At 37.7% G+C, this 142,328-nt stretch overlaps 1 protein-coding gene across 1 annotated transcript; it reads right to left on the bottom strand.

Annotated features, from left to right (window-relative positions):
* Nucleotides 1–31,340: 31,340 nt before the first annotated feature.
* Nucleotides 31,341–124,219, bottom strand: LOC149297866 (follistatin-related protein 4-like). Its single transcript, XM_089488074.1, has 15 exons — nucleotides 124,128–124,219; nucleotides 120,938–120,966; nucleotides 120,375–120,593; nucleotides 80,958–81,148; nucleotides 76,961–77,081; nucleotides 63,080–63,246; nucleotides 61,463–61,583; nucleotides 58,518–58,679; nucleotides 56,747–56,881; nucleotides 53,547–53,573; nucleotides 46,904–47,022; nucleotides 45,207–45,353; nucleotides 42,183–42,290; nucleotides 34,741–34,850; nucleotides 31,341–32,043 (listed from the first exon to the last, which is right to left on the bottom strand). The coding sequence occupies exons 1-15, from the start codon at nucleotides 124,217–124,219 to the stop codon at nucleotides 31,341–31,343; spliced, it is 2,451 nt and encodes an 816-aa protein (XP_089344200.1).
* Between the last annotated feature and the right edge of the window lie 18,109 nt (nucleotides 124,220–142,328).

The following is a 142,328-nucleotide window of genomic DNA, read 5'->3' as shown; positions in this document are numbered from 1 at the left end:
TTGAATTAAATGCAGGCAAAATGTATTGCTTATGTGTTTCTCTATGTGTGTATGTATGTATATATGTGTGTGTGTGTGTATATGTGTATGTGTGTATATATATATATATATATATATATATATATATATATATGGTACTGTAATTTATTAGATGCGTTTAGGCATCTTCTTTCTTTATGCTTAATTTGACAAGTTTCATTTTTGTCATTTGCAAAGCTTTGCCAGAAATGGTTTACATAAATGTAGAGAGATATTTTTCGTAGAATATATATAATCAGCGCCTGAAATGTTGGCTACATACAGAAACTGCTACTGGGACATGTGGGTCTAGTAAAAATAACGTCTAAATATTACAATGAAAAACTGCCACCCTCCGGTATAAGCTATTAATAACCTCAGTAGAAATTGATATTCCATTACATCTTAACCAATTTGACAGCATTATAATTATTTCATAAATGTGTGCCTGTAAATATATACACACACACTCAAATATGATAGGAAATGGCAGTGCCAAAATTATGTTTATTTGTTTTGGGGTTTTTTTCTTTCTATTTGTACTATATATGTTAGCGTATATGTCAACAGATGTATACATTAACCATAAGATGTTTTGTGCTAAGTCTTATGGCTGGCATCTACACATATGAATCTAAAGGACGTCACTTGATAATTGTTTTTCTTAATATAAACAAACTTGATGCCAAAATTGCACTTTTGTTTAGTAGTTTACACAACAATGGTATGTGTCCAGAATGTATGCCTTTGTAATAACAGTCTTACAATTTGTATCCGTCCCCCACAAACGCCAGTTTAAAAAATGATCTACCAGTTCTGGTGAAGATATAGTAATATAAAACAAGCATTAAAGTGATAATATTTGCATGTAAACATTTGCTGCAACAAGATCTTCATAATTTACAATTGTGCATTAACAGACTAGATCAATTTAAAGCAAAAATCACTTTATTTGGTAAAGTTTGCTAAGATGTGGTATCTAACGGTTTATATATACACATATTGGCAAATACTTTCTCTTTATAATACTGTACATCAAACACAATGGCAGTAGTGAAGTAAGGGACACGCCTTTCTTTAAACAAGATGATGTTTTAATCTGCAGAATTAAAAAAGGACATTTTTGTCTAATTTTTAATTGCATTCCTGCTAACTTTTTTATGTCTCAGAACAGAGGCAGAATAACAACCAAAATGCTCCCTTAGATAGTTTAGTCGATCATTCCAAATGTGCGTTAAAACTGTTTGTTTAAATAAAAATAAAACAAAAAGGATGTATTTGCAAAATAATTCAAACACGAGTGTTAATTTGGCCAGTGAAATTAAAACATCAGTTTGCATGTGGCAATAAAATAAATGTAGTGTTCTGCTGTAGTCTTATCTGAGGAGGAATTCATCCTCCATATTCTAGTAGCACTAAAAAAGTAACATGGAATATGTGTGTGTGTGTGTGTGTGTGTATATATATATATATATATATATATATATATATATATATATATATATATATATATATATATATACACACACACACACACACACACAGTGTTTGTATAATACAATAGATTAAATGTGCCTATTTCATTAAAACAATACATAAAATTTTGGGAGAAAAAGGTCTCCTTTTGAAGCCACATCAGCTTTTGTCATTTTACATCTTCCTCTATGTTGGCCCGATAAGATTTTTTATTTTGAACATAGACCCAATTTTCTCCTGGACTAATAAGGCAATATCCACTTTTTTCTTACAAACATGCAGTATTAATATATTATCTTGTCCTTTAGGTCTAATCCCAAAGCTATATATAAATAAAATATATTTACCGTCTGTTAAGAGGACCCATTGTATCCTGTGCTAGGTTGTGCCTTGGAACTTGGTAATGTTCATATGTTAAATCGGTACCTATCCACGGCTATGTTTTTTACTCATTAAGTGCAAGGTTACCAATTAAAAGCAGTGATCTGATCAACATCTTTTGCATGCTGCTAGCTTCTGATGTCCTTAAGGGGAATCATTACTGCATTATGTTAAAGGAAATTTTTTTAAATTGTGCTACTTGTTAATCTATTTCTGAAATATAAGGTGTCCCTATCTGCATGGCAATGTTTTTGAACTTAATTAGAACAGTATTTTTTTTCATAAAGACTTTACACAATTCTGCGTGACTATTACTAAACATCTGCTGCTTCTTTAAACCACGCACACGATTCCAGTTAAAGGGGCTGTTCCTCCTATGCTGCAGCGATTCATCCTCAGAAACCTCATTTCTAGTAACAATTTGCTTTAGTAAATTGTCGGTATGTGAATCGAACACGTGCAAACCCCCAAAAAAACTTTTTATTGGTTTTATCTTTTTTTATTGGTTTTATCAGATTTAACCTTCAGAGGAAGATATAAAATGCCAGTTGCACATACAACATTCGATATGAGAATACTTATACACGTGCTAGTGCTTTCCCAATGTATGTATAATGTGTCATACATTTTTGGATGGCAGGTCCCACTTTAAAATTGTTGGTATATAAATGAATTTACCTTAACACTTGTTAAGACAGTAGTAGAGAAGAAGAGAGACCTGCTAGTGTGAGCTTACAATCAAAACAGCTGTTGAAATAATTGTATTTTGTGAAAACTTATTGAAATATACTTCATGTTAAAATGGGCTAATTCCCCAAAAGAACCTCTAAAAGCAATTCTAAGTAGTAAGTCACTTTTGGATTCCTTATAGTTGCCTGTGCGCCCTCATACATCTGTGTGTTGTTTTACACATTGCTTTAGAGTATAGCATGGCATTGGAAACATGTTGAAAATTACTATCAGGAAAGAAACAAAACCGTTTGTCTTTATCATGCTGGTGAGCTCAATATTTTGTATTGGTGGAACAGCACTTTTAAAATTTATTTTTGCAAGACCATGATTGTATGGGAAATAATTGTATTAATTTTGTATCCGTTTTGTAGGCTGAAAAAGGAATGGCAGTAGGAAGCTTGGGAATGTATCATAGTATTCTAAATGCCATAACATTGTGTATACAATATTGCAATTGAATATCAGTATCAAATACCTAAATAATATAAATACAGTATCTAAATTGTATTTAGATTATTTAGCATATTTCTAATACGGTTTACGTTTGTATTTATTCTGATTTGTAATTTATGTATGATTTTAAAGAATACTCATTCAAGCATGCATACAATCATTCATTTTAAATGACATATACAAAAGGGATATTTTTAATTTTACTCTCGAAAATCCAAATGTACTTAAAAGGAAACTTGAAACTTTTTCTCTGCTCCTTGTCTGCTATTATTTTACGTGTCCTAAATGCAGTTTGCATTTTATTAGCATATACTTAATGTAGGCGTATAATGGCAAAACTGCACAGTTGTAACAATATCTAAAATGCAATTGTACTGCACCAGTCAGTGATTGTAAAGTATTATGTAATGAGCAATGTTTGTCTCCAGTTTTTAATACCTCTCAGACTTATGTCTTTTAGAAAGACAGTGCCTCTGTATGCTTTTTGTATTTTTGAGTGATTGTAAATATTTGTTATATTTTTTTTTGTTAAAAGGATGTTTAATAATCCGTCTCCTATGTTGTTAAAAACAATAAACAATCATGCCCATTATAAAATGTTTTATTTGTTCTTATCTCAGTAGTTGTTTACCTTTTCTCTTTTGTTGTATGGTCATTTTATCATAACAGCAGAGGCGTATCTACTGAAAATAGCACCTATGGCAAGCACTGAAATTGCGCCCCTGTCCAAATATCTAAAACCCATTTACTAGCCCCTGCTGCCAATATATATATAAATATTAGTCCCTGCTGCCGATAGCAGGTATAGATCAACACACAAACCCAGATCGATTGAAATTCACTTGTGATCTCAGCACTGAAGGTATATATCAAATAAACAGAATCAGACGTACAAATCCTGTATTTGCAGGTATACAATAATAATATATGAAACGTAGCATCACAGGTATAGATCAAATAAATACATGGAACCAGCATTGCAGGTATTAATCAACTGAATAAGACATATTAACCCTGTATTTGCAGGTACACATAAATAATGTATGGAAACATAGCATAGCAGATATGGATCTACAGAATAACACAAACCCAGCTTTGCAGGTAAAGATCAATTGGAATTCACATAAAAACACGGCATTAAAGGTATATTTAAAAACCCATAAATTACAGGCATAGATCACAGGTTGCACATCCCAAAGCCAGCCCTGGCATCCACACTGCCCACATAGAACCTGACCAGCACCCAGATAACACACATTAGATTTGCAATCTTTGTCCCCAAATAGCCCAGCACAAGTCAACTTTGTCCCCAAACAGTCCGGCCTGTGCCATCTTTGTCCCATATACACCCTGCCTGTGCCATCTTGGTCCCCAAGGCTCAAACCTCCTGCTAGTGCCATCTTTGCCCTTCCACAATTATACATCTATGATACACAAACACTTTTACAGTCACTCACTAATTCACACTTTCATTCAGACAACTCATCCACACATTAACTCATGCTTTACCTCATTCAGACAATACATTCACATATTAACTCATGCGCTCCCTCATTCACTCAATGCATCCACACATTAATGCACACTCTTTACTTATATCTACCCCCTCTCCCTCCCCTATCACTTTCTAACCCCCCCAGCCACTATATACCCTCTCCCCCCCTAGCCACTATATACCCTCTCCCCCCCCAGCCACTATATACCCTCTCCCCCCCCTAGCCACTATATACCCTACCCCCGTAGTTCTCTCACCTTGAAGTCCAGCGACGGGACCACGATGCTGCTGTCATCCTGCACCGCTCGCTGGTGCCCGCTGCTTCACTGCTGAGCGCCGTAATATGATATCATATTACGGCGCTCAGCATGAAATGCCGGCGCCGGGACGGAGGTAGAGGCCTCGTGGAGGAGAATGGGGGGCGCCGAGCGGTTGCTAGGCGCCCCTCTCTCTCCTCCGCATCAAAGCCGCTCACTGGCGCCCCCTTCAAATGCCGCCTATAGCACGAGCCATAGGTGCCATAGCCTAGATACGCCTCTGCATAACAACAAGCGCATCGGTTTTGGGTTACTACATATAATCTTCTTACCCCCTTATTAGCATGTCTTACTGCAATTACAGCAACGTTTTGCTATATCCATCATTTAGCCAATCACTGAATCCTTAAATGTGCTGTTCTTATTGGCTTTCTGTGCAGCCACTTTTGTTGAACGTGCCCTATAGAGGTTTGGATAGTATGCGCTCAGGGGTGTGACCTAGTGTACACTGGTAATGGGATAGGTTTTAAAGAAATTAAAAAGTGCTCACATTTGTGAGAGCAAATAAAGGTGGCTCTATTCTCATCAGCTATGTGTGGCTGATTTTTTTGCCTATTGTGTCATTGTTGTATTGTTCTCTGCTGGTTTTTTTTCTATTTTTTTTAACAGCTTGTATGGTCTTGTCTACCACATTTGCTTTTTTCTTATAATTCTCTGTTATCAGCTGGTAATAAGCAGTATTGGATCACATGACCGTATTTTACACTGTTTTAGGTAGGATTACATAATCATTCTAAATAAAGGGGGGGGGATTTATGCTTTAATCACGATCATGTGATCGCAGCATATGCACTCAATCTTTGCAAATAACGCTCGTTTTTGAGCAGGAATAATATAGAAAGTGCTGTTGTATTATCCACTTTGCAATCAAGTGCCTAGTGTCTAAGTTTATCAATATTTTCATTACTTCAACACCCCCTGAGATCACATGATAAAAGTTCTCTTATCAACTTAAGTTAAAAAAAAAATGCTCGTTTTTTTATATTCATTCTTAATTATATTTTCTTATGTACACAGACTTGATATATATGTGTATTTTTCATTTCTTAATGTTGTTCTTCTAATTATTTTGTGTAACCATGGGACCATGTGACCATGATGTCATTTAGGTGCCAAATTTGAAAGCTTCCCACACTATTTTTATGGAGGTTTTTAGAATGCCTATTACACTTTGAAAAGGCCATTTTTTTCCTTTTATTATTTAATAAAGCTTTGGATTATTCTTAATTTTGGACCTCCATTTTCATTTTTACCTTTTTTTATTCTGATTTTTATCTCACCGGAGCTATTTCCTTGGTGCAGAAAATACCACCCATGCTGATGAGGATTGAGCAACCTTTATTTGCTCTCACAAATGTGAGTACTTTTTTTATTTCTTTAAAGCATATCCCATTACCACAGTGTACACCAGGTCTTGTATCATTAAGTCTTCTCAAGTCCATTTTTTTCAGGGATATGGTTGTACAAATGTCAAATAAGAATAACCGCAATGAAGCTGAAGCAGATATCAACACAAGGTATGCTAGGCAATGTGGAAACCTTTTATAATGGCACAAGATCTATCATGCATTTTAAATTTCAGACTGGCTATACACTTACTTTTGCAGCAATTGGTTTACTTTGAGGTAGGACAGGCTGATGAAGCACTCAAGAAAGCGTCTTTTAAACACACCACTTTTAACAGCATAGCTTCAATTTATTACAATTGACACTGACGCAAGAAAAATACCTTTATACTCAGATTACCTACCATTATGCTTTCCCATGAGGTATCTGGAAAGCTCAAAAGCAAAGTGATTTTAAAATAGTACCATTTATATTTACAGGTTTGTTGATGGCATTGAAAGATTTCATCTAAAAAATCCTTTTATTAATTGTTCCCGTTGCTACACCATTTGAGGACTTAAAAACTATAATGGTGAAAAATGATTAACGTTCAAAGAAAACACTTTCTCAGACAGATGGTTATTGGATGTGATGTGTAGAGGAATTGGGCTTTATTCAAATGCCAAAAGGATAAGGGATAGCTTTGCACATACATGCATGTTCTGCCGGCCAGCAGATCCTATACAATTAGGGGAACAATTCACAGGAATAATTAGAAGTGACCACAAGGAAACCGCTGAACAGAAAGCTTTAAGAATATTGAAGAAATAGAAAATATTTTGCAGTCACATTATCCCCTACATTATATGACCAAAATCATGTGGACACCTGACCATCATATCTATATGAACTTGTTGGACATTCCCAACATCTTGTTGTAATTAATATGGAGTTGCCCCCCCCCCTTTGCTGTTATAACACTCTCCACTATTCTGTGTGTCTATAGGGGATTTATGCACATTTAGCCAAAAGAGCATTTGTGAGGCTAGGCACTGATGTTAGATGAGAAGTTGTTCAATAGGATTAAGGTCAAAGCTCTGTGCAGGCCACTCGAGTTGCTCCACACCAGACTTGTCAAACCATGTTTGCTTTGTGCACAGGGGCACACTCATGGCGTTACAGGAAGGAGCCTTCCCCAAGCTGGTGCCACAAAGTTGGAAGTAAACAATTGTCTAAAATGTATTTTGAATGCTACACCCTTCACTGGAACTAAGGAGCCTAGTGCAAACCCTGAAAAACAGCTCCAGACCATTAGGTAATGTTTTCCTGGTATCCACCAAACCTGGATTCACTCAACAGACTTCCTGTTAGGCTCCGATTTGGCAGGGACAGGAATAGGAGCCCAAGTACAAGGAAATGACGGTGAGGATAGGGAACGACCAACTAGGTTGTAATGGACAGTCCAAAGGAATTTAATAGGCACGCAGAAAGCAAATAAGCAAAGTCCGTATAAACAATACAGGGTTCAGGAAGCAGGCAGAAGGCAACAAGCAAAGTCTGTTCAATGATCCAAGAGTCAGTAGGCAGGCAGAAGACAGTAAGGCAAAAGTCTGTTTAACAATCCAAGGGTCAGTAGGCAGGTAGATCAAAATCCACAGAGAGGAAAAGCAAGGAGGGACACTGGGATACATTGGGTTATCAGGAGAGCTCCAGAATAACAGAGCACTGGCATAAAGGAGGAGTGTGCTTTTATAAAGCCCTTGGGCGTCTCCTCATGCAAGGCACTTGTGGGTCCTCCCCCCTGTACACACCCCTATCAGTGGCACCAAAGGAGGGTTAGCTGATGTTGCGGGAAGAGGCTCTGCACCTTCCGCTGATGTCACCGCCCTTACCCTATTATGCTCCTCACGGGGACCCATTTCATAAAGCTACCGACACGCAGTGCTTGTATGAATTCCAGAATGAATAATTCAGCAGGAAATTGTGGAATTACAAACCCTAAAGTCTTTCCTAGGACCTTTGTAGATGGTAAATAGACTTGTGCATGGCGAGAAAAATTAGAGGGAATCCCCTTCAGAATGGTGAAAGCGGTGCAGCAGTAATAGTAGTAGTAAAGCACTGGGCCTGGGCAGGCTGACACTGGCAGATCATAGGCACATGGAGCCCTGTGGAGGAGGTCTGATTTTTTTTTCTTTGCCCACAAATTACAGGTTTGGCTAGTGGCATAAAATGGGCAACTGTCTTAATCAGCTTAACTCCACTCAGGAACAGGTGACTGTAACATCCTACAGTAGTCATTACAGCTTATCAAATCCACCTACAACACTACATTTCCTGCACTAAAATAAACTATTAATTAACCTGCAGTATGGTAGGTGAGAAATGAGCATTAATCTCAGCCTCTGCTAACCTAACTGTCACTGTCTCACACTCCAACTCTCATCAGTCTGTAACTGCTGCTACTGACAAGTTAAAATGGGGTCCGCATAAATATATATATATATATATATATGCTTGTCCCATTTCCTTGTAAATGCTGATTGGCCTGAGTGAAAAAAGTAAAGGAAAACTCACAGGTTGTTGCAACCATCAATCACAGCCATGACATCAACATACCTATTAGTCATCGATATCTTCCTATACGCAATCCCCCCCAGAGTTTACCTCATCAGCCAACTCCAAAATGGCTTGTAATGGTGGCGGCTACACATGGCAAAAAACTGAGGACACTGAACTGCAGAAGTGCAGAAATTTCATTAGGATTCATCTCTTTTATCAGAGATTGCCCTCATTATCGTTGATTCATACAAACACACGAAGCAGGCAATTTTCATTAAAAATAAAGTTTGTACAAATCCGAATGCACAAGTCTAATGATAAACAAGTTTAAAGACCTTATGCAGTCTTGGGAATGCTTGAAGTAAACCTTTAGATACCTCTTAACATCCAAGAAATGCAGATCTTCATCTTTCTTATTCTTCTTTTTTTCTTATTCAAAGCTTTTTAGATAACAAACAATATATTTCAATGCAAGAAAATAGAATAAAATATGATGCACTCGTACACATCAAGTGTAGGTATCCAAAAATCGCCTTAACTGATGTCATGTAGACAGATTGACAATGTAGATGCATTATGAAAGATAAGATAAAATATAAATATAAATATACGGTTAAACTCAAATTCCCGTGGGGAAAGACTAAAAAAAAGCAGCATGATTGATATAACACTGTTCAAAAATTATTTTTGATGTAGACAAGACATTTCATTTTTTTATTTCCAGATATGAGCAGCTTAACAGCAATAAAATATGAATAATCAGCTCATATTAAAACAAGGTAGGCCATCTGAAAAAAATTGACACAGTTATATCAAGGTTAAAAGATCTGTCACTTCAAGAAGAGCCCATAACATCTTTTTCCTTACAGTCTGCAAATAAAACCAATCCTAACATACATGTAGTAGCGTGCCCCTCGCATTACATTCCCTCCAGTAGCTGAATATTATACATTTTAGACTTATCAAGATGAAGTTAAATACAAACGAGAAACTTATTCTGCGGCTTAATGTGGTTGGTACACTAGGTGACTTCTTTGTAGATTTTCTTTAAATTCTATAACATTAGTCAAACGTTTCTCAATCCCTTACCAACATATGATTTAGCTAGAGGTTCCAAAAAGCTTGATTATCATTATGAGATTGCACGTCAGACCCACAATACCCAATAGAATGAATAAAACATAGAACTAAGAAGGTTAGTATTAACTGTATGTATTTATAAAATTCCTTGTTAGATATTTTAGTTTTGTCCCTAAAATATGCAAACTCAGCAAGCTGACCCCCTAACAAATAAATATCTAATGCTAAATAATCCATTTTGTTCCCAATTACTCAAATGTATACCCTTGATGAGTTTAAAATGAATCCAAGGTGCTGCTGGGACAAAGGATTTTTTTTAAATACAAAAAATACCCTTACGAAAAATTACTGCAGTTTTTCTGAAGTAATACTGCTGTTTTTTGGACATGAAAAAACTGCAATACTGCACTTTTACTGCAGTATTACTGCACATTTACTGCAGTTTTACTGCATTTGTACGTCACTGTACTGCAGTATTACTGCAGTTATTTTTGTACAGAAGTACAAATGCAATAAAGCTGCAGTACATTGAAGTACAACTGTAGGTTTGCAATATAAAAAAAGTGCAGTAAAAGTGCAGTATTGCTGTTTTTTTAATGTCCAAAAAAACTGCAGTATTACTCAAGAAAAAACTGCAGTAATTTTTTATAAGGGTAAGCAAACTAAAAAATAGTAAACTAGTAAAATAATTGAAAACCAATTAAGACCTAAAATAAAAATAAAAAAATAAAGTTAGTGTAGCAACTAATAATAGCAGAGAATAAAAACCCCAGGAGAGGAACCAGTGAAATATAAATATACAAATGTGTCAATGAACACCAGTACGCACATATACTTATTGATATGACCATATCGGTGTGTGTGTGTATATATGTATATGTATATATATATATATATATATATATATATATATATATATATATATATATTGATTTACGATTTTTTAAACTGTCTTATTTCACAAATCTTAATGAAGGCCATGAAACCTTTTTTTTAGGATGAAGTGGGTTGATATTTGTAGAGGACCTTAATAAGTAGTTTCTGCAAAGCTGTCATTTTTATTTTGAATGTTTCCTAGCCATGGAAATTGTTAAAACTCATGCCATTTATAAATTTTGGATTTAACTCTTGCTCTTGTGTCAATGCATAAATTATCAAAACTACATATTCGCTGAGTATGTCCTCATAATTTAATAAGAAATTGGTAAACTCTGGTCCACACATGATTAATCTTACCAAAACTTGGTTACAAAGAAACCTAGCTTTAAGGCCATGACCATGGAGGTCCAATTAGCCAGCTACTTTGTTGTTCCCAAATTCCTCTTTTTTTACAGTTCAAATAAACTATTTATAGTACAGTTTATAGAATAAAATAAGCACATCTGTAAATATTACAATCTTTTGTTTACATCATGGGAGCAGCCATCTTAACTTCCTTTTCCTGAGACCTGCCTGATTTTGACTCAAGATTAGGAGAACTTTAGGACAGGAAATGAATTGAATAATACTGGCTCTGCCACAGGCTGTCATCAATCTCAGCTTTTATGAGGTTAGCTTTAACTAGATGTTTCCAAACCGATTACATTGACAAAAAAACACAAACTGGTGATAATTAAAGCTGTGATAGTGTCCAAATAGCTGAGATGGCATGAAAGATAGACAAATTGCCGGTTTCCTAATCCAAACCTGCGGGCTTTTATTCTAGCTGCTGCCTGCCATGTCAAGTCATCCCATGAGAGGGAGCTGATGCCCAGCAAATTGAGATTGAGTACAGATATTTGTTTAGCTTTGTAAGATTATTTTTGTTACTCGATAACCTCTTTTGAAGCTCACACAATGTTTTTCATTTCCGAAAAAAAGGTTCACTGAGACTTAATGGAGAATAAAAGTCCTTCCCTTTCAATTTTGTTTAATCTCCTTATTAAGAATTGACATATAAAAGCCTATCCCGTTTCTTGTCACAAACACTTGGTTTGAGAGCCCGGTCATTTAATCTTAGTTCTGTAATACTTTAGTGACGACTCAAATCTCATGGGATGGCTTGGCGTAGCAGGCGAGCTGATGTCCAGAAATATAATTATTTTATTTGAATTACCGTATTTGCTCGATTATAAGACAAGGTTTTTTTCAGAGCAAATGCTCTGAAAAATACCCCTCGTCTTCTAATCAGGGTCGTCTTCTAATCAGACCTCAAATAGAGGTCTGATTATGAGACTAAGATCCAGATCTCCCGCACCGCTGCAGGGGACCTGGATCCTCCTGTCTCCCCCCCCCCATTTAACACCCTCCCACACACACTTACCGGTGCTTTCTGCTGTATTGCCGGGGCAGCGGGTTGACGTCTACGCGATCCGCGTAGGCAACGTCCGCTGCAGCCGGAAGGAGGTGTGGCTAGCAGCGGGGGTTGTCTGTGTCCGTCGCGCATACCTTCCCCGACTGTCAGATTACAGAGATTACTGATCTCTGACAGCCGGGGAAGGTATGCGCGACGGACGCAGACAAACCCCCGCTGCCAACTCCACCTCCTTCCGGCTGCAGCGGAAGGAGACGTCAACCCGCTGCCCTGGCAATACAGCAGGAAATTGGAAGCACCGGTAAGTGTGTGTGTGTGTGTTAAATGGGGGCATAGGGCATTTCTGGAATGCCTTATACCCCTATATGCCACTCTGGCACTTAGGGGGTTAAAAAGCATATTATGGGGCAGAGTGGCATATAGGGAGGTATAAGGCATTTCAGGAGGCAGAGTGGCGTTAAGGGGGCATTTAATAGAGCACTCTGCCTCCTGAAATGCCTTATACCTCCGTATATGCCACTCTGCCCCATAATATGCCTTTTAACCCCCTTAATGCCAGAGTGGCATATAGGGGTATAAGGCATTTCTGGAGGCAGAGTGCTCTATACAATGCCTTTAACTCCCTTAATGCCACTCTGCCTCCTGGAATGCCTTATACCTCCCTATATGCCACTCTGCCCCATAATATGCATTTTAACCCCCTAAATGCCAGAATGGGATATAGGGGTATAAGGCATTTCTGGAGGCAGAGTGGCACATAGGGGGTCAAAAGGCATACCATGGGGCACAGTGGCATATAGAGGATTAAAAGGCATATCATGGGCCACAGTGCCATATTGGTGTGGCAAGCCTGGGGGCAGATGTGCGTAACTGGGGGACAGGTTGGAAAATACAAGGAAATAAAAACAAAAAAAAAATATTTTTCTCAATCATAGCTTTTATTTAAAAAAAATAGTTTACATGAATTAACGTTTACTGGTAAAACTTTTTTCCTTTAGGGTCGTCTTATATTCAGGCTTTTTCTTTTTTTCCTAAATTAATATTCAGATTTTGGGGGGTCGTCTTATAATCAAAATACGGTACATACTTGCCAGTTTGTATTTAACATGGTCTTCTTTGTTTTTAAAATACGTGTCATTGCTGCTGCCCAATGAATTGAGAATAGACATATTGTGTCCGTATCTATATACTGGCATCAATAAAGCAGATCTGCCACTTTTCCCAAATCCTTCATTTTATAATTGTATACAATTAATAAGCTCATGTACTCCTTATATGCGACTTGCTTTTCTTTGAATCTGTATGTTTATTCTTAACAACTAATGTATCCCTGCTTTATTGTTAAGTTGCTGTTTGTTGACGACAAATTCCAGCAGCCTTTGTAAGGGTTCGGTGAGAAGAAGGAAGACATAATCGGGATGGGAAATTAATAGATCTGGGCTTTATTGATCTAAAGTTTTAAACTAAATATTTCCAACCAATATCTCAAGGTTGGCAAACACATATCACAAGCTGTAAAGGTGGTTTTAATTTAATGAATTTACTTCTGCTAAAGGCATGGTGGTGACAGTCCTCCTTTCCACCTTTAAGAAGTTGAGAAAACAAAGGTGAAAAAAGGGGGGAAAACATATCTATACACAGTGTGGTTCTCACCTCTTAAAATAAAGCATTTGCCATCTGCGCTGTTATTGATCTGCTAGTATGTTTGTCTCCTTGCAGTGCTTCATAGGCACCGTGTGAGTCTTGTCCTTCAGAGGCCTTTGAATCCTGTGTCAGATGATGGCAAGAGATGCTTGCTTGCTTGCCGTTGGCTCAAGGTATGCAGATCTTTTGTTGCTATTCTCATGGTTCGCGTCGTGACTGAGCTCCCAAATTGTGAGTTTTTTCAGTCATTTTGGTAAACTGATGTGCGGAGCTCTCACTCTACCAAACATCTTCCTCAGATTTCAAGCCAACTCCCCAAGTGTATTACCTCATCTATGTGCTTTAAAATTAGTAAAAAAAAAATTATATATATATATATATATATATATATATAATAGGATTGACCTGCCGTAATTTTACTTTCAGAAGGGACATTGGTTTGTGAGATTCTGGATGCTCGTAACCCTGAAATGTTTTTTTTAAACTAATTAATTGCAGTAACACATTTAGCATTAAGGCCGAGACCAGTCTGTTCAGATTGTTTGGGATAGCACAACCTGATGCAAATAAGAAAGTTATTAGAAAAGAAGATGTCAAAAATTCTGGACACTTGAGTACCACTTCTGTTTATAACAAAATTAGTTAGCATATGCTCATTAATTATCTTCCATGAGGACGTCTCATGACCCACATTTTGAAATGGGATTGTTCTACTTTCAGGTATATTAATATGAACGACATGCTAGGTGACAATCAAATATTTTTATGCAATTCAGAGTCAACATTATTTTGAGTTCTCTGCATTTCAAGAATTTCACCTGAGAACACTTCTGAAACTCATTACCATCAAATGTTTCCTTGGTAAATTGAAAATCTGTTTTGACATATTTTGTGGTGTTCTTCTGCTTTATAGCTGTCATTTATATTCATCAAGTATTAACAATAAAAGATGGAAACAACAAAGTAAACCATATAATTTAATGGGAAACAGCATGCCTCCTTTTATTTGTAAACTTGTTTTTTACAGGGTGTTGCTGTCTTGTAAACATAATACAAACTTACTACAATATATTAACACAGAAAAAGCCTTTATTTAGAGGTCCAATATATTGTTTCTATGGAAATAATATTTAAGCATTAGCGTCTAACACAGCAGGCATGTAGCATTCAGATAATGAAAGTTCTTCTTGAACTAATTCCTATCCTAAGAACATTGTTTAAAATATGTTTAAAAATCTTGAACATCTGCCCACTGATGAATGTGATGAAGTAGTAAAATGCAGAGTTATGGCTTCATGTTGGCAAAAGGTTTTTGAAAGTCATGACTAGCTGAGAAAAACTTAGCATTTAGCAAAAACAGCAGAAACAAACCAAGCAACAACTAATAATGTACTTAATGGACCATACAGAATATCACCAGACAAAACAACAGTGTATTTGTTAAGTTTTAGAAATAAATACTCACAGTTGCCTAATCATGCAATCAGGCCTTCCTTATATAATGGGGTACCGGCGCTGAGTGATTTTGCCACTCGCAAGATGGCGGCGCGTCCTGTAAGAAAAAAAATTTAAAAAAAATTGGAAAAGTTTGCTAGAGAGTCTCTAGACCCTCTAGAGAACTCTGGCTCCACTTGCAGGTTGAATACAGGTACTGCATTCAACTATGCAAGTCAATGGAGCCCAGCTTTCTAATCACAGTGTGATTAGTAAAATATAAAAAAAAAATGGGAAAAAAATGGTAACGTTTAAAAATTATTATGCATCAGAGGAACCATCCAGTTCCAGCAAAATGTAAAAGCATGGGTGGTATCACTGTACTCGGGAGATGTTGCTGAACCCACATTGGGGTGTTGTTGGAAAAAAATACAAAAAACATGGTAGAATCTTATGCATGGAAAATGGTTAAAATACTAGCATTTGAAATACTCTGGGGTGTCTAGTTTCCAAAAATATATGGTTTGATGGGGTAAATTGAATTAGCTGGCTTCAGAGATGGTCCTATTAGGACATGGGGGCAGTAGGACCAGATCTAAAAGTTCCAAGTTAAAAAATGCGCACTTCCTACCATACAACCCAAAAAACCCATGAATGGGGGGTACCACTGTACTCGAGAGATGTTGCTGAACACATATTGGGGTCTTGTTTGAAAGTGACATATACCAGGAGCTGTAATTCCATACCTGAAGCGCAATTTTAGTGATAAAAAAAACCAACACAAAATAAATTACTATCACAAAGTGGGTGGTAGTAGAATTAGTGCATGGAAAGGGCTAAAATACCACCATATGAAATAACTTGAGGTGTCTAGTTTTCAAATATATATGGTTTGATGGGGTAAATTGCATTGGTCAGCAACTTGTACTTATTGCCCAATAACTTGCAGAAAAAAAACCAAAAACATAAAAACTTTGGGTATTTCTCAACTCAGGACAAATAGTGGAATCTATTTAGCAGGTTTTTTCGGGTAAAAGTCAGAAAATGTGTATTTTTTTCAATTTTTCATCATACTTTATTTTTTTTATGGGAAATTATATAATATGATCAAATTATGGTATCTGAAGAAAGCCCTTCTTGTCCTAAAAAAAACTGTGATCCTGCACCCACACAGGGCACCAAATAGCATGGTCCTCTAGGGTATTAAAGCCACAGTCTCGTGAGGTAATCAACCACCATTTATTTGTAATCCATGTATTCAGATTTTAACAGGATTATACAGATATACAGATACACAATTTCCCTTTAAACAAAAGCCTAGCTCGTCTGAGCACTTACTAACATAAAAGTCCGTCACTACTCTGGGTCTAAACTAAAGAAAACGTAATCTCACCAACCTTTTTGATGGTCTCTTTTGTGCATAGCAAGCCCTGCTGCCTCCAAACAAAATTCTCTCTTTCTTCCCTCTGTCCAACAGGTCAGGCTTTATTGCAATTAATTACTAGACTTGTGCATTCATCTTCGGGCAAACATGAAAACGAACACGAAGAGTGCGTTTTCGTGTTCGTTCCGAAGACATGAAGAAGAGAAGACAGTGCCGGTAAAACGTAGGCGAAGACGAAGACTCACACACGAAGAATCTTCGCCTTCGTCTACTATTCTCCCCGGTCCCTTCCCCATCTAACTTACCTTATCTTCACAGCATCGCGGGAGTTGACTGAAGTGGAAATCCGCAGGTTCGTCGTCAGGGGTTACAGGGCAGTGTGAGTGAGCCTATTGGTCACCTGCAGGGTCTTCCTCTGGCATCAACCAATTGGTTGATGCCAGAGGAAGACCCTGCAGGTGACCAATAGGGCTCACTCGCACGGCCTTTTTAACTCCTGATTTCCGCTCCCGTTAACCCCTGCGATGCTGCATTGGATAACGGGAGCAGAAATCCATAGGGTAAAGTGCTGTACAAGCGACCAATAGGCTCACTCGCACGGCCCCTTACCCCTAGGGTCTATGGGTAACATAAGTATTTTGTGCCAGGTACTGTATGCACGCCTACAAACATTTTAATCATTTGAAGATAACACTACAATATTGTTTGTTTGAGTGCTCAGCCACGATGTGCAAAAACATACATCAAAAATGTTCAGCCTAATACCTGTATTGCCAGAGAAAACACACTATATATATATATATATATATATATATATATATATATATATATATAAAGTCCAAAATTAACAATTGCACACCAATTACCACTTTTTTAGCCCGGTGCCAAGTAGCTGCAACAGCAAATCATAAAACATCCAAAAATAGTTACCAGCACTCCAGGGACTTCTTTAAATAATCATTCGAGAAACTGCAGTTTTCTAATCATATATATATATATATATATATATATATATATATATATATATATAAACAAAAGCTGTTTTGAACTCATCAGGATGCAATTGTACATTGGGTAGTTTTATTGCTGCTCCAGCAGGACTCTAAGATTGAAATGTTGTTGTAGGCTGCAGTGAATCACCAGAGCCAGGCAATTGTCTCTTAGGCTGACCTTCAAACAGGGTCAGTCCAAAATGGGCAGTTGCTCTTTTGGAGGAGGGAGCTCAGTGGGGTCATGTAACTCAACTTCCCCGACTCCACAGCAGTAGAATTGCAACTCATACTGGATGCAACCAGCTCTAAAGGCAGGCTCCATGCAAGGGAAATGCGTGTGTTATTGTGTGTAAAGCGTGTGAGTGTGTGTTACAGGGTGGGGCAAGGGCTGTGGGCTGCTGTTTTTTGCCTAATGAATCATCAAAGCAAGTCCACACAATGCTGGCAAATTGATGACATGTGCGGAAAGATATATGGTTGTTAGGAACAACTTCAGCAAACGTAACATTATTAGAAGCAAGAAAAAATGTTAATGTTGTAACCCATCTGCCTGCTGGTGGCTTGGGCACATTTTTTCCCCTAGGAACCAAGCATTTCATAGTTTTGCTATAGTTAGGTTCATGAGACAACCTTATAAAAGGGGTTACAAGTTAAGCTGTCCATGTAGAAAGATATAGATCGAAAATACATACAGCCACAAGCTTGGCCCCGTTTTGCAATCCTAGTCCACCTGGAATTAAAGGCAACTCCCATCATCCTCTTTCTTACTGAAAGTCATGAACGTTTTAGTCCACCAAAGCTCATGAACCCTTTTTTTTCCATTAAACTATTGAAAAAACATATTTCTAAACATCTATGTGGCTGTGTGTGTTCATTTTATATTTAGGTGTGAAATGAGATTTACTGTAAAGTGGGCACTTGTGAAGTCACAAATACTGATCCCTGCACGTTAGCAAGGATAATACATTTTTTCAGCATACTGCCAGCTGATCTCATAATAAATCAGATGGCAACACGCTGGTACCTTTTCTAAAACAGCTGTAAACATGATAGCAGGCAGCCAGATTGTGATTTTCTTTACATTTCTCCCACATAGAAGCTGCTAGGCTGCCCCATACACAGAAGTTGATTTTGCCATAGTACAGCATATCTGGTTAGCATTCTACGTTTACTTGATATTCTATGAAAATGGGTTGCCATGGACCTCATTGAGCAATTAATACAATCTGTACAGGGCCATATGTATATTTTTCTTTATTTTGGATGATGCTTCCCACAACTCAAACTAACTTAATTGCATTCTACGAAGAAGTTAGTAGAAGTGTAGATCATGGATTTTGCCAAGGCGTTTGACATGATTCCACACAATAGGTTAGTATTCAAACTGAAAGAAATTGGTCTAGATGCAAATTCTTGTTCTTGGGTAGAACATTGGCTTAGTGACAGAGAGTTGTCATAAATGGTAACTTTTCAAGCTGGACAAAAGTGGTAAGTGGTGTCCCTCAAGGTTCTGTTCTGGGACCAATTTTATTCGACATATTTATAAATGATCTTGCAATAGGCATTGAAAGTCATGTTTCCGTGTTTGCAGATGTCATTAAACTAGGTAAAGTAATACAATATGAGCAGTATATTGTTTATTCAAAAGTGGAAAACATTCAAGACAGTTGCCAGTCTTCCCAGGACAATCTCCCCAAGGTCAGAACGTGCAATGCACAGAGAAATTGCAAAAACTTACATCGTAGACTCTATAGGCCTCATTTAGCATGTTAAATGTTCAAGTAGAAACAGACTGAACAAGTATGGTTTGTTTGAAAGGGTTGCTAGGAGAAAGCCCCTTCTCTTTAAAATGTTTCATCTAAACAAATCACAAGACCTCTGGAACAATGTCCTTTGGACAGACAACACCAAAGTGGAGATGTTTGGCCATATCAGCACAAACATCTCCTGGGAACCTTGAAGTCAATAAACCCCTCTTTATACCAAAGTATTCTAGAGGCAACTGTAAGGCCATCTGTCAGATAGCTTAAGTTTGGCCGCAATGGGGTCATGCAATAAGACAATTGTATCAAGCACACCAGCAAATCTACAACAGAATGGCTGAAAAATAGAAGAATCAAGGTGTTGCAATGGTTCAGTTAAAGTCCAGACTTCAACCCGATTGAAATGCTGTGGGGAGACCTTAAGAGAGCTGTGCATAAACAAATTGCCGCAAACCTCAAAGAACTGAAGCAACATTGCCCCACAGCGATGTAAACCAGCTAAGAGACAGAAGATTGTTATGTCCTGGCATGTAAAACCACAAAATTCAAAGAGGGCGTACTTAATTTTTCACACGACTGTATATGTTTAAAGAGATCCTTAAAAATCAAGGGACCAGAAGGGCTTAAGTTAACTAGGTATTGAAGTAATTTTTAATTGCGCCTCAAAAAGGGGAAAATGCCTACTCCAGAATGGCAATCTTCTCTTACTGGATCAACAAGCTATGACTAATCATGTCCTTATAAGTCAGCTATTACATTTAATAGCATAACCACTGTGGATAGTGAATTTCACGCCTTTATTGGTCTTACAATAAATAACATTTTTGTTGCTTCAAGCCTGTTCTCCCCTTGTGTACTTGTATAATGATATCATTACCACACTAAGAAGCATTTTTCCTAGTGTAAACAAATTACATTTCTCTAACCTTTCTTCATAGCTAAGTTGTTTCATTCTTCTTATTTATATTGTAGCCCACCTCTGCACTTTTTCAAGCTCCATAATGTTCTTTTTAAGAACAGGTGCCCAGACATTCAGGAAAATTATATTTAACTCACATGAGTCAATATCCCTTTTTATAGATGACAATGTCCTACTAGCTCTTGGAGAAGCTGACTAGGGTGACCACATGACCTGGATTGCCTGGAGGTTCAGAAGCCTCTCCTGATAGGCCGAGTCCCTCCTTCACACCAAGCTCAGTGTAAGCTGCCGCCAGCACCAGGTATGTGTGTTTGACTCTGTGTGTGTGTGACTATTTTTATCTGTTTGTCACTGTGTTTGTTTGTGTGAATGTGTTTGACTGTGTGTTTCATGTCTGGTAATAGAGGAGTGTATTCTCTGATTCTGCTCATGCCTGGTAATAGAGGGGTTAACACTCTGAATCTACTCATGCCTGTAATGATTGTATGGATATTATTAAATCTAAAATCAACATGGCTTCCAAGGCTTCATAATAATTAATATAGATGTGGAACGGATGGGAACGCACAACATGTGGGGAACAAAAATAAATAGGATCACAATCATGCTCAGTTCTCAGTTTTTTTGCCTACCTGTTGCTACTATTACCTTGTTTTATATTTACTTACCTTGATTCGTGTGTACCAGCCCCGGCTATTCCTTGGACTCCTCTTTCTCAATGACTTTTGGCTAGTTCCAGACTCCGCTTTTGGGCCTTGTCTACTAAATACCTTGCTCTGGTTCCTGTGTCCTGCATACTGGACTCCACTGTGTCCATCTACTCCTGTCATCCTTTGACAGGTTAAAACCATTTACAGGAAAACGGAAATTTTTTACTCACCGTAAATTCCTTTTTCCTTAATACAGTGGCAGTACGAGTGGGTAATGTCCTTTCCTTAGGGACAAGCTGAATCTAAATACATAAAAACAATTAAACGCCCCGGAGCCCCCTCCTCCTTACCCATAAAGCCGGGGCCGACCGGAGGAAGCCAGTAAGTAACAAGACAGACACAAAATTGCTTGCCAAAAAATAATTTATTCTATCATAAGAAGGGAGGGAAACCAGTACTGCCACTGTATTAAGGAAAAAGGAATTTACAGTGAGTAAAAAATTTCAGTTTTTCCTGGCATACAGTGGCAGTACGAGTGGGATGTAGCAAGATCCGAGAACTGGGGGGGCACATATCAGGAGACCACCGCTTGGAGCACCTTACGCCCAAAATCCGCCACAGAGGAGGAGAAGATGTCTAGCCGATAATGGTGAATGAAGGTGGAGAATGAGGACCAGGTAGCAGCCTTACAAATGTCCTCAGGCGAAGCTGCAGCCTTTTCTGCCCAGGAGGCCGCCATGGCCCTTGTGGAATGGGCCCTAATGGGCCATTGTAGAGTGAGACCAGAGGAATGGTAGGCCATACGGATGGCGTCCACCAGCCATCTGGAAATAGAAGATTTGGAGGCCGCTCTACCGGCAGACCGCCCAAAAAAATTGACAAAAAGATGGTCTGAGGAACGGATGGAGGAGGTCCGAGCAATATAAATCTCCAAAGCCCTTTTGGCGTCTAACGTGTGCCAAACCAATTCCTCAGGAGAGGAAGGACACGGAAAAAAAGTAGGAAGAACCAAGGGCTGACTAATACTGGTCCTGGAAATGGCTTTAGGGAGAAACGAAGGTTTAACATGTAGAACAACTTTATCATCATGAAAAACTGTGAACTCCGGAGAGGAAGACAGAGCCTGGATTTCCCCAACTCTCCTAGCCGAGGTAATAGCCACGAGAAAAAACGTTTTCAGCGAGAGAAGCTTCATGGATACTTCCTCCAGAGGTTCGAAGGGCGCTGAACATAAAGCCCGAAGCACAACGGAAAGATCCCATGATGGAAACAAAGACCTCCTAGGAGGACGTCGAATAGTGGCGGCCTTAAAGAAGCGCCTAATAAGAATGTGAGAGGCCAGATCAGAAAGAAAAAAATGACTAAGGGCCGAGATTTGCCCTTTAAGGGTCGAGACACTAAGGCCCAAAGACAGACCCTCCTGTAAAAAACGAATGACGGAGTTGATGGATGGAGGAAAAATCGTAAGGTGCCTGGTGGAGCACCACAGGAGGAACTTGGTCCACACCCGGAAATAAATCCTGGACGTTGAACTTCTGACCGATGTCAACAAAAAGTCTGAGATGTCGTCGTCCAAACCTTGGTTACTCAATATCAGCCTTGCAACAGCCAGGCTGTCAGACGGAACACCCGAAGAAGTTCCGGGCGAAGGTTGACGTTCTCCAGTAGCTGTGGTGAAATTGGCAGCTCCCAATAGGTAACATAGTTCATAAGGTTGAAAAAAGACCAAAGTCCATCAAGTTCAACCTATATACATATTGTGTCCCTACTGTGTTGATCCAGAGGAAGGCAAAAAAACCCTTATGAAGCAGGTGCCAATTGCCCCATACCAGGGGGAAAAATTCCTTCCCGACTCCAAATATGGCAATCAGAATAAATCCCTGGATCAACGTTCTGTCCCTATTAATCTAATATCCATAACTTGTAATATTATTGCTTTCAAGAAACACGTCCAGGCTCCTTTTGAACTCTTTTATTAAGTTTGCCATAACCACTTCCTCTGGCAGAGAGTTCCATAATCTCACCGCTCTTACTGTAAAGAACCCCCGTCTGTGCTGGTGTAGAAACCTTCTTTCCTCCAACCGTAGAGGTGATGGTCAACTGCTTGAGGAGGACAAACCAACTCCTGTTGGGCCAGTACGGAAGGATGGCCAAGACCCTGGCCTTGTCGTAGCGAATTTTTAGCAGGACGAGAGGAATCAAAGCCACTGGCGGGAAGATGTAGGCCAACCGGAAATTCCAAACCATGGAAAGACCGTCCAGAAAATGAGGCAAATCTGTTGAGGGACGCGAACACCGGGACCTTGTGGTTTTTTCGAGTCGCCATCAAATCCACATCCGGGAGACCGAAGCGTGCCATCAAAGTGGAGAAGGTTTGTGGGGTCAAGGACCATTCTGTCTGTGACCATTTTGCCCTGCTCAAATCATCCGCGATTAAATTGTAGCGGCCTCTGATATGGGTTGCTGAAATATCTGTCAAATGAAGTTGGGACCACTCCATAATTACTGCACACAGGATCTGAAGACTCCGTGTCCGCGTTCCACCTTGTCTGTTGAGATATGCGACGGCCGCTGCGTTGTCTGATTGGATTTTTACCGCCTGACCCTCTATGAAGGGCCTGAAGGCCAGGAGAGCCTGAAGAACTGCCTTTAGCTCTTGGAAATTTGACGAGCGGACAGCATCTACTGGAGCCCAATCTCCCCTTCGAAAAAGGGAACCCAAATGGGCTCCCCATCCTCGGCCGGAGGCATCTGTGGTGATAATTATCCAATTTCTGGGTCGGAAAGAAAGCCCTCTGGCGAGATGGGACGACTGTTTCCACCAATTCAATTGGGAGAGGACCTGGGCACTTATTGCGAAGGAAGTGTCTAGATCTTCTTCTTGCTTGGACCAGTTTGAGACAATCTGCCACTGCAAGGGACGAAGCTGACACCTTGCCCAAGGCACCGCCGGGATGGCAGCGGTTAGCAGACCCAGGACGCTCATAGCCTTCCTGACCGAGCAAGTTGGACCTCTTTGCAGTGTTGAGATCTCTTGTTTTATCTTGAGCCGCTTGGAACGCGAGAGATAAACGCAAAGGGACATTGAGTTCACCAAAAACCCTAAGAAAAGAGTCCTGGAAGCAGGAATGAGGCAAGATTTTTGCTTGTTTATTAACCAGCCGTGTTGTTCCAGGAACTTCATAGTTGTGGAAAGGTCTAATAAAAGCTTCTCCAGGGAGGAGGCCATGATCAGCCAATCGTCCAGGTAAGGAATGATCGAAATATTCTGTTCTCTGAGGTGAGCTGTAAAAGGACAAAGGATCTTTGTGAAAACCCTTGGGGCTGATGCCAGACCGAATGGAAGGGCCTTGAATTGAAAATGATGCACCCTCTGATTGACCCGCAAGGCAAACCTCAGAAACTTCCTGGACGCCTCGGCTATCGGGACATGAAGATATGCGTCTTTCAGGTCTAAGGTGACCATAAAATCTCCCTCCTTTAGCACCTGTGTGACTGAGGTGATACTCTCCATCCGAAAATGTTGGTAGGGGATACAGCGGTTTACAGACTTTAGGTCCAGAACCGGACGCAGGGAGCCATCCGGCTTCGGCACCAGAAACAACCGGGAATAGACTCCTTGGAATTTTTGGTGAACAGGAACCTTTTCTATAACTCCCTTTCCCAAAAGCTTCATGCTTTCTGAAAAAAGCGTAAAATTCTTTTTTACCAAGGGGTAAGACGAAATCAGGAACTGGTGGACCGGGGGATGAAAAAACTCTATCCTGTAACCCTCCGAAACAATCCAACGAATCCACGGATTTTGGGTGGTCTGTTCCCAGGAGAGTCTGAAGTGCCGAAGGCGACCCCCTACTTTGTCAGAATTTTCTTTTGTCCTGCCTTTTCGGCCGGTCTTGGAATTTCTTATCTCCAAAGGGCCCACGAAAATTCTGAGATCTAGTGGATTGGAAAAAGGGCCTCGGGTTCCTATATGGATATCTGCGGTTCCACCTTGGTCTTCTATCCTGAGGTAAGGCTCTTTTCGTATCCGAAATCTGCTTAATAAGATCTTCCAAAGGAGCACCAAACAACTTCTTACTCTCTAAAGGTAAGTCACAGAGCGCAGATTTAGAAGCGGAATCAGCCGTCCAGGACCGTAACCACAGGGCTCTGCGAGATACCGAAGACAAAGCCATGTTCTTGGCTGATAGCTTAAGGGATTCCTGAGCCGAATCCACAAAAAAAACTGTTAGAAACCTTTAAGTTCTTAAACAGTCTATTAATCTCAGAATCAGAATCATCCGCAAGACGATCTTGCAACACTTGAAGCCAAATGTGCTGGGCCCTAGCCACTGCTGCACCGGACACCGCCACCTTACATTGGGCTCCTGCCGCCTGGAAAATACGCCTGCATGAAGTCTCTGCCCTCCTGTCCATAGGGTCTTTGAGCCCAGACACCTCACCAATAGGGAGAGTAGTCTTTTTGGAGAGCTGTGCCACTTGTACGTCCACTTTGGGGGGATCCTCCCAGGAATATTCCCCTTGAAGCCTGAACAGCTGCTTAAATTGCTTTGAAATAAAGGCTCGCTTTCCAGGGTGCTTCCATTCCCTGGCAATAAGGTCATCCACCTTAGGAAGTACAGGAAAACCTTTAACTCTTCCTACATCATCTTCTAGGAGCATACGAGTCACCTCTTTGGTGAACTTGCGGAGGTCATGGGAGGGAAAAACCATTTCATCCTCCGAACTATCACTTGATGATGAATTAGAGGACCTGGAAATCTCACCCGAGGAAAGGTCTGATTGAGAGAAAGATCTCGATCTTTTGCGCTTGTGTGTAGAACCAATCTTGACTTTCTCCTGAGTTTGAGCTGCCGAGAATTGAAATGCCTCAAATGTCAAATTTTCCTGAAACCACCCAAGGAAAGATTGTAGGTCTTTACGCTTCTCAGAAGCAAGCTGTTCAGCAGAGCAGGCGTTGCACAATTTTTTTCTGCAGCCATCAGGCAGTGGAGTAAAACACTCAGAACATGTTAAATGTTTAGCTTTGGAAGTGGCTTTTTTGGGAGCGGAAGCAGGTCTTTTATCCTTATCCGGATTCTCTGATGGGACCGGACTAGACATCTGATAAAAAGAAACAAAGCGTATTAAAAGAAACCCCCCTTTTTTTTTTTTTTTTTTTTTTTTTTAGGAGGGAAGAGGATAGGAAAGAGCCAAGATAAAGAAATATCTTACCCTAACCACCTCTGAACCGTGTGGGGGGGCTGGTGACACGGCTGCACTGCACTGACGAAAGCTCCAGCAGTCAGACAGGCAAAGCGCTTATATGCAATTTTTTAAATTGCCGCCCTCCGGAAGATCCGACTCGCGCATGCTCAGTAGCGCGATCGGATCTTCAGTGGAACGCAACGACACCCGGGCGTGCGTTCCACCAGACTGCGCATGCTCCCACTTCCTAGTACACAAAAGGAAGACAAAAATACATCCTCCGTAACGCGAACCGCTACGGAGGGAAGACCTCTCTCTGCTCACCACCCGGGGAGCAATCGGAGGCTCACGAAACCCCCAGGTAGCAACCCGTGTGCCTCACCAGCAACTGAAGATGCCGGACTCCTGTCCGGACCGACGATTCAACCTGTCCGTCCCTGAAAGGGACAAGAAAAGAACTGGCTTCCTCCGGTCGGCCCGGCTTTATGGGTAAGGAGGAGGGGCTCCGGGGCGTTTAATTGTTTTTATTTCTTTAGATTCAGCTTGTCCCAAAGGAAAGGACATTACCCACTCGTACTGCCACTGTATGCCAGGAAAATAAAGGTACTCCAATTAGTGGTGCTGCAGAACTAGCAGGGGAGTTATTTTCCCATATTGGTGTACACATTCACCTGGAGTGTGTATTTGTTTCTTATTTAAATAATATATAATAGTATATGTGAGATATATATATACATATACAGTATCTCACAAAAGTGAGTAAATATTTTATTATCTTTTCATGTGACAACACTGAAGAAACAATGTAAAGTATTGAGTGTAAAGTATTGAGTGTAAATTTGCTGTCCCCTCAAAATAACAACACATAGCCATTAATGTCTAAACCTTGGCAACAAAAGTGAGTACACCCCTAAGTGGAAATCTCCAAATTGGGCCCAAAGTGCCCGCCTTCCGTTCGAGGATGTCCCCAGATGCTCAACAGCGTTTAGGTCTGGAGACATGCTTGGCCAGTCCATCACCTTTACCCTCAGCTTCTTTAGCAAGGCAGTGGTCGTCTTGGCTGGCCATTTGACCAAATCTCCTTGCAGAGACGTAATGTTTAGTTCAGATTCTATTACCTTACCTAATATTGTGTCATTTGTAATACGTTGCTTTTCATACTCACCTCAAGATCGTTAATAAAGACATTAAATAGCAGCTGGCCTAGAACTAAATCCTTAAGTTCTCCGCTTACCACCATTGTCCAGTTGGAGAATTTTACATTAACTCTCTAAACTATGTTAAAACCAGTTTTCAACCCAGGTGCAAACATGATTGGCTATGTCTATCTCTTAATTTATACATTAATATTGTATCACTGTAGCAAATGCCTTAGCAAAATCCAAATAACTCACATCAACTGAAAGACTCACATCAACTGAAAGACCCTCATCTTTATTGTAATGTCCCTGAGATAGAGTTAAGAGGCAGAAGTCCGATATGCAGGAATATATATATTTATAGGAACACAAAGCGTGAGATACCCACACCAAAAGAGACAGGTGTAAGATAGGTATAATTACAAAGTCCCCCTACGTAGCAAACAAAATTAGAATATCCAGAGCTCAGTCCAGGGGTCAAAAAGGGCAGGCGGCAGGCGAATAAATGGTTAACCAGAAACAGTCCACATAAGAAGCAACTGGCAGACAAAGGGGAAATCCAGGGATCAAGCAGGGGTCTGGAATAAAGGTAATACATCAGAGCACAACAAAGAAGGGAGACACAAACAAACACAGAATACATGAATATCTAAACACCAGTCTCAGGGTCTCCAGGGCTTTCATAGGGCTGCCAGGTATGCTGTCACTAGCTTCACCCCCTGTGAACTCCGTGATAGGATCCAGTATAGGAGGCGGTACCAGGGTCACAAGAGGAAGAATTTAATTGTGCATTTATACCATTTCCAGAGCTCCAGTGGTTTATGTTCAATTTGACTACTCCTTTTAATTTTTTTTTTCCTTTCATTAATGATTCCCCAATCATAAATGAATAGCACTAATTTGCAGCATATGACTATCCAGTCTTTTTTTACCACACTGACCTAATTGCATGAAAAAATAATTAGTACCTAAATAAAGTACTATATCTAAACCTCCAACTTGTCTTCCTTCCTAATTTTTGAAACGCATGTTCTATATCTGTGTTCTTCAGCTCCAGGAAGAAGTTGGATCCAAATTCTTAATACAGATTCCCCTTCCTCTTACAGCAGCTCACACTTCTTACCTACCTTGAAAATATAGGTTGGGGTCTCAGCAATCTTGACACCTGTGTTAGGAGATGTCCCAACTTTAGGGCTTTATTCTAAATGTGCAGCAAAATTATTTTAGTACATGTAGTACATGCCTTCTTGTCTACAACCCTTACCTCTTCACAACCAAGTCTAGCTCATTAGTCATTTCTAACAAGTGTCTGGGGCAGTGGCACCTGTGGATTTTGTACTTCAATTTATTAATTGTTAAATGTGAAAAATGCTGACAAGCTAGACATTTAGATGTCGCCATGTTGCGAAAAAAAACATTGATGGCACTCTAACAACCCTGGTATTAATGGTCTTAGTGGACTTTACATACAACTCTATAAAAACACTCATATGAAAACATATTTACATGTGTTAACAAGTTGTCTTTTTTAACTTGAGACTTAGTTCTTCACATGCTGTAAGGAGGAAGGACCAACACAATCCAACAAGAAATGGATATAGGTAAGCAATTAGTAACCCGTCCAATTCATAAGAGTTAGCATCACAGGTGTTTCATGTTTCCTATTTTCCGATTTATGTTAATTCATATCATTACCCCATTGTAGTACAGTCAGTAGTGTGAGTACTTCTTTGTTTTGATGTCTCTTTTCCCGTGCTTTAAACGATTTTTTTTTTGCTGTCAAGGTAATAATAGGTATCAACCAACATAGTTTAATTTTCAAAGTTTCAAAGTACTATAATTACATTTATGTGTCAAATATTTGGGTCTGAAGTGAGGATACATCTGGGAACTGCATTTTGTGTACTTTCAATGGAAAATGAAATGGATATATAGATAGATGTATATTTTGGCTTTTTGAAGACTGTTTATTTAACTATTTCTGACAGAATGATACTAATAAATAACAATATACTTACCAAACATGTTTTAATAACAAAAAACTACTTAGTTAATAACTTACAGCTTTTATTGTAACTTGCTTACCTTATCATAGTGTAACGTGCAGTGAGACACGTGTTATGTTGTACCTAAATCTATTTTAACTTAGCTTTTTGGATCACTATATGTAGGTCATTTCTATACAATATTCATGAGGACTACTAAATACCTTATTAAAGTTCATAAAATGCCTTTACTCATAATGGATTACGAGGGTCAGTAAGTGCATTCCTAATTGCATATAGCATGTACCTGTTGTAGATATTTATGAATATATTTCCAAATGCATTATACCATATTTTAAAATATTTTTCTAATGTCTAAAAAACATAGTAGCCAAAAAATGAAACCATAGTGGAACATGAGCAGTTTATCCAGCTAGAAAACCAGTATTCAAATCAGTGTTGTCATATTATCCTCTAATATAATGCCACCTGCATTAGTTTATAATTGAAACTAATGTTATGGTGTTTCCTGCAAAACTGATGCACGTTTGTGTCTTGCATTACTAAATATGACAATCATTACCATGTTAACTCAGCTATCAGCCTCAGTGTACATTTTAACTATTAAAAATATCTACATTTTTCCCCATATTTTTGGGTGCCATAATCGGTAGTGGCATCAACCTGCAGCATTTACAAGCGTTATATAGTGATATTGCTGACGTCTGTTATCATACAGGGTGCTGGTTAACCTCAGGATGTCCCAACCTCCCAACATTTCAAATGTGGTTAGTGGGTGCCTGGATAAATATCAATAATATTTATGACTTTGTGCCCTACTAAGAGTTACTTACCAGGGCGAGCCCTTTGATCCTTATTATTTCATAGCACCCCATAGGTTAATTATTTTTCAGTTCCCTCCCCCCTTCATGCATTTTTTTAATCATAGGAACAGAACTCTGACAGCAGACCCTGCCAGCTCAGTGCCCTAGGCTGACATTGTTATTAATATAACTGAATAAGGCATTTAGCAGAAGAATGGTGTATTTTAATTTACACAATTTAATTTATAAATACATTTTCCTCTATTTCTACAAACATTATTGTGACAGTAAAGGTTGTAGAGCACTCATATCCACCAAACATTCTAAGGTCCTTGAAAAAAAATGGACACCAGGAAAAAAAAAAAAAAAAAGAACGATTTAGTTCCCAAACAGGGTCTGTCCCTTCTAAACAGGGATACTTGGGTCATATGCAATCACTACAGTAGTTTTCAAGTGCTCAATGTGCAACAGATAAAATGTAACGTCTAAGTCACCCAACAATACTACAGTTTAAACACAGAAAGGAAAACTCCCACTAGATCTAAGTGTAGAAAACATAACATCAAATCCAAAAATATATTTAAGATACAATTATGCATAGTGCAGGCTTTTGTGTTTTCATGGTAAATGTTAAAATTAATCACAATGTCTTGGTAAATGTTAGGGAAAATGCATACATGGTAAGTAGATGTAATTGCTACTTGTTTACTTGTGAGTCAAGAAATGTAGCCAACAGAAACTAAAGCAAAATATTGCGATAAGAAAAACAATCCAATTTTTGGTGTTCTAATCCATGTTTGTGTACTCTAAATAGCCAATTCGCAAGCTGCTTAAAGATAGTACCTCTGTGTGTTTCCAGGTATTTAGAGAGACATATAATCTTTAATTTTCCAGCTTTTCTCAGCAGAACAAAATTATTTCTATAATAATCTCATGCAATAATTGTCCAATTATATTAGAGCTGTCAGAAGTGTCGTGGACTACACTTTTTATATAGGATGGAGTATGTATGCATGAACATATGTAGATGTAAATATTCAGTCTCCAGACTGATCTTTAATTGCAATGATTGTAAACCCTTTGTATGTATGTGACATTATTATTTTTTAACAACATAAGGCAAAAACAATTTAAATTATACTAAAAAATCCTCCTATTAGAAGTTACTATAAAATTTGCAAGCTCTTGACCGGTGTTGCACCATGAAGTTCTCTTCAATGTAAAAATATACAAGTTTGCTGCTATAATGGACAGCATAAAGTTCCATGGAGGCTGAAAGTCTCGCTTTTTCATACTTCTCCTACCCAAACGACTGTGTTTCCCCGCTTGATTCCTGAGACCTCGCAGTGTAGTATACTTTGCCTCCCATTGATTATAAAGAGAGAATCCTCAGCTGATGTTAACATATATTTTCCAAATAAACCGCTTCCTTTTATAATTCTGTTTTTCTTATTCCAGGGCCAGTCTTTTTGTGCTACTGGATTTTTGAGATTTTTCAGCAGGTCTGTCCTTCCAGAAGACAGTTCAACAAAAAAGACATCTGTTTCCAAAAGTGATGTAGCATAGACATAATATTGATTACCCTCACTGAAGGATGACTGAAATGTCACATCAGAAACAAGAATGCTTGTTTGCAGTTGATAGATCAACTTAATTTCTCCTTGAAAAGTAATAGTTTGAACTTTGATCTGGCCATTCATATCATCAGTACTGACCAAATAATGTCCATCAGAGGAAATGTATGGTGTCCCAGATACCTCGCTGTTAGGCCCTATGACTGTATCTGTAACACTGTCAATTATTACCTGAGGTATTGCAGCTAAGGATTTGTTCTGTTTACACTGCACAAAATAATAGCCACCCAAGTGAGAATAAGCCATGTGTTGTGGGACACAACTGTAATTGTTGAAGCTGATGGTCTTTATAATTGTCACAGTTTCAAGGTCAATTTTGTGAATTGCTGCCTGGGATTTGTTGTAGATGAAGCCAAACCTAAAAAAAAAAACCCGAATAAAAAGAAACTATCATTGTTATACCCTGTAAAAATATGCTTTCAATGTTTGGCAGTTAACCTCAGTTAATATTTGGTGGTTATATAGATTCACAATAATGGGAACACAATAAACATATTTTGTCTGTAAGAAAATGAAAAATAAGCATATTGTAGGCAAGTGACCTTGTAGAACGTATTTGGATATGTAGTCTAATTCCTAGCTTATTAATCAGCGTTTGATTACGTTTTTTGTATTATTTGAAAAAAACAAATATTCACTTAAATAAAAATATCTTTTTTTTCTAAGTTGGTTCTCCATATAAATTTCACCAGGTATTATGTAAGTAGTTTTTCTTAGTGTCTCTTTCCTTCTCTTGTTTGACAATTTGGACAAGCACCTAAAATGCTCAAGTTGCTGTATACATAACATGCTTATTAAAGCTTATTAAAATTATATTTGTGGTTTACCAATAACAATATATTCCTTCTATCAGTCAGAAAAATAATTAATTCAGAATATAATTTATGTCCTGGCTGATCTGTAAGGAATGTGCACAATGAGACATTCACATGCTTCTCTGCACAAACCACCAAATACCTATTGTAGGGTTAATATATGGCCTGAGTTACTTTAGTAAAGGCACTTGTGTCAATATACACCCCTCTCTTGTTGTTAATTCAATATACTATAATATCGTGGGTCATATTAAGTTCTTGCTCACAAAAAAACAATTACAGTTAACTAATGGAAGCAGCAATAGATTAAGTGAACAATATTTTCTATTGCCATTTTTCAAGCTTTAAGCCAAATATCACTTCTTTACACCCTTTCCTACCAGCAGATCCTATGCCATCTAAGGCAAGAAACAATGCAATTTTATTTTTGAAACATTTTACATAATGATATTACATATGAAGAAGGAATCATCTGAAAGCCTGTGTAACTCAGCTCAACTCCCATGGTGATTTGCAGAAGCTATTCTCAGTTCTATGAATTACAACTAATGATCAAGGCTACAGAGGCATGTACAGTGCAGTGACAAAGTATTTGTTCCCTCCCAATTTCTTCTATTTTTGCTTGTTTGTCACTTTTAAGTGTTTCAAATCATCCAACTAATTTAAATTGCAGCTTTTATACGATCATTTCATTTATTGAAAGTAAGGAGTTAATCAAAACCTTTATCACCCATGTGAAAAAGGAATTGACCCCCTAAACCTAATAACTGGTTGTGTTACCCTTGGTGGCAACAACTGCAATCGAACATTGGCAATTATTAGCAAGGAGTCTTTTACATTGCTGTGGAGGAATTTCAGCCCACTCTTATTTGCAGAATTGTTTTATTTCAGCCACATTGGAGGGATTTGAAGCATGAACTGCTTTTTTAAGGAAATCACACAGCATCTCAATCAGATTCAATTCAGAACTAGGCCAATCTAAAACCTTAATATTGTTTTTTTGAGCCACTGCTTGTGTGCTCTGGATCACTGTGCTCTTGAACTTTAGGTCACAAACTGATAGCCAAACAGTCTCCTTCAGGATTTTCTAGTAGACAGCAGAATTCATGGTTCTTTCAATTATGGCAAGTCACGTAGATCCTGAAGCAGCAATGCAGCCCCAGAACATCACGCTACCACCACCGTGTTTGACTGTTGGTATGATTTTCTCATTGTGGAATGCTGTGTTAGCTTTACATTAGATGTAATGGGGCCCATGTCTTCCGAAACTTCCCCTTTTGACGCATCAGTCCACAGAACATTATACCAAAAGTCTTGGGGATCATCAAGATGTTTTCTGGCAAACGTGAGACAAGCTTATTCTTTGGTCAGCAGTGGTTTTCGCCTTAGAACACTTCCAAGGATGGTATTTTTGAAGTTTTGCTATTATGGAATCATGAACTTTGACCTTTACTGAGGTAAGCGAGTACTGCAACTCTTTACATATTAGTATGGGTTCTTTTGTGTCCTCCTGGATGAGTTGTCGATGCGCTCTTGGAGGAATTTGGAAAGCCGGCTACTCGTTGGAAGGTTCTCCACTGTTTTAAGTTTGCTCCGTTTGTTGAAAGCGGATGTCACTGTGGTACGCTGGAGTCCAAAGCCATGGCTTTGTAACCTTTTCCAGGGTAATAGATGTCAATGGATACATTTCTCGGTTTTCTTGAATTTCTTCAGATTGCAGCATCATGTGCTGCTTTTTGAGACATTTTAGCAAAACAGGTTCTATTTAATTGATGTTTACATTCATCAGGGCTAGCAGTAATCATGTTTTAGTTTGTCTAGTGACACTGAACCAAATAATCAATTAAAGTTGGTTAATTTGTTGATTTAGTAACTAAGGGGAAAGTAGTTTTTCACATAGAGCCAGGGATAGCTTTCTTTCCTACTATATATCATTTAAAAAGGCATTTTATGCTTACTCTGGTTATCTTTGTTTAATATTAAAATTAGTTTGATGATCTTTAAGTGTGACAAATATGCAAATTGGGAAGGGGCACATGCCTTTTCACAGCACTGTATAACAGATATTTCAGAAGACTGAACTGACATACTAGAAAACAAAAATGATTCATTTCTAGTCCTGCCTGTTTCTGTTCTCAAACACAGGAATTCTTTGAGTAAAACAGGATGGAGTAGTTGTGACGTCTTGGATTACCTCTGGTAATGCAACTCTAGATAGTTCCAAAATATATACCCCATACCTAATATGGTTAATAATTAGATTGGTCGGAGGAATAAAAATATCATCCACTTCTTCGAAATATGTGCGGATAATATGTTGGTTTTCTCCTGTACTTGCTTCTGATAGGACCTTTAATAATAAACAGAAATGTGATTGTTAAATAATGACCTAATAATAACATTTAAATGAGGCATAGGCTAATACATTCATATAAAGTACATTTTGCTTATCTTTAGTGCAGCTCGTTTACTGTGTGATGTTGCTGGAGAATAAAACCAAAAATAGATACAGATTCTAAACACTTGATATTACTTTGTATTTGAGACCTGGTTGCAGCAATGATATCGTCTGCTGACAGAAGGGGAAACCAGCATGGCTCCAGCAATTGCAATACTTACGGAGATGGGTGCGTTAAGGCAGATGCTGAAAGTTCATAGCACCCTTGTAACCGGGGAGCCTGAATTATGTGACCTTGCAGCATTTCATACAAGGCAATAGGGAGGGGGGAGCTGTTTGAGCTACAGTGATGATGGGAAAGATTGTGTGCGTTTGTGTGCATGTACATGTAAGTGTATGGTGTTAAAGTCAGGGAGTGTGTTAGTTTATGGTGTTTGGGAGTGTTTTTAATGTATGGTTTGAGAGTCATTGTGTGTTACTGTATGGCAATAGTGGGTTGGTGTAAAGTGTTAGCATGAGTGTGTTATGGTATGACTTCAGAGCGCGCATGTGTTGTGCGTGTATTGTTAATTGTTTCATAAAAGCAATGTGGACCTTGTGACAATTTATCAGAGGGAAGCTGATGGTTGCCCCCATACTTTTCTCTTAGGTTCAGTTTATTATAATGAGCAGTAGGTCTGAGACTCATCTTCTGGTGTAACAAATAACTATAATAAGGTGTACGGTCAGCATCTCATTTCCATTTCTAAAATGTAAACCCATTGATCCATTTTTGGAATAATGCATGGGAGAGCCAGTAGGCTCTCAGTTTAATTATTGCACCCATCATACTCAGAGATTGGAGCAAACCAGAACAGCAACGGGCATCCCATATACAGCTGAGTGAAAAAGAAAGTACCCTCTTATTGAATTCTATGGTTTTACCAATCAGGACATAATAACAATCATCTTAGCAGGTATAAAAATTAGGTAAATACAACCTCAGATGAACAACACATGACATATTACACGGTGTCATGATGTATTCAAGAAAAATAAATCCAAATGGAGAAGCCATGTATGAAAAACTAAGCACATCTTATGATTCAATAGCTTGCAGAACCAGTTAGCAGCAATAACTTGAATTAATCATTTTCTGTATGGCTATCAGTCTCTCACATCGTTGCGGAGGCATTTTGGCCCACTCTTCTTAACAACGTTTTTTCAGTTCATTGAGATTTGTGGGCATTTGTTTATGCACTACTCTCTTAAGGTGCCACCACAGCATTTCAATTGGTTGAGGTGTGGCCTTTGACTGGGCCATTGCAACACCTTGATTCTTTTGCGTTTCAGACATTCTGTAGTAGATTTTCTGTTGTGCTTGGGATCATTGTCCTGTTGCATGACCCAGTTTCGGCCAAGCTTTAGCTGTCGGACAGATGGCCTCACATTTGACTCTAGAATACTTAATATAATAATAATATGGGGAAAGAAATAAACAGCGATAATAGTGCAATATGTAAACACCAAAAGAAAAATAAATAGGGTATCAGATCCACTCACAAACAAACTGGATAAAGTGGGCTCATCAAGGATTCAGTAGAATATCAGTAGAATTTAATGGCTTCTATAATCTATAAAAACAAGGAAACCAGAAATGGTGCAGTATCATCACAAGCATGGACCAGGAAGTCTGGATACACTTACAGTTGAAAGTAGCACAACTATAGGAAATAGTGTGCAAAAACGCAATGTAAACAGACAATCCTGAATCAGCCCGAATCGGTCTGCAGTACTCTCAACGCGTTTCGCCAATCAGACTGATTATCTTCGATGAACACATACAGCATTTGACTTTTCTCCTGAAGAAGCCAACGAGCTAAAGTAGCTGATTCGGGATTGTCTGTTTACATTGCGTTTTTGCACACTATTTCCTATAGTTGTGCCACTTCCAACTGTAAGTGTATCCAGACTTCCTGGTCCATGCTTGTGATGATACTGCACCATTTCTGGTTTCCTTGTTTTTATAGATTTTAGAAGCCATTAAATTCTACTGATATTCTACTGAATCCTTGATGAGCCTACTTTATCCAGTTTGTGAGTGGATCTGATACCCTATTTATTTTTCTTTTGGTGTTTACATATTGCACTATTATCGCTGTTTATTTCTTTCCCCATATATATGCGCTCCATGGTTTATCGTTTGTGTTGTTCAACACTTTGAGGAAGAGTGTTATTGGAAGCTGCTTTTTATTGGGGAGTATTAACATTTATCTTTATTATATTGTATTTACACGTGGAATTTAGGTTGTTTTCTTTTGTTTTTAGAATAATAATATAATGGTTTTCATTGTGAAATAATAATGGTATACAGAGGAGTCCATGGTCGACTCAACGACTGCAAGATTCCCAGGTCTGCAAAACAAACCGCCACCACCGTGCTTGACAGTTGAAATGAACTGTTTGTGCTAATATATTTGATTGGTTTTCTGTTATGGCCAAACATCTCCATGCTGCCATGTTCTTTTTAGAGAGAAGGGGCTTTCTCCCGGCAACCTTTCCAAACAAACCATACTTGATCAGTCTTTTTCTAATTGTAGTGTCATGAACTTCAATGTTTAACATGCTGATGCCTTTATGTAACTCTTTTTTTTGCAATTTCTCTGAGCATTGCACCCTCTTATAACTGTTGATCATTTATTTGTGGATTATTTTAATGAAGTCCTACACAAGGAGTTGATTTTGAATAAAATTAGTTTGCTTTTAACTCACCATATCTGCCTCATTTATGCTCAGAATGCAGGCGGTATTGTTAGCTGTCTCCACAAGGAGTTGAGTTTTACCTCTTATTGCAGACTTAGTATCTATGGGAGGCAATACTGTACCTATTATCTGGACTGAGGCAGATATTCTGTATGAAGTTAGTAGCACATGGAGAAGAGAAACAAAAAGAAAGTGTGGGTGTGTATATATACAATGTTAGCGTGAGTTTGCATGTTAGTATATATGCTTGTTAGTTGTGGGGGGAGCTAACCCTAAGACCTCAATAGCTATAGCTTTGAAGAGAATGGATGTGATCTAAACAAAAAGGGGTTTACAAAGTAAATGAAGGAAGATTATTTCAAAAGAGGTGAAATGCCAAAACCATATGATAAAACTAGATGGTCAGAGGCTTGCGGCTAATATAATTATGTTTTACTTACTGAGAGGGTGAAGGTGGAACAGCCTCCTAGAAGAAGTGGGATAGGCATGTGACTATCCTGAAGATAAGCCCAAAGCCCGATTAAGGTTTAAATCTTTACATCAGGAAAAATGGGCAGACTAGATGGGCTGAATGGTTCTTAGATGATGCCCATCTGTGCCCACTTCTTCTTGGAAAAATAAAAATCTAAAATGTAATCAGTGGACCCACAAATCTGACTGGCTCAGGGCGGTGTAAAATCAATGAAGGTCTGCGCTGGAACAGCACCCATTTCTGTTGCAGCTCACATGTGGCTTCTTCACTATGCTCTAACTTTGGGTTTCGCAAGGTGCCACAACGCATATGGTGGACAGGTGGCCACTTATAGTACCAGCCCCTCACCTCTGGCTACACCTCAAAACAAATGTTGTAATTGTACGTATGTTTTAGTGTTCATAAATTTGCTGAAACAGGAAAGATTTTGTTAAATCTTTGCACACTCATCATCTCTCATCAAAAACTGCTAAGCTTACAAGATAAAACAGAATGCAAATTATTATAGGCAACAGACCTATGTTTAAGAAGTGTTAAGAACAAACCATATTTTTTGTTGCAGCGTACTCACCAATTTTGTAGCAACACGGTGCTATTGGGTACTTTAACTCTAGTGGAAAGCAAATCCACTGAAAATGAGTCTTGAGCATAGAACAGTGTTATACCTACAGTAGATTTGTTTTATACTACATCTCACATTATGTTTTGCTGGAAATGATAAATTCATAACTAAATATTCGTTGTCAATGCCCTGGGAGAATCCCCCTACACTCATTGGTTATTACATTGAGGAAACAGGGAGATGTTCCAGTTATTTATATTTCCTATACCAGGAGGACCCAATGTCAATTCAGCTTTATAATAATAGGGAAAGACAGAGAATATTCATCTTCAGGAACTCACTATTTCACGTGTTTCTGTATAAAGTTACATATAAGCTAAAAACCACTGTGCTTAACAATACGTTTATTAATACTACATAAAACTATTCTTGATTAACAACGGTTACTAAATTGTTCGAGATTAAGTGATCCTGTTTATGTAGCATTACAATGTGTTAGAACTACTGTTTACAATTTGCTGTACAAAATGTTGATTGTTTCATTAACATTATTTCTGCTACGTTTGTGAAGCATTTAATGTGGTTTAGTGCTTAAAAAGCCGACTGTTGTAACCTTAACTTCTGAATTTCATGTGGTTCATTTCACCTATTTTGCATAGCGTAATTAGTAGAAAACATATTGCAGTAGTGCTGTTGTGAAACATAAATGCAACTCCATTTTAAGAACATTTTCTCCACCATGCCTAATTATGTTCTAAATATTTAATTTTTATGTTGATTATTTATCAGTGGCCTTTAGTGACTGTTTCTAGTCATTATCAATAAAGAGAGCTCCAAAAAGGCTCAGCACATCTGCTTGTGAAAGCACAAACAACATATACTCACTATGGTGTGGGTCAAGCAAAAATAAATACTATATCACATTAACAGTCTGATTATCCATTTGTGGCACATTGCAAAGGGCAGATCACATTTTCTCACTTCACTAGTCAACTGTACATCTGACACAAGTAGCATCATAGGTCATCTAGGATTAGCAAAAACAGAAAACTGCATCTGACCTGGCAGCAATCAATATTTTACTGCTAAAAATGTTCTACACAATTAAAAAAAATATATTATGTATTTATATTGAATAATGGACTGGAAAAGTAAAATCAGGTAAATACACTAATGACTAGTATAGTTACATAAATAGACAAGATTTCATCTTGGGTGAATACACCCTCATGTATGCAATTTAATGTTTAAGTTAATGTCTCAGTTTTACTTCACTGTAAAAGTTTAATACATAAGGCACTGGTATAAAGACGTTTAGTTTTTAAGGTTTCTAATTAAAGCAGATCTGTCACTTTTGGGAAACAAACATGTGTTGTATACAAATTCTCAAGAAAATATTTATCCATGAGTAACCCACTTTCCGATGTACACTCAATGTCTTTATCTTTTCCCCCTCTGACCTTCTTCAAGCCAAAACTCTGCCCCTTTTTACTTAAAATAACTTATTTCACTTGTCTCTTTCTTCTCTTGTAGCCTTTCTGTTACATCCCAAGCTGTGTACTAGCCACCTTCTGAAACTAAGCACTTATTCTTGCAGTAGGGTTGGGATGATAGGATCAGAGGCTGTTAATTAATGCTGTATGCGTTGGTAGAGCCAGAAAGCCAGCAATGCTGTATGAAATGTGTGCGGGAGGATGAGTTAATACTGTGTGTAGTAGAGGAACCCAAAGGTTATCACAAAGAGGGATTGGGATGTATAGATTATGATCTGTGAATACTTGACGTTGCCTGTCATTTCTAGGACTCTCCTATAAGATCATTAACTACAACAGCATAAAAAAAAAGACACTGTTAATGTATACATTTAATTAGTAATTGGTGATTTTGTGGTACCCACATAAGAATTGGTGTATTAATGGAACTCTTTTACTATCATTTATTCAATATCATTTAAAGAACAATGTTAAAATGATGTTGCAAGCCTTTCGTGCATTCAGCATGTTCTAGTTCATCTTGGAATAACCAGACATTTTCGAGATACGCAACATAGTTGCAACATAGGGATCCTATGATATTCTTATACAGACGCCCTATAGTTTGAGCAAACTTGGTAGCTCAAAAGATTGTGAGTACAAATCGTATAGGGGGGTTAATACATCTCTTGTATAAACAATATTATACTATTATGTATCTGTTTCTTTTATTTTTCATGTAAACCTGCTGAGGCCCTCATAGAAGACATCACCCGTGATTTGTGATCTGAATCTAAGTATACCTGTTTTTTTTTCTCTTTATACACGATGGGTGTTATTTTGTAAGAATGGACATGTTCAATTGTATACAATACAAAACTGCATAACACTACTAATATAGAGGTATTACAAACTGAGCGCTGCACTGAGTTGCCACTAGTTGTTACTTTCTTTCGGAAGGATACTTCAATTCATTATGTCTTTTAGATTTGGGATTCTGTACTTCAAGTGAGATAATGGGAAAGGATGTCCCCATGTGGTCTTACAGCCCTGATTGGTCTCCCATCAATGAGCAGACTATGACTGAGGATTGACTCATGTTACCATTGGACAATTTCACTCACATTAGTGGATTTTGATTGTTGATTGACCCCCCCCGTTTTACATTAAATTATTAGGCCTATTTATAGCTACTTCATGGTTTTATTACCATGAAGTAATAAGCCCTGATGAAGTCTATTATATAGATGAAATGCATAGGCCAGCTTTTACTATTTGAACTTTACTCATCAATTGGTTTATGTTGGATTCTGCCCTGAGTTCACAAGAATCATCAGCTGAGCTGTTGACTTGTGTGGCTCCAACTACTTTCCGGCATACCTACATACTAAGTCGCCCTCATACCGGGTGGACATAAGATCCCCGATTCCTCCAGGGTGAGTTATCATATGTGATGTACTATACAGTGGATATAAAAAGTCTACACACTCATGTTAAAATGCCAGGTTCTTGTTATTTTAAAGAAAGAGACAAAGATAAATCATGTCAGAACTTTTTCCACCTTTAACGTGAACAATTCAATTGCAAAACAAACTGAAATCTTCGAGGGGAAAAAAAACAACTCACAATAACCTAAGAAAGTCTTGAAACTCCTAAATCAGATGTGTGCCATCTGCCCTGAGCATAGATATTCTAAACTTTGCATACTTTTTTAAAAATGTTCTCAGTTACTTAAAAAAGAAAAGCTTCTGTTAGACAGCTTTTTCTTTTTTTTTGATATATGTGTGCATAATTTTAAAGATATCACAGAATGTAAATGATCAAATATCAAACATTTTGTTTTAGTGATGTATCTTAAAGAAAACTATTTGTAAAAAATATGGAAAATATAGAAAAAAGTACAAATGAATGGAGAGTTCAGAGTACAGCAGATACAAAAAACAGTAACTGACATTTTATGATGGTTATTAGTTGCTAGAATATAGACTTATTTATGTAATGTATACTTTGATAGAAGTTTAACAAGTTCTACATACCTGTAATGTTGGATGTGATTTATTTATATCGCCCCAGCTAAGTATCCACACTTGGTCATGTGATTTGTCATAAAGTAATTTGGCTGGAAAAGGGTCAACATCTATAGACTTAAAAAAGGTACAATAAATTAGGCTTAGATTAAAATTTGTTTTGACAAATAATAATAATGATACAAATTGTGATAAAATGTTGAATGTGTTCTGGGTTGAGAAAAAATAGAAGCTTGGGAGACAAATGCTTGCAAAACAACAAATATTTAGAACATTCTGTTAGATGTAATGAATGTACAGTGCCTTGCAAAGTATTTACCCCCTTGGTATTTTTCCAGTTTTGTTGCATTACAAACTGGAATTAAAATTGATTTTTATTTGGATTTCATGTAATGGACATTAGGGCTTATTATTTTAATAATTGATTAGTTGGCCGATTATTTTTTCGATCGGATAAAAAAATGCAAGTTTTTTAAATTTAAAATAATGTAATAAAAAACGTACAATCTACACTTTCATCTCTTTATCATAATGGCCTCTCTCTATTCACCTTCTTATTTTACTGACATAATAATAAAAGCTACAAGAACCCAAACACGGTGTTTCTCAAACTAGGTTTTAATACAAAGTTATTAGTAAATATTAATTCATATGTAAACTATTTTTCATATTTAATAAAAACTATGAGAAAAAAGCCTTGTTTATATTTTCTTTTATTTACCAAACTGCCCCCCAGTTATGCACATCTGACCCCCAGCTTGCCACTCTGCCCCCATATATGCCTTATACCTCCTATATGCCAGAGATTCCACTGTGCCCCCGATATGCCTTATACTCCTTATATGCCAGTGATATGCCACTGAGCCCCCTGATATACCTTTTACCCCAGATATGTCTTATGCCCCCCCTGATATGCCTAATATTGATATGCCTTATACCCCCTAAATGCCACTGTGCCCCTGATATGCCTTATAACTTCCAATATGCCACTCGCCCCCATTTATGCCTTATACCTCCCTATATGCCACTGTGCACCCTGATTTGCCACTCCGCCAACCAAAAATGCCCTGCACCACCCTGAAATTCATTATACTCCCTGATTCACCACTCTGCCTCCCCCAGATATGCCACTCTGAAATTCATTATACTCCCCCTATACACCACTCTACCTCCCCCTATACACCACTCTAACTCCCCCAGATATGCCATTCTGCCTCCTTGAAATTCATTATACCCCCATACACCACTCTGCCTCCTCCCCCTCCCACACACCACTCTGCCTCCTCCCCATGGGCGTAGGAACCCCCCTCAATAGAAACGCCGCAAATGCGGCCAGCGAGGTTAGGGGTTCCTACGCCCATGCTCCTCCCCCTCCCACACACCACTCTGCCTCCTCCCCCCCCACACCACTCTGCCTCCTCCCCCCCCACACACCACTCTGCCTCCTCCCCTCCCACACACCACTCTGCCTCCTCCCCCCTCCCATACTCCACTCTGCCTCCTCCCCCCTCCCATACACCACTCTGCCTCCTCCCCCTCCCATACTCCACTCTGCCTCCGCCCACACACCACTTTGCCTCGTCCCCCCTCCCACACACCACTTTGCCTCCTCCCCCCTCCCACACACCACTTTGCCTCCTCCCCCCTCCCACACACCACTTTGCCTCCTCCCCCCTCCCACACACCACTTTGCCTCCTCCCCCCTCCCACACACCACTTTGCCCTCTCCCCCCTCCCACACACCACTCGGCCTCCTGTCAGCAACGGAGGTTCACAAGACACCAGGGAGCCGGGGTAGAGAGGCAGAGTGGTGTATGGGGGGGGGGGGAAGCCAGAGTGGTGTATCGGAGGGTGGCTCCCATACACCCCTCTGACTAAAATTTTTGGGCCATCAAGGAAAACACTATCTCCAGCACGAACCCAACACCTCTCATCGCCCCGAGAACACCATTTTATGGGCAGGTACTGGGAGGCTGGCCAGGATTGAAGGAATGATGGATGGTGCTAAATACAGAGACATTCTTGAGGGAAACCTGTTTGTGTTCCAGAGATTTCAGACTGGAAAGGAGGTTCACCTTCCATCAGCTCACTGACCCTAAGTACACTGCAATAGCAGTACTCAAGTGGTTTAAGGGAAAACATTTAAATATCTTGGAATAGCCTAGTCAAAGTCTAGACCTTAATTCAGTTAAGAATCTGTTGTATGACTTAAAGATTTCTGTACACCAGTGGAACCCATGCAACTTGAAAGATCTTGAACACTTTTGCCTTGAAAAATCACAATGACTAGATGTTAGATGTGCCAAGCTTATAGGGACGTACCCCAAGAGACTTGCAGCTGTAAAAGGTTTTACTGGAGGAGGTTTTGTCTTATTTCTTGTTTCACAATAAAACAGTTTTTGCATATTCAAAGTAGTAGACATGTTTTGTAGGTCAAATGATACAAACCCCCAACAAATCCATTTTAATTCCAGGTTGTAATGCAACAAAATTGGAAAAATGCCAAGGGGAAGAGGTGAATGCTTTTACACATTCAAAAAAAGTCTGGTGGCCATCACATCTTTTGATTTACACTATAAAATCTTATGGTATCATATACCATGCCAAGCATGTACCATGCACATATGAAACACTTTCCCAATGGTCTCAGAAGCACAAAATATTTATGTTACATGTGCTTGCCAATCTGGCTAGGTTGAAGACCAAAAGATTGCATACACATATCTGCATGCAATATTAAGCATTGAACCCAAATCGACTATAATGTATTATAATGTATGTAATATTAGGAAAACCAAAAAACAACTAAAGGGACTTTCCTTTTTAAAAAAACAGCTTTAAAAATATTGTACTGCTTTCAACTAATTCCATTTTTTAAAACAACATAGTATTGGTGGCTGAATATTTGCTATCCGCAGGTCTTATCGTACTGCTATGAGGTAAAAACCGAGATATGAAAATTGATGGTTTCATTCTTATTCATATTCCCCTTTTTTTTGCTATATTATATGTGTATGCGCGCATTGAAATTACCTTTTTTATTTTTTGCATTTGGATGTCAATCATCAAAACCCTATTTAGTTTTGGCTGCGTGGCGTAAATATACTTGTCCCTCACGTTGAGAGCTGAAGACCACAAGCACGACTGATGTTCACCTTCAGCTTTTTGACACATCTGTTCCTAAAAGAAAACACATCTCGTTCATTTATCTATTCTCCTTCATTACTTATTCACTTACACTTAGAAAATGTAGCATTAAAAAACAAAATACACAAGCGTGAATGCTGTTGCCATATGCAGAGGGTCTACAGCTCTACGCCATTTTAATGACCACAGTTTTGGAATGGATTGTCCTACAAGCTCAGGTGCGATGGTAAGGAGTCAACATACTTTTGATAATTTAGTGTTTATTTTTTTCTGTTATAAATCAATAACACAACAAGGATTTGTTAAAAACAAAACAGATAATCCAACAGTATATCAAAGCACAACCACAGCTATGTTTTATTACATTAAAAAAACAGATTGCTCACTTGGCATGAATTTAGACCAAGGTTGTATAAGAAGCTGGTAATGCTAGGGATTTACCATCTTTGAGTTCACAGTAAGGATACGTACGTTCAACTTCCGTACATAAATAAACTTGCCTAGTCTAAAGGGTTTTTTGCAAACATATTGGCTGCCAGTTGCCACATAGTTTATTTCAATTGTGAATTACTGAGGATTTCAAGGTTAACATACATTAGTCCACTCCTATGAGAGTGCAGATGTCCCTCTTCTCTATAAAGTGCCAGACTAGTTTATAGCTAGGGGTTTTAAACCTACATATTTCCACTTTTGCAATACGCACACTACATTGGATTCCTAACATTACCAAAATGTTACATAAAAATGACTTACTTTATTGGGAGAAATTAACTCCCCCCCCCCCCTTAAGTGTCCTCAATATTTTAACCTCTGGATACCAATTTAAATGATTCAAGTTAAATATAACCTATACATATATATTAACAACCCATACATATTATCATCATGTTTACGTTATAATACACACGAGTAATGGTCTATATACACACAGGCAATCATTATATAGTTGCATATTATGGTAATGCCATGTTTGATATAAGTCTCTGCAAGACAGAGTTTACTTAAAACATTTACCCAGTAAATATAGAAGAATAAATCAGAACCTGATAGGGTCCTTTTCTGTTGTAAATTGAAAAAGGTGTGGATTATCCATGGGCAAAAAAAGTCCCATATATACAGAATGCTTTTTATGACTGATCGTTCATTAATGCAAACAAATAAAGGGGGATGTTTACCCCACAACTACAAGGACTGGATTGCGGGGTGAAAGAGTATGAAGCAAAAAAGCACAGCAATTTTCAAAATAAGGTCATCTTAATAGCCATGCTGCAGGCCATCTAGGTTTGTGAGAAACTTCCAACACTTCATTATATTGTAGCAGTGACTGTAGACAAGAGTATGGGATCTTGATCTTAAAATAGATGGTAAATCTTCAGATGTCTTGGCAGGCCTGAATTACACCCGCTAGTAGTTTGAGAGACAAGGAAAGTAATGATGGGAAAAGCAGACACCCTTGTCTGGTTCCATTAGTGATTCTAAAGAGCTTTGAGAAGCAAGCAGCATGGGAAATACCTGTGGCAGCAGAGGTCTATGGCCCTCTGAAAACCACAATATTCTACTGGATGTGATTATTTGATACTTACATAATTTGAAAGGATTTTCTCACTGGGCTTGATTTGCCTGCGAATCTCACATTCTCTTGGCTGAATTATTGTGATTCCGTCATCAGAAAAAACATAAAACATGTTCCCCACACTCAGGCCTGTATGAACATAGAAACAGAAGTCAAATTATATCATATCTTTTGATATGAAGATGCTGGATAATATATGAGAATAGTAAGATAAGAATAGTGTGTTCACAATAACTTCACAAAAAAAAAGACTACAGACATTGTAGTAAAATAGTCACAAGCAGAGGAAGAACAGGATTGATTAGGTGGTTATTGAGCAAACACTAAATACTCATATGGCTGTATATAAAAAGTGCTTTGAAAATAAACCCACTCCATGCCCAACTAAAATAAAAATGAAAATGGTATTAAATTTATACTGAAGATCATTGAAAATCCCATTCTCTAGCATTACATTTAAATAATTTAGCAATTACTTTTTACGTGAATATAATTAATTTGTTTTATTTTGTAAATAATTTAAGATTCTGTAAGAGGATAACATTTTCAGCTTCAACAAAAAAACCCCCAAATATTAATTACGTGTATATATATATATATATATATATATATATATATATTTGTATATTCCAAATTACAAATTCCAAATTAACCAGGAAAAGGCAGACGTTGAAGATGCGGAAGCAAAAGTGATCAACAGAAGGGGAAGTGGTCAGGAGAAAAGGTACGGAAATTTTAAGACATCATGAGAGAGTGAAGAAGAAATAAAGTGTGAGAGAGTGAGTGAGCGTGTGAGTGTGAATGTGGGCACCATGCAACAAATTTCGTTCCTGAATTAAAAATGACCTTCAAGTTTTGGCTGCACCAAATGGGCAGGAAACAAAATTAATTGTCCAAAAGAGAGTGGGCTAAAAGCGAACCGAAAATTGTTTCCAAATCATTTTTTGGCCCATGTGCACATGTCTAATATAAATATATACACAGACACATATATATCCTATATGGAAACAAAGGATTGGGACAGATGACCATTACACCAACAGTGACTTTTATGACATTGCATTCTAAATACATGGACATTCATAGCTAGCCCCCCCCTTTGCAGATATAACAGGTTCCACTCTTCTGGGAAGGCCTTCCATAGAAATTTTGGAGTATGTCTATGGAAATTTTTGCCCATTCATTCAATACAGCAACCTCAATCGCCATTCCAGTTTATCCTATTTTGATTTCATTTATTTCATCCCATGAAAGGGATATACCAAGGCATTTTGTATGATGCTATGCTTCCAACTTTGTGGAAACAGTTTGGGGCAGGGCCGGACTGGGACTGAAAAGCAGCCCTGGAAAAATTTGGAGAGCAGCCCCATATAGTTTATCTCACGGTCAAGCTCTTATACCCACACGCACCCCTTATACATACCCGCGTCACACTATTCGCCATTCTTTTTATCTCATTATTTGTATTAAAATGGCATAAAGCAAAAGTGTTAAAAGGCCCTAATAAATTAAATACATTACACATAATGGGATCAAAACATTTGCTACTGCGAACATTTTTAGATGAAAAAGTTCCATTTTATTCAGTGGAACAAAACACTGATCACATTATTCTTCACGATATTCTGGTAAGAAACTTTTATTTCTTTATTAATTCATGTAGACTATTTTTTTCCATATTTAATAAAAGCTATGATTGAGACATGTTTGGTTTTTATTTCCTTTCATTTGACAACCTACCCCCGAGTTATGCACCTCTGCCCCCAGGCTTGCCGCTCTGCCCCCCTGATATGCCTTCTAACCCCCTATATGCCACTCTGCCTCCAGAAATGCCTTATACCCCCTATATGCCACTCTGTTCCATGATATGCCTTCTAACCCCCTATATGCCACTCTGCCATATAGGGGGTTAAAAGGCATATCATGGGACAGAGTGGCATATAGGGGGTATAAGGCATTCTGGAGGCAGAGTGGCATAAAGGGGGTTAAAAGGCATATCATGGGGCACTCTGCCTCCAGAAAAGCCTTATGCCCCCCTATATGCCACTCTGCCTCCCCGATATGCTTTATACCCTCCTATATGCCACTCTGCCCCATAAAATGCCTTTTAATACCCTATATGCCACTCTGCCTCCAGAAATGCCTTTTACTCCCTGTCACTCTGCCTCCAGAAATGCCTTATACCCCCCCATATGCCACTCTGCCTCCCTGATATGCCTCAACCCTCCTATATGCCCCTCTGCCCCGTGATATGCCTTTTAACCCCCTTTTTGCCACTCTACCTCCAGATATGCCTTTTGACCCCCTATATGCCACTCTGCATCCAGAAATGCCTTATACCCCTATATGCAACTCTGGCATATAGGGGGTTAAAAGGCATATCATGGGACAGAGTGGCATATAGGGGGGTATAAGACATTTCTGGAGGCAGAGTGGCATATAGGGGGACACACTTGCATACACACACATGCCGATTTTTTTAGTTTTTAACAAATACAAAAAAATATTATACAGTACAAAAAATACATTGGTTTACTGACCTTCTACTTCTCTTGACTTCCGTCCTCTGGTAGCTGCACACTGTTCTCCTCTATGCTGACAGGATGTCACTGACCTGACATCCGGTGCTGCAGCAGTCTGAGTGCGAGGGGGCGGAGCTTTCACCCCTCACGCTGCTCCCATCACTATGCAGCCATCAGACTGCTGGGAATGTAATCTAAACGGCCGATGCGTGCTGATGCCGCCGGCTGGAGCTACTTTAACACTTTTTTTTTATTTATATGGTAAGCTGGATCGGCTTGCCATATAAAGTAAAAAAAAAAAAAAAGTATTAAAGCAGAGCCGGCCGGCGGCATCAGCACGCACGGGCCGTTTAGATTACATTCCCAGCAGTCTGATGGCCGCATAGTGATGGGAGCAGCGTGAGGGGTGAAAGGTCAGTGCGAGGGGGCGGAGCTTTCACCCCTCACGCTGCTCCCATCACTAGACGGCCATCGCACACGGCCAGTGGCGACTCTAGAAACAATATATAGGGGGGGCACACAAGATATCACATTCAAACTGGGGGGGCATTCATAATTTCCAAAAATAATGTGCTATGGAATTATACTTTTGTTATTGGGCTAAAATAATACTTGATCATTCAACATGGGAAGCCTGAAGCCACAATTGAGTGCAACTAATCCTTGAAATAAATATTATAACACAATAAATAACTTTTCCACTAAATGATTTCAGGGCCTTGAACGTTTTGTCCCCTGAAGTCACTACAACTTCAGGAGGGCATTTTATCTCTGGATAAATATAAATTAAATAATTCCTACTGTAAGTTAAGTGCCAGGAACAGATGACCAAACACACACACCAACACAGGCTCTGTCACACCGACATCCAGACACACACACCAGGACAGGCTCTGTCACACCAACACCCAGACACACACACCAGGACAGGCTCTGACACACTGACACCCAGACACACACACCAACACAGGCTCTGTCACACCAACACTCAGACACACACACCAACACAGGCTCTGTCACACCAACACTCAGACACACACATACCAGGACAGGCTCTGCGACACCGACAACCAAACATACACACACACACCAGGACAGGCTCTGCCACACAGACACCCACACACATCAGGACAGGCTCTGCCACACCCACATCCAAAAACACACACACACCAGGACAGGCTCTGCCACACAGACACCCACACACATCAGGACAGGCTTTGCCACATCCAAACACACACACACACCAGGACAGGCTCTGCCACACAGACACCCACACACACCAGGACAGGCTCTGCCACACTGACAACTGAACACACACATCAGGGCAGGCTCTTCCACACCCACATCCAAACACACACACACACACACACACAGACAGGCTCTGACACACTGACACCCAAACACACACCCTAGGACAGGCTCTGCCACACTGACAACTAAACACACACCAGGACAGGCTCTGCCACACCAACACCTATACACACACACCCGAGGACAGGCTCTGCTACACTGATAACCAAAAACACACAAACAGCAGGACACAATCCACGTCACAGACGTCTGCATCAGGATGGATTTTTCACACTGCATTGTCGTTTATACCCCCCTTAGTGTTTTTGCCCCTGCTGCCCATATATATTAATATTAGCCCCAGTTGCCGATAGCAGGTATAGATCAACACATTAACACACAAACCAAGCTTTGCATGGATAGATCAACTGAAATTCACCTGTGATCTCAGCACTGAAGATATATATCAAATAAACAGAATCAGACATACAAATCCTGTATTTGCAGGTATACAGTAGTATATAAAACGTAGCATTGCAGGTATAGATCAAATAAATACATGGAAACAGCATTGCAGGTATTAATCAACTGAATAAGACATACAAACACTGTATTTGCAGGTATACATCTACAGAATAACGCAAAAACCCAGCTTTGCAGGTAAAGATCAATTGGAATTCACATAAAAACACGGCATTAAAAGGTATATTTAAAACCCCCTAAATTACATTCATAGATCACAGGTTGCGCACCCCAAAGCCGGCCCTGCCGTCCACACTGCCCACACAGCAATCACACTCCTATCATACCCAGGCAACCAGTAAATGCTGGTACCTAGGCATGATGGGACTGTGCTTGCTGTGATTGCTGTTAGCAATCACACTCCTATCATGCCAGGTCAGCCAGTACATGCTGGTACAGGGTGGCTGTAAGTGATGTGCAGACCCCATACTGCTGGCAGCATCAATACACAAGGGGGGCAGCTAGCTAGGTTTTAGCATGTACTGGCTGACTTGGCATGATAGGAGTGTGATTGCTAACAGCAATCAAAGTCCCATCATGCCTAGGTTCCAGCACTTACACATCCAACCAGTAAATGCTGAAACCTGGGCATGATGGGACTGTGATTGCTGTTAGCAATCACACTCCTATCATGCCAAGTCAGCCAGTACATGCTGGTACAGGATGGCTGTAAGTGATGTGCAGACCCCATACTGCTGGCAGCATCCATAGACAAGAGGGGCAGCTAGCTAGGTTTCAGCATGTACTGGCTGACTTGGCATGATAGGAGTTTGATTGCTAACAGCAATCAAAGTCCCATCATGCCTAGGTTCCAGCACTTACACATCCAACCAGTAAATGCTGAAACCTAGGGATGATGGGACTGTGATTGCTGTTAGCAATCACACTCCTATCATGCCAAGTCAGCCAGTACATGCTGGTACAGGATGGCTGTAAGTGATGTGCAGACCCCATACTGCTGGCAGCATCCATAGACAAGGGGGGCAGCTAGCTAGGTTTCAGCATGTACTGGCTGACTTGGCATGATAGGAGTGTGATTGCTAACAGCAATCACAGTCCCATCATGCCTAGGTTCCAGCACTTACACATCCATGCTATCACACACTTCATTCACAGATTCATTCCCTCAATCATACATTCTCATTCAAACTCCCTCCCCACCCTCTTACCTGCACTGCAGCTCCTTGATGCCGCTCACAGACTTCAGCAGAGGGCGCGGCCTCCCTCTGCGTTCTCTGGTAAAGCACAGAGGAAGCGGGACTGGAGCAGAGTCATGTGATGTCACGTGAACTCTGCTAGGTTCCGCTTCCTCTTTGCAGTACAGAAGACCCTCCCACAGGTAAGTAGCCGGGCTCGAGGTGCGGCCCGCGTAAGATCGGTTGCCTTGGCTGCCGATCTTACTCGGGCCGCACCCTCTCTCTCCTCGGCGTTTAAAAATAAATTAAAAAAAAGAAAGAAAGACGGGATCCAAATTTAGCAGGGGGGCAACAGGGGGGGCAAAGATTAACCTAGGGGGGGCAATTGCCCCCCTGTAGCGACGCCACTGCACACGGCTGCTGGGTGCTGATGCCGGCCGGCCGCATCAGCACCCAGCGGCCGCTTTGATTAGATTTCGGGCAGCCTGGGGGGCAATTGCCCCCCTGCCCAGCCCGCCCCTGGCGCCGAGGGAGGCCTTCAATGCCATTTGCAGCCGCTCATCGGCTGTCTTCAGGGTTAGTCTGCCGGCCGCCCAGCCCACGGACCTGCTGGCCCACCGGGAAATTTCCCGGTATCCCGGTGGACCAGTCCGGCCCTGGTTTGGGGCCCGCACAGAGCCCTGACCTTAACCCCATTGAACACCTTTGGGATGAACTGTAACGGAGATTAGGAGCCAGGTCTTCTCATCCAAGATTAGTGCCGGACCTCCCCAATGCTCTACTTGATGAATGGACAAAAACAAATTTTGCGGAAAGCCTTTCCAGAAGAGTGAAAGCTGTTATAGCTGCAAAAGGAGGGACAAACTACATATTAATGACTTTGTATTTAGAATGCAACGTCATCAAAGTCCCTGTTGGTGTAATGAGTAGGTGCCCCAATACTTTTGTCCATATGGGCCCTTGTTCTCATGTTCCTACTGGGGTTGCTCTGTTGTCTACTGTTATCTACCGATCACAAAATCTTCACCTATTTTCACTTATGCTTTCTATTTTCTACTAGGAAGTATTGCAAACCCCAGCCCAGGTAGATCCTAAACAATTCAGTATAGTGCAAAAAAGGAGATCTCAACACTTCCAGATTAGGGTAGTTATTAATTATAAAAGATACAAATGTTTACATTACCTTCTTCTCTCCAAAGAATGTTTGCAACTTCACAGGATCAGGATCAGTTATTGCACATCATAAAAGGACAAATAAACATACGGTCAATATTATTGCTTAACATGGTGAAAATATTTCATAATTATACGGTCATCATACCGAAAATGGGTTGTGAGAGCTATGTTCATTGTTCATATGCGAGTCAAATGGGATTTATTTTTCCAATGAGCAAAGCAACTACTGTTTTTAATTATTACAAAATGTGTTTAAACACGATGCAGTAGTCAAGGGATACCGAGTTAATGAAGTTAAATAATTTTAGAAAGACGGCAAAAGTTTAAATAAAGTGTGTTTAAATAAAATCTAATCTGCATACTTTATATAGGTGATATCAGTTTCCTCTCTAGTATTACCATATTTGCTCGATTATAAGACGAGGTTTTTTTCAGAGCAAATGACCTCAAATAGGTCTGACTATGAGACGACTAAGATCCAGATCCCCCGCAGCTGGATTCGCCTGTCCCCCGCCCCCCCGCCGCCCCACTTACCGGTGCTTCTAGACAACTTATGTTGCAGCCGGAAGGAGGTGTGACAGCCGGGGAAGGTCTGCGCGATGGACGCAGACAACCCCCGCTGCTAGCCACACCATCTTCCGGCTGCAGCGTAAGTTGTCTACGCGAATCGCGTAGAGCTCTACACGCTGCCCCGGCTACATGACAGGGGAGTCAGAAGCACCGGTAAGTTTGGGGGGGGTGGCAGGGGAGTGTTAAATGGGGGGCATAAGGCATTTCTGGAGGCAGAGTGCTCTATAAAATGCCTTTTAACCCCCTTAATGCCACTCTGCCTCCTGAAATGCCTTACACCTCCCTATATGCCACTCTACCCCATAATATACCTTTTAACCCCCTTAATGCCAGAGTGGCATATAGGGGTATAAGGCATTTCTGGAGGCAGAGTAGCACATAGGGGGGTCAAAAGGCATATCATGGGGCACAGTGGCATATAGGGTTAAAAGGCAAATTATGGGGCACAGTGGAATTTAGAGGGTTAAAAGGCATATCATGGGGCACAGTGGCATATAGGGGGTATAAGGCATTTCTGGGGCAGATGTGCATAACTGGGGGGGCAGGTTGGAAAATAGAAGGAAATAAAAAAAAAATATTTTTCCCAATCATAGCTTTTATTAAAAAAATAAATAGTTTACATGAATTAACATTTACTGGTAAAACTTGTTTCCTATAGGGTCGTCTTATATTCAGGCTTTTTTTTCCTAAATTAATATTCAGATTTGGGGGTCGTATTATAATCGAGCAAATATGGTACTTTTACACCAAACTCTGATATTTGTTTTTAAGGCTTGATTGGAAACATGTTCTTGCTGTAGCAGCAATGTAGATTACCATTAAATCATTGTATTGCAGAATAAAGAATATGGAAAATATTGCCATGTTTTGATTTTTTTCTGCACTGAAATAATCAATTTGAATATTTACCTATTTAAATCAGAGGTGATGATTGTTTTGTCATTTGGCCCAGTCATTACAACTGAACATCATTGCTCATTTCTGTCATGTAGATTGAACAGGTGCCATGTATTAAAAGATACTATCTTTTTTTAAATACGAGTGGAAATAACCCCTAACATTTATAAAGCTAATTTTTCTCATGATGCAATCCCATTCAATCTCTTAAACTTGTTCAAATGATAACTATAAATTCTATTTATTATAAAAACTATGTATAAAAATGTCATAAACTACAGAACTTAAAATAAAAATGAAAACACATGTACATTTGTATTCAGTATATAGAACCGTGAAAATGTTTTAGGCAGGTATGAAAAAATGCGGGTGGGGCGTTGTGCTGGTTTCTGGGAGCACCCCCTCCCCCCCTAACCCCCTTTTTTTTTTTTTTTTTTTTTTTGCGTCTTCTTTTTCTCTTTTTCTCTCTTCTCTCTCTCCTTCATGTCTACCTTCTCATCTCCCTTTTGTGTGCCATCCTTCCCCGTGTCCTTCCCTTGTTTTGTCAGGGATGTTATATCTCTGCGCCCCCTCGCTTTCCTACATATTGTCCTATTTTGATTGGCCCCTGAGGCCCTCTATTCGGCCTATTGGGCGGATGTATGCTGCCACGATTTCTGTTGCCCATGTACGCGTATATTGCCTTACTTTTGGTATGTCAATGTGGTATGCAATGTGTTATATTTCCTGCATTATTTCTGCCGCTGTGAGTGCCCTGTGTTCGGCGATGCTGGCCCACTGCGTTGGGCTTTATTTATGCCTGTGCTCTGTGGACTTGTGGACCCCTCTCCCCCTCCCTTTTTTCTTTTGTCTTCCCTTCCCACTCATCTCCTGTTCTGTTGTTCTGATAAAACAATAAACATATATTTACAAAAAAAAAAAAAAAAAAAAAGAAAAAATGCTATAAAGTAAGAATTATTTCAAAGTTTATTTTTAGCATTCAACAAAAAAGTGAGTGAACAGAAGAAAACTGTAATTCTAATCAACATGTGGTAAAACTAGCCTTTGCCTTCAAAACAGCATTAATCCTTATTGCCTACAACCCATGACTTTGTATAAGTGAACCTAGCAGAATTGATGCTGTTTTCAAGGCAAAGGGTGGTAACACCAAATATTGATTTGATTTAGATTTATCTTCTGTTCACACACTTTGGAAACTATAAGAATAAACTATTAGCATGTCTATTTTTAACAGCATTTTTAATTTACAGCATTTTTCACACCTGCCTAAAACTGTTGAACAGTACTCTATATGCAAAAAAAAAAAAAGAAGAAGATATTACAACTTCTAAATTACAAAAATATGTTTCTAAATCCTAAGGGATCCTAAATCCTCTTTAGAATAGCACATTATCTGTAAGGATAGAATAACATTATTTAATAGTGCTTAACATAAGATGATTTGTTTAACATTTTTATACTTTTGGCATGTCCTGGATCTCAGCTAGCCTATGGACCATCAGAATCAAAATCCAAATGTCAAAAATATCTCGTCTATCTACAAAAACATTCCACCACTTTTTTTCCCCAAGAGTGGAGGGTATTCTTTTGGATCCTTAGCTGCAGGAGAGTGCATTTTGGCTCATATGCGATTTGACAAGCCAAGGTTAGGGTCAGGCTCTGCATTTTCTCTTTAGCGATTTTTATATATCAATGGTTACACAAAATATTTAAAAAAAACAAAACACAAAAAATGCTTACGGGTTTTCCTGGCAGAATCTTCTACAAAGAGAGAAGATATGTCTTCATCCACCCCAACTTCATTTTTAGCAATACATGTGTAGGCACCAGTGTCTTCATAGCGGACACTGGGAATATGAAGCTCACTTCCATTTGCTGAAACAGATATATTTTAATAATTTGGTATACAAAATCTAAGTTATGCAATTGTTGACAAAAATTTACTTAACTTCACTTAAGGATTTTGGATGGCCCAGTGTTCAAATAAATGAAGGACTAATGTCACGTTGCAACAGCCAAATGTTTGTATAGTAAACGGTGCATTCCTTGAGAACTATAATACATGTGGTGAGGGCATTGGTACTTGTGTTCTATAGAAAAGGTTATTGTCAAAAACATTGGGCATAATCCCAGAAGAAGCAATGTTTGTATTAAACTTTGGAGCTTTAAACAGTGTATGTACATTTGAGGTTTCTATGAAACCCATATAGAAATTAGAAGTGGCGGTTCATCAGCTAGAAGTAAAGCTACATAGACACCAGAAACCTTTTCTGGAAATACTCTCCAAATTGAGATCACATACATGCTGGTGGTACATTTTCTCCAGGAGTTTTCATGTTTATGACAAAGATTAATATAAAAGTGCAATTGTACCTTATGAACTCAAAATTGTTCTATACGTTGAAATATATGTTTTGATCTTTCATGCTTTGTGGACAATTATACATAACTACTGATCTCTTTTTTTTTACCATATGTTTGTTAAACCATGATTTGCCTTTTTCCATATTTGATGCACCAACACCAATTATACATGATTTTATTCAGGACAAGTAGGGCCTCCTTTTAAAATCTTAGATATACATAACACATTTATTTTTATTTATCATTAGTGATTATTAGTGATAATGTGAAAAAAACCCCAAACAAACCATAGTTAGACAAATATATATATTTTGGAATTTTGTCTAGAATTTCTTATACATAGTAGGTTTGCTAGAGGATCAGAGATGTAATGTAAGGCGAGTATTATTTTACTGAGATGGTTGTAGACAAATTAAACAGTCTATTATCAGAAATGGTAGAGGCTAATACAGTTAGGACATTTAAACATGCATGTAATAGGCATAAAGCTATCCTAAATCAAAAGCAAGACGGATTAAGGTCTGAGTCTCTAGATCAGTAAAAATGGGTAGACTAGATGATCTGAATGGTTCTTATCTGCCATCAAATTCATGTTTCTATTAATGTAAATCAGAAAATTATAAGAAAACAATAAGACTCCTGTGTTAGCATCAATAAACTTGAATTTGACGAAAAACACAGATCAAAATAAAAAGGTATTAAAACTGAGCTACCTTATTGTTTATCAATACATTGAATGATAAGTAGTGTTTGGAAGATTGAGCTTAAATTGCAGAGCTAGAACACATGCATTATATTACGCAAAAACTAGGATTGTTTTAACAAATGAAAACAGTACAATACTTTTGAAAACGTTTAATCTGATAAAATAAAATAATAATGGTTGGACTTCAACATTAGTAACTTTTTATTATTGATGTTTAAACTATTCACATATATCACATTGTATCTAAATGTTAATACTTTTCTAAACAAGTTGTCTTACATGCTTTACTGATTATCATGTCATTAGTTGATTATAAAATTGCAATGTGTGCTATCAGTTTAGTTTTATTTTATATTATTTTTTTATTTTTTTTTTACAGATTGTATACTTTAAGTTCTACACAATTTGTTTTGAATAAAACTAAGTCTTACCTAGTCTTACCTATTAATGAAAGTTGTTTTGATAACTTTGGCATTATGTCCATACCATTTTTTAGCCATGTAATTTTAGGGGTAGGTATACCCTCTGCATGACATTTTAGACTTGCAGATACTCCAGGTTCCTGAGCTTGAGTTTCTGGATACACCCTTATAACAGGAGGCACTGTGAAACAAAAAGTAACAAATTACCACTCACTACAATTAGGTTTTAATTTTTTTAAGAAGACATATAGGGCGCAACTCAATGACTCATCTAAAAGCTAGATTTTTCAAGAAAAGGTATTACCTGCTAAAACTCACTGGTAACATATTCCGTTTCAGGGCATACATTAAAAGACATCTGATAAATACTCATACACTCAAAGGCAATTATACTGTTAAACCATAGCACAGGGTCCATTGATTTCACACCTAAACAATTTGTTTCTAAGATCAACCCAATCATCTGCTCCTACTTTGAGATAAACGGACATTTTCAAATTAATTATGTTTCAAAAAGCTGTAAATGAGTAAAGTTCTTCACAGTAACTACAATAAGCAAAAGGTAATCTTGTCAATACTATATTGTTGTATATTTGTACAGATCATCATTAAATTGCAGCTTTATACTTTCAAATAGTAAACATGCAAGGAGGTTTATTCACTAAAGCGGGAGTTGAAAGGAGAGTTTGCAGAAGAGTTATGCTTTAGCTCCTTGACTTCACTACAGTATATGTAATAAAACGGACCAACCCCAGTGAGCTTATACTACGGGAAGAACTTGACTGCAAGATTTATTTTAGGTCTTCTTTCACATTGAATTATGCATTATACAGGGCCAACTCAACTCTTCACACATCCCCGGCCTTTCATAATGAGGGTAGTGAGGGAGTTAAAACCGCAACTCCTGCAAACTCATCTGCCATTTCTCTCTTTAGTGAATAAATCCTAAGATTTCTAAATCATAAATTTAAGTATCATTATAATGATTGGTGATATTTAGGCACTGTTAGTGTAGCATGCTTCTTGTAATAAAATATACACATATATGTACACATAACTAAACTAAAGGGTTAATAACAATTTCAGGTGTATTTTCAACACTCGTTTTTCCTCCTTTATGTTTATAACAGGATAATCACATTTTTGGGCTCCAAAGAGGAAAAAGTACTGTTGGTAAGGCTGAAAATGTTACATTTGTAGTAGCAGTTAAACTGAAACTCTTTGATGTGATTTTAGTGATCAAAAACTGCTATATTTCCAACATGAAGCCTACAAAATGTAGCTATTTTCTATTTGTGAAAACACATCAAAGGAAATAAAAATGACTGCTATAAGGACACTTGTGATATTTTTTTCAATTAGCTCTTTCAATCCAATTAATCTAGAATGTACAGATGAAAATGTATCTATTGTAGATGTGCTATTACGCTAAGTACCCCTCTTAATCACAATGGAAGAGCTATTTTCTATTCCTTTCAGTATAGTTTTTTTTTACATTTGAACTTAGTGTAGGAGTGGAACAACAAACAAAGTAAGGTCACAAAATAAAGCCCATAATGCATGCATAAAAAGCAAAACTGTATACAGTGAATATTCACCGTAACAGAGACAATTCTTGTATAGTATGTTTATACCATAATTAACGTAAAAACTATACCCTCATTTTAGTGAAAGCTTGCAAAGAGACTGACAGAAGAAAAAAAAAAATGTTACAACAAAAGTTGAAAGCTAAACTCGTTTTAAGCCAAAGAGAAGACAAATTCTAATGAAGGTATAGTCCAAACTAAACACATGAACTAAAGGTTGGCCCTGACAGCTATAAAAGGCAACCATGACAAGTCAGAGGACAGACTTAGTGCCAAGTCTAGACGTGTACAATTATTATTATATACTACATTAAAGATTGTAACAGATTGCCGATATTACAGAGCACCAAAAAGTAAATTACACATTTTTATGAACACATTTCTCTAATTAAGTATATAAGAACAGGTGCCCCTGGCAAACCTTGTATATTGCTTAATTTGGTACATAAAAGGTATAGCAAAGTATTTGCTATTCGGGACACTTGTCAAAAGATGGGATGTGGAAGGCGAATAATTTTCTATGGGGTACATACATACCTGGGAGCTCTCCGAGTTTGACCCAAAGTCTCTGGGCAAGGAGCTCCCTCTCTGGGTCACACTCCTCTTTTTCTTGGGCAGATGAACACTATTTAGCAATGCTAACTCCCTACCCAATTCTCTTCCAACTCCTGACTCATTTAATACTATTTGAAGCTAGCCCTGCTCATGTCTAAGTAGACATGTCCCTTGGCATTACTACCCTTCCCTCTGATGAACCCACTTACTACTAAAACGGATTGATTTGCGAATCAAGATGATAAGTTGTCCTAACTGTAAATAATAATGTGTCCATGTGATTTATACCTACGCCATTATTATTATTTTTTTTAATGACGATTTAAAATGCAGAAAAATACCGTCTCATTAATATCATTTAAGGTTCAGTAAAATATGTAAGAAAATGAGTATAGGCATGTGCCAGGCGTAAATACACAAAAGAAGAATAAGCTACTAAAACACCAGAATGAAGCAGTTCCCTAACGCTTCAAAGAAAGAAGAACAATTTTAAATGTGGTAGGTGTTGGCGCTAAAAATAGAAAGGACTTTGTTCTGTCACCAAATGTGCCGTAATTGTGTCCTGAGTTCAAGTGGTCGGCAGAGATGGTAGGGGAAACATTAAGAGAGTGTGAGAGAGAGTGTGAATGAGAGTGTAAGAGAGTGAGAGTGAATGTGGGCACTAGGCAACAAATGTATATATACACATGTATCTGATTTATTAAATTCACTGATCTTAAAGGGAGATTTGTTAAATGCTTGTTAATGGATATCAGCACATCAATGTTTAATAAACAATGATGTCCATATTTGTAGTGAATTGTTTTGCATGCCATTTACTAACCATTCACCTGAAGGATGTGGGTCTGGTACAGGTCCTCATAGCCATAAGCATGGCATGTGTAATTTCCAATGTGAATGGTTGTTACTTTTGTAATATATAAAGCATTGTCTTCTCCAAAATCCTGTAGATAGAACACAACAAATGTACAGAAAAAAGGTATTATAATATCATGTTAAACATTAATTATTTGAGTTAGAAGAGAATTGGAGAGGGCAAGAGAGGACAATACGAGCCTTGTTATGGAGATGAATTGTCCAAGAGAGGGGGTTGGAGAGACCCCAGAAATGAGCCCTGCGTCACACCAACAGTGATCAGTAAGGATGAAGAACAAGTGGCAGAGAAAGAAACACTAAAGGTATGGTCCGAGGCAGGATTTGTGCCAAGAGATAGCCATGTCAAGGATGCCATTAGTATAAAGAGTCTGCAGGAGAGGGGCATGGTCAACAGTGTCAGGGAGTGCATATAGGAGAAAGAGCACAAGCAATGATTAATGACTTTTTATTTTAGCAGTGAGAAGTTTTTTTAAGTCAGTTTGGTGAGGGCTGTCTCATTTAAATTGTTATGGACAGAAACTGGATTGTAAGGGGTCAAGCAGAAAGGAAAGAATGTTGGTTAAACATTCCAGTAGCTTGGAGACTGTGGGAGAAGGATGCTAATAACATGAGCATGTGAGATGTCTATGAGGTTGTCACCCAAACATAATTTTAGCAAAAAAAATGAGTTGTCCCAACCTCCCAAGGACTTAAAGGATGAAACACAAACTCCCTGCTTGACATGAGGTATGCATGTGATATATGACATATCTCGAAAGAAACTTGCTGCTTCTGCCAACATTGTTCAGTCATATTGTATTTGTCTTCTGTGTCACCAAAAGTGTAAAGCCAGTGAACACATATAGTCGTACATGGCTATTTGAGATATAAAATCATTAAACCTTGAAATAAATATGCTCTGAGAAGCTCTTAATTAATGGATATAACCATGTTCTTTCAGCAGGGGTCATCTTCACAGTACATTAAAATGATATATTGTTAGTTTCACAAGCTATGTTATTTTCTTTTGATGCAGTTTATATGGTTGCACAAAGTCTGCAATGTTTTCTGTTTGATAGGTTTAATTGGTGATTACCATTATTTCATACCTAATTTGTCTGATGCCCTGTGCGTTATTTTTTTTTTAAAGTATTACAAAAAAGTACAAATATTACAAATTACAGTTATGCATTCCACATAATTCCACACTAATTTCTGTACGTTTCTGTCTTCCGGAATTGCAGATAACGTATATACGGATGAATACACTGAAAAAAATCAAAGTGCTCCCCTGGACTATCAAACTTACCCTGTTGAGAGGGGAGCTGAACTTAGGCCAATTGTAATATAGAACACCATTTCTTACAAATCCTCCCCATATATGCAAAGTGCAGTTTCCAGGATATGACATAATATCTCAACCTCCTCGCACAGTTCATGAGCATGAGTGTGCAAGTTACAGATATGTGCTGGAGAAGCAATTATCTACTACCCTTAGAAACATCCTAAACTTAAATAGGTTCCTGGATAAATAAAATTCACTGCAATTTTATCTAATATTTTTTAAATAATGTATTTAACTTACATTTATATCTTCCAGATCTAGGAAGTTTAATATAACCCCATTTCGTTTCCATATGATTGGAGGTCGTAAGGTTCCATGAATTGCACAAGTCAAGACTGTACTTAATCCAACCGTTACGGTTGTTACGCTGACTTTCTTATCGTTATCAAGGGTGAGCTGGATGACTTCTGTAAAATGGAAAAAAAAAAGAAATCCAAAATTATATGAAGTGTCACACTCAGGATTGCGTTGGTTACTCAAAAAAAATGGATCACACATAATAAAACAAATATACCATTTGTTGGTTGTCATTATTCTTGAAGGATAATAATTAGTACTCTTTTCTTTTAAATCAATGTATTTGTTTTTGAAGGTTAATCTTATAAAACCTAAGAACTGTGGCAACATATGGCATAAGCAGCATCATCTAATAAACATGTTAAAATTTGATTTAAGATGGGAAGAATAATCATATTAATCCACAGTATCTTTTAACTTTAACAGGAATACTTACCTAACCCTGATCCTCTTGCACACATTAGCCTTTTTCCTGGAAGTCTCCTCGAACTTGGAACACTGCAGCAATGATGTTGCATGCAAAGTTATCGCGTAAACGTGAGGACTGCGTATTGCTGAAAAGACCACAAATTATGCAAGAGGTGGCTGACATCATAGGATGATGTCACTGCCACTTTTGGTCTGCTCCCCCATTGAGAAAAATTTCTCCTCAAATCCGTCTGAAATATTTGGGCTTCTTAGGGTAATTCTGCAAAAGAGCAGAGTCAAGGGGACAGCCTCTACCCCCTTTCTCAAATCGGGGAACAAGGGACAGGGACAAGCGGAAGACAGATAAGATAAGGCAGGGAGCCATTAAGAGAGACAGAGAGAGCATGTGTGAGCGAGAAAATACTGTTTTAGCTTTCTAGTATTTTTTTATTAATTTTTCTTTAAATTAATATCAAACTTTAGGGGGTGCATCCAATAATCAGGGGCAGCCTCTATTCAGGACAATGCGGTAATATGTTAACATAAAAATAAAGGTTTTAAAATTGGTTGCCATTCATGTTCCTTAACAAACAAAGTCGTAGAGCAAGTACTTTTGTGTGCCTCATATTACAGAATTGCCTATATTACTTAGTTTTTTTTTGGATTTGGAGAACCCACAACTCAATCTCTGAAAACGTTCATTTAAATATCTACTTTTTTTTTAAAAAAACATCCATATAGCAATGTCATACACGCCACTTGAAAGTATATTTGGTGTATAGTATTGATGTTATTCCAGTCCAGTATGTCTACGGTAAAACAGAAAAGAGAAAAGGCGTTAAGAAGTTATCAAATTTGATGGGGTTGATGCTTTCCCCAAATGTAATCTGTGAAAGTAATCACTTTTATAAAAACCTGCAGCATCGCACACTGCAGTTTTGCGATGCTACATTAGATTCACCACACAAGTGAAACCAGAAAACAATAAAATGTTAACATGCAACTGGGATTTTTTTTATGTGCAGTTACACTTCATTATCCATGCAATTTAACAAGGTTACTCAGCATAGCATTATGGGCAATTTCCAAGCGGTTTAGCAAGGTACCGTAATAATATACTGAAGATGAGTGTTGACCCTATGTGACGGATGGTAAATCGACTGAACTGAAGCATTCCATCTGTCACATTCTCACTGACCAATCTCCTTAAATCATTAGGATTGTCAATTTTATGATGCAGAAAATTCTATTGAGGCCAGAGGACTGTGAAATGTCATATAATAAAGTAACAGGGGAAAAAATAAAATCACAATGAGGTGGCATAAATTAGCATTTTGGAGGTGCTCTGTTGAGCTTCAATGTTAACTTAATTTTGCTGAATAATTTGGAATCATACAAAGGAGCCTGTAGGAGAATGTAGAACTACAAACATAATTTATTGTACTAAGAATGACGGTTACTGAAATAAAACCTAAAATATCCCCATCTCTTTTAACAATGAGACATGGGGAATTTGCTCATACTAGAGAATCAATTAAGGACCCCTTTTCTGAATACCAAGGTATTTATTATGACTTTGTTACCCACTTTGAGTGTAATGTGGTAAGTATTGTCACTTTATCTTGTGTACTTTATGTTTGACAAAGATTTAAATTAAATTTGGTTTGCAAAAACAATATTCTTATTTCATGTATGTATAACTTAAGCCTAAAAAGAGGATTCTAGAAGCTAAGCAGGATCACCTTTTTAGTGGCCAGTGTCAGTATGTTATCTCTTGTCTTTTATCCACCCGTGAACCATGCCAGAACAACGCTGCCTGAACCATCAAATGGCAGCTATAACTTGTCAGCTGGGAAGTAATAATTAAGTGGGGAAGAATAATCATGAACAGGAAGTTTTAGAATATTTTAAGAATAAGTAATAGACCAAATTTAATATTTAAAAAAAAACAAAAAAACACAGGTTATATAAATTGAACACCGCTAATGGAAATAACTAAATAGATAAATAAATAAAAATCAAACAAAATATGAAACTATTTACTTGTCTTGAGTTTAGAAACACATCGCGTCCTTGGGATTTTCATCTGCCCTTGACATTTACTGCGAATATTAGAAGGTCCGCATTACTATATGTGAGCTGTGATTTAGTATTTAAGGCTATAGGACCAAAAGTATGCAGACACCTCACAATCACACCTATATGAGCTTGATGGACATCCAATTCCAAAACCATGGGCATTAATATGGAGTTGGCCCCGACTTAGGTAGGCTTTTTACAAGTTTTTAGAGTGTTTTTGTGGGAATTTGTGCCCATTCTGCCAACTTGTGAGGTCAGGCACAGAAGTTGGACAAGAAGGTCTTTCTTCCAAACGTGCACAGTCATGCATGAATGAGAAAGGACCTTCCTCAAACCGGTGCCACACAGTTCGAAGCATTCAATTGTCTAAAACGTCTTTGTATGCTGTAGCATTAACATTACTCTTTACTGGAACTAAAGAGCTTAACACAAATCCTGACAAATGGCCCCAGACCATAATCAATCCCCTGAATACATATATATATATATATATATATATATATATATATATATAGTGCATGTATGTTTTTATTTTTGTACTGGAAAGGAAGATTGGGGAATTTAAAAAAAAATATATATATGTTTTAACTGTCTTCCAACATGACTAGAGATACCCTTGCGCTCTTTGCACACCCCAGCAACGTCTCTAATAACTAGAGCCCTTGATGATGTCATGTTGATAAAATAAGTTTAATGCAGAAAACTAAACAAACTAACTATACTAATGTATCTATGCCCTTTATCGCTGCATTTATATTGCAATTATTTTTGCTTTGGAATCAACAGGCTATAAATGGCCATTATGACAATAACAATTATTAAGTCATTGCATTATAAAAGTTAACTACAGATCCATAGAAGTAAAACTATTGATATTTTGTTTTAATTGAATAAAGACTTTCAGAGACCCTGCATGCAATGTATTTTAAGCCTAGGAGACCACTTTTATATGAAGTGATTTGAATTGATTCTTTCAGCAAAAGATATTAGCAATCTCGGTAATTGTTTTATATAAAAAAATAAACACACAATTCTATAGTGCTTATCTCTAAGATCACATATTTCAAAGGAGGCAGCTGTTGACATTCATTGAACAGTGGGAAATAATTGGGTTACAAATAAACTTAGGACCCATTGCAACTTGCTGCATTGTTCCCTATTTAGTGGTTGTAGGTTTAAAATAAGATAAATAAATAAAGCTAAAGAAAAGATAGTTGCTGTTGCTCCAAAGCCTTGGTCTGGCTATATGGTTAAACCACACTCACTAGCCACTTTATTAGGTACACCTTGCTAGTACCGGGTTTTGCCTTCAGAACTGCCTCCATTCTTCATGGCATACTTTCTACAAGGTGCTGGAAACATTCCTCAGAGATTTCGATCCATATGGACATGATGGCATCACGCAGTTGCTGCGGATTTGTTGGCTGCACATCCATGATGCGAATCTCCTGTTACACCAGATCCCAAAGGTGCTCTATTGGATTGAGATCTGGTGACTATGGAGGTCATTGGAGTACAATGAACTCATTGTTATGTTCAAGAAACCAGATTGAGATGGTGTTAGCTTTGTTACATGATGCATCATCCTGCTGCAAGTAGCCATCTGAAGATGGGTTCACTGTGGTCATAAAGGGATGAACACGGTCAGCAACAATACTCAGGTAGGCTGTTGCATTTAAACGATGCTAAATTGGTACTAAGGGGCCCAAAGTGTGCCAAGAAAATGTCCCCCACAGCATTACACCACCAGCCTGAACCGTTGATACAAGGCAGCATGGATCCATGTTTTCATGTTGATTACGTCAAAGTCTGACCCTGCCATCTGAATGTCGCAGCTGGAATCGAGACTCAGTCAGCTCCTCATTGGCTGACTCCCTCTCTGGTCACTATATAAACACTTCTGTGGGAGCAGGACTTCTTGCCTACCCCAGCCTGTTATTGTTTCCCTCAGATGAGAGGAATCAAATAGATTTTTCTAAAATTCTCTTGTGAGCGATGAAGCTGCTGGAGTTAGCGTTCTTCCAAGATTACCGCAAACCAGAAGTCCTTCCTTGCTTTTTAATTTTTTATTGGGTGTTGCACACCTCTGGAGTGTCAAACCTAGCATTTTATTTTTCCCCAATTACTGTTGTGTGATTTAGCCTAATATGGCTGCTATCATGGCAGCCAATATTGTTATAGAAAAGGTTAATGTGGCACCATGCTGGTAGCTAATCTATTATGAAATCAGCTGACCAGCATACTGGAAAAAAAGCCTGATTCCCCCTGACATGCCCTTACCTGCAACTGGCAAAATTTAAAGCCATATGTCTTCACAAAAAACTTAGTTAATATGCGAGTTGTTTAGCGAGTGTTAGCATGTGGAGGCATATGACTGGAATAAAGGCTGTTCAGTGGTATTGGCTGACCACAAGACTTTTTTATTAATTGACCCTACTGAGATTTCTGGAACATCCAGAACATCTGGAATTTATTTAATAAATCTGGAAAAATTATGTTGTGTAAATATATAATTTATATTTTTTAACCATAAGTCATACAGTTTTAAAATAACTGTTTTCTCAGTTTTTTTGTAAGACTAATATTCGCTGATGTGTGTAAATTGTGATACTTTCTGAAACCTTTAAGCTATTGCTTGAAACAATAATCATCCCCAATTGTTAAAGTCAACCATAAGAAAGCATTTTATTTGGTATCACTTTTGTTAGTGGATTGATAAATGGAGTGCAGTTTGGTGCACAATAAATTCTGGTTTAACACTTTAAAAAGTCCATCTTTAAAGCTATCATTGGAACAAATAGAGCAATAAAACAGAAGAAAATTGAAAATTTTATGTCTTCTTTCAGAAACATTGGTGCGAGCTAAATTGTACTATGGATAAACTTTTTATGTGGCATGTATATATATATATATATATATATATATATATATATATATATATATATATATATATATATATATATATATATATATATAGAGTATATACAAATTAAAGCGAAATAATACAATATTTAATTTCTACTGTTAATTATAAAAAGGTTAGTTACTTGAACATAACAAAATTTAGAAAGCTGAGAAGACATGACCTTGAAGTATACCGATAAAAAAACTTTAAACAACCATTTACAAGAAACATTGCTTCATATAAAGGCTGCCTTTAGATCTCATTTACTTTGATGTGTGTATTAGTTTTAAATAGTGTAGTATAATCTTTAGTCTAAAATTTATTGTTAAAGATCGCAGTGACTAAAATATTTAACTTCCATATTGTTGTGTCCTTGGGATAGCTACATCTGGTAATTATTAGAAGTTATGTTTTTTCACCATATAAAGTATAACATCTAACACAATGACACAAACACGAAATGAGTTTTTGTTTTAATAGGCTTATTTTTGTTGCAAGTGTTTCAAAAGAACACTTCAACATAAGAATTCAAGATAGGCTATGCAGTTTACCATGTGGAGTCTGAGATCTGTCTCTTAGAGCATCAGTGGCATTATTAACTAATCATTTTTCAGGTGAGCCTGGGGTCATGTGCAGCGAAGTGGCCAACACCCTCTGCTCATTCATTCACAATTTATATCAACATCCCCGCTCAATGTAATGTTACACACACTGCACCTTATCTGCTTGGTTAGTGCCTTGCATTAATCATTCTGTTGCTGTAGAACGTGCACCTACAAAGGCATGAAGAATTGGGGCCAATGCTGCTTGCAGAAACTGGAATGGCCCTGCATGAACAATTCAGTCTGAACCAATCAACAACAATCGGCAGCAACCCTTTCATACCCTAATGTGTTCATGTAAAGAAATCTATACTAAGAGAGAATTATTTTTTTGCAATTTTGCTAAGGATTTCGTTTACACAAAAAACTGGAGAGACCAGCAAACAAAGAAGCCTACCTGAAGATCACTAACAAAGCTCACTACTCAGACAAGGATGTGTCTGTAGCATCTGGGTTAGAAGGAAGGCAAGATGGAAAATTCATCCAAAACTGTGTCATGAAGATGCCTACATTATCTACTTTGATAGAAGTAATGAGATCCAGACCTAATGATACATGTGTGTGTAGAAGTGGCAAAGGTGCATCAAGGATGCTGGCGAATGCACAAAGGCATGGGGCAGCACCAGCACATGGCAGGATACACAGCAGTATATTGAGATAGTATCCTGACACTGGTCAATATTTAGCACTTTGTCGTTTTGAGCAGTCAATGACTATATTTGAATTGGTTTATTCAGTGTAGTTGAATTTGGCTGCTTCTCACAAAAAAATAATTACATCAAATATAGAACATAAAATATAAAGAAACTAACAAACAAAACAAAACTTTCAAGCCAGACAGATTTAAAAAAAAAAAAAAATGTGTACTGAAATGGTTAAAAAATGTGAACTGAATTGGTTCAAGTATAATTCCACAGCATATGTTAAGAGATTAAATTCAACAGCATAATCGGCCATTTGGTAATATTTGCCACTATATAAAAACAGGGACAGGGATGATTGAGATACTCTTTGTAGTATAATATTATATTGCCAACTAAAGCATTCTACCACCTAGATTCTATCATCATATTGATAGTGGATTCTATTAATGCAATTGGTATTTTATGTGCTAGGAATATGAAACAGACCTGACCTGACCTGTCTTCTCCGATTATGATTATAATATAGTTTTTTGGGCTCTTCAGTATAGCCAGATACAAATTGAATGGCTTTAACAGAGGTAAAGTAAAAAAAAACAACAAAATACTTTGACATACTTTAAAGTAAATTAATAACTTTTTTTAAAAATTTGTAGTGTACAAATACAAACTATATACTTAATAAAAGGAACAGTTTGACAGTTATAGAATATATTAAAGATTCTATTCACAGAAATTAAGGATGACAAAAACCCCACTCTATTGATACTGTTAAATCAGTCCACATCTAAATATTGAACTACATACTATGACAAATGTACTTTGTATGCAAATGTCCTTCCAAATAACAAATGATCAAATGTTAAATAACACACAAATGGTGTATTTTTGAATTTTCAAATGCAAATTTAGCAAATTTTGACTTTGAACAGTGAATTATAAACTATGCTTTTGAGTCCTTTTAGCTACACAAGGATGTTATTATCATTGTTTTGGCTCCATCTGTTTCACTTTAAGTAGTCCAAACCCTCAAAATTTGTTGATATTGGTTTAATGGGAAAATGGAGAAACCTGGTATTGCATTAAGCCACATTACCGTATTTTGGATATGCAGAATGACAGAAAGCCCTGGTGGTTTCTTTTGTGTGGTGCTACTCATCAAACTTCAGTTGTTTATTTTAATGGAGTTTATGCACAGTTTACAGCAATCTGTGCTTGTTTAGATATGAAATATGTGGCACAATTAGGTATCATTTTGGTATTCAATCCCTTAACAAATGATTTTCAGCAAAAAATGAAATCCTTAGTAGGACCAATTGTAATGTAGAATGTGTCTTCAAACCCAGGCACTGTCAGGGTTTACCGCAGAGGCTATGGGTATAATGGGCACCTGGGTTGACCGGGAGGTCCTGGCCATTGTTGCAACGTTCCTCACAGTCTAAGCCAGCTACAAGTGGGTAGCATCTCTGGTAAAGTATGGTCTTCCCGGGTAAGTCTCCAGAAGACTCTACCATCAGTCACAACATGACTCTCCAGTCAGGATGCAAAATAACACACTGTTTGGAAACTTGTGGACTCCGGCTACCGGGAGACTGCCCTTGTGGGACACAGCCAGGACTGCCCAGTGACGTTGGTGAGCAGTTCCCACCAACATCAGTGGGCGTTCCAGCTGTCATCACAGAAACATCCACATTTAAATGGGGAAATGGGAGGAGGGGGGGTCGTGTCAAGAGAATTTGTGTGTTGAACTGTGTACACAGAGAAATAAGCTTCCAGAAAGGTAAAGGGATGATGGGAGAGGGAAACAAAGTGTAAGTGAGTGAGTGAGGAAAGCAAGAAGAACGTGAGAGAGATAAGGGAGTTAGAGAGGGGGTCAGTATGTATGCATGTTTGTATGTTACAGTAAATGTGCATGAGTGTGTGAGAATTGGTGTGTATGTGTGTGTTAGTTGGAGTGTGAGCATGACTGTGTGTGTGTTTGTTAGCATGAATGTTTAGGTAAGTGTGTGTTAGCATGAGTGTATATGTATATCTTAGCATGTGTGTGTATGTGTAAATGTGTGCTCGAGTGTGTGTTAGTGTATGTACATTTGTAGAATGAGTATGTATGTCTGTGTGTCAATATGAGGTGTGCCAGGGTGTATGTTACCTGGGGGATGTGGCAAAGAGCCGATTGGCTTTGCCTGTACCAGGGCTAAAAGATGCCAGCCCTCCCCTGATGGTACACTTGTGGGAGTGGGAACTCTTCATTCTTCCATCTTAAACAGAGGAGACATTCATTACCTATGTAATAACGAAGTTATAATGTGCAGATAATGTGTAGGGTACAATGGAACAGGGCTTCTGTTTTGTGTGTATAAAGTATCCTTCTCCTTATTAGTATGCTTTTCGAAATATTCCATCCCTTATTACACATTAAAGAAGCAGTGTTTTTTTTTCTTGTTTTGGCTTGTGTTAGTCATACATTTCCACATCATTTACAAATACTGTGAAATACAGAAAGCTCAGTTAGGGTACAGAGGCAAAAAATGTAGAAATGTAGGATGCTAATTTAAATGTCTTGAAATTTCTATAATAATAACATTTATTCTATAACAATGAAACTATAAGCCATTGCTGCCAATGTTATTTTTATAAAGATGCATGTCTTCTGTTGGTAAACTAATAACAAAAATAGATAAAGTAGGGACATTTATTGTTTTAAAGCTACAGTAACCTGAAACACTTGAAATGTGTGGCATATACTTTAAAGATACTCTAGTACAGTTTCATAAGGATTGCCTGAAGTTGATACTTTAAAAAAAATAAAGTATCAACTTCAATTTTACTACAGAAATTCTTTAAATGGCCTTTTGTTTTATTGGGTGTGAATAAAAGCATAGAATAGATAGATGGCAGGGCTTTATTAAGACATTATACATGACGTTGTGAACTATTGATAGCTGTTTATAAGGCATTTCTATGCATCAGCCTTAGCCATCATCAGGCTTATTAGTATTATTTTTATATGTTGCATCTAGTTCTTGCAAATTTATATCTGAACTGTATACCACTTACAGGTTTGAAGCCCAATGTTAATTATTGCAGTTAATAATCAACTCTGTGTAACAATATGTCTTTTAAAAAAATTGGTAGTACATATTTATTGTAAATATAAATGTTAAGTTTCATCAGTAAATAAAAAACAAACATATTAAATTGCTATTCTCTGTTTAAAGTATCTGTTGTATCAATTGCATTTTTGAATTTTTGATTTTCTAGATGACAAATGCCTTTTCAGATATTAAACAGACTTATATGCGATAAGTGTCAGTGGAGAGTTGAAGGCAATTTTTCAAGCAACATTGATTTCAGACTTATACATCTGAAAATATCAATGTTTTTCATATACTTTAGAGGCGATCACATAATTATATTGCTTTATAGATAATTAATATTTTGCAAATTGCTGAGATTTTTTTATTAAAAAAATAAAAATACAATGGTTTGTTCTCCTATATTTCTTTATATAAATATTGATTTAAAAATGTGCTAATTTTTTTCTGTAAACACAACACACCAAACTTATGGTTTCTGCACATTTAGATGTCACCCAACTTTAGACTTAGTGCTGCTCCAATCTATAATCTACTGCAATCATGTTTATACCTAGGAACTCTCCGGGTTTGGCCCGGAGAACTCCAGGAGAAGATGTGTTTTCCCTGTGCGGTCATGTGACCTGCAGCTTTCCCACTTTTGGATTTTGCAATTGCCCCCATCACCCCTGGGACAGCCACTGGGCACCATCAACCTTAAATGTATTTTACATTATTTTCTATCCAATTCAATCACATATTTGTTTTGGACTGATGCACAAATATTTTACTCCAAAGGAAAAAACACAACACAGCGCTAAGCCTATTCACCAGCTGCAATGTGAACCTATGTACCCCTCATTACACCTCAAAGATATACCAAAAAAAAAAAAAAAAAAGATTAATTCGCTTATAGTGATCAAAATAAAAATATTGAACCTGTTTCTGAATCAACAGGGAGTATAGAAGGTGTTATCTATTGCCAGGCACTCCTATCAGATGCTGCCTTGTGGCAAGAAGGCAAGCAGCAATCAATGAAAGAAGAGAATGTCAAACAGGGTAATCTAAGAGGCCAGCAAGAGGACAGGAGCCCAAGGGCACACAGGAGCCAAAGCTCTGGAACAGTGGAGTTATGATGAAGAAATCTGTGGGATTTTTATTTTTTTTTATTGCTACGGGTTTCCACTCCTACCCTATCTTGATCAGTTTGAATGGCAGAGGGATGTGTTTCCATAACACATACTCTTCTGCTAGTTTGATCACAGGCCATAGGAGACCTCTCTTCTCCTCCAATTGCCCCCCAGGTCGCCCGAAATCTAATATAAACGGCCGCTGGGTGCTAATGCCGCCGGCCGGCGCTACTTTAATACTTTTTTTAAAATTTAATATGGCAAGCCGGATCAGCTATTAAATGGGAAAAAAAAAATAGTATTAAAGCAGCGCCGGTCGGCGGCATCAGCACCCAGCGGCCGTATGCGATGGCCGCCATGTGATGGGAGCAGTGTGAGGGGTGAAAGCTCCGCCCCCTCGCACTCACCTTTCACCCCTCACGCTGCTCCCATCACTATGCGGCCATCAGATTGTTGGAAATCGAATCAAAACGGCCTCTGGATGCTGATGCTGCCGGCCGGAGCTACTTTAATACTTTATTTATTTTTAATATGGCAAGCCGATCCAGCATAGTAAATAAATAAAAAAAAGGATTAAAGTAGCTCTGGCCGATGGCATCAGCACCCAGCGGCCGTTTAGATCAGTTTTCCAGCAGTCTGACGGCCGCATAGTGATGGGAGCAGCGTGAGGGGTGAAAGGTGAGTGCGAGGGGGCGGAGCCACTTCACTTGACTTGCCCCCCAGGCCTTAGGCTGCCAGCCCTCCCCTGCTCTCCTCCACATGCGGAAACGCCCTTATGTCTACTCCATGATGCGTCCTACTACGTGATTGCAGTTGTGGCCTATATTGTGACTACGGAGCTGTGCAGGGGGGACAGGATGCAGAGAGCCCGGACCGTGCCAGGTAAGGACCAGTATCGCCTGACATCCTACATGACCAAGCACATTGTTACTAAGTTTCGAGTCAAGTAGTACCCCCAAAGTGCTGATTTCCTCAGTCTGACCTCATTTATGTCATTGTAAGCACATAAATTTGTAATACCTGAATGCATTAATTTGCATTTATCAATATTCAATCTACATTTCTCTGACCATTCTTCATTCAATCATTCTGCTAAACACACGTCATGAGCTGAATTTCTAATCCTCCGATCAATTCTTTTATACCAATACATTGTTTCCTACTTTGTCCTACTAGCAGCAAGAACTTGAAAGAAGCCCACATGTAGAGAAATAAAATGGCTGCATAAAATGTCAATAACTAACACTTATGATGGTTTGTAACGGATATCACTGTTTCAGCAATTTCTGCAATAATCCTAAATGCCTCAAGTAAATGTTCTTATCTTAGAATGACATAACTATTCCAACCAAGGTTTTTTTATTGCTAATTTGTTTTAGGTTTAGGTTTGGGACAGGGAAGGTATTTGTGCAAGAGTATTTAGACAAATGTCGGCTTTATAATAGGAGTGTGAGACAGACAATAGTTTGCGGCAGGCGTGCGGGACAGCACTGGCCTCTAGACAGAAGTGTTCAGCCGTGCTGGTCTCCGGATGATGGCAAGGTAAAAAATGGCAGTTGTTTAAGGCAAGATCTGGTAAGTGACAGCAGGAACTTTTGTCTGTGGCTAGAACTTGGCAGACACAGGACACACTGTAGACTGTAGCAGAAAGTTGCAGGTGATAGCAAAATTTACCAGCATGAGAGGCAATTTAGTGCTTTAGGTCAAGCCAGCAGAGGCATAATTAAAGTCAAGCTTGATGTGGTCATACACGGAGGAAGCACAGTACAGAAGGGTGAGACAAATAAGTTATCATAGCCCAGCCAAATGTTAGATACCAAGAAATTAGAAATGAGTGAGGGTACAAATTTGCAAAACAGAATTAAAATCAAAAGCGGGGTCAATAACCCAAAAATCTATGAAGCTAAAACAAGGTTATCATACGAATTCTAAGATGACTATGTTACAAGAGGATACAGTAAAGTCATGAATATTGTTGATGAGGTGCTAAACAGTAAATTTTAAGATTTAAGTACACAGAACCTGCCAACAGGCAACCCACAGCATGTACAGCTGTAGAAGGCTTACGACTCCCTGGAGTCATAGAATATGTAATACTGAGCATAAAATCCAAAAGAAAAAGATTCTGCAAATATATTAGTAAATTCATTTATATGAATTTATGAAATATAAACACACTTTCATTTTGATAAATACATATTACATTCTTTAAGCTGGTTTTTTTTACTACTTGTACCTAACTTACTATGTGTAGTAGAGTACAGGTAACTATTTTTAATCTAGACATCAAAATTTAAGAATGCAAGGGTGAGGTAACAAATATTGAATTCTTACAGAACCACAGGCATTAAAAAAAGTATATATTCTGCAAATTGTCAGAAAACTGACATTGTTTTCTAGTGACAGCTGATTTGATTAAAAAAGTAACTATGCAGAAATTGCATTAGAGTGTAATTCTATTATTAGTCCTAAGAAATCTGTTCAGTACACCAAGTAATTGCATATTTACAAGGATTGAATGACACTTGATTCATCTGTGCATAAGAAGATGGAATTGACCCAGTTTTATTAAATTGGTACACTATTATACCAAATGGAAGTTCAACACCATCTGAATAGTTGCAGGATCATAGTACACCTACTCATTAATAACAATAGCCAACAGCAAATCATATGGACACTACTCAACATATAATATAAAGCAGGCAGAAATGGTCAGGAGATTTAGCTGTGTGACCAAACTTTATAATGGAAAAGATACATGAGCGAAATGATTTTGGCTGTAGTATAGTTGCTGTGTCGGCATCTCAGCTGATCTCCTAAGACTTTCATGTACTACAGTCTACAAAGAATGGCACACTAACCAAGACACCTGCAGTGAGTGGCAGTTCTATGGATGAAAACATTTTGTTTATGAACAATGTCAGAGGAATAAACTGTAGATAGAATAATTCTAGATGACAAACTGCCATAAGTACAACTTACGGAATGCAGTAAAGAGCTCTGGGAGTGTTAGATAGCCATCAATGTTGTAGTCATCAAATCGAAGCAGATCTCCTACTGTGCAATCCAAGAAGTGGACTTCCAGCTCTACCTGTTTTGTGTGCTAAAGAAACAAAAAAAAATACAATTAAAAATGTAAATGCACTCTGATTGAAATAAACATACATTTAGATGGTTGAATAATATTTGTCCCAGCCATGTCTCTATCTACGCCCCCAGACTACTAACTATTAATGCTGATAGTGTGTTTTAGAAACCTTTAGTACTGAGAATGGAAAACTGAACACAATGTTAATTAAATGTCAAAGTTATCAGTAATGATTTGCTTATCCCACAGGTACTGAAAATGCCTTATTTTTTATTTTGTGCAGTTCAATTATTTAAAAAATATACAAAAAAGTGCTTAAGTCCATAGAACTCTGAGGTTTATTTATAAGTATGTTAGAACGGAGAAGGCTTAATATTCTTATTATGTAGTATACCGTAAGATAATTACACAAACCCCAGGAAGGATGCCAATTTTAAAGATCACCAAGCAGAGACTCGAAGATACCCTTTCCCTACATCTAAAAATGGCAATAAATAAATGACAAAAATGTAAATGTTTTCTGAATTGAACAGTCAAAACGTGGGTTGGTAATAACATAACATTAAGCACATCCTATTAAAATACACACATGAAGAAGGAAAGTGGACAAATGCCACATTTCAAATAGGACAATGTTTTGTCTGACTACTCCTGGTTCTTCTCCACCAACAATGCGCCAGCTAACCGGAGTCAGCCCTTGTGCTTCTAATACTATAGGTAAGCTCCCCATCCACACTCTTCCACGTAAGAACAATGTCTATATACATAGACAGGTAGGCAAACAATTAAACATGGATATACATGGATGGACCCATTTTTTACATAGGTATTTCTTGTGCATGGTTGATTATTTTCGGGGCAGACTGACTAATTGGTAATTTAAGTGTAAATCCATGTAAGCGGAGTTGCTCATTAAGGATTGCCTATAATGCATTAAATGCGTTTCTGACTTCATTATGTGGTAGACACACTGTGTTGAATTAGAATTCAAATGTAATTCCAAATTGAAAGTGTGGGCCATTTAAGTAATACAATGCCACGAAAAAGTAGAGAGGTGAATTTTTAATAGAACTTTGCCTTTTTTTGACTAAAAGTAACAAATAGGATATCAATAGTAGTAACGCAAAACAATTACCATTATTTTTAACCATGTTTTCTATTTGGCAAGCAAACGTTTGTAAGTGATAATGAAATCAAATTGAAATAAACACTTTTTGGAAACATAAAATTTTGAATTGTTTTGAGCAGAAACTGTTACAATATCAAGAAACCAAGACATCGAATTAAAACACCATTAAAAAACTAAGCACTAGATATAGTCTGTGGATGTTATTGCAATATAGGAAATGTATGAATATATGCAAGCTGTATTACTGGATTAAGTTGTATGTGCAAAGTGTCTTGAATGCTTCAAAATTAAAATCTCACTCAACAATGTTTGTACATTTCAAAACTAACTTCACTGTAAAGTGCTTCTAGTGGAAACATATAGCCATGTACTGTAAATATTACTTAATATAATAGAAACATTACATTATTATAATGAATAAGGCGTTTGGGTCATTAAAAGTGCAAGTGCACCACCAAAAGTGTTTAGAACAATATGTATCATTTGCCAACTTACTAGGCAATCAGAACTGTAATGAAACGGATGTGGCAAAAGATGTTACACCGAGTACACCAATGTATTTTTTCATAATAAAACTAACAAGTTGTTCCACTCTTCATATATACATACTCCATCGATACTATCCATCGATCAAGCTTTTTCAGTTTGTATTCTTCATTTTCCCTTCATCTCTAAAATCTGTCTTTTTTCAATTCAATTTGAAATGCCAGAGACGTCACCACTATTTAGGTAGCGTGACCAAATGTCTGTTGGTACTAGCGGTGTGTTTGGCCATCGAGAACAAATGAAATCTACATCAGTAAGGGATGTTTTTGGTAGGACAGGTGGTTGTGATTGGCTGTAGGGCTTTACAGCATGACCTTAAATAAACTCGGGAAAATGTCAGCCTTTTCCCTTTTGAGCGTGAAACGATAGGTGTAGCATACTGTACCATATACTGTATATCTAGGCTACTCTGTATATCATTTGGCCAATTGTAGTGATCCTTATTCTTAATGTGTGAGTAGAGTCTGCTCTGCTTGTTTACTGAAATCTCTACTATGTGGACTGCAGACTCCCTTTTCCTCCCCTTATTTCAGGTATAGCAGCTCAGTTTCTAACAATGTTTGGTTTATCCTTAAGTTCTTTAACTCTGTCACTTAGAGACTGCTTGAGCTATGACACAATGGATTCAAATGTGGTCTTTTAGATAAGCAACAAATTGCTAGTTTCCAGCTGACTTGTTGGTTTATCTTGCTGGGTGATGCTGGTAGAAATATTCCTACAGTCTACGAAAAGGTAGCCATTTTTGCCTGCTGCCAGGCCACATCACCAATAAAATCGCTTTTGTACAGATATAGAATTCCATGGAGGCAGGGATCTGCATGTGTGTGTGACATCACTCTCCCTTTCATATTACTGGGATTGACCAGGATTTAAGGCCTACCCCGATTCCAGACAAAACGTGCATGACTGCATGGAACAACCCAGTATACACAGCTGCCTTTGTCAACTGTAGAAAACCAGTGCATTTTGTTTTTGTGCAAGTGTTTCTATGTTCATTTTGGAAAAGTGTAATATCTCTTGAACACATGTGAACATTCTGTCCCCACACATCTCTCAGCCACATTAGAAAGTACATTTATAGCTGCTGAATGACGACAAACCCAGGAGTATATACAAACACAAATAAAGACTTCTGATTAAATAGAACAAAATGCAAATTACAAAATAATAAAATGAGTATACCACATAACATTGTCATCACTCATTAAGCTGCAACATATGCCTTAATATCTTTCGAATATTGATTTTTATCCGTATTACTAGTGAAGTCATACTTCATAGAAGTGTATTTTATTTCTAACATTTTATTTTTACTTTTTATGAGCCTTATAAATTCATGTTTCATTATCTCTCTCTCTCCCTCCAATACACTGCTTTCCCATAGGGATACATATAAAATCAAATCAAGGTTATTCATTGTGCTAACAAATGCATTAAGCATAATATTTATTGGTTTATCCATATAAAGAGAGTAGCATATTGGTTATATGGATAAATAAAATTAAGTTTAAGCCTTTTTTGCCACATATGTACACACGTTCGAAGCAACTTTCTATAAATATTCAATATCTACTCATATAGTGGAAAATGCAATATTTCTATAGGGAAGTACCTTCAAATAATTTATTGACCTCTATGAATAAGGTATGCTTTATTCGAACTCGGTTATTGTTGTACTATCACTGCGTATAGTGGGCAAGTTGCTACTACTTGACATTCTAATTCACCCATACTGGGATAGTTAATACTAATTCGGAACACACATTGAGGTTGTGTGTGTTTTTATCATTTTCATTCTATCATTTTTATTATTTAACTATATATGTTTAATATGCTGTGGCCATTATGGCATTTTATTTGCTTTAAAACATGTAACTTTTTACATGTTACATTGTACTGCTTTATAAGTAAATATACTATGTATAATATGTATCTATTGAGGACCTGGAAATCAGAAAACCAGTTACATTATGCTGCCTCTGACAAAGGCTTGTGCTACCCTGAGCTGAACTTTTAAATGGACTGTCTAATGTCCCTGACACCCCCTACTATGGAAGAACCCCCTACCAGATATAACCATTGTTCACTTTTGGTATATACTGTCACATACAGACATTTTAATCTTGTATTTGTGCATTTAATGTCTTTACATATTAAAAATTACTATATTACCACACAAGTCACATAATTTGATTTCCAACTAAGTCATTGCCTACCTGAGCCAGTTCGGAACTGTCTAAATGACCATCACTGTTTACATCCATACAGTTAAACAGGTCTTCTACCAGTGCTCGTTTTTGAGATATTTTATCTTCCTGATGGCCACTTTGTAGATTATTTTGATTTGTCTGAAGATCAAGTAGAATCTTTTTAAGCCGGGTATAGTCAGCCATAGTACAGCTGTCACCTAAAACAGAGAAAATATGGTTGAGCATGCACAAATAACATTTACATTTTTCTAATTTCCTTATTGTGCTATCCTACTGTGTCCGCCATGCCACATGGTGTTGTACGCTTCCTACTTCCCCCACCTTGCACTTTTTCACCTATTTATTTTCTCCTAAACTCTCTTTTGCCTCATTTGAGGTTCATGGCACCTAATTATTCAATCCTCAATATAATTGCACATTACTGTTTTAACAGAATTTTGATCCACATAATCTTTCATTGATGTAAAAGAAATTTGAAACAAAAGACAAATCAATCCATCAGTGCCAGACAGCAGCAAATTGAAAAATGTCCCCTGGTTGCTCGGCCGCATGCTTATGTACTCCAATGCACCACTTGCCCCAGTGTTTTGCATCATCCATTCAAGTCTATGAGTTTCACTACAGTCTACTCGCATGTAAGTGAGTGTATGTTCCATAATGAATACTGCTGCCAGTCTAATCTTCCCCTACCTCCATCTCCTCAATCATCTTTAAAGACATCCACCTGGTCCCTCCACTCATCTGATGATCTGCACCTGTCTTCTGCTCTGATTTCTACCTCCCACATATTTCCCTATCCTTTGGAATACCCTAATGCAACATATCCAATTCTTCCAATGTCTCCAGTCCTCAACAAAATCCCGTAAGACCCACTTCTTCAGGGAAGAATTATTCAGCGAATTCATAGGTTAACCATCCTCCTCTGCCTCACCCTCTACAGCTTCCTAACGGTGTGACTGTTCTCTTTTTGTCGAACATTTATACTTTTATTGTGTAATATAAACCAACCTCTTTTTAGATTGTAAACTTTTTTTTTTTTTGCCGTGCTTGGGAATATTATGTCATATTCAATAAATAAATCAATGAGCAATAATAATGTGCTACCAAAACGTTTAGGAAGGATCAACATTGACAAAACACAAGCGATGGGATGAAATGGCATAATGCATTGTTGTACATCAGTTGATGAGATGACTCTCAAAAACTCAGACCTATCTATTCATTATGGAAGGCCAACCAAGCTCATTAGGATTGGTCCTTTATAATGCACAATAAAACTGAGAAAGAGTACACTAGTCAATAGACCCCATATAGCTCTTAAGCATATCTAGAAAATTACATGTATTGTTTTGATACTTAAAGTTAAACAATATACCCAAAACTATATAAATGAATTCAATAATTTCATAATTAACAAAATATATATACCTATCCTTCAGTCAATTTTGAATACTTAAAAACTATTTTTTTTAACAAGGCCAGAGTACTTTTTGTAGGTGTTTACAAATGAAGTTTTTCAACAACCTGATTGTCATAAAAGCAATTTTTTTTTTTAAAGAAACTGCTAATTAAAAAAATTTTTACATTGGTGAAAACTGTGAAAGATCTGGATAATATAAAGGTGTAAAACATTACAGTAAAATAAATCTATTTTCTAGAGAATGAGAATGATAGCTTTTAGGCAAGTTCCACAGATCAGATATTAAATTAGTTCTGAAAAGAGAAGTTGTGAAAGTTTGTTGTTCTGGTCTATAAACAGCGGTTTCAAGCAATTATTTTGTAGCAAGTAATGAAAATAATACATACTCATATCTTTTATTTATGAAATCTTTACCATATGTACAAAACATACAGTGAAGTCTGTTTATTGGTTTCTTACCTTGGTTACTGTGGTTATAATTTAAAGCTGTTTGCTATGGGTTTTTTTTGTAAAGATTTAAAAAAAACGGCCCACCATTGGTATTTCAATTCCAGTCAATACAAGGTGTTTAAATCAAATATTAAATGGAAAAAAATCGAATACAATTAAAAATTGTTTTCATGAAATCTCTTGGTAACAACATATATGTGCTAGTTACACAACTAGTGGACTATTATGGCTAGCTTACAAACCGTAATTACATAAAGATACATCTGTCTCTGGCATTGCTCCAAGGTCCCAGACCTTCTACTTTTGTTGGCCTATAAGCTCTGGGATGTGCTCACAAAGCTGCTTTTATCTAGTTGTACGTGTTCATTCCCTAGTCAGCCAGGCTCACAACCCTTGTAGACTTTGAACAAATTCAACAGTAAAGACTGCAGAGATTGGACAAAACTTGCATCAATATTTTTTGTTTCCATTAAACATTGAGCAAAGCCATTGTTTTTTATTTGTAATTTTCATTATATACATAGCACACAGTGTCTAATCTTACAGTAAATTAAAAATGTTAGAATACATTTTTGATAAATACATTCATTTAGATTTTTTATAGTTCAGATATTTTTCTTCCATCCTGTCATGTGCTAGCAGGCAGGGATCACCCTATGGTTAGTGACACCTGGGTACAGTATTTTTTTTGCAACGAGTAACATTCAAACTCACAAACAAATTACATTAAAATGTATTTATATATTGGCAGGGGTTTCTGTGGTGCTAATACAATAGAAGGTAGTGAAAAAAAAGACATCACACATTAAAACATATTGGTACTCCCATAGTGGGCAGGGACTGGGTCTCCTTGACATAATAAGATATGATTATGCTGTTTAACTGTCACAAATCATCTCATGGCACTCTTCTTACAATTTTACTAGATAGATAGGTAGGCCTGAAAAAATGATTTATCCCCCTGTAGATATCCACTCCTACTTTATCTGGACAGCAAGAGACAGCAGACCACTACTTTCCACACGGTGCCAAGCAATTCTGAACATCAGGGTTTGGGAAAAACAGCAAATAGATATATTTTGGGGATCCATTCCCTAACCTCTCACTCCTATATGCAGGAACAGATCCTTCCCTCCCAGGTTGAGCCTAAAACACTTCCAAGATTTCACCCAAATGGGTATTGTCAGATTGAATTTCAGTCCTTGGCCCTGCTCTCATCAAAGGACTTCTTCCCTTATCCTTAACTCGAGATTTGGTCTCTGATCCACAAGTCAGACAGGTGTGCCTCACTGACAAAACTTGGTATGAATTGTTGCTCACAATCAAAGGGTACCATCGCAATTATTCTGTCACGGTCTTCGGGCTCGCGACCCTTGTGACCGGCCCTACCTGCTTCGAGGCCCCACCCATGTGTCCTCTCCTCCGTGCCGACGCCAGTCCCTGATGATCCTGGGGTCGCTGGAACACACATGCGTGCTTTCTGCCATCCAAGATGGTGGACGCATGCATTCCAACAGCGGATCCACGTGTTACACCATCCAAGATGGTGGACGCATGTGTTCCACCAGCGGATTCATGCATTCCACCATCCATGGCAGACCCAGAATCTAATTAAAGGGAAACTGACACCTGTGTTCCAGTATCATCAGATCCTATAGGATAATTTAGACCACAGCTCCTCCTCCTATCCCCTGGCAAAGGAGGTATGCCCTGGATACCAGGAAGTATATAAACCCTCAGCACCATGCCTTCAGTGCTAAGTTATTGAGCCTTTGAGCTTTTGTGCAGAGATATCCCAGCGTTATTACACCTGTTCCAAGTTCCTGATTCTTGCTGCCGTTACTGCTTACTCGGTGTCTGACCTCAGCTATCCTTTTGACTACGCTACCTACTACCAGCCTCGACCTCGGTTCTGCCCTTGTCTACTCCTTCTGTTGTGATGCTCTCGGAACTACCTGAACCCTTTTTGGGTCCTTGCCATTGGGTTCCATCCTCAAGCACTGCGAGGTTATCCTCCAAATGTGACACATTTATGCAAACCTTCCAAACTCCACTTCTCAACTGAAATATATCCAGCGTTGGGAGGTAGACATGGGCGCTACACTCCATCCCAAAGAATGGGCTGACATATAGGAAACATCAAACCTTTCCATTGATGTCTCCCACAAAGAACCAGACTACAAAACACTTCTCTGATGATACCACACTCCCACAACTTTGGCACATATGTATAGATTAACCTTTCAACTGTGTTAAAAACAGTGTGGCTCTCTTGGAACCTACTTCCATCGCTGGTGCACCTGCCCTAAGATCCAACCTTTAATATAAATATCTGAATCAATGGAAATGGACCAGCATACCTTAACAATTCTCTGTTAAACTTCCAGGAAACCTGGGGTATCTGGTTCTCCCGGATCATCTCACAATAAGGCGGCAGTCTGATAATCCCCTCCCTATCCTTTTCCTATTACCCCATTTTTTGGCCTCTCTCTTTCTGTTCATGTTTTGATTTCTTTTTGTATACCTGTATTAATGTATTGTTGATCATAAGCTGATCCCTTAAAATATCTGTTCTCCTGTATTGCATGGGTTCACACACACTATGAAACAACATTCATGACATCTACTCATTAATACACTGAATGCTTTTAGGCTTTTGTTCATGTTTATTATTGAATAATGACAATCATCTATTCCTTAGCAGGTCTAAAAATTAGGTAAATACAACCTCAGATGACAAAATCATGTTACACTATAAGCAGTTGTGTGAATAAATATGTATATGGACACGTGTATGCGGGTGTATGGATGTACATGTGTGTAGATATGCATATGTATGTGTGTATATATATATATATATATATATATATATATATATATATATATATATATATATATATATATATATATATATATATATAATCATGGTTTCTGTTAATACTAGTTAAATCAAGATGCATGGGAGGTGGCCGGGAATGATAAATATTTGGGAAACCTTTTATCTTAGTTTAGATAACACTGATATGCGTGATGAAGGGTGTGTGGAAGAAAGACAGGTTTTCTCATGAAATAGATTGAATCAGGTCAGGAGATCTTTGGGTTTTACTGGCCCATGATTGTAAAGACCCCAGGGTGTGGTGTTGGCCAAAGGGAATAACTTCAAAGGGAAACTACGGCAACCACAGGGTCCAATCAGGGATCTCCCAGTAGACTCAATTGGGACCCTCTAGTATATCAACAGACAGGTAGTGAAAGAAAAGGAGGAGAGAAAGTAAAGAGACAAAGGAACATCACTAACCTGGAGCTCTCAGGGAAGGTAACTATGAACATGCATGTTTGAATATTGTAAATAGGAATTTATATATATGTATTTGTTGTAAGTGTGTCAATTAATGTGGGGATTATTGTTATTGTACTGTTATTTGTATTGTTTTATTTTTGGAACGTTCTAGTAAAAGTTTGTATTGTTGTATCATAGCCGCATTGTGGATTCTTGGATATCCTGTTGTTGTTTCCAAAATATTCTGTTGCATTCTGGAAGAAGCGAAAGTTTTCAGTTCAAACCTTAAAAGTTAGAAGAGATAGAACAGGGATTGTTTAACTTAATAAGCCAGTGGGTGGGTTTATCGGTGCATATTTCATAAGTGTATCCATATACCCATTCACCTGGATAAGTGTAGTTATTGTAGCTAGAAAACACATTAGCCTTCAGGAGATATATCCGAATACATATTATGATTTCATTGATATGTGTTTGGATGTATCTGTTGTTGGATCAGTTGTAATCTTAAGCACATAACACATTCATAAGCCTTTTAGATGGTATGCTGTAGATAAAGCATTAATCCATCTGATTGATATTTTAATAACACAATTCCCTAGTTCCCTCAAAAGAAAACTTAACACTCATGACATATTACACCGTGCCATGATTCATTTAATAAAAATAAAGCCAGAATGGAGGTCACGTGTGAAAAAAGTACACCTTAGGTCATACACCCATATCCCAGAATCTGTTCCGCAAAATCTTCACCCTGTGAATCACCAAATGGGGAGGCCTGCATAGGGGTAGACCAGTCTCTAAGTTAAAAAATGGCAAAATAGCAGATAATTGTAGCACCTGTCTCCTCCTTAGCATCTTAATTCCTATGAAAGCAGTACCTAATTATGGCGTACTCAGTTTTTCACACATGGCTTCTTCATTTTGGCCTTATTTTTGTTGAATAAATGATGGCAGATTGTAATATATCATGTGTTGTTTTTCATCTGAGGTTGTATTTACTCAATTTTTACACAGAACAGATGATTGTTATATATATATATATATATATATATATATATATATATAATCTCAACCTTTATAAAAGCACATTATAGATTTAGTTTGCATTCATTTAGAGTAACAGAACTCAACAACCCCTATTGCACATATAATGTTGGTTCTGCTATTCTGATTCTATACCTGTAACTATGGAATTTCTTGTATGACATTTACAATACTCAAACTTATTGAATGAAGCAAAATAGGTTAGATTCCTAAGAGATGTAACCAAGCTGTGTTATTTTTATGGCTGACTGACATATAAGTCATATACTACTGGATGGAAGATTTAATATTTGAAAAGTTTAATAAATGTTATAACCCTCCAGCACGGACTTGAATTTAATTGCTTTTGATGTGTTCTTTGAAAAAAGCTAACTTAAAGCAAGCCTTTGCCTCTATGAAAAACACAGTTAGTAGTTGTTTAGTAAAATTGTGTTAAAATCCACAAATTGTGGGATAATATATTTTATTATAATTAATAAGGAAAATGCAAACAAGTCTAAAAAGGAAAATAACTATAGAGCAGTTAGAACTTACTAAAGATATGTTTTTGTCTGATATTAAATCTATCGAATACTGTGAATCGTCTAGTATAGGAAATTTGTCTTGGTCTGATCACGCTCCTATTTTTATAATAATTAAAAACAACGAGGAATTTAACACAAGATCTAATTGGAGATTAAATGAATCTCTTTTGTTCTCTCGAGACTTTAAAGAACAGTTTCGAAAGTTAGCCACAGACTTTATGGAGACAAATGATAACGGGACGGTTTCAGATGCGACTTTGTGGTGTGCCTTTAAAAGTAATATGAGGGGTCATCTTATAAAACGCGGTGCATATGTTAAGAAACTGAAAGGGGCTACTCTTACTGACCTTTATATCAAATTAGCACAAATAGAGGCTGCCAATAAATTAAATCCCTCAATTCAGATTTATGACAACATTAAAGAAATTCAATCTAAGATTAAAGAAAAACTAATGGAAAAGATAAATAGAAATTTGACATCTTTGAAACAAGAGTGGTATTATAGTAGTAACAGAGCTAGCAAACAATTAACGAATAAAATTAAAAACAAAAATGTCAAAAATAGAATAAATAAGATTGTGTTAAATGGCAAAACATATTTAACTCCAAAATTAATTAGTGAGGCTTTTAGAGAGTACTATAGTACATTATACAATCTACCAGTAGTTGCGAAAGATAAAATGCAAACAAAATGTTTTCTTAATACTCTAAATTTACCGAAAATCTCTGAGACAAAATTACAAGAATTAAATCTTCCGATTAAATTATCTGAGTTAAATACTACTATAAAGAACTTACCTCTGCATAAAGCTCCAGGTCCAGATGGATTTTCATCTCCTTTTTTTCAATCCTTGGAACCTATTGTCTCTCCCTTATTATTAAGATTATTCAATGGAATATCTTTAGGGAATAATTTTCCACCGGAGATGTTACAGACCATAATAACTCCTATTCCGAAAAGTGGTAAAGATTTAACTAAAGTCACAAATTACCGTCTGATATCATTGATAAACTTAGACATCAAAATATATTCAAAAATTTTAGCTGACCGACTTAGTTCCGTTATGGGTGAGCTAGTCCATCCAGATCAAACAGGATTTCTATTGGGTAGAAGCGGTGAAGACAACACACGCAAAATACTAAATTTGATTTATGAGTTACATCTAAGTAAAACGCCAGCTATCTTTCTCGTGCTTGACGCAGAAAAGGCGTTTGACCGCGTGAGTTGGTCTTTTTTTAGAACAAACTTTAATTGCCTTTGGCTTGACTGGTCAATTTTTAACTCTTACTATGGCGTTATATAAGAATTTGCAAGCGAAAATTTCAGGGCCTAATTTAAACTCTACTAGTTTTCTTATCAACAATGGAACAAGACAAGGGTGCCCTTTAGCTCCCTTATTATACGTTCTTTCAATTGAGCCTCTTGCGACAATAATACGCCGGTCGAACAAAATTATTGGAATAAGTACTGGTCCATATGAGCATAAGATTTCTTTATATGCCGACGATATTCTACTTACTTTGGCTGAAAACTCACTCCCAGAGGTTCTGGAATGTATTAATAAGTATAAACTATATTCTAACTATAAACTAAATTTAGACAAATCACAAATTATTGATTTCAACATGGAACACTCTTGGTTTGAGTACATTAAGAATAAGTCTGGAATACATTGGAATCAAAAATATATTGATTATCTGGGAATTAAAATATATCAGAGTCTTACAGCTATTATAACTAATAACTATTCGACTCTTTTAGATTTTTTTAAAACTCAATTTACCCAATGGAAGAACTTGGAAATTTCTTGGATGGGCAGACTAAACACTTTAAAGTCATATGTTTTGCCAAAATTGATTTATCTATTTAGAACTATACCTTTATCAGTTCCAACGAAAATTCTAAATCAATTTGAAAAAAACCTTTTCATCATATGTATGGATGGGTAAAAAATCTAGAATTTCACGTTCCATTCTTACTAGGAATATTTCGAGATCCGGGCTCAATTTTCCTAGTTTGTGTACTTTACAACAAATTTGTTTATTTAACCATTTTCTAGCTTGGGATATAAAACGGAAATCGGAACTACCTTGGTACAACTATGAGAGGTGGAAATGTCAAAATTTAGACCCATTTCTTTTATATTGGATTAATAAAAATGATATAAATAGATTAAATATTCTTAATCCAATTGTTTCTAACGTATTAAGTAATATGATTACTTTTAAGAAAAAATTTGGTAATACGGAACTTTGTTCACTATCTTCTCCATTGACAGCAGTACAATATATGATAAAAGACATTGATTTAAAATCCTGGTTTCTTCATGGTATAGACACAATATCAGATATTTGCACTTTTTCTGATCTGGTTCCATTTAATGAAATTCAAATTAAGTATAATCTTCCAAGTAAAGAATTATTTTCTTACTTAAGAATTAGAAATTATATTAAAAGTAATCCACTAATTTTCTCGACCAATTTAGATAGGTTTATAAATAGTCATCACAAAAAAAATCTAATTACACGATTAAGGAACATATTGGATCAAGAGAATACGTTAGATAAACCAAATACTATTTTGAAATGGGAAAGAGATCTGGGTGTTTCCTACTCTTTTGACATATGGTGTGAATCCTGGAACAAATTAAGGAAAGCGATACATTGTATAAATCTCCATGAACAGTACTATAAACGCCTTCACAGATGGTACTATGTTCCAACCTCATTGCATAAAATGTATAATACTACCTCCAACAAGTGTTGGAGATGTAAATCAGAACTGGGGTCAATGATACACATTTGGTGGGAGTGTGATAAACTTTTAAACGTAAGATCTGAAATTATTACTTTATTTAAGAGTTTATTTGATATTTGACATGGTACTGAATCCACAATCCTTTCTTTTTCATATCGATCTGCCTTGGGAAAATAAATCGAAATTGTATTTGGCTATTAACATTTTGGCAGCAGCCAAAATATGCATAGCTCGGTCTTGGAAAACGGAACAAGCTCCACTTTGGTCTCAAATTATAGCTCAAATAAATTATCAGCATACAATGGAGAAGTATTTTTACCGAACTCATAATAATACAAAAAGTTATGATGTAATTTGGTCTCCATGGCAAAGATGTTTTTTTGGAAATGGCTAAATATATTAAATACTATATAACCCTGGCAATTAAGTTAAATTATCATCTTTATACACATACTATCAATATCTCTCTCTTCTCTCCTCCCTAGACGATTAAGGAAGTAACCTGGTCTCGATACCGTCTTATACTTGAATGCTATAAACTTAATTAGTTAATACTACTTTGTATATCATAAGAATGAAAGGTCTTTTTGTAAATATGTCTTTGTTATATAATAAAAAGGAAAATTAAAAAAAAAAAAGAACTTACTAAAGATAAACAACTCTGTCTGTTTTCCCTATTTCTTGTTTGTAGGTGGTTGTAAAAAAAAAATGAAAGCCAAGACATACCAAAAAGTACTGCACGGTACTATAGGACCTCAAGATATAGACGATAGAGTGTCTGTGTCACTGATTTTAACATTACAAGAAATATGTAATATATTCTGGAAATGTCTACCCAATTTGTCAAATTAGGAGATACATGCACTTTGAAAAAACATTTCTATTCAGCATACTTTTTAAACATGTATAGCAAAATTTTGAAAATGTATAATTTGTCATTATTAATTTTTTAAATTATAGTCAATATTTCATGTGAAGTATCAAGTTACTGTAATGTAATTGCTAAAATGACATAAGCAAATACTGTAACTATATATATATATATATATATATATATAGTTTATTATTATTATTATTATTATATTTATTGTGGTACCAGATGTCATTAAAAAGAGTAACTGATTTAAGATCAATTGATAGTAGGACAAAATCTAAATTTTTCCACCTAGACAGGGTTCTACTGCCCTATGAAAACCTTGTGAAAACCTATAAAAATTGTTATCAATTGATGCTTCTGAAATAAATGTATCTAAAAGATATTGAAGCATCCAGGGGGGGGGGGCAAGAGGGTACTTGGGCCCTCCCCCAGAAATTCAAAGAGCCCCACTGGAGCAGCGACAGAGGAGAAAGAAACAGTATGTTAACTAGACAGAGGCAGGAAAAATAACCTGTTAGAAGGCAAAAACACTTATTTAATTCTATACAACCCTCTGCTGTCAGAGTGGTTTGGTCTGCTGTTTTTCACACCTTTTAGCTGCTTCTTCATAGACACAGAGTCCCTGTGCAGAGGCAGTTCGTAACCTGCGGACACAAGGTTGTTTTACTTCAAACATGTATTGCAGCTGGGGTTAGAAAATACTCCAGCTCCTACGACTCAGTATGTTAAGCACCATGGGACTGGCACTGCAGCTGCTGTGGAATGCACATCTCATGAGTCTCAGCCCTCATTTAGTTGGCTGAACAGCATGACAAATGTAATAACAGCACCAAATGTTACGATGATGTTTAGCCAGCAATACTAGGATACGTAGCAACTGTACATTGAGCTTTGGGGAGGGGCTACAATGGGTCTTCAGTACAAACACCAACTTCTGTTGACTGCATCTACAATAATATTTAGCAGCCATATTGCTGAATAAACTTCAAGGGAATTGTATTATAGACTAGGGTTGTGGTGACCTACACTACATTGCAGCTCCCAAGATATACAGTCAGCCATAGTCATATAATTTTTCCTATTACTGGGTAACTAACATTTCCCTGTCACCAGGAAACCCCTCTCCTGAGCCCACAAAGTCAGGTAATGAGGATGAGGTAAGGAGGTATTAGGGTAAAGGGTGAGTTTTTGTCCAACCACCTCATGTACCTCACAGTAGAAATAAAACACAAAAGCCTTCTCTGTCCCCTTAACATCCTTTCCTGTTCCCTGTGCCTCAGTGTCCATGGGCTATCCAGCCTCGACACCCTGTTTGTGGGCTATCCAGCCACGGCGCCCTGTCCGAGGGCTATCCAGCCACGGCGCCCTGTCCGAGGGCTATCCAGCCACGGCGCCCTGTCCGAGGGCTATCCAGCCACGGCGCCCTGTCCGAGGTATCCATCAAGCCTAGTCTCTCTTGTCAAAGTGCATCCATTTTTAGCTGCTCAGTTATGTCTGTACCTCTGTCTGTGCCTGTCTGGCTATTGATTATGCCTCTTGGGTACAGACACAGTCCTTGGTATACCTTGCATCTAGAAACCTCCCTGACTTCATTGCCTGGGTCATGATGCTCTGATATTCCTTTATCATATGATACAACCATTTTGTAATATGGTCAGTCAACTTTGACATGTGTATCCAGTTGATATAAAAAATAAATTAATACAAATGTGGCTACCTTAAGAGACTACCATTAGTAACAACCATAATAAAACATGTTTAGGTCTGCTTGATTCATATTTCATTAGATGTTGAATGTTAATAAAACACTGGGCATGAAGCTTATGTAACTATTTAAACAGTGGTCTTCTCTTTGCTACTTCTGCATTTTAGCCTTATAAAAGCATTCTCAGTAGATTCCAACGATTTTATTTTTATATGGGACAGCTTTCCACTTCATGTCAATAGATGCCTCAAGCACAAATATCATTAGGGAAATCAAAAAGGTCAAACAACAGGCCTTATGGCTAGGTACTGATATTTTATAAACAGCCTTTCATAATTTTCTTTTCACGTTTTGGTTATAGAGAATTGGTTAGTGGTCTCCTTAGGGGAGTTTAATCATATTTGTATAAATAGTTTTGGTCTTAGAAAATACTAGATGATTTCACTAGATTTTGTTCTTTTCAATTACATTTTAACAAAGAATACAATATACTTTCTGACTGTTTGGTAAAAGTATAGAGATTTATAGACATTTTTCAAAACTACAATGTTTTTTTTAGTTTTAAAGAGTGGTTTAAGATGATCAATACCAAGATAAAATTATTCATCTGCCAGTTTATTTTAATTCATGTATGACTGTGTTTTCCCAACCTTGTGATCAAAGCTTTTTTTGCCATTTTTAATATATATTTGCTCAATCACTATTCCCCTTTTTATACAGTATCCAATAGTTTGTTTTTTTTGTTGTTTTTTTTTTAAGGAAGAGATGGGTGCCTTGTCTGATAAAATGCTTGCATCTATAATCCATTATTAAATATGTGTAATAAATAAAAATATAGAAAAAACATTTTTACTTATGATTTATGTATCAAGCTAGGTGCAAGTTATGGAAAGTAACCCTGATTTATGTTGCGCAACATCCCATAAGTGGAATACATACTTCACTATAGTTGTCATTTTCGGGCAGCTATTGTTACATTTATTTTTTACCTTTTTAACCTTTTTAATTTTTTATTATTATTATTATTTTACTCTTTTGTAACAAGACGGTACCCCCTTATGATTTCATGGTCAAATCACTGGCCCCCACCAGAGCAAAAAACATAGGACAAAATAGTTAATTATATATACTTTCATGAGATTAGGCTTGTAGGGAAATATGATTGAAATAAATTACAGGCATTAGTATATTTAATACTATTTAACACTATTATTCTTGAGACTCAATATGTTGCCATACTGATTTTCCATTTGCTACAATACTACTTTTTTTTTTTTTTTTTTAAGCATAACCACCCCCAAGTGAAATTGAACTTTTGAAAATTAAAAACAGGTCCCACAGGACATCCTATAAATCTGAGACTATGCATTACCAGTGCCATCTACTGTCTGTCAGAATATTATAGAACTGGAGTTAGATATTTTCAGTTGGAATGTTCAGACAATATTAATTTCACACTAGATGGCACTGGTTATGCATTGCTGTGTATATCCAATAGACTATGCACCAACATTGCCACCTGGCATGCATCTGTTAGACTTAAATGAAATGTTTTGTGTGTTTGTGCTTGCAGTGATTTTTTTTTCCATGTTTTAATAATATCTTTTTGTAGAGAAATCTGTATTCAAATTTGAAATAAAAATTAATTGCATCCCCTCTCCTCTTACATGTTTAATCTCTCCCTTTCCACAGGATTCACCCCAACCTCCTTAAAGCACGCTATAATATCTCCCATCTTAAAAAAGGCCTAACAATCAGGCAAACTACTGCATAATCTCACTACTTCCTTTTGTATCAAGCTTCTTCAATGGCTTGTATATTCCCAACCAGCCAACTTTTTGACTCTAACCCCTTACTTGACCCTCTTCAATCTGGGTTACGCTCTCAGCACTCTACCAAGACCATTCTTGCTAAAGTGAACAACAGTTTTCTCAATGCAGTATCCAATGGCCACCACTCTTTAGTAACCTCTCTGCACATTTTTGCTGCTCTTCATCATAACCTTGATCGCATTGATACTGTTCTTTCCTGGTTTATATTCTACCTCCCTGATCATACCATCAGTCCCTCCTTTCCAGTAACTCTTCCTCTCCACTTCACCTCTAAGTTGTTGTTCACCAAGGCTCAGTCCTAGGAACCCCCTGTTCTCACTTTACATGACCCCTCTTTGTAAACTAAATTTGTCCTATGACTTTAGTTTAAGTTTCTGTATGCCAATGACACTCAGAATCCTCCGTGATTAAGCTCATTCCGTAATTGATCATGTTACTATTTGGCTTGCTTTTGCTTCCAATGGGTGTCTGCACGATCCCTAAAATTCAATCTCTCTAAAAAAACAAACCATTATATTGCCAGCACTTCCATTCCCTCAACAGTCTCCCTCAATGTCAATGGTGCAATCATTACCACCTTCCCACTTGCTTGCTGCCTTTATGTTGCCATTGACTCTGACCTCTTATTCACTCCTCTATTTTAGTGTGTTGCAAACTCTCATCTATATTGACCACATTCACCTCTTCTTAAAACCAGATACAACTAAAATTCTTGTCCATTAACTCAACTATTCACCACTGCAACTTGGTGCATGTTGGTTTCTGTCCTACCCATCTTTTGCTATTAGAATCCATCATTAATGCTGCTGCCAGGCTTATATTCCTTATTTTTCACTATACTAACACCTCCCTCTTCTGTCAATCTATTCTTGACTTTTCCCCTAGATCTCCTCACTTATCTCCAAAAAACACACCCTCTTTATCTATGAGCTCCTCTGATTACTAACTCTTTCTTACATGTTTTGAATTATCCTTCCCCGGATTATTAAATTCTTCCCTTGTCTTTAGTCATTCACAAATACATTAAGACCTACTACTTTAGGGAAGCCTATAAACCAAGAGGTTAACTCTTCTGCTATAGGGAAGCTTATAAAAAAAAAAGGGGTTAACCTCCCTACTTCCACTTATATTTCCTAGCCTCAAGCAATATTATTTATTAGTGTTTACTATGAGATGCACTTGTCCTGGGTATATGACTGTTTTTCGGACAAATTTGAACAAATGTTGTTTCCTGCCCGAAATTAGTAGGGTTTCTTTCAAGGGACAAAATGTGTTGCTGTTGCTCACTCTCTCTCTCTACTTTCTTCGAAAAATGCTTTCCTGTCTCTGCTTCAATGTTTCTTCTTCTCTGCTTCTCCTCCTCTGCTCCCTCTCAGATTCTGCTACTCTTTTCTGCTGCTCTGCCTTCGCTTTTCCACCTGCATTCTTCTCTCCTCTTCCGATTACTTTCACAACAGGGTGGAGCCTCCACGCACACCATGGGGACAACCTTTCTCGATTTGAGGAGTGGAGAAGCAGAATTGAAGATGGAACAGTGGAGCAGCAGATGAGGAGGAGCAGAGAAAAGAGGTGGAGATGAGGATGTGAAGACACAGAAGCAAATTTCATTTGTTTCATTGTAGGTCCCTGCTCATTTTTGGACATTTGTACGCATTTAACAAATTCATACAAATCCGAATGCACAAGTCTATAAATCAAAAAATAATAAACGCCCAAAATCTATAATTAAAATAAACAGGAATTCAGAGAAAACAAAGTAAAAAAAACAAAACACAGACACCTTCTGTGTACTACACAACTGATGTAAATTTCATTTTATGAAGTCTTGAGTTGCCTCTTTTTTCATTTGTAATTACCAAATAGTTCGGAAAGACTAAAAGCTCTTTGAAAATTAAGTAATTAGTTACCTCTGCTAGAGAAGATTGTAATACGCATTGTATGAAATACATTAAATTATATAATATATAAGAAAACCTCATCCAGGAAGCTCTTGATTAAACCTACTCCCAGCTTAAAATTACATTAAGCTTTCCTATAACTTTAAACAGATGTAATGGAGTTAAAGCATCTTCTGACCCTTCTACCAACCTACTTTGTCAGCGTTTTTACATCTTTAACATCGTTTAAACTTTACTTTCTTTAACACAACTACCATCGGCATTGATATACCCAGTCTACCACATAGTAGTGAAACATTTGAAAACATAAAAAAATATATAAAAAAATAATATTTGTTTCATACTGTTTTATGCTGGTAGTTGCTAGTAGTTGTCAACAATATTGGACACTGGATGAGTTTAGTTATGGGAAGGGTTACTGGATAACTCACATAACGTTCAAATTCTATATATATCTGTGAAAGCTCCAGGGGCAGCTCTACTTTCAGTTTATTAATTAGTTATTATTTTCATTTAAGAAGTGCCAATAGCACTCTCTCTCTCCTTATCCCTCCACATTATTTTAACACTGAATAAATTAATTTACAAACACCTTAAACTACTGTGATTTTTACCTTATCAAGCCTGTTTTCCTTAACCTGTGTACTGCTGCCCATGTCTAATTTAGATGTGATCTAGCTTTTGACTCGATAAATGGAGGTTGACGCTTTAAAACGCTTGTCCAAATAGAATTTTAATCCAATACTACAATACTCATTTATTTTAAATTTATAGGAATAAGTATAAATTGTTTTGAAGTTTCAGCAGAAGGTAGATCAAACGTGAATATAACTTCACAGTGCACTTTACAGTAGAGTAGCACTTCTGATGTTTCAGAACCAGAGGTCGGGCATTCAGATTGCATAATTCAAGATGAAAAAGAGACCTTTTGAGTTTCTAAAAGGTTAGTAAACTTTACATTTTTTTTTTTTTACAGGTGGACAGTCATCCTGACATTACCCTGCTTAATACCTTGATAAACTTGATAAGTCCCCTCAATTATGGTATTTTATTGTTTAGTTTTTATGCCAAGGTAGCTCTAAATCACACATCCAATCCCCTTTAATTGTTGACTCCAGGTCTGCTAACACCTAATTCCAATTAGCTTTTGTTGAAGTGATTATCCTAGGGGTTCACATACATTTTCCAACCCACACTGTGAATGTTTAAATGATGTATTCAATATGGACAAGGACAATATAATAATTTTTGTGTTATTAGTTAAAACAGATTGTGTTTGCTCATTATTGTAACTTAGATGAAGATCATATATTTTAATGAAAATGTATACATGAATTCTGGTAATTCACTTATTTTCTTGCCACTGTACATACATTACTAAAATTTGGCTTATAGCTTTTAAAAGTGTCATGGGCAATCAAATATTTCATACAATGCACACGCTTATTATCAGCTGCAGTACTGGGGAGTAAAAGGATATAAACAAAAAATAAGGGGTGTACCACTTCTGTACCACAAGCATGCGATTAAGATTTTTTTTACATGTTTTGCATTATACATTCATAGGTTTCTCCTTATTGGAGATCCTTATTGGGGCCCTTGGAAGCTGATCTCAATATTCATTGGGAAAGAGGAATAATTATTCCTCAACTTCTCTCTAGCATATAGAGTCCACAAATTTTAATGTTATTTTTTCTACTACTTAAAAATAATTTAGGTAGCTAAATGTGCCATTTTGTTCACAAAACCCTACTAAATTACAGGTGCCACTTTTTTCAACACACACAAGGTACTTAATGCACAAGAGACAAAGAAAATATGGTTACTATAAGAGCTTTAGCTTTTAAGCATGCTTTATTAAGCATTGTGTTTCTAAAAACTCTCATATTTTATTGATTGACACAACAGCTTGAAAATATGATGTAACTTAATCATACAGGAGACCAGATATACGTTGACGGCAGATGTTAAGAATTAGCTGTAAGCACAGTTTATAATGAATTCAGGGACCACAAAAAACATCTACACAATCACACATCTAATTCTGACTCCAGATGTTCTACATCTGTGGTGAAACTTGTTAAGTGCAATGCACATAAAAATATAGTTGTTTTAGAATCAACATTTAGTGATTACATTTATTGAAACAATAATTCCTAAAATTTTACTAGTCTTTAAGATGAAACTTTGATTAGGGATGATGCACTTATAAAATCATAATTGATTCAGTTTATTGTCTATCGGACTATGACTCCAAGGCATCGGCTACAGATCTAGCTATAACTTTAAAAAAAATAAATAAATGTTACTAACACACACAATGTATAGCAAAACTCACAACATACTGTTAAATTGTATATATCATAACCGATTACCTAATATGCCAAGTAACATTGAACAATGTAGAGTATACATTTTCTTTACTGAGTGTATTCTACGCCATCTTTTTTAATCCTTTACCTCTTATCCATCTATCTATCTATCTATCTATCTATGTCTTACTGAGGGCAGTAGGAGATTCGATTAAACTTGTCAGTTAGACTAAAACAAAATGATAGCCGATACAACAAGATGTGAAAAAGATGTGGGAGTAATTATTTCTTAGGACTTAAACGTAGGACGCTGAATTAAATAACTAGAAGTAAAAAAAAAAAAAAAAAAAAAAAAAAAAAGGCTGTAGTTATGCCACTTCACAGATCCCTGGTCAGACCTCATCTATAGTATTGTGTATAGTTCTGGAGACCCAAAGAGCTAATACAATAGTGAAATAGTTTGCAGGATAAAAATTATAAGATAATATCTAAACATGTATATGTGGAGGAGAGAAGAGAGAGATAAAATGTGATAGATACATTTATATACGTAAATTAAAATATTACAAAGAATAAGAGATGTTAGAACAAGAGGTCATAATTTAAAACTAAAGCGTATCTGTAACATTAAAAAGTCAGTAGATAAACTATCAGAAGTGGATGGTGGCATATGCAAAAATCTAAACCAAGTAAGATTTGTGGTTTTAACAGTAGGAAAAAATGTATACTGTAGATTAGATGTGTCAAATTCTACAATTGTATAAAATGCTCATAGTAATGTTATTAAAGGTACCCTATCATGAGTCATTAAAAACAGATGACTAATGTCTTGCAAGTTCCTCTAAAGAAAATACAGAAGATAGACGAAAATATAGAAAAAAAATTTAAACTATGGAGATAAAAGCATATTTTTTTTCAGGTGAACTGTAATCCATACAGCATTCATAAGGATCAAAGAGACCTATATTTGTTAGCCTAGTTCACTACAGAATCTGCCTCCAAACATTTGCAGCAGGTTATCAAGGGTAAGCCAGTGAACAAAGGATCCTGAAGCACAAAGACAAGAATATTGTGTGAAATTAATAGATTTTTTTAGAATCCGATTATTCAAGAATTGTATTTCTTAGGATATCAAATTGATTAATAGCTTATTATGGATATTTTCCAATGGGTGTTTAATTTAACATTTAAGTGTGTATAATGTTTGTAAGTAAACGGTGACACATGACAGTGTGAACTACATATTTGCAAATTCCAAGCTGTCACAGGCATACCTGGGAACCTTCTAAATGAGCTGAACCTGATACTCTTTAAATATTAGCCACTTAATGACCCATCATGCAGATTCTATGTAGTGACTCATCAAATGTGTTAACTAAACAAGTCTAACACCAGTCCTCCTTTATAATTTACAGACACATGTAATTGAGTAATGTGCATTCAAACAGGGATATCAACTGTGACATACTGATAGCAAAGGCACTAATTAGGAGTCTTAGATATCATCAGATCAATGTAGAGTATGAATGACTGTGTGATCTTGAGATGCTTCTTTACCCTGAGGTTTGAGTAAAGAAAGTTTGAATCAGGTATACCAGGCATGCAAATAGGTATACATTCTGGGGTATTTAAGTTAAACTAACCATGAAGAAAAAAAAAATATAGGGTTCCATAAGTAAAGTGTAAGTGGCTTATAATCTTGTTGCCTAAATATTACTGGAGTAAACACTATATAAATTGGCCTGGCTACCCGGGCGGAAATGTGTCTGAACACTTGCTACTCAAATGGTGTTATTAAATTGGTAACTGACAATCTTGCAAACATGATTCTATTTCTGCTCACAGATATATTAAAGCACTCTATGTTGAGTCAGCTACAACCTGGCATCCAGCCCAAATGGGAGAGAGGCAGATCAAGTTTGTGGAATTGGAAAAAGAAGAGAGGGAAACACCACAGCCTCCCCATGCTCAGATAATGCAGTGTCAAGATATAGAGGATGTGATTATGATATCCTGGTGTCAGGCTTCACCACCTCCCTGCTCAGTTTTTCTGTAATGAGGACACAACTTCAATGGATACGGTAGCCGTACCTGGAAACAGGTCTAGACTGACGATGGCTAAGTGGTCCTTGAACTTCAAAGCCGGAGACTTTAGGAGCATAATCAGGTAAAGTTTGGAACAGGATTGTAGAAGATACTGCATAGCTACACTGACTTATGTGTACACCAGAAAACCCTGTACCTCAAAGTCTATAGCTGAAAGTTGGGTCTCATTTAACTAAGGAAACCATGAGGGGGCAGGTCATAAGTCTAAATCGCATAACCCTTTGATTGAGTCTCCAAGGACCGCTAGCTCTAAGAGCTAAGGAAACTCTACTCAAAAATCGATATCCGGAGAAAAGATCCAGCAGGCTGAATAAAAATATAAGTCCACGTAAGAAGCCAAAACCTTAGGGCAAGTTGAGCTCTACCAAAGTCCAGATATTAAGCCAAGAGGGACAGCAAATAGAGTTCAAGCAGCATCAAAGACAAAGCTGAGGTCAAGAGTACCAGTAAATAAATAACCAAGAGATCTCCAAAAGGCTCACTACCTAGACGGTGATTTGCATTTTTTTCTTCTAATTTAAATAGTCCTCTGGATGCAACACTGGAATGTATGCAGAATGAGGCATCGAGATACCACAAAAGTAGACGAATGCATATACTTGTGCACAAGGACAAGATGCCGAAACTTGCCTAGCAAGGCCTCTAAGGAGCAGCAGGGAATGCATTAATAAGCATCTGCATAAATAAGTGTCTTGCACTTACTCATTTTTGTTCAAGGGATGATTTTTTACTTCCAGTGTAGTACTGGTTTAAGGTGTTTAAACTGTTCTACCATTCCACTAACATTGCACATTAAAAAAAGCAAATCCTAATAAATTTCATTACAACAGGTATATAACTTTCATTAAAACCATATTCTTTTTTTGAGATGTAAAGACAAATGTAATGTCCCAAAATCATAAATAAGCTTCAAAATCAAAGGAACACAGTAGAGTATTTAGTGGCAAAAGTCAAGAGAAACAAGACAAAGTCAAATAGTATACATATTTATAACATCAACACTGATGAAAACCTGGCCAAGCTAACCCTTACACATGCACACCTTAGAGACATTCTGTAAAATACGGGGACATTTTATAGAATGTGTCTTGAGGGACATTTTAAAGAATGCCTCTTAAGGTGTGCGTGTGTAAGCATATTTTTTTGGCAGTTTAAACAAAAATGAAGTATGGATGTTCAGTTTTATGGAAGATAATGTGGTTCCAGAGGGCAAATTAAAATACACAGCACTATAAAAAACTTGCTGTTTTACTGTAACTGTTTCCAGTAAGATGAGTGTTTGATATAAGTATAGTTTTCTTTCAATTATTGTCCGTGTATCAAAATCAAAGTTTAAAAATGAATGTCTTCCATGCAGAGTTCCAGGACGGTTAAACAATATCAGGAATAATATTCATAAAATAAAAACAACAATCACAAATTGCGACTTGAATTTTAATTTATTTTGCTATACACTTACAAACTGTGTAAAGTTATCTGTTAGAAGATTGTTCAAAAGTGTACCTACACAATAGAAAAAGAAGATAGAAAGCTCACCAGAGTATAGAAGAAACTTCAGTAAATTATGAATTAATAAAAAAAGTACGGTGTATAAAGGCAAAAAAATCTGTTATTTCTTTGTCTTGAGCAAATAAAAGAATAATGTAATGATAAATTAGAACATAAAAAATGAGGCCTTATATCAAACAACATGGTAATGCATGGATTAAAACCCATGATTAAGAATAATACAAATGAATTTAGAGATTTCTCTGCAAAACCATACAATCCCTGGATGTTTTGTATTAGTTCAGGTATTGTTGTTAATATCAAAATCCTGTATATTGTATGTCTTCCAGAAGTACAAAGCAAACTTAAAAAATGAACAAATACCATGCCTATTCATAAAACCCCATAAAATTGAAATCAATGGGAGCGCTTTCTGTACATGCGCTCAAGGGTCTCCATCCCAAATCTTAAGGTCCTGTACAAACCTAACGACAGGGCCTCCTTCCCCGTCCCCCTAATGCTCCTCCCAGAACCCCATCCCTTCAACTTCTCTTCCCCATGGTAGTCCTAGTCTTCCATCCCATGCTTGCAAATTCCAGAAAGGGGCCACTGGGACCAATTCTAAGATTTGAGCCACAAAGGCAACAAGAGCCCATTCATAGGTAGTAGGATGCAAGGGGCAATGAAAGGGCATTATACAAGGGTACTGGTACCCTCCTGACGGTAGCCCTGGTCTTACACACAAGCCAGCACTGGAGCTGGTAGGTTATCATGCAGGCATACATGAACTGCAGAAGATGCAAGGGGATCGTTTAAAACAGTCTGATTATTAAAGTGGCTGTCATATTGGTAGCTGGATGCAATACAGAGAGAGCAGTGCTCAGTTTGGCTGACTCCTTTAAGACATCTGAAATAGGCTGAAGTGGTATTTTCGTAAAAGAATGCTTGCACAGATGTGGTGTCCAGCGATGGAAGGAAATCATGGATCTAGTTAATTCAGTCAGGCAGCTCAGTGGACACTTTATCAACATAGGCTATGGAAAATCTGTACCAATTTCCAAAGACGTAAAAGAGATCTGGGACTTTTCAAAATATGCCAGAATCAACAAAATGACCCCTACTCAATGTGTCCCACAATCAAAGCTCATTATTAGGGTAAACAACTGTTCGGTTGAATTGAAGATGGGAAAGACCTGCTTCATATCCGTGATCATGTTTGTCTAATTTTTAGGAGGGGTAAATACAAGTTTTGGCTGCATTTTCAGAGGAAAGTTTCTTGGTTTATCTCAGTCCCACAATCATTAATTTATTTATACTTTTTGGTGTTTTAGATTGCATATTTCAATCAATCTTCTGAAATGTATCACATTTTTATACAAAGGGAAATATTTTAATAGATATTGCACCAAGATGATTTTTGTTAGGCTGTTCCAGTTATATACATTTTGACAGAGATTAAGGGAAACCTCCATTTAACTGGAGAAAGTTCAGTTAATTTTTTAGAAGGAAAATAGAAAAATTACCCTGAAAAATGGTTTATAATTATCTATGGCAATTACACACAGAGCTTGGAATATACTAGCACGGGTCTTCATTTCTGCAAATGCTGAACTAAATTACCGTACTTTTTTTAGGACACTCAATGAAAATGCCTTATTATATTTGTGCATGCCCCTCGTGTATTTAATTTTAGAACAATTCCAATGATCATTTGCTTTCAGAGTGCCCTTGATAGTTACTATAGAGTTATTTCTGCTATAGAAAAAGTTAGACTTGTATATCTAAGTTTCAGATATATTTTTGTAAATGTTTAATCCTAAATGCATAAAAAGGGTGGGAAATAATATGACAAGCTACTAGCACTACTTTATAGGAATAAGTATTCCCAAAAAAGTAATGTTTGAGAGAGCTGTATATAAACATACCTGGTGAATACAGTATATTTGCTCAATTGTAAGATTATACGACACCCCCCAACATTGGAATATTAATTTAGGAAAAAAAGAAAAAGCCTAAATATAAGACTACCCCAGGGGCGTACCTAGAGTATTTGGCACCTGGGGCGGATCCTGTATGTGGCACCCCCCCCCACACACACTTTAAAACTGCATAGTTTCTACCGTTATATACCGGCGCAGACACTGAAGGTGGTACAGCATTACTGTTATCATTATATACTGAGGCAGACATTGACTGTGGTACAGCATAACACTTATCACTATATACTGAGGCAGAAATTGACGGTGGTACAGCATAACACCTACCACTATATACTGAGGCAAACAATGACGGTGGTACAGCATAACACCTATCACTATATACTGAGGCACACATTAACGGTGGTACAGCATAATCCCTATCACTATACATTGAGCCAGGCATTGACAATAGTGCAGCATAACTCCTATCACTATATACTAAGCCAAACATTGATGTGGTGTAGGCCTACCACTTCATTAGTAGTAGGGATGCGCCAAAACGAATTCTGGACTGAAACCGAAAATGCAGCATTTACCTGGCCGAAACCGAATATGACCCCCCCCACACCATAAAAAAAAATCTAACACTTTTTTTTTTTTTTAAAGTAACACACCAAAATAGGACAAAACAATTAAATAACTATATATATATATATATATATATATATATATATATAAATAATTGATAACAGCAATCATATTCCTATCATGCCCAGGCATACCCAGATTCCAGGATGTACTCGCAGACTTGGCATGATAGGAGTATGATTGCCCTATCTACCCCTTCTCACTCCCTTCTGCCCTATCTACCCCCTATCCCCCCGTCTCACTCCCTTCTCCCTATCTACCCCCTACTAACTATCTACCCTCTCCCCCTTTGAAGTTCACTTACCTTTCAGGAGTCCTGCGGTGGGGGTGCAAGGCCTCTGTCTCCCAGCTCTGCCACTGTATGGAACAGTATAGAGTGATGGGAGTTATGATGTACTTTAGAGCATAATTATATAATGAAAAATACATTGGAAATGGTACAGCATAACACCCATCACCCTCACACACTTACCAAGCCACACTTACCAAGCCACACTTACGGTCACTGAATGCTTTCCTACCTTTCCTCTTTTCTCCTTACAGCTCCTTTTCCTCCTCTTCTTCAGTTCTTCTGTCTGGTTCAGAGGGCACGGACAGCGGTGGGCGCGGCTTCAGGGATCTGACAACAAACCCCGGCGCACAGCAGCTGTTGCCGCGCGGATCGCAAGGAAGCGGTATCGGAGGTCTTTAACAGACCTCCGGCTCCCTTGAGTTATTTTAAGCCGGGTTCAAGGGAGATCCTTGAACCGGTTGAAAATGACTCAAGGGAGCCGGAGGTTTGTTAAAGACCTCCGATACCGCTCCCTTGCGATCCGCGCGGCAACAGCTGCTGTGCGCCGGGGTTTGTTTGCCCCCCAGATATGCCTTATATGCCACCCTGCCCCCTAGAAATGCCTTATACCCCCCATATGCGACTCTGCCCCAGATATGCTGTTTAACCACCTATTTGCCACTCTCCCCCCAGATATTCCACTCTGCCTCCCTGACATGCATTTTAACCTCCTATTTGCCACTCTCCCCCCACAGATATGCCTTATACACTTCTGCAATGGGCCACTTGACTAGACTTGCCCCCCAGGCGGTAGGCTGCCAGCCCTCCCCTGGAGATCAGGCTGTCTGAAGGCAGCATACATTCTCCCCCATCAGGCTGCCAGCATCCCTGGCTACGAGCTGACAGCTCCATTGTAGCACCAGACCTCCATTGTTCGATTGACTACCTTTCCGGTGGTGTCAATGTGACGCTACCATAAGGACTGAAAAGAGGACGAGTAGAGACTCGGAAAGGTGTTTCTAGACCATGCTGGGATCTCTGATCAAACCCCAACCCCCGTTGTACACATTGCAATAAAAAATGCATGGCTAAGGAGGTAAGGAACACAGTGAGGGGGCAGGATTAAAATAATTTGTAGCCTTCCAAAATATTTAAAAATATATATTTATAGATTATTACTGTAATTGGAGGATGTCCCTGAACATAAATGTGGTTTATTTATCAGCAGACACCTATCTTGTAGAAGAACATTAGCAATTTTGCTTCCTGTGTTTTTGTTTTGGCTTAGTTTTTTTTAACCTATACTAATAAATATTGTATTATATTTATATGTTTCCATAATTGTACTTCCTTATGAGAAAATTAAGCAGCTGCCTACAGCCTCCACTAGACTAAAGGAGATACATAATCCAAGTGTCACACAGATTCTTTGCTTTAAAGTGAATATAAATATATTATTATGTTCAGATTAGATTTAAAACATGATTTTAAATATACAGAGGCCAAGGTTATACTTGAACTATAAGTGACAGATTTGTTAACAATTTACAATACGCAAATGCAGCTGAAAATGAAATTCAGAACCTTTCATCACCAGCACTAGTATATTACTATATTTTCTATGTAATATGCCTTGCTTATTCACTGATGTATGTTGTTTCCCTGCATAGTTTGACAAATACCAAATATTTGTATTGCTTACATTATGTGGAAAAATGTCAATGAAAATAATGAATAGCGTATATTAGTGCCATTAAGACACAGTGAAATGCATTCTTCATCCAGTCAAAGCATATATTTAGCCCAGGAGTATTTGCACTGATGATGAATTTTTTCTGTTGTGATAAATCACACAGTTTAATCACATTTTAGCACATCCACTCCTATTCTTGCTTATGCCATAATAACAAAAATTAATTTTTAAAAATGCAATGAAAGGAAAAAAATCATATCAATAATCATTTAAAATCATTTTAATAATGAGTATTGTTCATCTCTGTTACAGAGGAAGAAAAGGATTATTGGATAATCCGTCTATATAATAAACTCATTTAGGAATCTGTTTTGTCTGTGACGGAAAAGATACTGAATAAAGACATCACTTAGAAGCTCAATACCTTATTTACCTTGTATTTAATCATGCCTCCAAAGTGCCCCATGTTGCCCGGTCTTGCTTTTGCGGGCAGTGAGGATCATCGCCAAGCACAGACTTCAATCACAGCTCAGAAGTATCTGCCTTGCGATGTCTTGAGGTATTATTATTATTAATATACTGGCACTCTGCTTTAATGTATTGGGAGGTGGCACTGCATCTAGCCATGCCCTTCCACGTCTATAATCACGCCTAATAAAGATGTCCAGCTCTAAGAACCTAAAATATTGGGGTGTAAGCAATTTTAAGTGTTGTAAAATACACAATAAAGATCCTTGCTCAAAACAAATGGGCACAACTGGAAACTTCCCAACTTCTTTTGGAGCAAAGCTAGGGGAGTCATTACGAGAGAAAGTTTTTTTTAATAGATTCTCTGCACATATTGGCAAAAAAGCCATCATAATGCTACAATGCACTAAAAATTCTGTTGATGCAAGAAAATGTAAGTTTTTGTATATTTTTATTTACCACTAACATGTACTTAGTGATTTACGGTTTAAGAAAAAGAAAGTTACACTAGGTGCACCACCTTCTTCTAAGTCCTCCAGGACGGAAATGAGGTCCAGTCTCCACCCCTTTGGCACACCAAGGGTGCAACCTGTGCAAAAAGTGCTCAGACCCCCTCTATCAGATCAGGGAAAGGGGCCCTTAAAACATAAAAACCCAGATGTTATTATGCCTGGTGGGGAGTAGATGGCTTTCATGCCCCTAATCGGTACCTCTCTTTTTTAAACCCTCCATTCCATGCCCAGTGGAATAATTCTAATACGTATTCAAATATAATTATTTTATTATAATTTAACTACTCTGTTGATTGTGCATGACATAGGTGAGTGGATATAAAGTTAGGTCTTATAGCCCAGCCCATGGCTATTATATGTCCCCTATCCTATTGCACAAATAGATTACTCCTTTGGTAAATAGGATGTCCCCTTGGCTCCCCTCTTCAAAACAGTTATTTAAATTTTAACTTTTTAAAAACAAATATTTATTACTGTGGCAGGGTGGGGGTATTACAAACATCTAAATCACCTCATATTACCTATTTTAACGCACAGATCTAACTGACAAGTACTTGTGCAAGAACAAATGTACCTCAAAATCGAACCAGCTGTACTTGACACAAAACCATAAGTATGCACTATTCAGTCTAATGAAACATACAGTGTAGTAATAATGGTAACAAAAAAAAAAATACAGTAGGTAACATCAGGAAAAAAAAAAGGTATAGAGAACAGTCACAGTGGATACTAAACAAACAGTTACTTCACAATATACAGTATTTCACAAAAGTGAGTACACCCCTCACATTTTTGTAAATATTTTATTATATATTTTCATGTGACAACACTGAAGAAATGACATTCTGCAATGTAAAGTAGTGAGTGTACAGCCTGTATAACAGTGTAAATTTCTGTCCCCTCAAATATAACTCAACACACAGCCATTAATGTCTAAATCTTGGCAACAAAAGTGAATACACCCCCAAGTGAAAATGTCCAAATTGGGCCCAATTAGCCATTTTCCCTCCCCGGTGTTATGTGACTTGTTAGTGTTACAAGGCCTCAGTTGGGAATGGGGAGCAGGTGTTAAATTTGGTGTTATCGCTCTCACACGCTTTCATTCTGGTCACTGGAACTTCAACATGGCACCTCATGGCAAACAACTCTCGGAGGATCTGAAAAAAACAATTGTTGCTCTACATAAAGATGGCCTAGGCTATAAGAAGATTGCCAAGACCCTAAACTGAGCTGCAGCATGGCGGGCAAGACCATACAGCGGTTTTACAGGACAGGTTCCACTCAGAACAGGCCTCGGTCGATCAAAGAAGTTGAGTGCACGTGCTCAGCATCATATCCGGAGGTGGCCTTTGGGAAATAGATGTATGAGTGCTGCCAGCATTGCTGCAGAGGTTGAAGGGTTGGGGGTTCAGCCTGTCAGTGCTCAGACCATACGCCGCAAACTGCATCAAATTGGTCTGCATGGCTGTCATCCAGAAGGAAGCATCTTCTACAGATGATGCACAAGAAGGCCTGCAAACAGTTTGCTGAAGATATTACTGGAACCATGTCCTGTGATCCGATGAGACCAAGATAAGCGTATTTGGTTCAGATGGTGTCAAGCGTGTGTGGCGGTAACCAGGTGAGGAGGACAAAGACAAGTGTGTCTTGCCTACAGTCAAGCATGGTGGTGCGAGTGTCATGGTCTGGGTCTGCATGAGTGCAGCCAGCACTGGGGAGCTACAGTTCATTGAGGGAACCATGAATGTCAACATGTACTGTGACATACTGAAGCAGAGCATGATCCCCTCCCTTCGGAGACTAGGCTGCAGGGCAGTATTCCAACATGATAACGACCCCAAACACACCTCCACTGCCTTGCTAAAGAAGTTTAGAGTAAAGGTGATGCTAGGGTAAAGGTGATGGACTGGCCAAGCATGTCTCCAGACCTAAACCCTATTGAGCATCTGTGGGGCATCTCCAAATGGAAGGTGAGGAAGCACAAGGTCTCTAACATCCACCAGCTCCGTGATGTTGTCATGTGTGGAAGGGGACACCAGTGGCAACTTGTGAAGCTCTGGTGAACTCCATGCCCAAGAGGGTTAAGGCAGTTTAGATTTTAGCAAAATATGTAACATTTGTTAGTAGTTATGAACGAAACTTGCCAGCAGAATACATTTCTATTGACTGTACAAGAACATTGCCTGCTATTAGACTTTCACATTCATAAAAGATTTTAGAAGTACACAATCATCCTTTGCAAAATCTAATGCCACAGTCAATATATATTTACTCTTAAAGCACTGTACCACGATCCCTTGTGTATACAGCTGTAATAACAGTGAACCTATTTACCAGCAGTTACTTTATAGTATAAGAATGTTAACCAGTGGATATTATGAGAAAAGGCTATATATTGCGTTTTTTTACAAACCAGGACACTGCTCTTTATCACAGTGTTAAATTGAGTGAATCATTTTTATTATTATTATTATATTATTTATTTATTTTTTAGCAGCGAACAGTCAGATAAGCATTGATTATAAACACATTTATTAAGCTTTCTTAATATTTTTCTATCGTTTGATTAAAAAACCTGTTCAAGTATTAACTACTTTATTAGGTATAATACAACCCCGTACATTAATGTTGGCTGTAGAGCTAAATTTTATGTAGGAGTATAGAAGACAAAAAAAAGAATATAAAAGCGACCAGTGCACAAATCTATACATGAAAAGTGAGGCAAAATATTATTATGACAATGTAGGAAATGTAAGAATATCGTAATGTTTATTTTAGCAAATGTATGAATTGAAAATATTCTGTCACTGAAATAATCTAATAATTTTACTGTATATTACTAAAAGCATGCACTTAGAATAACAGTGCAATATATAGATACTTAGATTGTGAGAGCAAAAAACTAATTGGCTCATCTATTATAGGTGGGGTAGGGGTGATCTCCTACTACATATCTATTTAAGTCCAGGGTCTTGTATAGAATAGTGACAATTCACTTCATGAAGAACAGTTCTCTGAGGAACAAAGTGCATGTGATTTTTTTTTATGTTGGCCCAATTTTCCACTCATGGCTCCTGAGCTAATACAACTAAACCTATTCTTCTGCTTAATGTGGGTAGCAATTCCAAACACTTTTTTAAAATTTAAAACCTTTTGTCACGTTATTTTTCTGCATTATTGTTTCATGGCTACAATAATAAATTACATTTTATTGCATTATACATTTTGGTGTACAGATGATTTATTATGCTAGTGTGGAGCGGTCAGCATTCTTCCTGATTCACTACATTGTGTATCAACTCAGGTCCTGGACACTAACATGTAAATATATATATACATAATTATGTATACCATCTTCATGTAAGCACTTCTTACAAATCTCTCTTCTTATATCTGAAAATAATGAGTAATTCCAATAATTAATAATAATTTAGTGGTTGCATAGAATAAAATGAATAAGAACGATCTTGCACAAACCAGTCACCTTACTTCTCTACATTAAAATGTGTAATTACACATTACTGCCAGACATAAAGCATGTACTACTCAAGCTTTATATTATAGGCTAAAATACTGGTGAATAATTCAATTAACAGAAGACAAAGGCCATTTGGTCTATCTGGTGGACTAGCAGAGACCATGCACAGACCCTGCTGGCGTCTCTGATAACCCTCACACCAAGGAGAAAAAAACATTGCTTATTCAAAATTCAAAAGAAAGACCTACCAAAAAGATGTGAGCTGTCTCTTCACTGGGTATTTAGTAAGGACATTCACGATAATTATACTTAGCCTGCATGCATTTTCTTACCGATATCACTGTTTCAAGAGAAAAGCAATTGGCCACTTAGATTAAAGTAGCAATTGACTTATATTCCACTTACTCTACTAAAATAGTAATCTTAATGTTTGGATTTTATGTCAACAGTAGAGTTAAGGAAAAAAGAAACACACGTAAAACACAAAAACCATTAGCTTGCTCAAATGAAAACAGAAATTATAGTGTTGAATCAACACACACGGTCTTGTTTTTCAACCAATTTCCACTGAACAGATAGAATGTTCAGGAAAGCTTTTTGTGCTCAGCGTAGCTGTGGATTGATTTTCAATGGCAAGAACAGTCACACATATCATAGGAAAACTAATTGGATAATATATCAAGTTGAAGTAATTGGAAATATTCAGCTGACTTTTAGGACACGTGTGTGAACCTACTTGTCTATATTTAGACCAAACTACTCAGCAAATATTTTTTGTCGTTTTCTATCATGAACATGTTTTTTGTTAGTTCTGTTGTATGATCACAAAACATTTGCCAACGTGATTATGCTATCGAATGTCAATGCTGAAGAAAGAATTTAGCAAGCAGAAAATCTGGAATTAAGTTTTTTCCCCCTAAGGACAATTGTAAGCGTTATTAAAAGTACAAATGGCACTGTCCATACTGTTTAAGTGAGGATCTGACAGCATGTATGGAAACTGCCAGAGCCTGTACTACTGGTAAACGCCTCTCTTCACAGCAATAGATCACACAAACTACAGAAAACTACATGAAAAGTCAATTTCTATGCCTACGTTTTTAATGTACTGATATAACTGTAAAAATTCCAGGGGTCATCATAAATCCAGTAGGGCCCCGACAAACCCTCCATAGCATTTTTTCATAAAGAGTCTGTCTCAATAAGAGGCTCACACAAAGTAATATGAATACATGAAGTGTCATAAAATGCCCTATATAATTCAAGGTGTTTTTGTCTGGGATTCTTAAAATCTTTAACTAGCATCAAAAGCACATGGCATATTCAGCTCATTTGTTTTCTTAAAGATGACTGCATTTTTACAATTGAAAGTGACAGCATTTTCCACATTTCTCATATGTCCTTGTTAAATGTACTCTCTCATTTAGTGTACCTACAAATTATATGATGTTTTTTTCATGAAGGGGAGTAGTTTTTTTCTTTTGATTTCATATGAATAGTATGTTATATAGCGGAAAGAGAGGTGCAGAAACGCTTCTCATTCTCTGCGGGTCTCTTTTTAGAGCAGAAAGGGAGAAAAGCAGACCAAGAAAAAAGAAAGAATACAGAAGATATATATATATATATATATATATATATATATAGATATATATATAGAGAGAGAGACTATGTCAGTGTACAGTGTTTGAGGGCCCGTGTGGGGTGTCAGTGTTAGACTGAGTGTGTGTCCACATACTGTATAAGAGTGATCGTGTTTGGAGGTGACAGTGTACAGAGTTAGATTGTGTGGGGTGTCACTGTACAGTGTTAGTCTGAGTGTGTGTTAGTGTACAGTGTGAGACTATGTGGGGTATCAGTGTACGGTGTTTGACTGAGTGTGTATTAGTATACAGTGTTAAACTGTGTGGAGTGCCAATGTACAGTGTTAGATGTACAATGTATGGTGTGTTAGCATATAGTATAAGACTAAGTGTGTGTGTTAGAATATGACATGTGATCAAGAAAGGTGCAGAGGGACATGCAGAGAAAAAGCTGTAGACCAGGGGGCATAGCAATTTATTTCTTTGGGGACCAAAAAGCCTTATAACCCTGCACCACAAAGGCTGCAAAGGCCAATATTACACCCTTGCACAAACACAAGTTGCTAAAGGACTTTCAGTTGTCTTTTATTCAACATGTTTAAGCAGTCTACTTTGCGGTTTTCAGTCTAAATATCAATATACCAGTTTCACAATTTTCTCAGAATTAAAATTTAAAACTGTGCTGGGCTCCATGAGGACAAGGAAATGTTCTTTTTCGGACATACCATAGTGTTATACTACAAGATAGTTTAACATGCAAGGTCAGCATTTCTTGAGCTGAGGTTCCAGGAAACAAGAACATAGTTTCAAGAAGAAACTAGAGGGCAATGTTTCCTGATGTCTTTGGAGAAAAAATGTTTGACAAGACTCTATTCATGCCAACGGTTTTCTAAAGCCCTTAATTCTCACAGAATCCAGATTTAAGTTGCCTATCAATATTTAAGCTAGCAGTTTGCTGTGCTCACCAAAGTCAGCAATTACCTTGGTTTTGCTATGTCAGGTGTTTCTTCAAGTTATTTAGCAATTCTCCTTTCTACGCTGAAATCTGAAAATGTAACTGCAAATGCGAGAAATGTTTCTCATATTTCTTTTTTTTTTACCATGAGAAATTCATGTTAAATGCAAATTAAATTTGATGTGATTTGTTTTGAGAAACTCGTTTTTTTTTTTTTTTTGAGATCCCTATATATATTCTTGCATCCCTATATATCCCTATATATATATTCTTGCATAATTTCAAATGCAGTGTGCCGTTATCATACATTTTTATTTCTACCATATAACCCCAGTGACATTACTTTTTTTTCCTTAGAAACTGTTTTATATAAAAAGTGATTGTTGGTGCAACATTTAGAAAGTATTGATTAGACCTTTACATTGGTTGATCTAATTTTCAACTAAGCCACAACAATAGACTAACACAGTCTTCTTCAACAAATAACACACACAAGGTTATACACCGACATGTCCTTACATTATGTAAACATTCATAATGCAAAGTAGATACACTTGATTTATTTAATAACTAGTTTACCTTTCTTTGGCAGTGATGACCTCAACCAAACATTTCCAGACCCGTACAATGCTCAGGAGGATTTCAGACCATTTTTTTTTTTAAACTGTTTTAGTTCAGCAATATTCTTGGGATGTCTGGTGTGAATTGCTCTCTTGAGGTCATGCTACAGCATCTTAATTGGGTTGAGGTTGATATTCTCACTGGGGCACTCCAGAAGGTGTTTTTTTCCTTCTGTGTAAACCAATCTGTTGTTGAATTACTTATATATTGGAGACACTAACATTGTTTTTAAATGTTTTGGTACTTTATTTACCAATGTGTGTGGGTCTTCCAGGGGCTAGTCCGTGGGTTGCATGTCTCCACTGATTGCTGTTGCTGCTTTCTTGCATCGTCTGTCCCAGCTGAAGGGATGTTCCATTTGCTGTGAAACCATCAAATTTATTCTACAGGGGCGGTGGACCGGAACCCATATCATTGAATGCACTTTTGCACTTGAGCTGCTCTCAGTGCGTACATTAAGTTGTATTTAATATAAAAAAGTGCTGCACTATAACCTTTTTTTTTTTTTTTTATGTACACTTGGGTCCATGAGGAGACCTCTCTTACTCTATTATTAAGAGACTGGTGATATACACTGTCACATCATGACATTAAAGGGTTGCTTTCTTCGTGCAAAAGGTGTTGCTGTAATGCCTCAATTTCGAGGCATTCAGCAACACTGAAACCTGCTCTAGGGACCCTGTGCGATACCTTCCTGATGCGTCAAGATCCGCATATGGCGGCGGGCACCTGATTTAAAAGAGTGTAGGAGGTTATCAGCAATCTTCTCCAAGAGCAAACTGTGTCGCTGAAATGCCTCAATATCGAGGCATTCAACGACATAGAAAACCAACTCCAAGATGCACTGTGATTGCTCCGGAGGGTGGCCACAAGCACCATAGTGAGAGATTCTGCCTCTCATAAGATGGCACCACCCACTAAAAAATAAAAACCCAAGAGAGTCCCTCCAACCATTTCTAAAAACTCTGGGGGGGGGGGGGGGGAGAAGAATAAGTTAGAATAATAGAAAAATAAGTAAAAATATGGTAAAATGGAAAAATATTTAGCCAGTGATGTTACCATCAGGGGAACCATCCAGTTCCAACAAAATGTAAGAAGAAAATTCCAAAAAATAAAAAATGTATATTTTTATAAGCAAGTCCTAAAATGTGCGCTGTATCTTCCAAAAGATTCTGACATGAAAAGAGTTAAAATAGAGTTAAAATAAAGTGTCTTGTTTTCAAAAATATATGGTTTCAATTAACTTGGCCATCTTCAAAGATGTTCCAGATAGAACACGGGAGTAGGCTGACCAGATATCAAAATTTGAAGTTGAAAAACTGAATTGTGCATGTCCCAAAAGTGGACTTTAAGCCACCAAACAACCCAACAAACCCATGCACTTTACTCAGGAAATGTTGCTGAACACATATTGTGATGTTGTTTAGATGTGACATATACCAGGAGCTTAAATTAATACCTGAAATTCAATTTGTGTGAAACAAATAACTTGCAAGAAAACATAAAAACATTGAATATTTCTCAAATCAAGAAAAATATTAGAATCTAGTTAGCAGGGTTTTTCATTAGCCTTTGTAGATTAGTAAAATATTTTTTCAATAAATTCCAGATGAAAGTGCTTAATTTTTTTACCATATTTTGTTATAAATTAGATATGATCAAAATAATAGTATCTAAAGATATCCCTTCTTGCGCTATAAAACAATATATACAACTTTTGTGGTTACAGTAAATGAGAGAGAAGAAAATTATAACTATACACGAGCACCGCAAAAATTTTAAAACAGCCTCGGTTACGAAGGGTACAAAAAACCAGCCCTGTCCATAAGGAGTTAAAGACAATTTGTCTTACTGTGGACAGACAAACTTCAAGCCTGTTAAAGATCTTTTTTTGACTCTTTCCAGGTTTATGCAAATCAACAAATCCTAATCTTATGTCCCCAGAGATCTCTAGTGTTTGAGGAATGGTTGTCGTCATTTAATGTTTGTGAATAGCAAACTCAAAAAGTTTTGATAGTATGGGGCAGCTGACAAACACCTCCAATTTTTGACAAAGCAAAAGGTGAGGATCATTAGTTTATTAAAATACAAAATTAGACATGGCTATGTATTATTATTCATGCAAACCCCTAAATGACCAGAGTTATTCAATACTACTTTTTTTTGCTATGTCTTTTTTCAACCTTAATTTCCCTCACGTCTTGTAGGACCATTTTTATGATGTATCTGAAACTTCATCATTTGGGAAGGGGTTTATATGCATTCTTTAAAACTTTTTAAAAAAGCTGCTGCTCCAGAGCTACAAAAGAATGCCTCCTGCGAGGGCTGATGCTTCAAGTTATTGACTGGCTTGCCAAACCAGTCCTGGAGTTGACTGGCGGTAAGCATACATGTCAGGAGATATGTTCAGCTAACACATATATGCACAACAAATAGATTATTTTTGCAAATTTTGCAGAATCCCTCCATGCATTTTTAATGCAGGCCTCACAGAAGTTTAAAGGTAGCAATCAGCTAACCTGCATTAAAGTATATATAAATGCTGGAATGTCCATTTAATGAGCATTTAAAATTCTCTGAAAAATAACCATCGTCTTATATTCAAGGTCATCTTCTAATCAGACCTCAAATAGAGGGGCTCATTCAAAAAAGCCCCGGAGGAAGTGTCGGCAGCAGCAGCGGAGGTTGCCTGTGCGCATTATATATATTAGTTGTATATTTATTTAAGTAAAAATAATATATACATGATTAACTTGAAGTATATTTTCATAATTTTAACTATTAATATCACACTAGTACTGTATTTTTATTTACTTTCTGGTTAATGCACGAGGATAAAATAAGGCACTCCCCATCTAATTGAAACCACACAAAAAGCCATTTGCAAGGGGAATTACCGATGAGCGGGATGAGTGTTCAATTCAGAACCTATAAAGACTATAAAGGAACGATATAAGAGAAAGGTGGCGTACACTTGCAAAAACCCAGAGAGGGCTTAATGCGTCTGACGTGCCCCCGTCTCTTTCTTTCCTGCTACAAACTGTACATGTGTTCCTGCTTCTGCTCCTGCTCAGAAGAAATTCCTTTTTCTGGCATTATAATAAGATCCAGCATTTCAGGACAGAGTGAGATCTCTGAGGCATGCCTTTTTTGTTTTTTTTTAGAAAGCACTGTATGTGAATTGAACGGTTATACTCACAAAAGTTTGAAGTAAGCCTCAGTTGTCCAGCTATTAAATATTCTATATTTGTACATTCCATTTTATTGTTCCTGACATCTCTATTGGACTATCCTTTGCACTCGTATGCTTCCATTCCTAACAAGGCATCCTACTTGTTTATCTCTCTGGACCTCCTGGTAAGGGTGCCTGGCAAGAGATCGCATCCTCTGCTCTTACGCTCCAAACCCAATCCTGATACCATCCCTGGTGCTACCATTACTGTTAAGCAGTGGCACCACTCTCCAGAGAAAAGGTGGGCAGACAGTGGCACTGCCAGAAGACAGCAGCCAATCTATTTTTGTTCCAGAAGATAGTGAGGGAAGGTCTACTCTTGCAGGAGGAGTGGACCTTACTCCGCTTTCTACACAGGTGGAAAATTATATAATCATCCTCAATGACAGTGTTGTTGATGACAACAATGACCTGGATTTAGAGTATGAGCCAGACACATCTTCCAGTAATATTTTTTCTGTTAAATTTGTTGCTGCTTGCACTCTGCAGAGGCAGTAGCAGCAGCTTACCTATGCCACGGGTTCCTCTACATACACTGGCATCACAACCATCATGAATACAATTATGAAAAAAATATAAAAACAAAAAACACTAACATCACTGCTACCTCATCTAGTGGGCAATGTCATAGCATTGCACGACACATATACTGCACCTGGTGGTGAAGGCAGCTATTCCAAAAGGCAGTGTAGACTTCTTAAATTGATTGAAAAGTGCCTTAGGCAAGTCACATGCATGGCTTCCTTGCACAAAATTAGGTGTTTCTGGGCGACATGACGAGGTTGAGAATCTGATCAGTATGCTGAAAGGTTACATGCAAGCCATCATGAACACCCCAGAGTACATGCTGGCCACCCTCTGTGACCCAAGGATTAAAGGCAAGTTGGCCCTTAAGAAATTTAAAACTTTGGGAGACTTACTTGTCAGTAGGGTGCATGAGATGCAACACAATAGGGGCATGCTAAGCGAAGGAGAGATGCAAGAGTTGGAAACAGAAATGCACAGCAGCAAAGGCAGTTGTGCTAGCCACATGTCCAATTCCAAATACGTTGCACCCAGTGTAGCTGCACTAGACCCACTGGAGCATCAGCCATTTGGACAGTAGCCCTTGATACTTTAGTGCAGGGGTTCTCAAACTGCGGCCCTCCAGCTGCTGCAGGACTACATCTCCCATACTCCTCAGCCAGCCCCTTAGCTGAAGGAGCATTATGGGAGATATAGTCCTGCAGCAGCTGGAGGGCCGCAGTTTGAGAACCCCTGCTTTAGTGGGTACTAGTATGACTCAAGTTCCCCAGAGTCAAAGCATTTCTTGAGGAACTGTCACTTCCTCCTAGTACTGATTCTCTATGTTATTGGGACCAGAAAGCTGTTTTCTCGCCAGACATCTCTTTGATGGCTCAGTAGCTGCTTAAATGCCCACCCACAAGTGTCCAAAGAGGGAGGGTTTCATCTGTGACAGGCAACAAACTTCACCCCCACGGCTCTCCCCACACCTGGTGGAGCAGATGGCTTTCTTGAAAGTCAGTCTTCTGCAATTAGGGTACTCAGCACTCAATATTCAAAGTGAGTGAAGTTATAGTGTTGTAGCTCTGTCTCCTTTCTTACTCTGAATGATCATTTTATTAAAATGTGTCTATAATATTGTGGTAATTCAGTCCTGAATCATTTTTTTGTGATATGGAGGGGGAATCTGTCTTGTGGCTGGATGTTATCTGCCAGTGCTTGGCATGTCCTGCTCTGTCCCCTGCCCTGTGCCTCAATGCCCTTCCTTACTTTGGTACATCAATGTATTCTTTTTTCTAATATTAAAGGGTGATTTATTCTGTCTGCCACTGCTTGCCTGTGTCCGACTCTGCCTCTACTGCAGCTCAATTTCCTCCCTTACTTTGAGGGATAAATATGCTTCGAGTTGATGGGGCTGTATAACTGCCGGTGTCTACCCACTCCAAGTGCCCTGCTACTACTGCTGCCATATCACCTTCCTTTCTGAGAGAAAAGTTAATTAAACTAGTCCAATTTTTGGAAAAAAATGAGTCCCATAGCATGTTGCTGGATGTGTGTATCCATACTGGTGGTGGTCCTGCAGTGCAAAACCAAGTGTAAATCTCTTCCTGAACCTTGAGATGATGCTGATGTAGGTGAAAGGTCCAGAAGGTGTCAGGGAACTCCTCCATGCATAAGTCTAACTTAGTAACTTTGTTTTGTAACATATTTAAACAATGTACAACAAGTACCAAGCCGATTTATAATAAATATTTTGGTGTGCAATATATAAAAACACTCCAGGAACAGTTCATATCAATTGCATTAGCTGGGGTTTTTTTTTTTTTCTTTTGATGTTCATCTTACCTTTGAAGAAACATTCTTTGCTATGGATGATGTAGATTTTCTTTCTATATAAGCAGGAAGACCGATGAAGTTCACAGTGATTTCTATAAAACTTTCCATCTGATCCACAGATTGGCATATAGTGATGCTTGCATTTTTCCACACAAACACATTCCGGTAGTCCAGATTTTAAACTGACAACACATCTTCTTCCTTGGCCACAGTATGTCTTTTCACAAGGGGAGGTTATACTGTCTTGGTTATAATTTGCTGAAAAACAAAACAATTACTGATTGAATATACAACAGTAGATACAGCACATGCATCAAGAACATGTAGCGGGATCAAATTATGGTTAAAACTGATTTTTTACAAAAAGCTAATATGTTGGATGGCAGAGGTAACCCATAGGCCAAAGGTCATCTGTAATCAAAGTTGTTTATTAGCAATTATATTTAATATTATGTAATTATACAATTCATCCTATAACATGTTTTCATTGTGAACCGGAGTTGAACTGACTCAAGTGCCCCACCCCCTCCATCTTTGGGAGTAGAATTGCATTCATCCATGAATTAATCTCACTCCCATAGGGCCAGATTCCATGACCCATCTAAACTTAAATTGGTTTAAAACAGAGATGTATAACGCATGATTTGTGGCTCAATGATCTGTCTAAAAATCCTCAAGAGTAGAAAATAAATGCTAAAAAATGCTACAATTAGAGCTTAAAAGGAAACATCTCCACATAAGGGGCTCAATGGGGTAGACAGACGAAAAAGTCTATGATAAAGTTTAGTCAAATTTTCTAGATGATCAAAAATCACATCTAGAGATGTGTTAATGGGTCTTAAAAGGTAAAACTAACACTCAACCCAGGTGCACATGAAAACAAACTATTTCTGGGTATTGACTTTCCCAATACAAATGTGTACCACACAATAAAGACACTATGAAATATGATGGTGGTGTTCACTTATTTCCTGGGCACTCCCTCTGACATGCGTTAGGAGCTGCTCCACTCAGGGTCACAGAGGAAGTTGCAAATAGGGACATGTGAAATGCCCCTATTATTGTAAAATGAGACTTTGTTCTACAAAAATCAGTACAGATGACAAACGTTCTCCCAAACTTTGACTAAATATACGATTGGAATATATCTCTCTTATTAAATTATCTCCTTGCCAACATTTGCTTCATTTTATTAAAGCTAAATGAATTCTCCACACCTACAATGATAAAAAAAAAATAAAATAACTAACGGAAAAGGTAATCAAGTAAAACAAGCAGCTAACTGTACGCAGTATTTATGAGCCGAACAGCACTACATGAAAAAGATATAATGCATTTAATTTAATAGTCATAAAAAAAGTAATTTACATACATTAGGAACTGATTATCAAGTTACTTTGGAGCACTAATGAACTTTGCAGAACGAGGCCTCAATCTGGTAATTTGCTGTTACGACTGTGACAATCAAGGCAGAGAAGGATTTGTCACTTTGGAAGACTGATGCAGAAAGGACATATGTTGTAAAAAGAAATATTGCATTTATAATTAACATAGTATACTTAAGTCAAAGTTGATAATTTATACTGTGAAATTTAAACGGGAACTCTCACTAGCAAAGCTTTTAGCATAACTAAATTCTACTAAAAGCTTGTGTTCCAAACATTTTGTGTTCCAAAATGGTGTGTGCCAAACATTCTAATTGTTTAGGGGTGTTTACATTAACACAATGTAAACCCTAGAACATACTGTGTGCCCCAAACAATCTTAGTAAGTCACCAGAATCAGGAATCTGCACACACCACAGGAACTCAGGTGCTTAGCTGTGCCAGGAAGGGCCAGCTCCCCAGTAAATCAAAATAGAAAAAGGCTCCAGGCACTCAAGGGTTCCACACTCAGGCAGGTTTATTTGAAGGAGAAGAACAACGTTTCAACCTCACGATGAGGTCTTTATCAAGTTGTCTTTACCAAACAATCTTAGGACTTAATAGTACATCATATGGATTTTGCATTGGTGAGGAAATCCTCAACCGATACAAAGGAGATCATGTTGTCTGATATCCTATATATCGTCCCATTCAGCAGGTGTAATCAGCTTTTTTTGTTTAAAAATATAGAACATACATACAATACATAGATGTATTCATATAAATGCTCAATGTATGAACTTTTAATGGTGGAAATGTTATATTGCAATGGTGCCTTTGACTTTACAGATCGCTGCACATAAGGGATCAGACATAATTGAATGCTGGCAAGCTGATTTCAATATAGATCAGCTAGCACTTTTTTGTTTTTACACATATATGGAACTATGGTAGCACACCCTACCTGCTTCATGTGCTGATCTGTCTCAAGAAAGAGATTACATTTGTATCTGCCAATTGGTCACAGACTAATCCGCACACAAATAGAGCCTCTAAGTTCTATTGGGAGATGTGAGAGAAGGCTGCCTAGTGATCACCACTACACATTTTTTTTTTTTTAGTAATTGCTATATAGAGGCCTCATAATGCCACATATTGTGTGTAGAGACATTCTGAAGCCTCTATATAGCAATCATTAAACATTGTTTCTGTAGTGATTGCTATATAAAGGCCTCAGAATTCTACTATGTGCAATGAACATAGCTGGTATTCGATGGCATTCATACAATATACATAGCTAGCATCCGTTTGCTAGCTATGTATATTTGCCCCTGCTCTCTCTTGTAAGTAATGTTACTGTACACTAGTCTATTATGAATTATTGGGCAAGCGTTTATACACAATGTTGGGCTTATTCTCAATTTAAGTCAGCAAATATGGCTAATTTTTAATAGGGGCCAATGTTTTTTTAACAATGTGTCCCACTCTTAATGCTATGTGAGAAAATGTAGTAATAAATTTGACTGCATCCCTTTGATTCACATTTTTTTTTATCTTTCTTGGTGGTATTAATCACTATACTTAATCTGGCTTCCTCTAATATTTGTTTAGGGTAGCCATAAGCAATAAATCTCTCAAATAACTCTCCCATTTGTTAAACTCTGACATTTTGGTCAGAACAGAGCATCTGCAATATTTTAAACTGACCTTTAGGTGTATTGTTACACAAAAAACTGGGATGACAAGATTTATAATGTAACCGTGAATTGGTTGTCATGGGTTTCCTATACAAGTTTGTAGAAAAATATTTCTGAATCCTTATATATGTACAAATCTAAAAATTCAGTCTGATGATGATCATATGTTAACGTCAATTTTAACATTCCAAAGAAAGATTTTACAGATTTATCTCCAATGTAGTGTTCTTCTGGAAGCTGACGGAGTGTGAATTATTGTTATTTCAAAATTATGTAAATAAATTCCTTAAGAGTGTTAAAATTCACTTGCAGATCACCCAGGTCAACCCATTTTTTTTTCCTAACAATATACCTAAAGGTTATGTTAAAAGATTCCAGATGCTTTGTTCTGATCCAAATGTCAGAGCTAAACAAATGGATGAATTATATGTGAGATCTCTCTTATAGATTTTGGATGCTAGTGATGTCATAGGGATATTCCTGTCCTTGATCTACAGAGCCCTTAACAACTCTGTATCCAAATACACCCCCTAGCCCCCCTCTTTATTCCTCTCATGACCTTTGTCTCTCTTCTACCATCATGACCTCTTCCCACTCCTGCATCCAGGATTACACCCGTGCAACTTCTCTGGAATTCCCTTCCCCATTCTGTCAGATTTTCTCCCTCCTATGCAAGTTTCAAAAGCTCTCTGAAAACTCACCTCTTTCGAGAAGCGTACAACTTTTCCTCATAACACTCCCAGCCAGCATCCTGTATAAGACATCTGATCAACAAACAACCTTGACAGCTCATCCTGACTTGACCATCTTATCCTCATCCAAGCAGTCCTCTCCTACTGTTTCACTTTCCCCTCAACCGACTAGATTGTAAGCCACATAAATAAATGTAATGTAATGCCTGTGTGCTGTAATGCCATGCATATTGTGTGCCAGCAAATGATGTCACATCAGGGAATGCGGTACAGTTAGCCAATGAGACTAGGAAGTAAGCATGATGGTAAGGTAAGGGAAAGTGGTGTGCCAAAAGAGTATGCCTCTGGGGTGAGGGTCCTGGTTTCCTAATCTAGAATGTTAAGTAAAATGAAAAAAAATATTTCATGCCTACGTTGTGTTGCTTTTATGTGTGTATACCCCATCATATGTTGTGTACTGTGACCTACATGTGCTTTAATGTTTAATTTGAATGCATATAGGACCACCATGGTCACCAAATAGAAGAAAACCAGCCCAATCCATAAGAAGGCATCATGATATTTACAAATACTCACTAATATTCACTTATTATTTGGGGATTTAGTGTGAAGATTTTAGACTATATTGTTTTTCTTATGGTTTACTCATTTATATATCTTGGATCTTATAGGCATAAATATGCAGTTCCAAATTTACAAAATGTTCACAACAGAAAAACTATGACTACCATGATGCATAATTAACAGACACACTATAAAATGCACTATAAAATGTGAAATGAGAAAATACACCTGCAGGACCTTACATTTTTTTCTCAAAATGAAGAAAGTAGCTTTCCTCTTACATATTTTATTGTAAGCACAGTATTTTGTAGAAGTCTTCGCCCACGATACCATAAAACGTTTAAGTACATCAATTACTTTATATATATGTATCAAATTTTGAAAAAAAAATGAAAAAGCAAATAGTTACTCGGTTACTAAGCTAATTGATCAGCTACGTGATCAACTACCCATCAGATGAGGCACTGAAATACATAGACCACAGAGCCATAATACACATACATACACATATGTGCTTAATAAGCATACCAACTAGCATTCATACAAAGATATACCTACATAAATACATACACAAACCTGTATACACACTCCCATAAACATGGGTCCCAGCTTGTACATGCAGAGGATCTCTCTTCCTGTAGCTGAAGCCTCCCACAATAACCACAGTTCTTGCCTTTTCTATACAATCAAAGAGCCACGCAGCTTCCACTCTTACTGACTGTAACAAATGACTGCAGAAAGAGCTTCTCACTAACAGATCCTGTCACATGTCAGGAAGTTGCCATCACTGATGCCCATAATGGAGTATATGTCTCTGTAAATACCCCTACTCCAGGAGAAGGGTTCCTGCACCAAGTAGACCCCTACCTGAACCCACATATCACCCTGAAAAGTTACTGCCAGACTCTCTGTGTCAAGTGCTTCTCCATAGTTGTGGGTCGGCTAGGGCGGGGTCACTTAATCTTACATGAACCTGCAAGATTGAGCTTCAGGCTCCTCGGTACAGGTACTCGCTGATAGTAGTACACCACACCTCCCATGAATATATTGTGAGCCAGACACAGACAGTGACACAGCTTGACTTCTATTATCATGTAGTGATCCAGACACTGAGGGTGGTACGGTATAACAACAATCATTGTATAGTGATCCCGACACTAATGGGGGTACAGCATAACTCCTATCATTTTATAGTGATTCAGACACGGGCAGTGGTATAGCATAACTCCCACCACTGTATAAACTGAGCCAAACATTGCCAGTGCTACAGCCTAACTCATATCACTATATACTAAACCAGGCACAAATTATAGTATGCCATAACCCCCATCACTCATCATCCTATGTGTTTGCATTTTGTAGCTTTTTCCACTCACTGCCACTCACTCACATTTTCTTACACTCTCTCATTTTTATTCTCTCACTCTCTCAATGTCTCCCTACTCTCTACCGCTTCACAGTTCCACTTGTTTTATTTTCTCTTCTTCTTCTTCTGTCTTCTTTGTTTAGGGTCTCTCTTTTCTTTTTTAGGACAAGGTCAGGTAGGATCGCCAGATGGCAACCCTACCAGCCTTTACACAAAACCTTTAAACCTCACACCAATAACAACAAACCATCACAACTGCCACCCATCTCACCAATCTTCTATTTCTCTCTCTTTACCTCTCCTCCTCTTCATTTCTATTTGTTTCACCCCTGTTTTTCAAGGGGTATTTCAAAACAGAGTCACTGTGGGAATGGCTGGGAGAACGATATAGTCTTTTTGCACACCTTGGACTCAACTCCAGACATCCATAACCCTATCGGATAGCTCATTATTCCCCTTTATAAGCCTATCCTTTCCTACACTCCTTTGTCATTGGGCTCCTGCTGGCGGTTCCTTAGTAGTCATTGTTCCTGAGTTCCCTTGGCTTCCATGTTCCCGTCCCCTAGTGCTCCAATTCCAGTTTTTGCAGTTCTCTTGGTTCATGTGTTCCTTGGTCCCCGTGTACGGTGTTGGAGTGTGTGGTTTCCTATCTTATTCTGTCTTACTACATTTTGTGCCTTCCTTATTTTGGTCCTAATACTGATTTTCTTACCTTGGCTCTTTTGACCATTTGTCAGCAGCCTTTGTATTCCAACCAATGGACAAAAACAATAGCGTTAAACATTAAACTTTTTTGCTCAGTTGATGTCAATGTATACTGAAGCACATTAATTGATATTGACTGGATCCCAAAAAATCTCCTACAGTGGCATACAAAATCAAGTCTCCATTTGTAAACATCTAGCATGGCTTAATTGTCCAGGGGCTCTATAGATCACAAGCAATTATTTTTTACATGTTTTAAAATTACACAATGTTCTCATCATTATCACATAAGCTTATATTTAAAAAAGCAATAAAGGCCCAGAGTTGGCCCTTACATAGGTACTGGTAGTTCTTTCCGCATAGACTCATGGATAAAAAGAGGCATTTCTGCACCTTTCTCCACTAATCTATCTGCATTACTATCCACTCTACAGACTTCAGGAAAAAGGTCAGCCACTGGCCATTCAATCAGGGGAAGAGATTATGTCTAGAAGCCCCACACTTTTGTGGAAGTGCAACGGGAGCATTGAGGTACTTGGTGGGAGGGTCCCCCCAGGTGCCTCTCATCAGGGGGTGCCAGACTCGCACACAGAGGATTCAAGCAGTATATTACCTTCATATGCTCCAGGTATAGAATTACGTTTTATAAATTGTGTGAGAGTGGTAGTGGGTATACATATAGCTTCCAGGTAAATGAGGGCACAGACTATCTGAGGATAAGTGAAAAAATGTGTGGACCTTGTTAACCCCTTAATGAACAAAGAATATCACTTGTATGTAGATAATTACTACATAAGTATCCCTTTGTTCAAGCTGCTGTTTTATATGGATATGGTGTATTGTAAGATTGCAAGATGGTGGACGCCAGTATCACCAGATCCTATACGAGCCTTTAGATCACAGCTCTTCCTCCTATCCCCCCCAGCAACGGAGACATGCCCTGGCTACCAGGAAGTATTTAAACCCTCAACATGCATTCAGTGCTAGGTTATTGAGCCTTTGTGCAGAGATACCCCAATGTTATTAAACCTGTTCCAAGTTCCTGTTCCTGCTCTTGCTTCTGTTCCCGCTCCTGATCCCCAATTACGCTGTATCTGACCTTGGCTATCTTTTTGACTACGCTACCTGCTACCAGCCTTGACCTAGGTCCTCGACTACAGCTTCTCTACTCCTCCTCTTGTAATGCTTCGGAACTGCCTGAACGCCTTCTTTGGGTCCTCGCCATTGGGTTCCATCTTCAAACACCGCAAGGTTATCCTCCAGACGTGACACAGATTTATGGTTGTAGCACCAAAAGAGCCACATTTTACCTTTTTAGTTGGAGTTAATTAAAAATATTTAGTGCAAGACGATTATGGCCCTTCAGTATCTCCAGGAGAATTTTCTATGTTTGGACAGAACAGAGATCCGTAGCTGCAACTTTTCATCTCTCGCCCTATGCATGTTCATTAGACAAAGATGACGACAACTGAGGATCTGGCCGACTGATCACCATACTGCATAACACATCAATTTATAAGTCCTTAATCCTACTAATACATCCAACACTCCATTTGTATAGCTTCCTTCTATCCGTGGGAGCTGCATGTAGCCTTAGAAAGACACTTGCCTTGTTTGGTATCTTCATGACCTTCTTCCAAAAAAAAAACAAAAACCCACACCTTAGTATAGACATCCTCTGTGACAAATGTTTCCTCTCCAAATAGTTTACACTTCTTAGCTTTTTATCTGAAGATGGAGTCTTATCTACCTGTAAATATATTAGGCACTGGATGTGGAATACACATCTAGGCTTCAGGTTTAGTTAATGTTTGAAAATAAGGTCCTGTTGCGGGATATCCCATCTTTTATGGTGTATACTCTATAATTCAACCTGAGCTATATTTCCTGTTGAGTATTCCTGAATCTATCATTTTTATTGTCTAATGTGAAAAACTATTGACTACTAAACTAAATTAACCATATCCATTTATTTAAACCTTTCTCGGGCAATGTATTAAATGTGTGCTTTAAACTCCTTCTCCAGAAATTGCTTAGTGAAAATTTTTCATTGTTCAATAAAATCTTCCAGTATTAGCATTCAAATATAGATTAGTTGCTAACAAGGTAATTACTGAAAGGGGTTTTGTACTAATAGCATCACATCTGATTTAAGAAATTGAGAGATGTTTCATTGTATGAATATTTAAATTTTATGCCAAAGGGGTTTTCATTTAAACAGTGTTATTACTGTTACTATTATTAGCAAAAATGTATGTAGTGTTATAATAAGGAAAAATACATTAGATATGGTACTATTTCAATACAAAAAAAAACTAAGAAAAAAAACCTAAGAATGGAAGTGTTGCAGTAAAAAAATAAAAAGGAAATAGATGTTTTATCATTAAATTTATCTAGACATCGTAGTTGGAGAGCAAAGTATTCACCTTCAATTTGGCACTGGGACAGTGGGTTGGAATAAAAAATGTATAATCTCATACAAGTTGCTTGGGAAAAAACTATGTGTTTCTTGATATACCAGTCAAACCGTCACATTATATTGAAGAGGTAATGTAGAGTGATGTAATGTGACATGACTGCTGCAACCTAGTGTACGTTATATCAACATACAAAAACAGCATTTGGGTTAAAAAAAGTTTTGAAATGTAAATAGAAAAGAAGAACACATCCCAATGGGAGTATGTAGTATATCAACAGGTCTTAGAGACATTAGACTATCAGGTCAAGTAGAGTCTATATGGCATTTATCCAGTATAACTGTTCCTTAGTGCTAAACAGACTGGTGGGAACCAATCGGATCACCTCTGGGTCAAACCATTCATGTGGACAGTGATTACTTTGCTCACATAACAAATGTTTACAAATATTCGTGTTTTCTTTAGAATTGCTTCTCTGCTCAATACAGGATAACTGCAATTAGTGATCCAGCAGTATTCTAAACTGATTCAGTAGTTCGATAAAGTAAGACAGTGATATATTGTTATAGTGTATGCACTACCCTGTCTTTTTCTTATGTTAACATTGGAAATTTTAGGATTTTTAGAGTCTTAGTGATAGTTTGGTGGATTTGGAGTTGGTTTAAACAGCTTATTGTTAGGTAAGGATAAGTAAATTATATAAATAAAGCTAAAATATAAAAAAAGGAATAGTTTTATATTGAGTTGGTTTGTGTGCTTGTAGGTGGAACTAGTGGTGTTTTAGAGAGCTTTGTGCTATCTATGGACACAATGTTTAATATATATTGTTTTACTTTTATAGTGGATAGAATCTGATGGAGTTTGGTGAAATCACAAATTTAAGAGCGGTTCAGGGTTGGGTTCGAGTTAGGTAAAAATAAAAATATAGGTTTGCTGTTATTTATATTGGTCAGGAGGGGCTTATGGCACGTGGACTGCAGGCAGTGACCCCCACAGTGCTTCTGAAGTATCTGGTATTGATATGGAGAAAGTGTACTCCTCCTCAAAGTCTAATTCCTCTTCTCCCCCACAAGGGCCAGGAGTTATAATTTGATTCTGGAGGGTACACTAAATCATTTCAGCAGCAATCACTGTATGGTGGGGGGTGGTTATTAGTGAGGGACCAAAGGACAAGGCGAGGGATAACATTTTAGAGGCAGCGGGCGAGGAGGGTTTGTCAATGGGAACAAACATAGAATTTGACATTAGATAAGACTCAATAAGCCAATCTAGTCTGGCCATTTTTTTTAATGTAAGATGTAGAACCTATTCCGTCCTTGTCAAGTCGTAGATTCAGAATAGCTTTAGGACTATCCCATGCATGTTTAAATTTCCTCACTGTTTAACCAAGTACAACCTCCAATGTTTATCTTCCACACTCTTAATAAGGCACAACTTCCTTACATTACATCTAAGTCTCTGATTTAGAATATGTTCTAATCAAATTGCTGCCTTTAGGCAGTGATTGGTCCATGGAGCCCACAGCTTAATATGTTTCCTTGCTACCACGGTAACAACTGTAAGGAAAAGAGGTAACATGTTGCCAGCTGGTCAACTGTGAGATCAGCTGTCCAGCATGCTGGAAAAAAGCGTAATACCTCCTAGCATGCAGGAATCAGTGACTGTGACGATACAGGTGCCAATCCCATTCTAAACATCCCCAATTAAATGAATATAAAAATTACATTAGTGGACTACAACTCCTATTATTATCTTGCAGAGTATTGATCAGAGTGGTGCACTGGGGCAAAAAAGGGTGCCATGCTTGTGGACATGCTTAGTTTCTACATATAGTTTGCTTCTTTAACATGATAAATCGATTTCATGCAATCCACGTAAATTAAAAAAACCACATTTACTGCATACATTTAGTATGTGGGATTGGAGCTCTTAAGGAAATTTACTTCAGTCTGTTTTTGTTTTTTACCACTACATTATCTTACATGAAGCAGAGTTTGCCCTAAACCAAGTATCTGTGAGTATCCTGAAAAACATACAGTTTTCCCAAAACAAAAAAGTGTCCTGTCCCTTGACATTTAAAAGGTTATAGTTAAAACTTTATCTCAATGTCTTTTTGAAAGAACATTTAATTGTGACGTGACTCAAATGAGGGGGGGGCCCTGGTTAAAGAAACTTCTTCAAAATGTATGCTTTGTTTCATAGAAAATTATAAAACTTTAATAGATCTGTCATAGATCGTATTTGCTTAGCATACTAATACAAGTACACTGGTAATAGTGTACTAGTGCACTATACAAGTGCAATAAATGTTTTTTCTAGTACATTCTAGTATAGGAATACAATACAAGAATGTATTGAAATCTAAATCTATATTTAGAAATATCCAATATCATGATGGTAGTTGCCATAGCAACTACCATCATGCTTTTAAAAATGGCTTCTAGGCAAAAAATAATAGTGAAAGGACCATACCTGGGAACTTGTGGGCTCCGGCTACCCAGAACCTACCCTTGTGGGATGCGGCCAGAAGTTCCCCCAGGAATGCCCACTGACATCAGTAGGAAAGCCACGGAGAGTTCCCAGGGTATGTAAATGACACTTATAGTGAAGCCTTACACGGAACATACAGTTGTCATTTATTCATATTTTATTTTTAAAAATATAATTAAATTCACATGTAAACCCCTTATACCCCTATTTACCAGTCTGCCCCCAGATATGCCTTATACCCCCTATATGCCACTCTGCCCCCCAGATATGCCTTATCCCCCCCCATTTGCCAATCTGCCACCCCTGATATGCCTTATAACCACTATACGCCACCTCTGACTTCTATGAGTGAGCATCGGAAGGTCACGTCACACCAGTGCTCCCTCATAGAAGCCCCGGCAGAAATGTTGGGTAGCGGCAGAAATGTTGGGTAGCAGCAGACATTCGCGCAGACATTCACTGGCTGCCAAGGGGGAGGATCCAGGTCTCCTGCAGCGCTGCGGGTGATCCGCGTAGACAACCTCCACTGCTGCTAGCCGGTACTTCCACCAGGGCTTCTATGGTGGAGCTCTGGAGGGTCACGTCATGCCAGCGCTCCGGAAGTGCCGGCAGCAGCAGAAGCTGTCTGCTCACATCATGCAGACGTCCACCGGCTGCCAGAGAGGAGGATCTGTGTCCCCTGCAGCGCTGCGGGGGATCTGGATCTTAGTCTTGTCAGACCTCTATTTGCTCTGAAAAAAACAACTCATCTTATAATCAAGCAAATACGGTATATAGATAACCCCCAAAAGAAAAGAAATGGAAAATAAAAACCTTGTTTTATGTGTGTGTATAATAAATATATATATAATAAACCTTTTTTTATATATATATATTTTTGTTTTATTATTTTACTAACCACATTGTTATTAGAAAGCTTGGTTCACTTACATGGTTGTATGCAGTACTTGGAGAGACCCTCTTGGGAACCTTTTTATTTTTTTAAATGATGCCACCATCTTGCGAGAGGTAAAATCGTAGATCGCTTTCTTTACCCGTCACAACTAGAGAGATACTTACTGGTTAACTACACTACCTTATATCAAGATAATTCAAAGCTACACAAACATGAACTAATTCAAAGAACTTTAAAGTTGAAAATTTTAATTAAAAAAATCTGAATTTGTCTTATTGCTATTTTATGGCATTTAGAGTAATGACTAGATGAGATAAACTTTTGATTAAGACTCATAATAAATTCGTTCATAGTTTCTGCTAGCGATGCAAGATTGTAATCTATAATAATTAAATTATTTCATTGATATTGTGATCTAAAAATTAATCATCATGAAACAATATAGGTATATTTACAATCCCCCACTATTCCTATTAAAATTTGATCAATTACTTTTAATAATCATTTATAAGAATACATGACAGACATTCAACTACAGGAAAGAGATGTGATATAATGGACACCACTGGACTACTGGGAGGTCACTGACCATTGCTGCCACCTTCCTCGTAGGGCGAGACATCTATGTTTGGGTAGCTGATCTGGTTCTCAGAGTAAAGTGTGCTCTATTGGGTAAAGTCTCCCAAAGAACCATACTACCAGTTGCGGCACAACAAACCAGTCAGCATAAAAATTAAAACACATTTGGGAACTGGGCATGGTTTACAAAGCCACATTGCCAGGGGAAGGGTAGTTGACATACAATAGGAAACAGTAACACATTAACATAATTAACACACAACTAAGGCATAGTCATGTTTTTCCCTCCCTCACTAACACAACCTCCGCAAATAAGACATCAGAGACGCATGTTTGGATTGAGATGGTCACAGCTATATTACCATACATAACGTAAATAAGTAATAAAGCAATGTGAGTGGATAGATGCATTCACATTTTATAATGAGAATTAACAACAAGGAACCTTCTCTAGCTACTACTGGCTATGGTTCAACTACACCCAGGGAGATCAACTACACCCAGGGAGATCAACACACCAATACTCCAAACTAAGCCAGACACTCCTCCAGCCACCTAGCAGTCAATCACAGCTCATCACTTCTTTAAGGATGCTTACAACATAGCACATTAACGCCCTCCTATATTCCTTTAGCTCACCTCTCCTTTTCCCTCTCCTGCAATACTTTTACTAGTGTGGCTGGTCTATCCCTAACAATGGCACTTTTATCTATTGTGTAATACACCCTAAATCCCTCTAGATTGTAAACTCGTTTGAGCAGGGCCCTCCTCACCTGTTGTCTCTGTAAGTCAAAATGTTATGTTACATACTACTTATAACACAAAAGAATCCTAAAACACCTCTCATATATAATGTCGTCATATAAACATCTTGGTGTGTATAAGGATCATATCTTGAATTTAGGGAAACTCATGATAAATTGTATACCAAAAGAAAAAGAGTTCCAAACAAGCCCTTCTACTATAAAATATATTACTTTATTGTACAAAAATATAAAAACACATACAGCATTTCAAAAGTTGAACCACAAAAACAGAGATCCAAATTCCACGTGTGAAGTGCAAATAATAATAATTAAATGAATACTCCCCAAGATTGCAGCTTCCAAAAACACTCTTCCTCAAGGTGTTCAACGATACAACAAAACAACCAAGGAGCGCATATACATGAGGAGAAAAACAAAAACAACACAAATAGTGTAATATGTATGTAAAAATGAAAAGTAAAAAAGGGTGTAAGATCCACTCACAAACTTGCTGAATAAGTCAGGCTCATCAGGGTTCAATAGTAGCAGAATTTTTATATCTTCTACAACTCTATAGAAATAGAAAAAAAACACAAATGGTGCAGTATCTAAAACAAATCCGCAGAGAGGAAGTTCTGGATACACTTACAATTATTGCAGGCACAACTATATCGTAGTGTGCAAAAACGCATATAGAATGAAGTCCCAGATCCTCTGTATAGAATGCTCTCTCGGGGTTATGTCAGCTCTCTCTCGACGCGTTTCGCCAGTGCTATACTGGCTTCCTCAGGAGAAAAGTTCGAAAGTTCAAAAACCGCATGTATCTGTGTGGAGTTTTGGGTCCGTGTCGCGGTTAAATACAATTTCTGGGTTGTGAGCGTCCTGCGTCATTAGACGCGTCCAATTCGGCTGTTCGTCTGCCGTCACGTCATTGGCGTCGTGTATGCGATTACATAGTCGCGTACAACATTCTCCGGCTACTGGTCTGCTCGCTCCCTGCTCGGATTAAATGTATAACCGCACACGCTCCTGCTTATGGAATGGATAGGATGCCGACACTATAATCATTAAAAGGTCCAAGTTTGTTCAAATCACGAAATCAATCGAGACAATGTATATCAAATAACAAACATGAAACACTGTCTTTTGGTGACTATTTAGCGAATATTCTTCAATAAAATCAATGGACCAAAAGTAGTCTGTCTTTTCTATAGTTATATATAAAATAATCAATGTTTACTATAAAAAATTAAAATCAAATAAAATCACAATACTTATTTTTAATAATGGAACCAATAAAAAGTTAATTTTGTAATCCTATATAAATTTTAGGTCATCCACAGGTTGCATAGTAAAGTACATTTCTGGTGCTCCAGGATATGTATTGGCGGATAGAGTATTCACGGGACCCATCCGCTGATTTAAACGTATTGGCCCGAACTATATATTTGCATGCTACACAACCACCACACGGATAACATCCTAACCGTGGGTTTGTTATTCCAAACAATTGTTGATTTTTTTGCTACATAGTGGCTTCTGACTAGCAGGTCCTTTAGATTATTACCTCTTCTTGCAAAGAGAACCGAAACGGCGTAGGGGAAGTGGAGGTCATATTTACTAAATGGGTAAGCACTAGGGCACTTTATGGACATATTTTTGGATTGATAATGATTATCGGATTATCCGTGTATGTTTGTGATCTTGCAAAGGTACAACATGGTATAATGGATACAGGTGCACTCCATAGTGAGTAATTGATGTGATAGCACCTTATTCTTATTTATTTATTTTACTGTCCATATGCACATATGTCACTTCTTATATGCAATTACAGTTCCTCCACATGCTCGGATTTGTTTCCAAGAGACTTTTCTCTCCAACTTTTGAAATGCTGTATGTGTTTTTATATTTTTGTACAATAAAGTTATATATTTTATAATAGAAGGGCTTGTTTAGAACTCTTTTTCTTTTGGTATACAAGTTACATACTACTTGTGTCCTGTCTGTTACACCTACCTGTCCGGCCGGGGTCCCACGGCGTTCCTCGCGCACGTCCCCCTCGTGTACTGACGTGCGCTCTACACGCACACGAGGGGGCGTGCGTATAGAGCAGGCACGCCTCCCGGTCACTGACAGTTCTGTTCGGGCTGCCGCAGCATATCAGCGGCGATCGGAGAAACGATCCGCCGCTACATGCTCGCGGCACCCGACCAGTACCTCTTCTGCCTGTGTGGCACTGCCGCGTCGCTCGTGGCGGCAACACAGGCAGAGAGGACCTTGTAGTTAACCGCCGCGGGCATGCCGGCGGCGATCAAGTGTTTGATCGCCGCTGCATGTCCACGGAGGTTGTTTTACCTCCCCTGCCTGTGTGGCTCCTCCGCGTCTTTCACGGAGGTAACACAGGCGGGAAGTTATGTTTTGTTGTTGCCATCGCGACGACGCTAATTGCGCCGGCCGCGATGACGTCATCTTACCTGCTCTCCCGCCATTGGCTCTATTTAAACCTTCCTGGTTCCTTGGTTCCTTGCCCGTTCAACGAGTCCATGTTAATGTTCTCTGGGTGCTCTTGCGTATTGATTGATCTCCACGTGTACCAGACCTCGGCTTTGTTATTTGACCTTGATCCTGCGCTGCCCGTCCCGACCTCGGCTTTGTTATTTGACCTTGATCCTGTGCTGCCTGCCCCGATCCCGGCTATTGTATTGACCACGCTCCTGTGCTGCCTGTCTCGGTCCCGGCTTGTCTATCGGATATTCTCGCCATTTCCGCATCGTGGGTCCATCACCTGTGGTGCCTGATCCGGCGTAACACTGTTCACCCATTGTACAGCACTATGGAATTTGATGGCACTATATAAAACAATAAATAATGATAATAATCACCAACTTCTGGCTAGTTACCACTACCATTAACTAGATTAGATCTGACCATTTAAGTCAGATCTCCCTCCAGCATCCCACCTATTAAGCTTCCCAAGTATCCCATACCACCAAAGCCCTCTCAACTTCATCCTGAACACCAGAGCACAAAATATCAAAGCCAGTTTTCTAAGTACAACACCGTCCTATAGCAACAAATTATTTTTCCAACAAATGATGGTGAACCACCATTATAAGCATCAAAGTGTCAAAGGCCTTGTTCACCTTTATTTGTGTACTATTCACTGCTACCATGAACCTGGCTATCCTTCAAACATGCCTAGGAATAATCTCAGCCCACACAATAACCAAAGTTTGTAAGCGTGCCAATAACAAGTCACACTTTATAACTTTAAAAGGTCTGTAAATAGGTATCATACCTAGGTCATTACCCTCAGCGTGCACCAAAAGGATCTTGGGATATTCATCCCAGCAGGACCACCTCATTGTTTCTCACAAGATGTTGTGCCGCACCATACAGCTTATCCCTATCCCATGAATTATGCTTTGTGATTAAGGAAACCCTAGCTGCCTACTACTATGACGCATGTCTGCCCTCCGGGCTACCCAAGAGACAAAGGCAAGGCCTAATATTCACACCAAGAATGCCGGAGTACCTGTGAAACAAAGAAAACATTACTAATAGCGGCATTATAACAACTGATGAAGGTGCACATAGGATTTAAAGAGGTGGAACTCCCACCTCCCAATCCATCTCATGACTGCCCCTGGAAGCCCCCAAAATGCCACTTCTGTGGCTGCCCAGGCACAAAAAGAATGAGAACCAAATCCCTTATCCAACATCCCTCAATTTCCCAAAGATCTATGAAAGATAGTTACCGGACAGAAGAAAGGACAACGAACCGTTACATACTCCCAGTACAGCCTAAGTGGACACATATCACTGCTGCCAATGCATCTAAAACTATATGAAACCCCTTTCCCAACCTATCTTTTCATACCTAACCCTAAACCTCTTAGTTATGTCTTCTTCAAATCCAAAATATTTAAAGAAAAATGCAAGGGTCGCCATCCTTCTTCAAACAGCAATTGCTTAACCAATATACCAAAGTAAGACATCCTCCTCAGGTTCTCCCGTGCACTTACTACGTCTGCAAGCAAATATTAAGCTGTAGGCAATGACAGGAGGGGAAGAAGATAAAAGTGTATTAAACTGAACCACCTCCATATTATCGCTATGAAAAAAAGCCATGCTGATTTGCCAAGACAGCACCCCATACTTCCAGTGATACAACTATATTGGAACAACTCCAATAGTCATATTTCCCGGCAAGCCATCCGAATGCCACTGACTTGGCCATGTGGTCACATACCATCAATCTGCGATATATGCCCTAAAACCATAACCACCGCAGGGTCTGTAAACAAGTCCAAACCAGCATTAGCTTCCATTGTGTCCATCCACTGTGACCAGCCATTATAAGACACAATTCAGAAACAATTCCCACACAGCCAAATCATCCCTATGCTGCCTAGTCATCCTCACAAAGTGGTGGAAGGCCTTAACCCAGCATGTAGCCAATGACAAGCATCTACAGAATATGCGCCTCATGGGCATAATCCTAAATGCAACCAGTTTAGTTTGCACAACAAAAATTTCAACTGCCACCATGTCACCTTTCTAGCTTCTTGAACCACAATAGCATTATTGAGTAAGTCCTGAAGTTTGTTTGCTAGCAAACGGAATGCCATTTCAACAGTATCAATTTCTATTCCCAAAAACCTAAGCAGCATATAAGGGCCTTCAGTTTTTACTGGCGCTAACAGTTTGATGCAAAAAGGTGCAATTTTTTTTTTACAACTTTTATAGCTTTCAACATTTTTATGGATGTCATGGACAAGGATGGTAACTACTAAAGCAATACTGTACTGCAACACCCCACATGCATAGGTTTGCAATATTTTGGGGAATCCATAGGTCCAAATTGATAGGACTTAGGTGTACAAAATAGCCCTGGTAAAAAAGTCAGTTTTTAAATATATTCTCCCTCTAACGTATTTTTATTTTTATAAGATTGTTTTATTCTCACCTAACATTAAGCCTTCTAAATACAATCCACTAAACTATATATAACATACTAAGCCCACCAACCCCAAATTCCCAATTCCACCCAACTCTATACAAAGGCACAACATAACATGACCTCTGTGTAAAATTAATCATCATCCAACAAAGAAAATGTGTGTGGGTTAAGGTTTTTGTTAAGGCTTGTGAGATCACTGAAGATATTAATTTACTTCATTACCATATCAAAAAGGTTACAAAACATTATTTTGTAAAGTGTTCAACAGTTATTTATGCCATTGTACATTTAATCTTTAAACCCTAGCCCTTATTGGAATTAGGATTATGTTGGTGTTCTGTACAAAACCCAAATTCTTCTTAAATGCGTCAATGTTCTTTACATCTATTTAACGTTATTTTTAAAATTAAGGTGCAGAGAAAGATATTGCCCAATCTGTTTAAGTCACTGGAAGCAGAACAGATTTGTCTTTATGTAATAATTGAGCCTGGGAGTGTAGGCACATATCTTAACCTGATAAAGAGAAAATGCATAAAGGAACATAGAAGAACACATTGACAGATGTATAAATTAATCAGCAGGGAAGAAGACAGACTAACTCAGTGCTTGTGCATTTACAGTCTAGAATGCATTTAGGTTTAAGGCCACAGGACCACTTATCTAGGAATATGAACATTTTAATAAAAAAATGTGTATTCAGAATTCAAGTCTACGTGTTTCTAAGTGTGTTTTTAATGTTTAAAAAAGTTTCACTAATATTTCATCCAAATGCCGACTATTAACAGTAAACAAATGTCAACACAGATGCATTAAAAGTTTTTATATGGATTTACAGATTAGATTATCTGCATTTGTATAAATCGTTCATAGTGAATTATTATATACATTTTATGGCCAATATGTAGAAAAATTATGCTAGATTCTAGACCTTCATTTTGGAGTGATATACAAAATGCATATGAAAACTCTTTCTTTTGTGACTTGTCCTTTCTACATCCTTGAAACAGGAAGGTCATCTATTGACAACAATGCCCTCATTCATAGACACTGCCATAGATGCAGATGATGTTGAAACAAAATGTAAAATAATAAAATCCACCCAAGAAACAAACTGTAATGTAATGTAACGAGTCAATGGATCATTAGAATGACAATGTTCTTATTATGTGGGTAGTACATAAACTCTACAAAAAAACAATCTTTAAATTATTGCCCACTTGCAACTATGATCCAATGCAGCGGTCATAGAATATAATTTTAATTAATCTTATTTATAATTAATTAGAATATACAAATTGAATGGATTACACGTAGAATGTGTGATTATTTTAGCTGTTAAGAAATGTAGCAGGCTTTATATGCACTGCAGGAAGGACACTGCACTACATGTATTCAAGCTAGTTCAACGGTACTAATCAATCACTGCCTTGGACATGGGCCAATAAAATATTGTTCATGTGTCTGCAACATTTTCCCACCTACCCAATTATGCCAAGTCCAACTGTAGTCTTAACTAAATTAAGATCCAATATAACTCAAGCCAAAAACTCTTATTGTTTTCTGTTTCAATCAAATGGCAAATCAATCCTACAACAGATATTTTATTTTCTTAACAAAGTAAATATTTGAAAGGCTTATGAATGGGGACACATCATAGGGTGAGGTATTAGAATTTGCCTCGCATGTTCTATGTGCACGTACGTTCTACCCATTTCCATTTTGTTGAAAAACCCTATGGGTTCTCAGTAAAGGTGAAAGAGTATTCTAGACATGGACCCCCTTGTTCTCAATGTGTAGAAAGATATTGAATGTTCCCTAGCAGCTGTCAAAGAGAAAAGATGGTGCTGAACTTGTACTAAACGCAGTCCATCGGGATAGCACACGAAAGTTCATTGAAGGGACAAAACAGAATGCATTAAGTCTCAATTAGATCACAGTACACAAAAAATCACAAAGCATTAAACATTGGATTTGTTCAACCAAGCAGCACAGTTGGACAAAGTATTGCAGTTTTAGAGGACTGAGTTAAAAGGGAAATCATTAAGTATTCAGTACTGGCAGGAACAGTCTTACCATTTTTTCTAAAGAACAGTATAATAAAGAATATAATGTAATAAAGTTAATGAAATATCATATAACAATTATATTATAAGATTCTGTATCTTGTGTACCTTCAGAAAAAAAAAACAACTAGATAAATGTTGTTTCCCAAGTTAAGCAACGCTAAGAAGCTCTGTTAGATTCTGTTTCCCTTACCATCCAAGGATATTTGGAGTCAGAAAATTATCACATCTTTGGATTTATTAAGGTCAGTTTAGTATCTAACAAATAAACCTCAAATCACCTGCATGGATAAAGACTCCATTCACACTTTTCATTCTTAGCTTCTCGGTCCTAGCTAGGCATTATGAATCATGGCCAGGTTTGTGGCTACATCTGTAAGGCTTCCAAACACTGTTTCTATGCTATTTTTTTATTGGATGTATATTTATGGATGTATCTGAAATAAAGCTTGTAGTCATATTCTTTTTAATATCTGACACCTGACTCTCAAAAACTTTACAAAGCATTTGCTGATCTCCTGATTTTGAGTGACCTGTAATTTCAACAGCCACTTCTTTCACTATATTGTAAAAACATCTTTACATTAATGACTGCTATAACTAACAACACTGTAGTGATGCATTGTAATTAATGTTAGCACCATTGTTTGGTTTCGAGTATTAAAAACACAATCATTAATATGTTATATACCCATCAGAGAATGTAGAGAAAATGAATAACTTATAATTATAGTATATTTTTAATTACTAGTAGTACTCTAGGTTACAAACAGACAATATTTTTTCCATTAGTATCCTAAAAACTTAAAGTACCCCTGGGCAGTCACTAAATACACTATATCAGCCTTTGGAGAGGCTACAACAGTAGTCCTGAAAAATAAACAAGGTCATCTATGTATTGAGAACATTTAAGGTTTTTTCTTAAGTTCAGGTGTAGCAGTGTTTAATTTAAGAACTCTAGAAATTACAAACATTACAAACATAGCCTTCCATTTTTACTGATACAAGTTAAACCTACTGGCCTTGAAGTTAGTTGAATATATCTAGCATGAACCTGTCATTCTTACATCCATTGAGGCAGCCAACCTTATGAAAAAATAGCCTGGAGACACTGAAGCACACGCTCCTTAATGGTTCAGATACAAGTTATATGGTCATAGTCTACATTATATTACGCATCCCTTGACTGCACATACTGAGATTATGACTGTTCACTGCACTCAGTGCACAGATGGGCACAAGGGAACACTAAAAGCAAATCCTGTCCCTGTGTATCATCCATAATTCAAAAGAAATCAGGGTTAAAATAAGTGCATGAGCAATTGACATAATTTATACGCTGCTTTTGGGAGAGTTGGCAGTCTCTCACATCATAAAGTTTAAATAACTGTAGTTTAACACCAGATGTACCTGCATCTG

This window comes from Sceloporus occidentalis, unplaced genomic scaffold, assembly GCF_023333645.1.
Source record: "Sceloporus occidentalis isolate IW3139 unplaced genomic scaffold, rSceOcc1.0.p SCAF_36, whole genome shotgun sequence".
NCBI lineage: Eukaryota > Metazoa > Chordata > Lepidosauria > Squamata > Phrynosomatidae > Sceloporus > Sceloporus occidentalis.
Note: the sequence above shows the minus strand (reverse complement) of the source record. Positions and strands in the feature narration are given on the sequence as shown.

Bases quoted from the DNA above. Each gene is read 5' to 3' on its own strand.
- LOC149297866 (XM_089488074.1), bottom strand. From the start codon at position 124,219: ATGAGCTGTCAAGGTTGTTTGTTGATCAGATGTCTTATACAGGATGCT. The intron at 47,023-53,546 runs GTAATGTAAACA...ATGTTCATACAG, and splicing joins CATTCTTTGGAGAGAAGAAG to GCCTGAGTGTGGGGAACATG. The intron at 34,851-42,182 runs GTATGTAGAACT...TTATTATTAAAG, and splicing joins AATCACATCCAACATTACAG to GTCCTATCAGAAGCAAGTAC.